Genomic DNA, 144,179 nt, shown 5'->3' on the forward strand with positions numbered 1-144,179 from the left:
TTTGTTTATTCAATAGTTAGACTGGTTGTGAAATATCGAGAAACGATATCGCAGAAAATTCTCTGCTAAAAATTCGAATCATGTTGAAAACTAGTTAGCATCGCTGTCGTTCGACAACAAGAAGAGGACATTCGATTCATTCAATGCATTTATCCCAATTTAAGTCTCATTCTTTGTTTTATCTCGCTGCATATTCTGTGTTGCATAGGAGGAACAACAACACAAACAAAAAATGTAACCAAAGCACTGCGACTGAAGTCAGTTTCGTTTCATGAGCACATATATGCACATTGCACATACATCGTTGCACACTAAACTCACTCTCTCTCTCTCTTTTGTTACTCAATGAAAATTATTGTGTTTCCTTTTATAAGCGAATTTAGCACGAGCTTTTACTATGCACGACCATCGACGGTTTATTTAATGAAAATAAATTAGATTGTGCAGGGTGTGTCTGTCTTTGTTTTTGCAAATACCTCATCGCCTCCTCCTCATCGTTGTCGACGTCCTATTCAGTTTTTGTTATGTGTGCATTTTCAATGTGTATTCGGTTCGGGTTCATCTGTTTTTGTCGTTTTGTTCACCATTAATTTTCTATCGATTCAATGTTCAGCAATAGCAGCAGCAGCAGCAGCTAGCACAACTTTGTATACAGCAAATAAGAATTAATCGAGAAGACTTTGATTAAGTTTGTGCGGTGGTTTTTTCGACTCATTTTCTCGAACAAGCATCCGTGCTTGCATCAGAGAAATGTGATGCGAATATCGCTCCTTCATTTCATTTCATTTCTCAATCTCTCGCTCTATCTATTCATTTCATCTATCAGCCAATGCTGTGGCCATAAGAGTCAGTGTGTGTGCGTGTGTGAGCGCAATTTTTAATGGAGTAAGCTTTGCCATTATTATTCGCCTTTCAAGTCAATCACATTAGTATTCAAAGTCACTTTTCTTTTTAATCTGTTTATTTTTCTTCGATGCTTTAGATGTTTTGACTCCTCTTCCTTGCCTCTTTCAATCTTTCATTCGATTTGAATGTTTTATTCTTTTCTAAGCAGCAATATTTTCAAAATCAGCGCACTCTGATTTTGTAGCTATCTCCCAATGAATAGAAACTAAAAGAAAAAGGGAGAGAGAGAGAGAGAAGAAGAAAGAGAGCTAGGGATAGAAGGAGCGAGATCAAAAGATGGCAAGAAATAAATTGAAAAGAACCAACTTTAAAATATAATGAAATAAGGAAAATTGGATTTTCAATATTAAGGTCATAATAGCTGGAATATTGCAATATTTTCTGATTATTTCTCATCTCCTCCGGATCCGTGTTTGATGCGTGTTGAATGTTACACAAGGAGGCCTTTTCCTTCTAGATTTCATGCAAGATGGTTTTTCATCTTCAAGCCGACAGCGGGGTGCAGCCATTTGAACTTTTTAAAGTTAACAACTTTCTAGCCAGTTTTATTCTTTAAAAGTCGACAATTTTGTCATGCAATGATTTTCTTTGTGATTGATTAAATCTTCATAATTTTATTTCATTTCCAATCTCCCGTTCATTATTTAATTTATATTTTGTTTCCCTACTATAGGCATACAAAAGAACCAAGACCTTTAAACAAAACAGAAACAAACAAACCAAAACGAAAAAACAAATTCGTATTTTATTATGAGAAACGAGTTAAGATGTGTCTACGTGAGCGATGGAATGTTGTACGAGAGCAAGAAATATATGCATAAACCTAGATACTTTTAAGGCTAATCAGCTATCAACGATCGATGGTCGCAACGACAAACCAGAAGTACATATGTTCATTCAACACCGAGCACACACATTTCTATAAACTCCAACGTTTGATATGCTGAAGTGAAATGATCATCGGTGAGTAAATGAGCGAGAGCGAATAAAGAATTATAACTAAATGCACGCGCATTGAATGTTTACAGTGGTCATACTGAATGGTAACAAAATCGAAACGAAACAAGTAGAAACATGATGATGAAGAAGAAAACTAACATTCAAACATTTATACTGCTGCAAGAACAAATGACTATAAATTTAATTTATCTGCACGAAGCGAAGCTAATAAAATAAGTATTCATAAATTATAGAGGATATTTTGTAAAAGTAGCATGGTTGGCACCGAACGCTAAAAATGGCAATTTGGCCGATGATGTGGTGAAAAGAGAGAGAGAGAGAGAGACAAAAGCGGTGCAACGTGCTGATGGGTAAGGCTACCATATCGCATCGCATCGCAATGTGTGTTAGTTGCTAACAAAATTATCGGTCTATCTAGATATGGCATTACAATGTATGCAAACAACAGCCAAAAAACTAGTATGACCAAAAACAAACCCCTTTTTTGCGCCTTCGGTCCGTGTACAATCAAATAATAATGCAAAAATGTACAATAATAAATCGAATATACATATATGCGCGCCCCGTTAGTCAATACATGCCAATGGTGTATTGCCCGTTCATCCAGAGAGTGTAGCATTGAATGTAAGTAACCGCTCGTTTTTTTTGTTCAGTAACCCATTCGTTTTGGTGACGTTTTGTAAATGACTGTGCGGCTGTGTAAATTTTTGGAAAGTACGGCTGAATTGGCGTTGTTGGCTTCAACAAAAATATTTTTGCAGATAAATTCGATGTGATTGTGACATTTCAAATGTGCAAAGACAATGTATTCGGAATATATATAGTTTTGTACAGTACACACACACATGTGTGTGTGTATGAATTTTTGTAAGAGTTTGTGTATGGCATTTAGCCATTTTAAAATCCGCAGTCAATTAGTTGATGCCTTTTTTTCCTGCGTTCAATTCGGCATTTGGATTATCGACCGCATTCATTCGTCGAATTGAATTCATGTCGTCCCATTCTCTCTCGTCTCTTTTTTTTTCGATCATGATTTTGTATCACAACTAAAGCTTGTTTTCAGTGTTCTCGTTTGCCACGTCAATTTTTAATTTTAGATTCGTTGTTTTTGTTTCGATTTCACTCGCGCCTCGCATTAATTGCCGTATTGCGATTGCATGGGAATTTTTGGCATGCGCAACTGTCCAAAATATAAAATATGAAATCTAATTAAAGTTAAATTACTATTCGTAATCAGAATGGATTGGAGAAAATTTGCCATTTCACACACATACACATGCGCTCGCGCAAGCTAATTCATAAAATATCATCATTGCACGAGCAGCATAAAGTGTGGATGTGGTGCCGTAACAACACACATTGCACTTTCACGATTGAATGTTTTATGATTACAGTCGGCGCGAGACTGTCTTTAAATAATTTCACTGAACATAAACACGTGCAATGCACGCAAAGCCCATACACATCATACACCGTAGTTCAACGCGGCATGTGATAAAGTAAAGAACTTTAACGGTTTTCCATTCTTAGCGCGATGGCGAAGTGAATTTGTGCTGAAATGTCTCTCTCTCTCTCTGTGTGTGCACATTTTTGGTGGTTGGTTTTGCATAAATCGACGCAAACTTTTTTTTACTTCTTTTTTTCCGCCCTATTTGCTCATCTGCTCAACTTAACTAGTCGTTTTATTTTCATACCCTCAATTCACTTAATTCTGTTTATTATTTGACTTAAGTTAGAAACGGAGAATATGGGGCTGCAGAGTGAACAACAACAAAAAAATATTCAGCAGTAAACTCACCATCATCAACTTTAGTCATATACATAAAAAAATAAGAACTCTTTGTGCATAATAAATTATCATTAAGGCCACACCCTGCATATAGATTCTATTTGATTTTGTCTAGCAAATATGTCGTACTTGGATTGTACAAATATTTTCAACGTTTTTTTTTCTCCCATTTTCCATGTGTGCATGACTCCCAAAAAAATATTTCAAATGCGTTGCGTTTTTTTCGGTATGTGTTATCGATGAAAGGGTTTCTTCTTTCCCGTTCCCAATCGAAATTACCATTTCCATTTGGCTTATATTATGTGTAATTGCGTTATAGTTTTTTTATGGATTTTGGCAAACCAAAACTCGAAAATGTCGAATTGACCAATGACGGCTACTGGTTTATGGGATTTACTATAAAAACAAAGTCGAATATCATATATATTATATAAAAATATGAGAATGACTGTCATTTCATATAGAATATTAATAATTAAGCGAAACGGAATCGGTTTTCATATGTGCGCTGGATAAAAACAAAAAAATAAGGAGCAACAACGATATGGAAAACTTTGCGCTGATTTCACTTGGTTTAATCATCGCCAAAGTCATCGTGCGAAGATATCTTACATATGACATTCAACATACACACACGGGCCAGCTTGACAGTCAATAATGCACACCGTAATTTTGTGTCTCGTTCTATCATTCGCTTGGGCGAATGTGTGCACACCGCGACACCATACACACTGAATGAATAATATACACATGGCATGAATAACAACAATAAAATGAGTGTCGAATGTCAGTTGAATGTGAATGGAAAAGGAGAATAGAGCGTGTGTCAGCGTCAGAATACTCTCTTTTGCAAAATCATTTTGGTTGTGGAAAAATGTTCGGTGTGGTGTACACACAGAACATGATGTATGCGTCATATACATAATAATATATATAAACTTTTCTCTGGACGGGAAAAACCAAAACGGTCATTTTAAGTTCGAATAAAAAAAAGCGATGCTGAACCGTTATATAAATGTCAATAATTTTTAGCTATTAAGCTATGGCATGCCAATATGTAACCAAAATGATATTCCAAAATACGCATTAACACACAGATGCATCGAATTCAAACTTATTTATCTTTCGGTTTCTCATGCGTGATTTGACTTCAAATATTCAAACATAAGAAGAAACCACTTTCCATAAAAAAAAGTGCGAGTGTGTGTATATGTTTGTATGTGTATGCGTGTGTGGGAAAGAGAAGACATGGAAATCGTAACACGACAGGAGAGTCAGCGGAATTTCATTAATCGAATGCCCCCGCTTGCAAAATACAACGCAGTTTCTTCACCAAACGATATAAAAACACTCTTTCTGCGCTTTTGTTTTTGTTTTACTTCTCAAGCATTATAAAAACCCGAAAGCATTTTCAAGTCGAAACAAAATGATTTGTTGAAGATGAACCAAACACCTATACTTATGTAATCAGCAAACCAATTGGTATAAATGCGAACATTCTGTTCTCAATTCTCTTTTCTTCTCTATTTTGTTTTTCTTGCGTCGTCGTCGTCGTCACCATCATCATCGTCTCCGCTATTTAGTTTACTTTGCACGTAAGCGATTGTATAATTCAAATGAAAATTTCTGCGGAAATGGTACCATCACATTCATGCCCAATCGATGTACATTATTTTATTATGCACTGTATAATGTATGAGTTTAAAGGATTGTTTAAGAACTAATAGATGTATGTATATTTGTGAATGTATAAGCGTGCTTTTGTTGCGTGTGTGTGTGCATTGAAGATTTCGTTCTTTTTCTTTGAACTTCGATTTCAACACGGAAATAATTGACTTGTTCAAACGGAAAGCGACCAACAACCTTCTCAATCATCACCATCAGCACACACACACACACATACACTATATTGAAAGAGAGATAAAAAAAGAGATATCGAAATGAATATTCGTGTGCGTGCAATAAACTCTCCTATAAACTTAATTCAGAACAAATAGACGGTTCTTTTTGCGCTTCGAACTGGTGAAATTGCCGAAAAAAGAACTGTATATGAATTCATATAATATATATGTAACTATATTGATGCAAAATGATCGGCGAAAAGGCGCATGCGTGTAAAATCTTATGCAAACAAATAAGCGATCGAATAAAAAGAACCACATAAATGAACAGCATCGAACAAAAAGACCGACCGTTAAATGATTTATGCACAATGTAAGCACGTATCCTTCGCCGATGCTGCTGCTGCTTCGCCACTGCTGACAATAAATGGAAAAAGCTTCACAGCAATCCACTCACTTGCTTGGTCGTTTGCGTTCACTCCGACTTCGAGTTTGTAAAACTGGCCAAAGAGTTTTATGCTTCTTAATGGAAAATGGTAGCGCATACATATTCACACACACACACCATATCACATTCATAGCTCTCTCTATATAGTTGGCTCGAGTTTATTGAATAAAAAGAGACATTCACGCACACACACATAAATGCAGCATAAATTGGAAAATAAAATTTTGAAAGTTTTTCAACAAGAGAATTTAATTTAAAGAACGTAGAGGATGAGAAAGAGAGAGAAAACACACGAAAATCCACTTATACATTCATGGTAACGCATCATTATTAACCACAGAGCACAAACGAAAGCCGAAAGATACGCAGATATTGCAAGAATTGAATTCTGTTTGGCATCAACAAAGAGGAGAGCGAGTGTGTAAATGTGTCTGTGTGTTGTGTGTATATATGATTTCAGCTAAAGCGCAAGCAAGCGAACAAACACATGAGCGAACGAGTGAACCGAACAAAATGCGATGCTCTTTACAATCGGGGAATAAAAACCAAAATACGAATTTTATCATCAATACTTATCGCTAGTATAGTTGTAATCATTGTTACGCAGGCGCAACATTCAATTATAGGTTTCTTTCAGTTAAATTGGTGCTGCTGCCGTTGTTGCTTCTTCATTACAATGGTCGTTGGCGTGTTGTGTTTTTGTCTTTCGGTGTTGTTTTTACACTTTTGTCGACTAACCGAGTGGTTGTCGTTGTCTTGTTAAGTTTCATGACAAAAAAGCATTTAAATTGAGAATTTTATTTGTAACTGGCGCTAGATATTTACTCATGGCCATTTGCTTGTGCTTGTATTTGTGTATGCGGGATGATGTTTCATTTTGGCATGCTTTTTGTATCGCTCTCTTGGTTTTTTTACGGTGTATTTTTTATTTTACCACAAAGCACAAAGGGATCGAACAGCTATACATCCATTTTAAAGGAAAATCTCCAACGACTCTCATTGCATGTTTGTATGCTGTATACAGGGTGTCTCACGAAGCAGGGCCACTATGAAGGAGTGAAAATTTCGAAAAACCCTTTGGGGGGTAAGAAATAGAAAATTTCTAATGGAGCAGAGTTTTGAATTTTTCCCACGTTTCAGTGCCTCATTGGTTTAAATCATAAAAAGTCGATTTTACACTTTTTTGGTCCAAAATTTGTGAAAAAACGTGGATGATAAAAATATTGATTCTAAGGTAATTTTGCATGCTGATTCTGAATTCCGGGGTTTCAGGTAAAAACATCACACCTTGGGGGGGTTTTGACCCCCCGACCTCGTCAAGGAGTGGGGACTTGGAGGGCAGAGGTCCTAAAAAATTTCTCTCGTCATTCTGAACAACTTTGTAGTACATTATTTTTTGATCGGATAGAGTTTTGCAAAATTAGGGGCATCCCATCCCCCTGGGGAAAAATTAGAGATTCTGCTCCGATAGAAATTTTCTATTTTTTATCCCCAACATACCTCCCAAAGGGTTTTTCAAAATTTTCACTCCTTCATAGTGGCCCTGCTTCGTGAGACACCCTGTATATTTTTTAAAGTTTTTTTTTTCGGTTCTAAACTTTTGATTCAGGTGGAAATGTTTCATTTTCATTTAATGTCCCCTCTCGGTTTTTTGATATCTCAAAATATCCGTTGGAAATACGCATTTGAGACATTCATATTTTATGAATTTTCCGTCAAACTTTTCCGAACTGGTCGAATTAGCCAAGTCAGTTTTAGTTTGTCGCTTGAGAATTTTCTATGAAGCCATAATTTTCAATTGAATCCAAACATCACGGAACTGCCAGTTTTATGAATACATCAGTCCGACTGATTCCAATTTGAATTTGTTGCAGCTTTCTTCGTTGGTGTTCATTCAATGTTAATGACGCAAATGCACTCACTTGAGATATGAAGATTGGCTGGGAACGTCATTAAAATTGAAACACTATCAGTTGCATATGTAAACAGATACCAAACACAAACAACAAATAGAAAATTCCAAGTAATCATCAAATTTTTTTTTCTTTTAAGATTTTATTAATGAATTGCCGTAGGATGTGATGTAATTTAATTCATTGATATCATTCATACCAAACACCAAAATAAATTCAATTCAAATACAAAATATTGATTTCACAATCATTTAGTTCATTTCATTTTGAAAAATGATCCGTCTGTTGGATGACTTACAATTACTCCCCCGTTTGTTCTGTTCTTTGGCATCTCTCATAACAATATGAAATGTTTGAGCACAAGCAAACAGAATAATGAAAAACGAACGCTTTCGAAATTTGTGTAATTTTCCTAATGATTTCTCAGTAGCGAGTTCTGTAACAATTGTTTTTCGCATAAATTAATGGTTTGACGATGATTTCACCGCGCACACACACACGAAACAAAACGAACTCATTCAACATACACACCATTCAATGGCAATTCATTTTGAAATGGACAAATTGATATTGTGTGTATGTATATATTTGATGGAAATTTGAATTAAAAGTACCCAGTTTGGTTTGTTTTCGTGCAACAACAGTTTTGTGTATACAATACAAAAACACTATATTTCAAAACTACAATCGGTTGGTATGAGTATTTATGTGCCATAAATTGTATCGGTAATAAACGAACTTATGAATATGCACATGTTAAGGAGATTTATAATAGATGAGAAATTTATAATCAAGACGATTCCCTCTTCTCTCACTTCATGCAATTCATTCGATTGTGTGTGTGTGTATGTGGTATAGTTTACATTTGGTAGTGCTGCTGTTGCCACCACCGCCGTTTACTCTATATTATTAACTGTCCTACGAAGTCATAACCATATCCTTTCTCTCTTCAATGTGTAAGCGAATATATGATGTGCGTTATGACACAAAATTAATAATGCAAATTTATCCGTTATCTGAATAAACCAACCGGCTAAGCCTATGAAGAGACAAAATGCGAATTCCCCTCATCTGTGCCATCTTGTATTCCATAGTTGAACTCAATTTAGTTACAATGAATTGAATCGAAAAAGAGAAAAAAACAACAACAGTAACATGGCTACATAGATCTGTTGACCAGTGAGATACGTATAGCAATGGAATGAAAGAATGAAGAAAGCGTATATGTGTATGTATGCATCAGCACGCATAGATGTACAGCTCTGTGTGGCCGTGCTATTGTTGTTGTTTTTTCACTTTTTCATTTCAATGCTACAGAATTAAATTCAGTTTTTGCATCTAATTCACACTAAAATCAGATGGCGCTCATTAGCGAGATTCGCAAAAAAAAGTCTCCAATCTCATACAAATATACACCGGCTGGAATAAACCATGTTTTTTTTTCTCTCTATCTTCTAAGCGCGATGTGTGAGCACTACTTGACTACGTGCTTTAACTGGCGCAAATTCATGTGCTAACAATTCATCAAACATATACCATAAACGATCGCATATACACAGAAAAAGAGAGAGTGAGGTCTGACATTGTCAACTCTCTATTTCTCTCTATCAATCATGTGATCCTAGTTTAACATTGGCCAAACATGAATATGGTGTGCAGTGTTCATGCGCCAGGCCAAAAGAAATTTCTGCGGGTATTTATCAACCACTTAAATGCGATTCATCCGACACACCGCTTTTGAAAAGAACTGGAATCCAGAGCGTGAGAGCAAGGGCGATGTTACAGTGAAACCTTAAATTACAATATATTATGACTGTTATGAATGACTCGAATTTAAATAAGGAATTTAACGACTGTCACACACTGGATCGCATTCAAACAAAACGGCTCCAGCACGTTGTCGAAATGGATTTTATACGTTTGCTGTTCTCAAATCACTGTTTTTTTGTTTTCTTTTTCAACGAGAAGGGCCAAAGATTTACATGAAACAATTTGAAAACGATGAAGAAAAAAGGCCCATACAAATGCACATAAATCGTAATTGATTCGACCGGTTATAAGCCAAAAAATACGCATACTATATAAAGAAAGATATTCAACGAATTTTTAGTACGTTTCGCCATTCAAAAAAATTATGTGAAATGCAGCGCATGCGGCTTAAATTGTTTTGAAAATTCGTTATTTTCCAACTGTTTTCATTATTTTTTAAGAAAAATCAAAATAAATCGACAGTGATATCGTCTAAATAAAACATTCGAATTGAGAACGAAAGTTGGCGTCTTTGTATGTGAAATGGTATTATTATTTTTTGTTAGGGCGGCCATTTGGTCATTTCAAACATAAAAAGCCATTTTTCTTCATCCCATAAAATAACGAACCAAAAAATGCAGACGCAATTTTCGTTCATTTATCATGTCACACAGCTTTCATACACGTCCAATGCATACGCATGCATTTTTGTTCAGTCATCAGATGAATCAAGGTGTTTCGATTCATTCAAAACAATTGAATAGAACTAAAATACAGCATCAATCGAATGAAAGAAGTAATAAACATCTAGTCTGGATTAGTGTTCGAGAATAAATGAAAAGAAGAAATATATGACGAAGACAATGCAACAAATCCCACAAAAAAAAAACAAAGAGAATAAACGAATCACATGCACTCGCGCGCCACACAACCACAACCAAAGCAGAAGAAAAAAGAGGAAAAAAACCCATAGAAATAAAAGAAGAGAAGAGAGCCACACTGTACGAACAAAGCAGCAGCAGCAGCTAATATCGAACCAACATGCCAACTTCCACATAATACCCATAATACAATTAGTCGATAAAAGAATATCGAGTAATATAATAAACATAAATTATCATTTGTTTCGGCAAACACAAGCGCAGAACATAGTACGTGTACGATGGATGCTATAGCGCGTTGGCAAATTCGTTTTCAGTTGTTGTTTTTTTTTCTCTTTGTAGTGTGAGCATTCTGAGTCCATGGTATCGAATGTCTATTCAAAATGATTCCAAAACTACCTACCAAAAAAAATACGAGACAATTTAACTCTCACATTGGAGATTGCACAAACACATATTCACTTTCCCTAACTCAATCGCTCTGGCTTCTTTCGTTCCCCCTCTCTCCGTCTCTTTCCTTTTTTTTATCATCTCAATGTAATGTTCGAACAAAGTATTGATTCCCCGCTTTTTTTAGGTTCTCCTCCGCCGATTTCCATTTCGGTGTACGCTCTTTACAGTATTCCCTTTCTTTAGATGATAAAATAAAATGTAAACTAGCGATCGAACATACACTTGCATACGGTCTCTTTTTTTATCGTATTTTACTCTATATTCCACATTTGCCCTAGTCATTTTTGGGCAAGCACACTCCATCTCGAGTCACTTTGAATAGAGACGACTCTTTGTGTGTGCTGTGTGTAAACGGCGCGCGACCGTTGCTGTTGCAATTACCGAATATTTATTACCGTTTCCTTCATAACATTCTGTTGTTATTTCTTCGTTCGAACGTTTTGCTTTTATTTTCTACTCTTTTATGTATGAGTGTGTGCTTTAGATACGTTGGTTTTGTTTGATGTCGCATCGATATCGCACACGTTTCGTTCTCACTTGTTCTATAGACGCAATGCGTTGCGCTATTTTATCGCTGCTTACGAAAGATGGTCGGTATGGCGTGCAAGAAATGCACCCTGATGGCAAAAAAAAACACACAACGACTAAGATCCACACATACTGATATATTTGAATTGCCACCAGAGAGACGCAAGAGCGAACATCAAGCACGCTGTGCCATATCGGTTTTGTATTAGCTCAATTTTATGAGCACCTTTGCTTCACATTAGGGAATTCTGTTTGTTTTTTTCTTTTTTATTATTATTTTCGTTTATTGGGCTTTTATAAGTGTTCTTTACTTGGCGAAAAAAACCCTGGCTATCTTCAAAATCACATTAATGAGCAGCTGTTGCAAGAAAAGCGAAAAAATGCATCTTACAGCCGTACACACGGATATCAACAGAGTCAGAAAGGATTGTGGCATTGATTCTAGTTTATTTTGTATTCACAACTCTTACTTAGTGCATGCGATGTGGATGTTCTATGGTCGGAATACGGACGACCAAAATTTATTCATAGAGTGTTCCATTCGAATGAAAAGAATCTCCTAAATCGTATACCACCACCAACATCACCATTACATTCAAAGCGCGTGAAATGAATGGGAAAATAGGGAAAATACACTTTGTCAAGCGATAAATGTGAACGAATGTTCGCGTTGCATGCTTGTGTGGGTGATGATTGCCGCTGCTGCTGCTGGTGGTGATGACGGTGGTGGTGGTGGAGGAGATCTATCGTCGTTTTGTAAAATTTTCAAAATACCGTACAACTTTGTAAACGTGTTATAGAATTTTAAGGCCAGTCATTTCAGTTGTTTTGTAAATGCATGCATGTCTTTGTGTGTGTATCAGCGCGCCGAGAACACTCACGCAGAGATTCACCGAATCAAATCACATCAGGCAGATGAATATAAAAACGAGCACGCCAACCAAAATAATTCCATACACATAGATAGAGAACGAAAGACGTGTGCACAGGCGGTATAGAGAGAAGCCATATTCCATTCTATATGAAAATCAACTCATTCATTTGTAATTTATGTTCATTCAATTTGCATGGGATAATTCTTCGTTTTTTTGTGCGCACTTTGTGAGAGTAAAAAAAAGAGAAACACACACACATAGTTTTCAATTGAATATTGGCGTGTGAGAGAGCGAATAAGATGTGAATTCAATTCGTTTGTTCTTTCTTCTTTTTCAACGCAGCACTTGATTAGAATTTAATTCGTTGGCACTCAAACAACGACTAAGAACATTTGCATCTTTTCAACAAAGGATATAAAATGAACGAATAAAAGAAACTTTGATCGCACGTACTGCTTTCATCATGTATATGTGTATGCAACCAAAAAAGTTAGATATTTGTAAAAGTTTACATTGAAAAAAATTAAAAAACGAACAAGATTTACGAACAAAAAACGATACCAAAAAATAAAACAAATTATCCACATTTACATGGGGACTCATGGATGAAATAAAACGAATGGGATTTACAATGTAAACGAGCACACGGCATAAAATGTGCGGTTGACACAAGTATGTTGGAATAAAATCTCAACAATGCATAGATCATCATCACATTGCAGGCACCAATTCTCCATACAATCCACCAGCCCAGTATGTATTTGGTCCGATGTACATAAGAACACGACGAGCAAATGATGATTACACATATTGAATTTTTGTTCACAATCAAATTACGAGCCGAACGTTCCGACCAAGAAGACGGCTCATCACAAAAAGCTCAAAACTTATTAAGACTTTGTGCGAAAGACGGAGAGAGAGAGACGGGCAAACGGAGTGTGGCACAGACAAACAAAAGCACCGATGAAAAATCAAAATAAAAACACAGTGCCATCGATGTCAATGCATGTATGTGCCATACTTTGCGGTTTCGTCAATTTCAATCGTGCCACGATGGGAAAGAGCGAGAGCAAGTGAACGAACCATATAACAGATATAAAGTCCGATGGATAATATGTTTTAAGTTCTCGTAAAACGAATCAATGTGCCAACAACAAGGAAAACAATGCGCGACACAAATACCATGCCGTTTTTACGATAGATTTTTCATTAAATGTCATTAACACTCAAATACATACGCAACGCAAACGCAAACAATCGCATCACTCGCACTCGCTTTGTGCACTTACGTTGTGAACATGACTGAGTGAGCGAAAGCATTACACAGATGAACACAACAAAAATTATCTAGACCAAACGCGTACGCTCCTTCAAAATCTACATTTAATATTTTCGCAATATATTCAACCGGGTGTTTAATATGGAATGTTATTTTCAAAAAAATATTTATTTTATGAAGAATTTCTGCGAATTTTTCATTTTCAAAACAGCTTTATTCGAAGAAAACCAAATTAATTAGAAAAAATTCAAAATATTCATTTTTTTCTGTTTCAAATAAATATTGAGAAAAATAAAAAATAAGTTAGAAAAACTCGAATTTTGTTTATCAAAGAAAAGAGATACAAAATTACTTTTAAAGACACCCAGTACAAACTGGCCGCATGGTGCTCAATTGGCACTAGGTCCATGAATATCCAAAAAAAAGTAAAACGAATATTGCTTTGTACAACATTATCCGTAGCATAGAATTCGACAACGAAATGAGAAAAATACATGCAGAGACACACACACACGCGCGCGCCACACTGTTCCAATCAACCTTGTGTGCACAAAAAAGCAGTATTAGCAGCGAGAAGAGTATTTAATGTAAACGCCAAAAAAAAAACATAAACTCTCTCACGCACACATACACGCAATCATCATCAAAAATGTTTATTCCATGTATAAAGCCGATAAGGAAGAAGTGTGTATATAAGCAATCATTGTTGATTTTATTTTTCTCATTCTGTTTAGTTCTCATACGCGCTCATATGGATCATATATTTGAGTGTGGTAGTGTTTGTGTTTGTGCATAGCTCGGCACAATGACGATAATTCACGTTTCCTTTTCCCCAGCTGGTTAATGACAACACAGCAATAACGTAGCATTTACTGCTATACATACACATGCATACCGCATACCGTCTGTTTACAAGCACGGCTTACTGCAGTGTCTAATATGACGACCATTGGAACGAATTAAAATTGAAAGTACTCAATCCGTAAAAGTCCATTCAAATATAAACTTTATTAAATTTGCAATTTTGAATATCTCGGGTGTTCTTTTGGTTTTCTATGTTTGCGTTAATTTCGCTATTCAAAATTACCCATTTTTCAAACAAGAAAATGAAAAGTATTCAATGTCAAGAACTGATTCTCTTCGTCCGCCTCATTTTCATCCTTCTCCGAGGATCAGTCCCTGGTATAAATGAAAAAATCAATTTTATTGTAGGTAGTTTTGTGTATCATAAATGTTAGTCTCTGTATTACACCATACGTGTGCCGTGCCCGTCTTTACATTGTTGTTATTATTATTGTTGCCGTTGTTGCTCCGTGTGTACTACGTATACAACGTACACTTGCATAATGCACAAGTACCTTGTGCTTTGGGTTCTTTCCCGTTCTTTTTTTTCTCTCTCGATATTGTTGTTGTTGCTACCGCCGCCGCTGCTTCTGCTGCTTATGTTGTTGTAGTGTGTTTAGGTTCGTTGGTCTAACATTATCGCATAACACGCACACATGTGCGCCAGACATTATTCACATGTTGACGCATCCATCGAACTCTTCTGCTTCGCATGTTGATGTGGTAAACGGCACGGCACACATATTCACAGACCAGGGCACAGACTGAAGGCAAGATATTTTCGAAGAAGAAGAGGTAGTAATAAGCAAAGCAAAAGAAAAGCAAAAACAACAACAGCAACAGCAGCAGCAGTCAAATCGGAAAAAATTAAACACATCGATGGGATAGTGTAATTGAAATGCTACACAGACATAGACTAGTTATGAGAGACACGCACGCACACAAGCGTTCATATGTAGTCGCATTCACAGAGGATAAGGAGACCACTGACACTGTGAACAATATTCAAAGAAAACACTTTCAGCCGAATTCAACATTCAGTTGACGGTTGACCGTCATACGGAGCACTTCTCAATGCACATCGTTACACGGCTAACCGATAAAAAAAAGTCATAAAAAACCAGAGTGTATTTCACATTTTTGTAATCAGTTTTGTGTGTGTGGTTCGATTTTTATATTTTGTTCTTTTTTTTTGTCTTCGTTTGTTTGTTTCGTTCGAAATTAAATAAAAAACCAAGATACTCATTAAACAAAATACGGAGAGAGAGACAACATTAAATTACAAATACAGAACAGAGAGAAAACAAACCGATATTGTTTCTCGGTGTGTTTTTTTTTCTTCAGAAACAGAATATACATAATAATAATAATAAAAATATCACACCGAAGACCAGAGAGAGAAAAAAGCGAAAGAAACAAACCGAATACTGAAATTTGAAATGATTGATTTGTGTTTCATAAAGTTTTATGAGACGAAGCACGAAATAAAAAAAAACAGTACCAAAAACGTAAATAATAGCGTGAGTTTAAATATAAATAGACTTTTAAAGACTTTAAATACATATAGACACAGTATAGAGAGTGTGCCGTATCTTTTTATTGTAAAACAGTGAGAGAAAGAGCTAGAGACAGAAAGACAATATAAACAATTGGCGATTTTTTGTTTACACCACATTGAACGAGAAGTGAATATTCAATGTGTATTTTAATACGAAATACAATCACAGAAGAGGAATTTAAAAGAACACATTTCTGCTGTTTCGTTGCTTATTTCGCATATTCACACATTCATTCACATAAATGCGAAATAAGAGACATAGGCCACATATGAATGTAACTTACCGTTTTTTTTCTCTTTCAAATTAATAAACAAGAGTAAACGACGAAGTTCGAGTGAATGAAATTCAAATTCTTCGGTGAAAAAGTGAGTAACAATATACATAAGCATATACAATAAAATGAAACAGAACGAAAACAATGTGTACGTTTTTTTTTAATTAAATAGTATAGAAAAAAGAACGCAGAGAACAAAAAAAAATGTATATGCGCTCATTATATTTTTCCTCGTTGATTGATTTAAATTTGGTATAGTGCGTTCGTGTTATTTTGTTAATTTAACCGTCATTGAGCGAGTGAGTTATAAGTGTGTAGAGTGAATTTTTCGTATTTAGAGTGAGTGTGAGAACTTGTCTTTCTCTCTTGATAGGAGAATTTAACAGAATTTATATTAATATAATGCGTTTTGTTTTCTGTCGCTTCATTATCGTTGTTGTCGCGATAGTTCGTGTCTATAATGACCGATTGGGAACAAGCTACAGTTCTCATTTTTTTTTCGGCTCATTGTTTTGATATGTTTGTTTTGTATCCAGTTGTTGTTGGTGGTTTTCGTCAGGCCAGTTATTCATGATATTCATTCGAAATGAAAACATTTTATATATTACACACTATTAATACATCATTTTATTTAATGATTTTCCTCTCGTTTTCTGTTCCTTTCATTTCATTTTTTTCTCTTTTCTTCATCTGTCTCTATCGGTAAGCGCCTGTTCGTTGTGTCGTTCTCATTTCTGGACTGGCTTTTTAAATCGCACAATTTTGACCGTGTATCTTTTGCAATATCAATGGTTGTTTAGCGATCAACAGTCTCATTGAATTTTGTTTTGCAGTCATAAATATCATTAATTTACGGTAGATTTAAAATGCTCGCGTTCCGTTTCTTTTTTTCTCCTTCTCTTCTTTCGGTTTGTTTAAAATTCGGTTCGGTCGTATTATTATCATCACCGAATGCGTTTCTCTTTTTATTCGGTGATTTTTTTTTATTAATAAAATAATGGTTTTTGTTTGGTTGTAACCGTTGATCAGTTGCTACATCTAATCTAAAAATTAGCCAAAATGCAATTTTAGATGATGTAAGGCCTACTTGCGTGTGCGGTTCCTGTTTTTTTTTTTTAAATCTACACCTCCAGCGCGCGAGCGCACACACACCGATAGAGGAAGAAAACGATTTTGAAGACGATATTCAAAAGTCCAAAACTCAAATAAATATTTGAATGCCGAGAAATAAAAAATAGATTTTTATGCGATGTGATTATACACGTACACACGTCTCTTTCGTTTGCTCTTCGTCGTGATTCACGAACAATGTTTCTGATCATTGGACGGACAATAATATTGTGAAAGAGAAGACCCATGTAAAAATGGTTTCGATGATAAACAAGTTATAGTGGTGGCGATAAATTCAGAACATTAATGACAACAAAAAAAAACGTAAAAATTCTTTTGTTTGTTTGGTGGCTTTGCTATTTATTTTGGTTTATGAACGTGTTTTTACAGTCATGTTTCATCGAATATATGATACAACCACAGAGAGAGAATTCGAATAAAAAATAAAATTATATATCGCTTCATTTCGATCTCTCTCTCTCTTTCTCACTTTTTCATCATTATCCATACTTGAATTCGGTATGGTTACTCTCGATGATACGGCAGTTACGTCGAATTCAAATACACTGAATTGAACACAAAATTCATTCAACAACGATGACGAAAAAAAACAACACTTTTTTACTCTTAATGCAAACACTTATGTATGCATAACAAATTTGTAATAAGCCAAATGTTGCCCCGTTCCAATCCTAATAAAATCCAAAATATAAATTGCATAGCACAAAAAAGGCACCCACTATACACCACACATATATATAAATACACTTCATTGAAGTAACGTATGTCGCTCTCAATGTACGACTCAACTAAAAATGAAAATGGAAATTCATAAAATAATTTAAAATAAATGACAAAAATAAACAATTAATCGTGTATAATATATGAGGTGATATATGAAGGCTGAACGAGATGGAGACTCTGAGCGAGAGAGAGAGAGAGAGAGACGAGGATTGTGCTGTTTTGTTGTGCATGGAAACTATGTTCAATCATTTCCACTTTAGCTATGCTATTTTTTTGTGATCACCCATTGCACAAAATACCCGCGCGTCATCATACACAATTTAAAACGATTCACATTTTGTATAGACACACACACACACCAAGTCACAGTATATTTTTGAGTATTTTCCCCCCCGTGTGTAGTGTGTGCGCTATCTCTGTTCAACTCTCTGGATTGTACGCCCTTCATCCATACCTATCAGCTATCACTGTCTTGCGCAAGCAGGAAAACAACATGAAAAAACTTTTAAAGCATATTATACACGTTCTCGCGTTACCATAAATTATATGGTTCAATTTGTAATTATACGTAACTCACCATACGAAATTGTAACATTCTAGTTGTATTTGCTGCTGTTGCTGCTGCCGCATTTAGTATTTCTGTTCTTTCTTTCTCTTTTTTTTCAATTCGTTATTTTTTGTTCATTGTAATTTTGTATTATATATTCGGTTTAATAGTTATTCATTCCACTATAGAAATGTTTATAACTTTTCTCTATTTGTGTTTGAGGATAAATAATTTCACCGATTCACATTTCACATGTGTATGCATTTACTTATTCCATAGAATTCTTTGACAATTGTCCGCTCTCTTTCATTTGCTTCCTTTCCTTGAACCGTTCAGATCGTTGAGAGCACACCGTTCGTTCATCGTTTCCACGGAATTTCTCATTGCTCCAAGTAATTTAAGCCAAACAAAAAAAAATGAATTTTGTGTCATTGTCACGGATGGTGTGCTTATTTGTTGTGTGCAAAATGTTGTGTATCCATTTCGAGTGGTTTTTTTTTAATACGGTTGTTGACCAAATAACTGAAGCGCCATTTCTGTTTGATAAAAGAAACAGAGAAAAAACAAACTGACATAAATTATAAAGATGACCCTACATAAAATCAACTCTTCGGCACTCCGTTCGCCCCCTTCATTCTATCTCCTTTCTTACGGTCGCTTTTACTTTTTATCTTGTCACATCGGGGATCGAGCAGGATATACAAACGAATCAAGCGTGTAATGATTTGTCATTTTTCATGCATACAAAAATTTAACAAAGTTTCCAAACTTCAAAAGAATAATTGTATTAATATTTAACAATTGGGTGCCATACCTTTTCATTTTATTATATCCATTTATCAAGAAGAAATTATTCATACACAAAAAAACACACTACACAGTGTAATATCATTCTTCTTTCCAGTTATCAATTGATGATTAAAAGTCAGATGCATTTTAATATTTAACAAAAATACAAAAAAGAAGTTTTTTCCTCTTCTCATAAATATGTATTTCTTTTTTTTTTAATACTTTATAATTTGTATGCATACATGGGAGCTACGGTTGATTGCATAGAATAATGAAAGACGGATATATACTCAATAATAATTAATTCAATAGTTGGACATAAAATGATTTGTTCGAAGATATGTATACATCAGTTGGATTTCTAAATGAAAATTAGAACAGAATAATAAGCAAGACAGGATAAATGATATGATATTTGAATGGAAAAGAGCTGGTCTGTCAGCAATTAGAAAACAATTAAAATGTGAAAATGAGCATAAACGATTCCAACATAAAATGGGGGGGTGGCGCTTTCAAATAATTGTTGATTTGTATTTGAATAATTGACATTTCGATAATTGGCTCGTTTTCAGTTCGACACATTTGATAAAGCTAAAATGAAAAGTCATCATCGATCATTGGCACCGAAAACGCAATGCATTGCAAATGAGCGAGTGTGCGGCAAATTTTATTCGGTGATTCTATATGCATAGCATACGTTCGCACCGAACATAACCGAGCCGTTAAACTCAATGCGCATACGCAAACACATTATTTTGGTGAGCCATTGCCTCTTTTTTCGTGCATATTTCAATATAAAATCTAAAAACGAAAAACAGTTGGTGAACATATATAGCCGAAAAAAATATATAAGCACATCACATAGCACAAAAAGACTAATATTTAAAAATGAAAAGAAGTTCATTTGTTAGCTTTTTCGCTCTCTTTCGCTTTTCATTTTGGTCGAGAAAATAAAAAAAACACGCGCGCCCAACGATGAAAACATAAAAAAAAGAGATAGAGAGAGAGAGAGAGAGTCAAACAAAAGTAATGGAACGAAAAGAAATAATAATAAATTTAATACATGTGCTCTGACTTTATGGAATATGTATTTTATAAATATTTATATAAATGATAATAAATGATTACATACGAGTTTATTTATGGTGTTGTATTAAGTAGCAAAAGGTTCGAACGGTGTGTTATTCATCGTTTGTCGTTGCCATTTGTGAGGCCAATGAGAGAGTGAGATCCATACAGAGGCATTGAAACAGACACAGAATAAAAATGAACGCAAATATGAGAGAGAGAGAGAGAGAGAGAGAGCACAGAAACATGGCAATTTTCAATGTATGGGTGATGTTGTTGTGGCATTAGTTGTTATCATAGTCACACTTGTTTCATATGCACACACACACACACACAGACAATGAATCAAAAAGCCAAAGATCCACTCTTATACGCGCACCCATTAAGAAAACAGCAGAGAATATTAAGAAGAAGAAATAACACACAACCCGCGACCAAACCAAACCAAACTGAGAAAGAAAGAGAAATATTCAAACCGATATTAATAATATATCCGTTCCAGCGCGAATTTATGTTTTATTTTCATATTCATAAGAAGAGTGTATTAAAATTATATATGCTCGTTTTCCTTCGGTGTATTTTGCTTCTTTTATTTCAATTTTAACGTGAATAAGAATGTGTTGTTTGTGTTTGGTTGGTCTCTGTTTTATTTTTTTTTTGATTATCTCTGTGTGTTTGTGTTTTTATTTTTGGGTTTCTTAGTATGCGATTGCCTCATTGTGCGCGCAATTCATTGTATTCATTTTCTTCGTGTTTATTTTTTATTTTTATTTGGGCTGTTCACAGTCACTTCGAGTAAACTCTGTGATTTTGAAATATATGTTCAAACCTATAAATCCATGATTGCACCAAATCCAACCAAAAAACGCTAATTTTCAATCCGAAATTTTATTTGATCACCTTTTTTTTGAGGGGGAAATTCCAAAATCTCATTGGATTTTTTTTTCTACTCTCGAACTTCGAAGCAGTTCCATCAGTATATGGTTTCAGTCATACGATTTTTGGATTATTTTTTTTTGGTAGTAAAAAAGCGATTCATCATTATCATATATTATGTGTGACGCAAAAAAGATTTGTTTTCTGTATTATTTAGAATCAGTTCACTAATTTTCCGTTTTCTTTCGATGCTCGAATAGAGAGCATTGTATTATTTTTCAAACAAACTGAATCGATTACCTTTTATTGCTCAAATTAAACCGAAGTTTCGGTTGATCGAAGCCATCACAGCAATGAATTCAATATATCCCCTTCAACATTAAAAAAAAAACATTCTTTTCAAAATGTCTCTCACATTCTCAATGCTACGTACAGCACATGTTGAATATTTCATATGATCATTTGAATTTTGTTTTTCAATCTTTAAATCTGATCGATTTGATTGCCATCCATATTTTTTTTTTCGGCCAAACATATCAAAAATGATTTTCCACAACGTACCCTAATGTCGATCCGTGTTACGTTTTTATTGAACACATTCAATTGATATTGAGTGTCGTTCGCATAATCGTCGTTGATCGATTTCGTTGTTCTGCATTCAATTCCATTTTTCTGTGTGTCTGTGTGGAAATTCAACACGATTTCGTTACGTTAGATCGAAGAATGAAAATTACTAGTTGCAATTCGATCTAAAGTATATGTTAACATCGACAAGAAATGGAGATATGTATTCTGTACACAATGATGAGATTGTGAATATTCTCGATGTATGGATGTTCATTGCTTTCGATCTCCAAACAAAGAGAATGAGCCAGCGAGTGTATCGAGTGAAAGAGAAAAAGTGAGAAAGAGAGAGTGTATGATTTACCTTGAACTGAATCGAATGGATTTTCGCTATTTTAAGTAAATTTGACATACGATAATATTTGATATCAAAACTTCATTTTATATCCGTCTCAATTTCAAGTATCATTTTGAAAAAGAGTGCTCATTTCTGTTTCGTTGGTATGATTCGATCTCTTTTACTGTCATTTCTTATTCGCATTTTCGCTTCATTCTATCCTCTCAGGCAATTGGCAGAGAGCGTATCAAGTATAATGACACATAATAATGCATTGAAGGAAACACATCAAGAAAGGAAGCATGGAATTTGAGCTGAAATAGAAGACAAAATACCTAGATGTTTATTCAACAAAACAAAAATGGCCAACTCAGGAAACTCTGACAACGCACACGCACACACATATATATATCTTCAAAATGCAAAACGAAAATTCAACGCTTTTGAAATGAAATTAATAAATGATTCCAATTTTCACTGAGTCACTCAATGAAAATCATTTATCAAAATGATAGTTTGGCGTCAACTCCTCACCTATTTGCTTTAGCTAGATTCATTCTATCGATACGTGTTTCGTTTTATTTTTTATTCGGGCGGTTGATGACAGCGTTCCATTTTTCGTTTGTTCGCTCTCGAAAATAATCGGTCCCATTATTTTCATCGCATTGCTCAAGTTACTATTTCACCATATCAACCGAGCTTAAAGTATGCGTTTTTGTTCTCCCTCTCTTTCTCTGGGTTCACGAGTCTATTTCTCTCTTTCGGCTGAGTCGCATTACTGTCGTTGGTGCGTAAACGCGTATTGCATTTTGATTCATTGGCATTCCTTGTCTACCATACGGCCCAAAAGTCGCAAACAAATGAGACGAAGCACGAAAGATTGAAAATTCAACGTAATTTCTCTCTCTCTCTCTCTCTCTCTTTCTTTTTGTTGCGTGTTTTGTATGTTCTAATAGAGTTTTATTCAGGCTCATTCGAAATTTATGTTTGTTATATATTTTCCTGACTTGCCGCATTCTATCAGCAAATAAATTCGAAATAAAACAACTTCAACAAATTAATCGCTTAGATAATAGTGAATTGAAAACATTGTTGTTAAAAAAAGCACATGAAATAAAAAAACTTCTTGAACATTGTTTCGGGCAAAATTAGTTTTAAATTTGATTTATTCGACATTGTGTATGTGGTAGTTTTTCATTGCTGTCGGGTTTTTTTTCTCCTTCGTTAAATGCCTCGAAAGTTTTTCTGAAAGCAAATGTCAATGCGCAACAAAATTACATTTTCGGCAATTTAAGATGGATAGAGTATATATGTACTTGGTTATGCTTGGCACACACAAATGTTTTTTTTTTTTTCGAAGTACACAACCACAGAGAACATAATTTCGTGGTCGGTACATTTCATTGCTCTTCTCAGTGTTGAATACAATATACATTTTTTTTTCAAATCATTTATATGCAATAATTTAGTGTGTGGCATTCAAGTTTTTGATAGAGAGAAGTAAAAAAAAAGAGAGCAAACACGCCCAACAACCCGACACATGCTATTCATTTGCAGCCCATTTGAAATTCTATCTTTTTGTACTGTGTGCAATGTCAATCCGCAATTTTCAACCGAGTTTTCCGTGTGAATGGAATGAATGCTCTGGCCCTGGATCAAAATAAAAAAAAACCTATTGAAATACGATGTGTTATTGTTGTCATTACCTGCTATCTCTCGTCCAAGATCTCAATTCACTGACATATTTTGTGTTTGCTTTTTATTCACATTACTCCACTACTGCGGTTGCTGCGAATATCGTATGTACCAAAGTGAATTTGCTCTCTGACAAATGTGAATTCGGCTGATCTGTGACGCCATAACACAAATACCGTGGAACAGCACAAGGAAGGCCGTTTCGCAAAGCAATCTAAATTATTTTAATTAAATCGTGCTGAAAATCTCATGACAAAGCACAAATTCAGTCTTTCGTTCGTTGTGCGTTTTTTTTTAATGCATTTTCATTTCGTTTAATTGACAATTTACTCCGCCACACAGTCGCACATTTGCCATCAATACCACAGTTTTAACTACCGTTCGACACGAATGCGTGAAATAACACCGAATAATTAAATCGATTTTCAGCATGAGAAATAAAAAGCACACATAGAAAAATACATGTGTGTTACTACACATATACACACGATGGCGAAAAAAAAAAGAAATAAAAACAACGAACACCTGAAATTGTATGTTAACGATGAAAAAAACTACATGCGAAACGAATCTCAGCCTCAAAGCCGAACGCAACACAGTTTTCCGGCAAAAAATGGGTGTAATTCATCGCGGATTGAAAAACAATACCGGAAAATGAATAAATCGCTGTCTATCTCTGCATTGAATGAGCCTTCATTCATAGATGCATAAATGGTGACAAAAAGATGCAGAAAAAAAACCGTGTGGTCAGTCATTATTATTGGAAATTGACACCGAATGTGAGTGACCAAGGAGCACAGAAAATGAACGGATACCTTTTGTCGTGCAAACAAATAAAATATGCATTTTGAATTGCATTTTCATAGAGAGTGAGAAAAACCAAAAAAAAAAAGAAAGTGGATCCCATTCAAAGTCTGTTTGTAGTACTAATAAGTTTCAGTTTGTTTGGAATTAAAATTGATAGTCGGTTCAAATTTTTCGCATTTATCAAGACAATGTTCCAACAATTTACTCTACTTCACTGTGTCTCTCAGATGGAATGAGTGAGATGAGTGATTCAAAGGCTCCAACTTACACGTACACACGCTCACAAATGAAGCAAGACTCGATTTCTATGTTTAGCGGCTGCTACTGTTGTTGCCGAGAATCTCATTTGATGGAGTACTCATTCTTCTATTCATCATACACCTGTTGCCCATGTTTCTATATAGATGAAAACGACGTAGATGGTTTTCATATAAGCGTTCCTTGCACTTTGTTCGCCCTTTCGGTTTCAATTGTTTCACATATTCACTGGTGTATATTTTGATTTTCGTATTGAATTACATTTATTGCAACGAATTTTCTATCTGATTGTTGGTGCTCTTTTTTTTATATTCGCTTCGGAATTACAATTTGCCAAATGCTTAGTTTTTGTTTCTGTGCAGTTTTCTTCTCTCTCTCTCTCTCTCTCTCTCTCTCTCTCCCTTCTCTTTGTTCAATGAACGAAATAAGTCAGGTTGTATGATAGTGCGCTGTGTGTGGTTTCTGTGCTCAGTATATATTATTTTTGTGTCGTAGAATGTACTTACGAAAACAGTTTTCATATCGAGTTGAATGAACACCAGCACCGCACAGCATAATCATTTTCATTTGGTAACAAAAGCGCATAGGATTACAGTCGCCGATCGGATATTTGCCGTTTATATATTATATGATGTGTTTTTTTGTTGTTTGCTTTTTCATTCGAGTGTGCATGTGTGTTGTTTTGGTTTCAATGCGGATGTTTATGTGTACATAAATCGAGAGTACTTTGGACTTATATTGTGTTATATGTTATCATTTGTTTTTGTTGTCAAGTTATTTGCTAAAGTTGGATTAATTGATTTTGGTGTTTTGTTTCAGGTCAACACAACGAGTTAAAAATGAGGTTGGCTTCTGGCTTTAAGTGTAGCAACGTAACAACATTTGAAATGTTTAACCACAACAACAACAACAACAGCAACATCGATCAATAGCCAAGTACAGTAGGCGGGTATCCAAATCATGGCATCGTAGATGTGTTTATTTGAAGTTTAGCGATATTTTTTCCGCTTAAAATAGAAAAAAAGAGTGTATTTTCTCATGCAACAAAGAAAGTGTATTTAACAAGGAAAATTTATAGACAAATTAGTATAAAGTACCACATCGAAGCTGTAGAAGAAGAAGAAGAAGGAAAAGACGAAGAAGTAGAAATAGAACAAAAACAAAGTTGAAGGCAGAAACCATGTCCTGTTGTCATGGTCTATTCCAACCAAATAGCAATCATCCAACAATATCGGGTCAAATGTGTCCGTTTATAACACATCGCCATTCACATAATCCAAATCGAACGGACGTTATTCGTCAGCCCGATTCATTGTTGGATATAACGGCACGTATCGTTGCCGAATCGGAACCATTTCAGCGTATCGAAGAACGGTATGAAAGAATACCTGAACCTGTTCAACGGCGCATTATATTTTGGTCGTTTCCGCGAAATGAACGTGATATCTGCATGTATAGTTCGTTGTCAAGGTGAGTAAAATCAAATATGTATATTTTCATACCATTGAAATGTGTATATCAAATACGCGTTTATCGGTTTATCCATTTACCATCCCGTTTTCTTCATCATTTTCTCGATTTGACTATTTTCATCTCTCGTGCGCTCGCTTACTTCATCGCCAAATCCGCAATCGAAGCACTTTGCAAGTGTGCTGTGTACGCGCAACCATACCGTTTCGCACCGTATGTTTGTCTCAGCTTATTTTCTGCTGTGCGCTTTCTCTCTGTCTCTCTCTCTTCATTTGATTTTTATTTTATATCTTCATACGTACATTTTGTTTACCTCTTGGTCACATTCACATATGCATATTCGTACATTGTTTTTACAATGCTGACTAATATCAAGTAAATATATTGTTAAATGAAACATAATAACATCGGGTTAAACTCCTTAAGTGACATAATCGCTTTGACTTTTCGATCTTTACTTTCATATTTTGTTGTTGCATGTACAAGGCGAATACAACACATAAAAAAAACACACACACACACAATTCTCCCATCGTCACTTAAAATGAACGTCGCAATATTTATATGTAACTTTAACCGTAAAGGTTCTCACAATTCGTTTTTATTTTCATTTTCTTTTCGATCCATTTCATTCAACAGAAAATATCGCAAAATATTGGTTCAATAGCCGAATTAATGAAGTGAATCATTTTGGGCAAATGTTGTTGGCACAACACATTATATGAAGCGATTCGATTGAACTGCATATATTTCATGGAAATTCGAATCCCTTTTGCAATGTGTTACCTTTTTTTGAATGAAAAAAAAAGACACAACCAAATGAACTTTAGTTGGCAATCTTTTAACTCTAGCCTTTTCATGATCTATTTCTCCCCTTTTTTTCGATGATATTTTTCTGAATGCAGTAAAGAACATATCTCTAAAAAAGCAACAGCAATATTTTACTTTTTTTGTAAACATTCAGTTTTCAACAAGAAAACACCCAACAACAATAAATATAAAAATAAATATGCAAAAAACCGCAACGTGTGCATCACTTTGTATATAATTTGAATTATCATTTCGCCCTTAAAACAAAACAACCGTCGTATATCATTTGGTTTTTTTTTTTTGTGTGTTCGGTCGGGATCCGGTCGATATTAATTATTTTTCTTTCTTTCTTTAGATTTCGGCAAACAATTCCATCACTATACAAAGTCATTTCTTTTGGGGTTCATAATTGTTTGTTCATTTTGTTGAATTATCGCTGTTGGCATTTTTTCAGATGCTTCGAATTAAATATTCATTAGGCTATCCATTTGCCTTGCGGTTGCATTCACATTTGTTTCATAAAATTGTTCGAAAACATTGGCCTTTTGGCGCATGCATTTTTTGTTGTTCTCCTCCGGTGCGACGTCTCATTAATCCATCCCGACTAGAAATTGTTAAGAAACGAAACAAAAATATCATAGAACAACACAAATTCAACAAAATGTTTAGTTCGCGTTGATTTCTTTAGTCCACTGAAACAGAGACAATGTAAGAAAGATAGAGAGAGAGAGACATTTATAGGAGGTATTTTATTCATGTGGTTTAAAATGTATACATACAAAACATGCATTCCATTGGTAAATTATACCAACGCCAATATAAATGAAATGGTTTATCCTTTTGTTGATAAGTTTTCTTTCTCTTATTTTTTTTTTATTGCCATTTTAAGTATTACGTTCTAAATAAATGCACATAAAACCTGTCTCTCTGTTCGTATATTTGTACCATACGTGTCAATTTAAAAATAACACTTGGTTGTTGTCCAGAGAGTAAAAGATTGTCGAAGAGACGGGGAACAGTGGTCACAGCATCGCTTTGGCTCGATGCGTGGCCAAGTTGAGTTAATAAAATGCCACATTGAAATTGGTTGAGAATACTAATTATGACCATATTTCAAAGAAGAAGAGAAAAAAAGAGTGTGCGCGCATCATTCGTTTAACTCATTTTTGTTTCATTCGGTCTGACTTGTCGTCCACATGAACGATTCATTGAATTGTGACGCATTTGTACTGTTTCTCAGAACTGAAATTGATTTTGGTTTCTTTTCTGTTGAAATATAACGTGTCAGTTCAAAGCGTCCGAATGACAACACATTGACACTGCGGTGAATAAAAATGAAGGTGGCTAATATAAGAAAGAATACCGATTCGAATTCAACGACACAGAGAAACAAAGACGAAAAATAAACGCTTCAAATACACAAAGATTTCATTAAACTTGACATCGACCGGCACTCATATACACACATATTTAATTTCCCCACTAAATTGGTTGTTATTCATTTGCACTGGCCTGTAATAAAGACAAATGACAGCGGCAAACAAAGTCAAATTCATGTGAATTCACTCTTTCTTTCTGGCACTTTGTTTAACAATTGTTGGGCTCTCTTTCGCACGCTCAAACGCTTCAGAATAACAATGACAATAAGCAAAGTGACCAACAAGGAGGTGATATGTATGTGATGAAAGACCGAATGAAAAAACACACCACACATAAATATGAAACAAAAGACAACACGCACAAATCGTAAAACTTTTCGAACATTGTCACTTGCATTTCTCGTTATGCGCGCAACACACCAACCAAGAACAACGCGGCAACAGTGGATATAACAGCAGCAGTTAAGTTACAAAGCTATCTCTCTGCCACCAGTAGTAAGAGTATATTTTTAAACATCATCGGTTGGTTGATTGACTATATGCCATGGCATGCAGTGGGAGCGCTGGCGTTTGCTCACACATTAACTCTTCTTATATACAACATGCTGGGACAGAGATGAACATCTGTTTACTCAATTCACCGATCCAAATGCACGATAAAAATAAACAAACAAACAATAACACCAACAACACATCTCATTCATTTACTTGGTATATGACGCATTGTACTGCATATTTTGTAACTAAATTGTCATTTTTTTTGTATTTGTCTCTCTGTGCATGTGTTCAGCACCAACTTTGTATGTATCCTTCATCTCTCTCTCTCTGTGTTCGAACGATGAAAAGAACTTCAATATAAATATCGGAACAATTGTTGGTCTTTAGATTTATTTAATGAATTCAATTGGCACATTTGGTTCTTCTGTTGTTCGTCTTGTGGTCAAGCCAAATGGCTCTTGATGATTAGTTGTCGTCGACGACAATGGCGACCACAATGACAGCAAAATCAACGTCAATGTGTGCTTTTTCATGCCTCAAACGGTGCTGATTTTTGCCGATAATGGCGAAAAATATGTGTATACATTGACGTCGAACGGGCAGTTAATCAAAAGCAAAAAAAAGCACTTGCCTCTTTCAACATATACATAGCACATTGACCACAACAATCATAGGCCGCTCCTTATATACAATTATATATTGTAACAAATTTGTGGTTCGCAAAGCGATCCAAGGCGGTGAATCGCTTTTAACCGTCACAATTGTTGCGCCATTCATTTTGCGCTTGATTATTCATTCGAATCTCTTTTTTTATTCCCTTCTCGCTGTCTCTTTGGTGATGCGCACATATGCCACTTCACCATTTTGAGACGGTTTATACATTTGATTTACTGTGAAATAAATTTGTTTTTGTCGTAGACATTTATGACTAGTTATTGCTTTGTGTTGTTGCTTGTTTTCAATCGACCTTCAATTGACTTCCAATTCGAATAGTTTTTCATTTAATTCGATGAATTCGGGCATTTTTTTTTTGTTCGCACCAAAACGAATGCGCACATTACACAGGAAGTGGTTGGAGTGTTTTTTCTGGTATTCTAATCGAGATTTAAAAAAAAAACACAACGTAAATTTATGTGTTGCGATTTAATCAAAATTCAAAAACGCTTTCGTTCTCGATTAATGAGCACACAGCACATACACACATCCTTCTCATTGTGAGACGCATTTATTTTCGGTTCACTTTGATGCGGTTCTCACGATTTATGGAAAATAAAACAGCCAAAATGAAAGCGCCGAAATATGATGAATTATTTTCTTGGAACGTCCGTTCGTCTTTGATGGTTGTTGGCATTTTTTTCTCCTCCGCTCGTTCTCTTTGTCTTACCTTGATTTAATCACGGTTGGTGGGTTATGTGTGTGTATTTTTTTTTTATTATTTTCATTAGCGTAATGGTTCATGAGAAAAATTAAACATTCCTCTGGATTTTCGCTTTTTTTAAAAAGTGCATGCTATGCACACTGTGCAGTTATGTTGTTCAATGCAAATGTTTGTTGCAATGGCATTGGCCTTCTAACGGACGCAATTTTTGTTCGAAAACATACACATAAAATTTTAATTTAAATTACTAGTTCATTTCACAGTCAGATGCTGGCTAGCATCAGTGTATAGGCCTCTTCTTTCTCTTTCTCTCTTCTCTCGTCTAATTAACCCTTATTAAGATGGAACAAACAACGCACTAACTGTGTGAGAACAAACAAACATCTTTCGCATACAATTTACTTTTTCTTTCGCTGCTTTGCAGTTTGTTCGCTTTAAATCGGTGTGCAATTAGGGTCGAAATGCTTCGATTTTTGTTCACATGATCGAAAACAGAATGTAAATGGATGTGAATTCAATGGTAATGTTTCGGTTTTTTGTTCGGGTCCATTTAAACATTTCGCATTTCATTTCCCTTTTAATTTTTTGTTTAGCAAAGTGTACTAATCATTTGATTCTCTTTTTTTTCTCATATTCAACAAATAATATAGAGTCTCGTCAACGAACGCTGGTGAAACACAAAATCTAAGTTTTTGCAAGGGACTCAAACTGCTGGAATCGAATTGTGTGGAAAATGTTTTGCAAGTTGGTAAGTAGAACAAATAACCAAAAAAATCTTTCGTCATAGCACACCAAAAAAATAAAAAACAACAATATCGCCGTAGTCTTGCTGAGCTTTAATTAAATTGAAACTCAACAAGAACTTGAACAATTTCCTGTACGAATTGAAATCCAATCGACTTCTGCTGCATAAGTAAATAACAATACATACGTCCATTCCACAAAAAAACGCACATTATGATGATGTGAATGAAGCAAAAAAATGATTTCTATAGAAAATTCAAGCACCATGCAACTATAAATAAATATATACATAATAAACACACACAAAAACCATCAGGGGTTTTTTTCTCTCCTCTCATTCTTCGGTTGAATCGCACGTAGAGTGCGCGCGATCATTTTGATTGTAATTATTTGTTTGATCGTACTGTGAATTGCATTTGCAAAAGAGAGGAACATTGATTTTAGATTATTATAGTACTTTGGTTAATGACGGCCTACGACTGTATTGCATGTGATGATTTTGTTTTTGTATTTCGGATACTTTGGCGAAGAAACGACGAATTGCAATCTTTATATACACATAACCGAAATGAATTTTCCCATACTGTATGCACTGTGTGGCGCGTACACAACAACAATGAAACAGAAAAAAATAACATTACCAATGTGTGATCTATAGCTCTACATTATTCAATGTGATTCGAGCAATCAACGAAAACGAAGAAGAAGAAGAAGAAGAATAAACAACAACAGCAACACTCAATTCACTTTCGTCGAGTTCAATAGGAAGCGAATCATATACATACATACACACACACAATAACGTTGTTTCTTTGCAAATTTACTGTGTGTACTCTGCTCTCGCACATCGAACTGAACTCTCGATTGAAGTAATCTATGCATCACAATTACTCATAATACACAATCACGTTTTTCACATTTGAAGTTGTTGGGACCGTTGTTACCTTCTTCCTCTCTTTGCATTTTCATTCTTTAAGTTGAATTTTTTTTTTGTTTCTTCGCTGTAGTCGAACGTCGTCGTTGTTGTTTTCCGTAATTTTGAAATCTACTCGCCAATTCTATTCTGACTCACGAGAGACTTATTATGTCTCGTCTCGTTGCCAACTCCACTTGATTTCATAAGTGCATATGCACGTTAATTTACTTCATTGCACTTTTTTCTCTCTCACTTTTCACACACACACACGACCATTCAGTACATGAAGTGCATATAGTTATTTTTTTTCGCAATCGAAAGTGTAAAGCGAACAAATTTCTCAGCCTGTCGAATTTTGAAAAAGTGGCATAAATATTGGCCAATACTTGATTACAGCAGATCATCGTTATTTTTCTACCAATTTTCATACATTTTTTTTTATCATCACTCGCTCTTTTACTTTTAAGTGTATTTTGTTCAGTCGATTTGATTACCGGATGCTGCTGTGCGCCCGTTCAATTAGTATTTATTCTTAAATTTATGTTTCAACACTGCAAATGTCTGCATGTCTCTCATGTTTGAGCTCAGCGTGCTGTTTGGCTATCGAATTTTCGGTCGTTTTGTGTGTGTGTTTTTTTTTTTTGTTTTTCATTATTTTTCTCGTTTCAATAAGAAAGTGTTCGTGACTTAATTTTTTTTTTTTTCGTTTTCATATAATTTTCCGAAAATAAACCACTCAGTGTTTATTAATCTCGTCAATGGATTATACACTGAAATTGGCTATTTTTTTCTGTGGACGCCGCTTTGATTGTTGCTCTGTTGTGTGCGGTTTTAAAAAAAAATCAAAACGGAGTTGCTTGAAATTCATAATGAGTTCCAAAAATGATGGCAACACGAAACGTTAAAAAAGGCGATTCAAGTCCATAGCCCAAAAATATCAGGCAAAAAACCACTAATAATAAAGAAAAAAAATTAAAACACTTTTTATATCCTAAATTCACTTCTCGTAGTTTTTCATAAAGTTTTTTTGTTTCTGAAATAAAAAAAAAGGTGATCACACACGCACGCATACGTTTTGAATGCTGCCGCTACTAATTTTCATCGTTTTTTCCACTAAATCTCATCATTCTTTCGAGCAATTTTCGGTGCATAGAATGCTTTGAGTACATACGTTGGATAAAAACCCATTAATATCACGTTCGCTATGGCATAAATGGTTTTGAAAATCTCATTCGGATGAGAGACCAAGAGTGAAAAAAAAAATCGTTGTATTCACCTTAACACAAATCCGAAAAAAAAGCACGTCAATTTCATTCGGGAAACAATATTTAGATAGAAACTTCAACACATAACCATCGAAATGATGATGATGAATAATAACAAAGAAACTACACATATATGTATATATTTTTTGTGAACAAAAACGTCCGCTCATTTTATATTATATATTATATAGAAAATGGATGAGAGTGAAGCCCTTATCACCATCGAACAATCTCTTCATAGAACATAATTTTTCTTCTGACAATTATTGCTTAGTCATAATCATAATCAAAATTACGACAAAACCAAACATACAAAGAACGAACGAAAGAGACCGAGTAAAGTATAGAAGTGGAGGAAAAAAAAATCAAGAGTAATATTTTATACACCGTCATTGTGGCTATATTTTTCATTGCTTGATTCAATTTTTAATGTACGTTTTTTTCTGCTTTCAGCCAAATAGATTCGTTATTAATGCCATTAAAAAAAATTCAGTGATTAAAATAATTTTTCATGCTGCACAGGCACACATTGCCTTTTCAATTCGTTCAAGAAAAATATTCGAAACAAAAACAACCGAGAGATTTCGAACGAAGAGAAAGAAGAAAAGATAAAGCCTGAATACGTGTGGTTGGATGTTCAAAATTGATTTGATTTTACATTGTAAATGTTATTTCACTTTGGTTTTATATTGTTTGGCCAACTAATCCTTGCCACTTATTACGAAAAAGAAACTTTGCCAAAAAAACCATATCGAAAAATACAAAATACAGAAAATAAAACGAATTGAGAAAAAGCATCTGGAGTTGAAATTGCATTATTCTCGTTTTTTCGACAATAAAACGAGATGAACTGATTGCGAACCTAAAACTTCATTGAACCACTTTGACTGAATTGACAGCGGTTCGCCTTTTCATATTGCATAACATTCAATCGTATAAGTTCTTTTTGAAAGAAAAAAAAAGTTTTCTATAATGATTTTTTCGGCAATGATTATGATCATTACAATATGTTTCGATTTATATGCGTTTGGTGTAAACGTATAATGAAAAGAAAACAGGATAAGATGATACTTGAGAAATCCTGACGAAAAAAATAAAATAACGTAAACTTTGCGCCGCAACCCGACAAGAGATTTTCAATATCAGTGAAGTGGATGTGATTTAAGGAGATAATATATTAAGTTCGATTTTGTTCGAATTCAAAATATCAAGTACAGTATGAAAACACACCCAAAAAAATACAAACGAAGAATGAGCGGTCGTGTGAGGGAGAGAAAGAAAACGCATTAAGGTAACTGTGTAGAGATATAAAATGTAAAGAAAAAAATCTACTCGATTTCATCATTGAATGTCGATCGTATTGCCACTCTAGGCTTGCAGAGAGAGGCACACCAATTACATATGATATCGACCACCTGTCAATTTTATTTCATATCCGTGCACACACACTCACTAATACACAAACACACACACACACACATCAATTTTCTAATGGCATGTTTGAATAAGTACTTGTATGCTCAGACATACACACACACACATATTACATATAACAATGTATGTCAAATGTGACCTCTTTCAATTAGATTCTCTACTATATCTCTTTGCTTTGGGCCAACAAAGTTGTGAAATTCTTAAAAAAAAATGTTGTTGTTTTTTCTGACTGACATTTGATAGCTTAACATCAACATGCACTCACTCATCCATTCGTGAGTGAAAAAGAATAATACAAGTACTGAACTATTCAGAAGATCACGTTTTGATTGAATTTGATTCGTCTTAAATGAGAAAGAGTGATAGCAAGAGACGAAAAGAAATAATATGTGCGTTTGAAACTAATGCGCAAAAGAATATGATAAGAAAATACGGCAAATCTCAATAAATAACATTGTGAAGGCTGTTCATGTGTATGTTGTTCAATCTCTCTCATTCTTTTCTGCATTACTGTTGTTTCGTTCTTTGTAGTTTTGCGCACAAAGATTATTTTTGGGTTTAATGCATTTGCACTCTCTCTCTCTCTCCGCTCTAAATCTCTATATTTGGCGATTCATTAAATTCGCTCTTAGCGCTAGAGCTCTCGTTAAGGATTAAACGAAAATTCCTCCAATCAAATTCTGTTGACAAACGGCCCGACTGTGTGTTATGTGTTTTTTTTTTGTTGTGCTGCTGTATTTGTCTTCGTATATTTTTCGTGTGTCTTCCTTGATTGAAATTGATTTCATATTCGTTGTATATTCCAAACATTTTATTTAGCCAACAGCTAACAGCTAAAAGATAATTGCCGCATTGCCTCATTTCGAGTCTTCGTTTACTTTTCTCCAGTTGGAGTTATTTCTATCAGAGAGTGTTCTTGTATTATTGCTTTAGATTCGTTTTCATTTTGTATGTGTGTTGGTTTTTTCAACAAATCTTCAAGTTTTCGATTGGACGTATGATGTGTGTGTGTGCCGTGGTTGTTGTGCAAGAACATATATGTTTTTTTTGTGTTCGCTGGATATTCTATATTTTATAATTGTTAGTAGTAGTATTTTGCCTTGCAACGATCGTCGTCTTCGTCATCGAATTGTTTTGTTTTCATCTGCCTGTTGGCTAAACACTACATTTTCAATCTGCCGTTTTTTTCTCTCCTTCTCTTCTCTCCCAGTCATTTTCTTATCGCTTTGCTGGGCTCGTTTTTTTTTGTGTGTAAAATAATTTATGATTGAACTATTCGATGAACTGGCTTAGGCACCATCATTCAACTTTGTTTTATTCAAAATTGATATGTGTATTTGTTGTAGGCAACAACCAACTTGGATTTACTTGAATCTTTTTCTCAATTTGGCTCAGACACTGTCAGTTGATGAGGTTTCGGTTTATTTTTTTCTCTTTCGTTATTATCATTTTCATGTGTAGCGCTATTTAAAACGGGGAGAGCAAGAGAAAAAAAAGTTGAAAAAAAACCAATAAAATTCGTTGCTTGTGGTCGGAGTGAATGCGTTTCGGGGGTTCAAAATACCACATATCTTAATATTTGTTTATTATGTTGCGTCTCACAGTTTCAATTCTTTCCCGAACAATTTATAGCGCACATTTTTCCTTGCGGTCACGATAAATGCCATGCAGCGAACGAGATACCATGACAGCCGTCTGGGCTGCATAATAAATGCAGTTTGATTTCCACCCCCTTTTTTCTCTCTCTCGCATACACACACTTTTTTTCGATTTCTCTCGCGAGCAATGCCGCTAGGCACTTAGTCGAAGAAGAGAAAAAAAAAACGGTATTTTCAAACGATTAAATTGAATCGACGCACGCATTTTTTTCTTTGCTCTAATCTAATCTCAAGAACTTTTGATGAACCAAAATGGCCGTTGAAACTAGAGATAAGCGATTTGAAATTGTTTCTTAAGAAGAAATGAAACAAAAAAAAAAGAAAATTTATTCCAATACATAATCAAATCGAAGTAAGCTGAATCAATGTGAATGGCTGGAAATGGCTTAATTACTTACGTAAATGGTACTTTTGTTTTTTGATCGGCAAACGATACACAATTTTCGGTACGTGTGCTTATGCCATCCGATTGTGGCAGCGCACTTTAACACAGCAGGTCTTTCATGTGACCGAGAGAGTCAAATCGCACCTCGACACAAGCATCTTTTATGTTGGAGATGTATATAAGAAAGACCGAAAAAACAAAACCCGACGATAAACGAAGCGGCGTGTTTAAATGATGTGGCTTTGGTCATTTGTTTGCTATCTGTAACAAATGAATTTCTTCAAAGATATTCAGTTCGAGACAAAAGACTTACAAAGTTTTTCTACGTACAAATTTGAGTCAATAGAATACGGGAATTTAAAGCAATGGTAAAAAGACAAAAACAAACCAAATCAATTCAAACTATTTCGATGAAAAAGTACAATCGTTCTTGACCAAAAAAAAAACATTCGTGATCTAGTGAAAAAGGAGGTAAAATGACGACAATCATTTGAAATTCGATGGTAGCCCAAAGAACACTTAACAACGCACACGCACGAATGAAAACAGGAGAGAAAAAAAACAATTGGTGAGAGGAAGAGAGAGAGAGAGAGATGTACGAAAAAAGTTTTTGTAATGTATGGCCATAATGGACCGAGAGAGGAGAACAAAGAAAAAGATATATTAGTAATATGTGTACGTAGACACGAAAAAACTATATAAATAACATAAAATTAAAGGAATGATGAAACTGGAGGGAGAGATATACACACTCTGACAGAAAGAGAAAAACAGTATATGTAAAGGAACAAAAAACTAATAATAATAATATAAAACTAAATGAAGAGAGCAATTCATTCGAAATCTACTTCTTTCGGCTCTGTATATAAGTTGCACATCGGTATGCTCAGGTTCACGTTGATACTTGAGCTCGAATTTATGGCAAACCATATAAAAGATAATAATATATGGAATATACAATAGCTCTATGGCATAAAACGCATAAATGTCTAGCTTGCTATGCATACAATTCGACCGTCACACACAAACATATATATAGAAAAAATACATATTTTTTACTATATAATATAAAGCTTTTGTGTTGCAGTGAAATATCAATTTTAATTTATGCCCAAAATGCCGAAAAATACAAAGAACCGAGAGAGAAAATGATAAAAAAAACCATTCTTAACCGCACACTCTTCTCATATATATTGATTCAACTGCGTTCCGCGCACACAACAAAGCAAAGCGCAAAGCAATGGCTGAGAATTCTGTGGCGATGTGCATTACATGATCGGCAAACGTCCAAAATACAACGAGCCCATATTCACGTATGATGATAGCAACGATGACGAGATACCGTGTGTGCACTTGTGTGATTTGACTCAGAGATTTTTCTTTGGTTCTTCGACACTCATATGAGCTGCTCACATGCGCACATTTTACTTTTATCAATTCACAAAAAATTCATATATATACGGTCGACATGTAACGCTATTGCTTCGACACCGTCAATGCTTTTTCCCTCTCGCTCTTTCCATTGCTCACGTTCTCATTCTTATTCGTCATCTACCTCCTCTCTTCGTTTTTTTTTTTTCAATTCTCATCCTCATCATCAGCAGCAGCAGCAGCACATGCATAGCGAATGGCCCGTCTATTATACATAGTCGCACGGATACATGTATACAATGTTAACAGTTATCCCATTGCCGTGTGCACGATAATACAAACCATTTACACTGCGGCTTACAACGGTTTCCCGAACATTCGGCTCATATTTTTTTTGTTTAATTTTTCGTTTGTTTCATGCATTTTTATTGCGAAGCATTTTGTCGATGGATGATTATGAAAAGTAGCCAACCGTTTCGTTCAAATTTATAACAAATATTTCCACATTTTTCCTTGTCATTTTACATGGATTCTGCACAAACTAATGAGAGAGACGCGCGCGCGTGTGTGTGTATATAAGTCCTCCTTCTTTTTGCATATCGTCCCTCATGCATATTTTATAATCAATTTTGATCTATTTGTCCAAGTGCTTTGCATGCATTTTTATTCGTTTGATAGAAGACCGAAGCAGAATCAGTAGAAATGTTATTAAGCGATGTATACACCAAAAAAAGCAATATGTTGCCGTATGTTGTCGGGGCACATTTTTCAATGATAGAGATGCATTTATGCTTATCTACCAATCACTCACTCTATATCTCGCTTATGAATCAAATTAAACAAACACACACATAACGAAAACAGAAAAAATGCTTCTCAAAAGACTAAAAATGTCTCTCGCATCTCACTATCTCTTCGATGTGTCTGTTGTCGATAGCTTGTCGTCCTCATGCCTTTTATCCTCTAATTGAATGAGGCCAACTAAGTTTTTTTCTTCCTTCTATACACACATTTTCTTTCTTCCACTCTTTGTAAATTCAAACTACATTTATATGCGAACAGGCAAAAAAAAGAATATCTGTACAAGTTTGCAATCTTATTTTCCTGATCAATATCACTTTTTTTCATGTGCAAGAGAATAAAAGGAGAGAAAGAGAGAGAGAGCAAAATAGAAAGAATATGTTAAAAATAGATGGAGGCTTCCTATCTCGAAAAAAGACGTGAACGAGAGCAAAATTGCAAAATGGCTGCAGAGAATGACTCAGTTTGGTGTGTGGTGTGTTTGACGTTGAGAGCATCCTTTTTGAAAAATACCTAAACAAATAATTGAGTTTACGAGACTTTGTATTGCAAACGAGGAGACAGAATGAAGCATTCCACACACTCTATCTCTCTTGCATGTGAGAATATTGATTGCCATAAAATAAACATCAATCGAATCATGGCAACAAACAGACGATTTTTCGATTACACAACGTTGCACTGCGCGCGACTGTGTAACTAGAGACGTTTGTATGCCGCTAACACACTCTTTTTTTTTGTGTTGTCGTCGTCGTCGTTCATGTCCGGTTCTTTATTTTCATTCTTATAGATTTCGAATTTCAAATTTTAAAATGCAAACTTCGTCCCACATCAATTTACGATGACGATATTCAATACCATTGAAACTGAAATTGCCATGCATCCACCATCTATTCAACATTCATCAAGAGCCAATGCATTACCGAAAATGTATTTCTACCTCCTCTCGTTCGTTAAATGTGTTTTTACTTCCACGACACGCACACACTCAACACAAAACACCAAATGAATTCATTCATTTCACTGTGAAAGAGCGTAAGAGACGTCAACGCAAATGCTCGTAAAAAGTGCATTGAACTAATGTTGCTGTTGCTGTTGTTGTTGTTGTCGTGCATCCCCCAGCACACTGTGAGTGGCATCTCAGTTTCTCTTGATTGCATGACTTGGTTTGACTGTGAGAATTATAAATTTCGGATTGAAATATAATTTTGGTATATGATGGCAACTGTATTTATGTTTCTTGTTCAAGTGTCAACCGCAATGGCGTGAAGTGTATTGTTAATCGACAAAAAGTCACTCAAATCAATTATCGAAAAGATGAGTCGACACCAAAAATGTCATATACTCAATATGCCTCGAATGCGAAACACGCGATAGAGCGAATACACAAAACTGGTGGATCCACCATATAACGCACAATATGAAAACATAACACCCCATGATGTGAACCTCGCAACAAAAACGCATCAAAGACCAAAGAACGAACGAACGAATGAACAAAAAACACACACACAATGTGCCCAATTCAATATCATATGGCACCGTTGATTGAGAACAGAATGGATATTGCCAAAGGGGAAGCCACAGAATTGTGTGTATGCCATTGTTGCTGTTTTTTTCTCTCGTACTCACATTTTCAATCGCCAGTAGATGCATTTTGCCACAAACACTTTAGTTTCAATGTATTTTCACCGCTTCTGCTTCGCGTATTTAAATAATTTAGCATTTCGATAAAAACGATGAAGAAGAAGAAGAGAAGAAGAAAATTTTGTATAAAGAGAAACGCAAATACCGAATTCAAATTTAAACACATTGACGTTCATTTAATTTTTACCACTGTGTGTATCTCTGTATTTGTGGTCGTTGCACCATTGTATATTTGTCTTTTAAGCAATGTCCCAATTGCAAATGTATGGGTGTTCGTTTTTTTTCTACTTTTCGCTTATGTTGGTGGTTTTCTCTCTCTGTGTGTGTATGTGCATTTGATTTCGCGTGGTTCAATGTCTGCACATTTCGGTGGTGTTTTGTTGCTATTTTGCTATATTGGCATACGGCTTGCTGTTTTTAGCCTTATCTTAATCAATGCGATAGTTGAGTTTGCGTTTGTACTTTATACTCTTTTTATGCATTGATGCTTGGGATTATGTGCTGCAACTTATGATCCGAATGAGCGTACGGATGTGAATGTATATGTGACAGCGCTTAAATGCTTACTCATATAAAACACATACACACAAACACGGACATTAACCATCTATCGTCCTGCATGCGTATGTGTATGTGTATAAGCCATGAGAAGTAAATGTTTATTTTACGCTTTACGTTTGTAAATCACGTATGCACAGTACGCGTACACACCGAAAAAAAAAGAAATCAAATATACAATATTCAGAAGGGACCGATGACAACGACGAAGATATCAGCCTTACGGTGGTGGCAAATACTTTGCGTTGGTTCCTTTTTGAAATACACACAAGTGTACTATATATCAATGGAAATATAGAAAAAAAGAACCCAAAGAATCTTTCTCATTTTTTTCTCTCTCGATGGGATGAAGTAAATGTTTGATGGGAATATGTCTAGTTAAATGTTATGAAAAATCCTGTGGCTGTAAGCCAAATGATCACAATATGTTTTTCGTTTCATTTTTCGTTGTGCAATACGTCTTTCTCGACAGAAAAGAATGATTACACGATAAAAATTGATACAGAGAAACAAGGGAAATGAACAATGATTTTAGGTGATTTTTTCATTTTGTATGGCGCAGCCTTTGCACGCATACACACCGGAAGAATAAAGATAAAATAAAGAAACAGCAGCAGCAGAAGAAGAAGAAAAATTACTTGAAATACTTTGTTGCAATCATCATTGGAGTTGGTAATTTAACAAAGTGCATTTAGCCGGTTCACTTGTAGTCCAGCATTAGGTTTTGCCCATTTTCAATGGATTATTGTACTTCTGTACCTCTGCTGCCACTGTCATCGTGAACCGCAATGAATGAACAGTACAAAAACTAATTAGCAAAAAATTATAGAGTTTCCAAACTGGCTTCGTCTGACTAAATCACTGGTAATACTGCATATACAGTGTTTTTTTTTTCTCTCATTCCGTTCATATCGTTCTTTCACTCATTCTGCAGTGTGTCGCGCGTGCTCGTCTCTTTCGCATTATATACAATTATACATATACATATGTAGTAATATCTACACCACAAAGAAATAAATCGCCATAATTTATTGGTTTGTTTCAAATTGCCAACTTACACGAGAACGGATGAGAGATAGAGTTGAAAATGAAAAAGTAAAATTGAATTCGTTTGGAAAGAAGAATGGCAAACTTTTTGATTTTTGCTTCTGTATTTGTGTGCATTGCTTACACCACTAAGAGAGCGAGAGAGAGAGAGAGAGAGAGAGAGCGAACGAAAACGACTACCATGCACTCACATTTTGTTCTCTCTTCGGTGGTAATTTATAATATTTTTATCTTTCGTTATGCTTTTCGTCATTCTTTGCTGCCCGTTACGATGTCATTTGTTTGAGTTGATTCTTGCACATTTTACACGATCACACAGAATGCCGCGAACATTGGGATAAAAAAAAATTTCTCTCATTTTCAGTTAATCCCGACGATAAAAATGAAGTGAAAGAAAAAAAAAGAACACGCATCAGCCATGTAGAATTGAAATCCATACACAAAAACAAAATATATAGTACCGAAGAAATGCTCTGAGTGAATTTCAACTTTGGCTTGGATTTCATTGGTTTGAATGGAAAAACTACCAAGAACCAAAAACTTCAAGGGATGTAATTAAATTTTTTCATCAATGCCATGTTCATTTTTCAGCTTTTCTGTTTCTGTCATTGGTTGCTGCTGATTTGATGCGTTTCGATGCCTTTAAATGCTCGTTTGCTATCGCTCGCTCGTCTTCTTCAAATTTATTTACTCATTTTCAGTGCCACGGAACGTATGTTTATGCAGTCTCGAATTTCGATAATTTGAGCATTAGCATATTCTCATTTGCGTCATGCATGTTTCTATACTCTCTCTTTCTCATTACTTCACTCGCTCGCTGTTCGTCCGAAACCAGAAAGAAATGTCTACTTTTGGTATATGTGTGTGTGTAAAAATGCAACTCACTTTAGCGCATTCGATGTAAAGTGTGTGTCATTAGGCAGAAGAAATTACGGTTGTTTATTTTGCTGGTGTCTAAAAACCAAATTGGAAACGTGCTATGATTACCACAATTGAAAATCGTACCATCACATACACACACATATGAAATGTGAAAACAGATATGCGATGCCTGTACGAAAACCGAGACGGAGATAATGATTGAGTAAGATAGTTGCACGCCGTTCACATATGGTCACACATATGAAAATGATGCAACCAAGTGTTTTACAACTTACGTTTCTTGTCTCATTAAAATTTTCGTTTTTTTTCATTTCGTCTTCCGAAAATCTACGACATAGTCTTTTGCGGCTTTTCCACTGGATTTTATGGCCAGGATTTTCTTTTTCGTTTCATTTTTTTTCATTTCACGTTGCATTTTTCGTGCATATATACCACAACATCTGACACCACTTTCTATGCTCAAAATATTGAGATAATGTTAAAGATTTGTATCCTATACACACACACGTCAAGTACTTGTCTCATCTTCTCTCTGCAGTATGGACAGATTCTCAACGAATGTCGGATCGAATTGTGTATAGATAGAGTCATAGACTGTGAGAACTGAAATTTTTTCAACCGAAAATGAAAATAAATATGAACGAAATAAGATCGCAGTGTCCACATTTCGAGGGTATATTCATTTCTTTTAAAAATTTGATCGCATCTCCATAAAAAAAAGCCAAAAATGAAACGAAACCAGTTTTACAAACACTTCAATTTGGTTTCACCATTGAAATGGCACTATATTTACCTAATAATTTGCAATGTGCCCGGTTTTTTTTCGGGTTGTCTCATTTTCAATGAGTCTCAACTCGTCTGTACGTTTCTTAATTCATATATGTCTGACATGTTTGCAAGAACATACATGTTTTGAAAATATCCGAATCAATTTGGACAGTATGTGTCGTATGGCGCAACACAGAACAAAATAAAAAAAACATACGCTAACGAAAGTCGAACGAAAAATAAAAACAAGGAATGAAACTGACAGAAATGAAGGAAATTGAATGAAAAGAAGAAAAAAAAAACGAATTTACGAAGAGAGAAAACAGCAATCGCCGAATAGCGATCTAATTCGAGGCCGAAGTTTGAGATGCCAAATGGCCACGATACACACAACACTGTTGATTTTCATTCATATATTCGGATGAGCGAAAGACATAAATGTGAAAAATGAGAGCTCGAATTATGATGAAATGAGAAACGGTGCATCATCGTCCGTCAAAAAAAAAACAAATCAACATTGCTCAGAAGACGGAGACCGACTGAGAAACAGAGAAAACAGAGAAATGCCGAATGCATGCTATGGCCAGGTAAACACAAAAGCCAAAATGCAATCACTTTTTATTCTGACATAATAATTATACTGGGCATCCATCTCTGTATATGCCGCATATGTACGGTTTTGTTGTTCTTCATTAAATCGACGACCGTTGAGCGAATTATTTCCAAAACACCGACCGACAATGCTATCATTAGAGAAACGGACGGCCTCGAACAAACGAATCAGGAGCACGACAGAGACAGAAAGAGACAGAGAGAAAACGCAACTCACATTTCATTCATTATTCGTAATTAATGCATTAAATTCAATATATAGATTTGTTGTTGTTGTTCTCTCAATGGCTTAATAAAAATAGACATTGAAAAAAGAGTATGCGCGTATCACATCTTGCAACATGCCATCGTATTAAATTGTATTCAGAATACTCAAGAAATTGTAATTTTTCAATACATTTCAATCAATTTTCAACAGCTGCAAAATCATATCAACGATGAATTGTACCCCGTTGAAAATCATTGTTTGATTTCATTGACTAAATCGCTCTCTTGCTCTCTGCATTGCTCAATCGGTCGCTGTTTATTTATCCTTTCGATAAACTTTAACAAAAAGAACCGATTTTTAAAGCGAGAGTAAGAAAACAAGTACGAGAACGTAACAAAAAAAAAGGTGCATTTCTCTGGTTTGATCGCTCTATATGGATTTCTTGTTTAAAATTTCACAGTTCAAGGATTAAAATGTCGGCATTATTTTAATTCAATATAAAATTGATTGCCTACATTGGCCAAAGGTATATGCAATGGCATGGGGTTGGCGATAATAAATCAACGGTAAATTCACTTAATGGATGCATTTGCCGACTAAAAAAGACGGTTTTATATAGTTGGTTGTGTGTATGTTTGATGAACGCTAGTTGAAATCCATCAAATCGATATTTAATGACCCGATTTCGTTCTTTTCTCTCTACATTTCAAGCGTACGCATTGACTTTTTCTACAAATTTCAGTTTTGTAATAAATATATAAAAACGGAATACATTTTATATACGATCTATATATCATAATGTAATCATAATTAAACTATTTTGAAGATTATTTTGCGTAATGGGAATACTATTGCATATGTACCGTATAGTAAAAATGTATAGTGAAATAATATCGAAAATCATCGGGGAGAAGTGAAAATATTCGTGAACGATGAATTTGTTATCAAGCGAGAAGGGGAAAAAATTATTGTAATTTGTACCAATTAGGCAATATACAATTTTCCATGCAGCAAAATAACAAATGATTGCAAAATTAGCGAATATAACGTAAGAGTTTACAGAAGCACTCACACACAAAAAAACCAAACCGAATCGAATTATGTAAATTAATGCAAAATTGTGTTTTCTACGCTTACTGCCGGCTGAAAATGGAAATTACATTGGGAAAACATGGCCGTTATTTGGACATTTTCTCTCTCTCTCTCTCTCTCTCTCTCTCTCTCTCTCTCTATTAATTGTTGATCATTGAATATCCTGGCTAAAATCGTTGGAAATGCCATCGAAAAACTGAACGAAAACAAACAAGTTTCAGTATTTCATTTTTGTTTTCACAAATAAATCGCATCAAGGGCGTGTAGAACGAAAAAATGCTGCAAGTTTGTGCTATGTTTTGACTTGAGAATATTTGAAAAGTTTTAAAAGTCAAAAGTTATTTGTTCAAACAAAAATTCTGTATTTATGCGTGGTTTTTGGCTAGAAAACCGAATGTAAGAGAAGAGATCCTTAAGAATTGCGAAATAATGGTGTGTGTAATCAGATCATGAATGTGAGAGAGAGAAAAAACATGGCTTTTGATGATCTAATTTCTGCATTTGAACGAGAGTAGAAAACCATAGAGACAAGAGGAATTCAATCGAAATTTGTGCAACGAAAATGTCGAACAACACATGCATGCTACAATCCATTCGTAACGCGGCAAGAATCATCGAATGAGATTTTTGACGAGCAAATGTTTTAGATACACACGTTTTCATCATTTAAACGACCATCGACCTTTTTGGATTTTTATTCTCTCCGGTAATCGCTGCGCTATCGCAGTGAACTCTATCATCGTATGCGTATAATATGTATGTATGTGTTAGTTGATTTTTGTACTAAAACACATTGGGATTTTATAGTGCATTGCACACACAATTCACCCAATCTATACGGGAATCACATATTCTATGTGTCGGGTGAACATGTGTGTGAGCGCGCCCGTCTCTTGTATGTTCACTTAATCTATACCAAAAGCATCATCATATTCGATACGCATACACGAGCAGAGGGTTTGGAAAATGCCAATATGCACAGCGTAAGAGCAAAATATAAGCGAAAATCGGGTGACGTCGAGAACGCATTTCGTTTCTTCGATGTCTTCGCTCGATTTTCTGTATGCTTGTATGTGTGTGTGTGTCTCGTTCAAAGATAGAATATTGCATTTGAATGAAACGCGACACAAAGACTTTATACATATCCTGAGCCATTTTACAAACTCCGAGGGTTCCCCCCTCGGATTCTTGTTTAGCTGTCGCTAACGCCGTTGATGTTGTTGTTGTTGTTTGCATTAAATTATTAATATCATTTTGATTCCCGGCCATTATAATCTCATTGTCGTTCACTCTTTGGAAATCCGGTCTGCACTGATGAAATCAATGAATCCAAATGGTTGCGCTGTATTGAAGAATGCTTTCATCTAATCATCATTAGAAACGTAAAAATAAAAGCAACACTACTGGCACTGCCTGAATTTTCTATAAAAAAAAAGAAAGTGGTTCTCATCATGGCTGCTCGTGTCACATACATAAATTGCTCTCAAAACACATACACACAATCATGCACATTTTCGCTTAAGAAACAAGAACTGTGTAATTTCACAATGTCAGCAGATGTTACCATAATTTGCATACGATTAAATGATTATGCTTGATTCTACAGTTTGAATCCATTTCAACTAAAATAGAAATGATGAAAAAGTCGCAAACCAGATGGGGGCTGCACGGGCTCTCTTTCTCTTTCTATTCGGTTTTTATTTTACATTTTTTTTTCCTTTTGCGATACATACTTTAAATCCAATTGTCAAGGAACTGGTTGTTCGAATAATTAAATGCGCTGAATACAAATTGAATCGGTCTCCTTGACGCATTGAAAATTTCTTCGCCAATTCTAATTGCATATCAATTGAGTTTGTGTTTGTGTGAGTGCAAATGTTTTCTAGCCGGTCGCTCATCATCATATTCAGTTGAATAAATGCCATGCAAATTATGAATATAAAGTGTTCAATGCAACTTTATTTGAAAAAATCGCACACAAAAAGATTACACAATGGCACACAATGGGATATGATGAAGCCATTCGCACGTTTGTTCATTCGTCGAACGAAGCGCGATTGTACAAAATACGAAGAAGAAGAGGGAAACAAATTATGACACCATCATCAACTAGGAATGAAGAAAAATTCTACATATTTGCACAGATAGATGATGGTCTTTTGTCATTGCTACACATGTTCATAATGACAATATGATATGCAAATTTTTTTATTTTTTGAATTTTACTTGTGCACATTTAAAGCTTCTCGAAATGGTATGGCTATGGAAGACTTACCAACTGGAGACGATTGTGCACACTTACACGCACATACACACTCCACTTATACTGAACACGGTTTTGCCACCGTTCAATTTTCGTTTTGACTATGCTCACACATCGAAATAGCACTTTCGCTTGCTTGGTAACTAACATGGGTCGATTCGATTTGGGCACAAGAATTTTGTGCCATTAATGAGAAACTAAAAAGTTACTCTGCACCCGAATTCAATGCGAGATTATTTTTCATATATGTCTGTGCATTTTGCGTGTTCAATTTTTTACATTTTCGGTTGTGTTATTGTTGCTGTTGCTGTTGCTGTTGTTGTGACTGTTTGCATGAATTGGTTGTTGTGTTTTGTGTGTGCCGTCGTGTGCTGTCACTGGGCGCTGCTATTGCAATATTTTGCCTTTCTCTGTTAGGGAAAAACGATTATTAATGACAGAGAGTCGATGCTAAGCTCTGAATCGGAACAATCTGACAGTTTAGTTGATATTGCGTTTGTTGTAAAGCGCTTTTAACTGAAACGAAATATAAATGGATGTAAATTAAATGTGAAATTTAATGTATATGTGGTTGGTGGATGTATGTATATATAAATATACATGGCGTACACAGGTCTCCTACATCACTCATTTGAGCCGCATGAAATATGTGATGCATCTATCTTTTAAAAAGCAAAAACCAACCATCCAGTTTCACCCTGTCACTCCCGTTTTTTCACACTCGGTTTTGCAATCTTTCTCTCTCTTTCTCTTTATGGCATATACGGTCCGCTAAACAATTTACGCTGATTCATTTATAAACAACAAACCGAGCGCCTGCCATTTGCGACCGAAATTCAATTCATTTTTCTTTACACATGACGTAGCCAATGTGTTGAAAAATTGGTGCCAAAAATCGATACCGAAATGTTCAACGTAATAGTCATTCTATTCATTAGTTTATGCCTATGTATCAGTCATTATTTTGACGTTATAGTTGTTGTTGTTGCCAATCACCTTATGCTTTCAGGTCGAACACGCATTCGCAATCAGCCTGCGCCCTTTTTTCACAATATATACATCGCGGCAGGAGTGAAATAAATTTTTCGGGAATAAAACTCAACCTGACAAATGCAAAAAAAGAAATCATCTTTCATCTATTACGGAACGATGTTGTGATGTGTATTGATTTCATGCTATGCTTATGCCACACTCTCAATTGCACCACCGCCAGCATCATCATCATTGATATTGTGTGTTTGTGGCGCTTTTGTTGTGTGATCTCTTTCTCTTGTACCGATTTTGCTTCGACAGATTAAGAGCAAGCACAAGTGCCGCGATTGATGTCCTCGCGCGCGCGATACAGAAAGAAAAAAACAAATTTGGTTCCAAAAGAGTATGAGTTGAGTGGTAAAAAAGTTTTTGCGATATTGATTTTTCACTTGTTTGGCGATAAAAATAACAAAAGCAGTCCTGTACCACCAGATTCTCGGCTCACCATTTTTCTATGTGCACACGTTTGGCTCTCAACTTCAACAAAACTCGGCAGCAAAGAAATTCCCTACCGTCACAATATGCTCTTGCTGTTATGTATTTCGGAATACAAAAAATAAAGTGCGACAAGAAAGAGATGAAGAAGTCTTTGGCCATTTTCGCTTCAAATCAACGTTTGTTATGGTGATGACGGTGATATTTTTGTATTGTTTACTTCATTCGTTTGCTCCGTGCGATTGTGAGTTGCGTGAATGCTTACATATTATCAGAAATGAATGAACAAAAGCAGTTAAAATCAGAGCTTGAATTCAATTCGAATCTACCCCATAGCGGTATTTTGTGCGAGAATATTTTTTCACTCATTTGTTCGTTCTTTCTTTCCATTTGGTCGATTTTGCATAGCAAAATGTCATATGAATGATGATGGTGTGTACGTACGTGTATGTGAGAGTTTTAGAATAGCGCGCATACACAAACAAATCACATCGAAAACTTTTAATACGATGCCATTTTTATAGAATGACAATGGGCGACAAACAGCCAAACAGTCATATTGGGGAGTAACAGACGTGTGCCCATCAGAAAGAGACAATAAAGAGCCAGAGGTAGAAAGAAAGAAAGAAAAAAAAAGAATGAAATAAATCACCAGAAATATTTGTGGATACGCATTTGGAGATGGCCAGCCAACCAGCCACAAAGTCAAACAGAAAAATTAAACATTCTACTCTGATAAAAATACTCACGAAAAACCGCTAACGCCAAAAAATACCGTAATTTTGGTTGAATATTTTATTCCTTTTCGCCATGTTTGTGTATTTCCATCACTTTGTGGTACGTTTCTCTTTCTCACTCTTTCTCTGTCTGTCTCCAACTTTCCAAAACAAAAAAGGCATCGAACGTAAAAGAGACGACATTTCCATCTACCACCATTAATTGTTCGCTCTCAGTTTTCCGTTCACTTCAAATTTCATGCAATCAAAATGGGCTCAAAGCGATAAAGTTTCCGCAAAACACAAACGAAACGTAATTTAAATGCATTGCGTTGCTCGATAGCAAATACTGACATTTTCCACGTACACTTTGGACGCTACGAGTGTTGTTCTCTGTTTTTTTAAGTAATCTTCGAAAGCTATTCCGCTAATCACACCACAAACACTTTTTCGAACCGTAGCTTCCAAAGGCGAAATGTTGTTATTGTTCTTCTTTTTTCTTCTCTCTCTCTATCTCTCATTCGCAATTTCGTTTATTGGTGGACTTTTAGAAATCTATTGGTAATGGAGCTTTTTAGTACACATGTTTTACACTTGTTCCGTTGTGATCGTTGTTTTTATCGTCAATTTTTCTCTCGTTGGCCACTTTTTTTTCGTAGCTCACATTTCGAATGGATGTGTGGCAATGTAAAGTGTGTGCGTACATTTTTTATGATAATAGGGCCTGCAGAAGATACACGATAATGTTTTTGACCACTTTTTGTATTATCATGCAACGTAACAACAGCATATATTTTATTTTTACTTTTCTTCAGCAAAAAAAAAAAAATTCGAACGAAAATTGTGGTTATTCAAAGGAATTTATTTTTTGGGCTTTCGTTCGACGCTTCTTTTGAATTTTTCATTTTAATGATTAAATATACCGCATAAGAAATGCTCAACGCCGCATTAAACCAGCCAAAATCATGAATAATTTTTTATATATTTCGATAAGACGGAAAGAGAGCGGGATGGAATGAAAAGTTTCATTTGTAATAGAATGGCAAGAATATTTTAGCACTTTCTTCCACTTCCTTTATCTTTTGGGGTTGAATAGTCTCGTTGTTGTCATTGAAAATGGCACTGTCGTTACTGAACATTTTCGGAAATTGTTTCTCGCGAAACGGAACTAATTGAGAATTTGTAAATAATTGAATGTGAAGAATGGCACAAACTTTCTATTTTATGTACCTTCTTGTTTGTGCAATGCATTTTATAAGCATGGTATGGTTCGATGTTTGATGTGAAAATTGTGTGCTAAATAAAGAATGGCAATGGGGAAAATGACAGTGAAAATAATCAAAGTGGCGCAATCATTTTCCGTGTATTGCTTTCAAAATAGAATCGAAATAACAGTCATCGAACTTAATCGCTTTTCCTCTTTTTTTCATAAAATGTTCGTTCATGGTGCAATTCATCGACACTGTCGATTTACACATAAGAAAAAGAAGACAAGAGTGAAAAAAAATCACTTTATAACGAGCAAATTCAGTGATTCCATTCGCCGTTTCTATGTTCTTTATGTAAAAATGTGTATATCGTCGCAATTCCATTATATATAATGTGAAAAACAGCAGTTATTGCACAGACGGCGAATTATAACAATGACGACATCAACGTTCGCTCGACATAAGATACAACAACAACAAAAAAGAAACAAACATCCAAAGAAAACAGAAAGCAACAAGAAATATGATGAAAGAATCGGGCGTTTGCATCACATCAAGAACCATTCAAATATAGTGAAACAGCAGAATGTATCAAGAAGCTTGAATCCGATGCTTGGGTCAAAATGTGCAAAAAAAGTGAGACACATCTTCTCGCCATTGTCAGTTAGAATACTAGTAGAGTAATAACAATAATAAATCGTCGTCGTCGTCGTGGTCGTCGGTGTCTATATCTTCATTTGATGCAACAACAAAACGGAATACATAAGAAGTCGCAAATACACCATCGTACCACATACTCAATTCACACACAAAATATAAATCGTCGGCTGTATATTACTGCATTATGTAAAAACCGAAAACGATGTGAGATAGAGAGCGAAAGAGAAAAGAAAGCGAAATCTATTATGTATATTATATGTACAGTTTGACTGCACTGTGATGTACTCAAATACATGCTAGAAACAACGTTCAAATCTGTCCGTCTGGTAAATAACATCACGTTTTGGCCTTGTTGTTATTGTTGCTGCTGCTAACATTCTATACATAGAATTTTATTTATATTCCTATGTACTGAAGCACACGAGCACATATCTCGACGTTGTCGGCATTGTTGTTGTTTTTACGGTCGTTGTATTTTTTGTTTCTGTTTCTCTCTCTCTCTCTCTCTCACTCGCGCGCGCTCTCTTTCACAATCGTTTCTCATATTTAGTAAATAGGTCATCTAATGCTTTTGAATATATAAAGAATTGACAACGAATTAATATATAGGAATTGCTTATTGCTGTTCTGTCTTATGTACAAAATGGCACACAAATAATATGTATAATATGGCCCACATATCTAACAAAGCCGAAAAATATGAGTCATTGATTCGTTCATTGGCTTATTTGGCCATTTACTATGACTAAATGATACACACATCGATTGATTACAAACGTGAAAATAAAAGCAAAAATTCGATATTGAACCATGCGTTTCGATCGTTTTAGATGAAAATGCCTTCGAGCTCTTTATTTTGATATTGTCATTTCATTTTGCAGTTGAACGATTGTGTGTAAATGTTTCATTCAATTTACGTTGGTCAAATATTTCCAAATCGAATGCAAACCATTTCACTAGAACACTCATGCTAGTCCATTTAGTTGAAGTAACAATTTGGTCTTTTGCTTGCATTACAAATGCTTGAAGCATGCCATTTTATCGATTATGATTGTCAGTTGGTGTTATCATACAATATTCACTTTTGTACCGGTATTTATGTGTGCTGTTGTTGCGGTTGTTGATGTTGCTGCTATGGATGCCATTCCACACATTTTAAACGTGTTCTTGAATTTAATCGAGACGAACGTTTATTCATCGCACATCTATGTACAAAATAGCTGATGAGCACTCGACATATTCACAACGTGCACATGCCATGAATTTTACGTTTTTGTCTATGAAGCGAAAATGCGATGAGGAATGTTACATAAACAGTTACGCACATAAGTACACTCATTGTAGAAACAGCTATAGCAACAAAAACACCAGCAATAATAAAGCGTGCGCTTATATGCCGATAATGCCATTGGCATTTCTCGCTGCAAGCATATAATTGCACGAATTGTATACAAAACAGATCGCTCACTCTATTTATAAATATATATGCGATGTCTTTATATACATGCATCATTTATATGTACACAGAAAACAAGCATACACATTTGTTCAAGAAACAAAGTTCGACAGAGAGAGAAAGAGAAAAGTCACGATATTCCCATGCCGTCATAATACATATATTTATCGGAGAGAAGAGAAAAAAAAAGCATTCCATTCAGTAAATGGTGGAATTGGTAATGGTTTCGTAAAACGATTACATTGTTTTCGTTTGAGTGTGCGACATATAAATTCTTTGAGATAAAATGAATAAAATGAGTTCGAGTGTGTTGGCATTCAAATCAATAAATTCAATTATTATGCAAACAAATTAAATGTTATATCAAAGAGCATATAAACATAATTCGTTGGAACAATGACAATAGAGACGAAATGTCATGTCTGATGCAAGTATCAACTCTCGATGACAAATATTCGAAACGATTGAATACAGACTTTATTATTAGCAATGCTCAAATTGATTAGAATATTTGGTCATCCGTACTTGATATCAACAAATTCACTTTGAAGCCGTTATGGTCTAAATGTGTGATTGCGATTATGTACAATTGTGTCGTGTGTTCATTCAACAATACATAATAACTGGCTGGCACACGGGTTAATCAGAAAACAGAAGAGCGATCGAGAGAGTGAGAGAAAGAGAACAAAACACACCGATATGTATAAAATGTGCTCTCGCATTGTGGTTTATTGTGATACATTCCATTTCCTGTGTGTGTACATTGTACATAACACATTACATATATTTTATACTTGGATTTCATTTCGATTTCTGTTTAAGGTCATTTCATTTAATAGAAAGCATGTATACATAAGCCGAACAGAGAAAGAGAAAGAATGAGAGACAGTTACCCAATAAAAAAACGGCTGCAATTCGCATTTAACAGAAGAGAGCGCGAAGAAGAGAATGAATGAATGAATGAATATGAACAACGAAAGAACAAAAAAACATACAAATCGAATTGCAAACACACGCAAGCTAACGCGGCAAACTGAAAGCCTCGACAAAGAAACCATTATGCATCAGATATGAACACGTGCGAATATATTCGAATCGAAACGATGCAATTTGTGTGTGTGTATGTATGTGCGAGCACGAGTTGTTTCTGTTTCTCTTCTCGTTGATGTCGTTCGTCGTCGTCGTCGTAGTTACCTATTTTCTTTTGTGTATTTTTCTTACCATGTTGTCTTTTCCATTTGTGCACAAAATAAATGTTGTTCGTTCTATTGGGTGAAAGGCGTAAGGGAATAAAAACATTAAGTTCGTGAAATGCCAATAAAATCACTTGATTACCCGTTCGACAAAATGAACAGCATCGGAAAAAAATAAAATAAACAACAACAAAAACCGCCTCGAAATAGTCAAATACCAACAACATTTCTGGTCAAATCGAAGTTCAATATTCCGGTTTTTTTCTCTCTCTCTCTTCTTTGCGATACGCGCGCACATTCGCGATTGCATATACACTCAGTTCACATATTATTATTGAAAACATTTAACGATATATCGAACGATCAAGTTCAATTTCCCGACCAACTGACGCAAGAGAGAGAGAGAGAGAGAGAGAGAGAGAGAGAGAGAGAGAGAGAGATAAATAATAATAAGCACATCTACGCAGCGATAATGCTCAGTTTTGAGTGTTTGAAAGAAGAAAAGCATATTAAAGCTTATCTTTTATCGAATCAATTTGGAATTTGTTGACTTTTCTTTCTGTTTATCATTAAAAGGCACTTTATCGATTCATTATATATGTTAACGGTAAAACAAAAAAATACATATATTCGCTTTAGACGCGATGACGTTGACGACTGCATACCGTTTGCTATATTCTCTATCTAACTTATTCGTCTTGAAACGCACCAACTTTTCTTGGATATGGCATCGTTTAAATCTGTTTTGTTTTTTTCTAAATGCCATTGTTGGCTGAACAACATCGAACATATAACATTGCGTCAATAAATTGTCAAACCATTTATGGAATGCCCGTTCATACAGAACATTCTTTTTTTTTTGTTAACCAATAGCATCATTAATTACATATCGATTTCAATAATAGTATCTATCCATTTAATAGACTACAAAACGGCATCCGATACTTACCTGTAAATCGTATATTTAGTTTGAGCGTTTGCGCTTACGCGCGCACGCACACATACGAGATCATATTAGCGAAAAAAATGATTGTTTTTCTTCTCTCTCTCTCTTTTATTTGTGCACTCTCTTAATTTCCCGCCGCGTGTATTACGGTAAAAACAAGTTGGCATTCATGTGTACAAGTACATAGCAATCGTTTTTTTTTTGAGGAAATTCATTATGAAAACAACAACAAAAAGAATTTTTTTCATCGATTCACCGTAAAATAGCATATTGACATAAAAAATAATCATTTGGAATTAATTGTTCGATTGCGCGATGGCTCTATAACTATGAATATAATATATATATGACTTGTTATAAAGTGTTTGATGGCGGGCGATGAAAAGACATTTTTTTCTTCTTCTTCTTTGTGTGTGTGTATTTCAATGGCTCATTTTGCATATATAATTTTTAAATTATCTAAAATCTTGTTGTTATTATACTTGCAAATCGGGTTTTAAATTTTGTTGCTGCCGACGTTTAATTTTTTTCTTTGTTTAAAGCAAATCATTTGAATAAAATACAAAATTGAATACTTGACTAATTCCAAAAAAAATGTTCCTTCTAATCTTTCAGGATTCCATCTTAGTGGCATTGTTTATGAAACAAAAGGTGAGCATTTCTGAATAAATATCATTTTAAATTACCATCTTAGAATTTTTGGTTTCGATGAATAATTATTTATTCGCCTTCTTCTTATTTTTTTCGTTTTCAAATAAATGTATTAGCTATTCACAATCGAATTGCTCCCGATGCGTTAGCAGCCGGCGGAAATGTGGGGCAACCGGCACCAGCACAAATTCAACCACAACAACCAGTTCAACCTCAACCGCCACCGCCTCATCAACAACCGACATTACGATTGCCATCCGTTGATCGAGACACGAATAATGCCGGTACCAATTATCCGGCCGAAGAAAATAAATGCTACAAAGTGTCTGTCAGTTTTGATCGGTTAGTATCAATAGACTCTTTCTATTTTTTTGCTCTGTCTCTTTCTTTCCTCCCATTCTTCTACAATAAATAAATTGAAACTTGTAATCACTAGCCCATATAATTAGCATTTTTAAGAGAGAGAGAGAGAAAGAGAGAAAAAAAAGAAAAAAGAACAAAAACCAATATTTTCTATTTTATGTTCACCTGTTTCCAAATGTGTACCTTGTAGATGTTCTTCACTTTTTTTTGAAAACTCTTAATAGGAGTTTATTGAGTTGAGGCGAACAAAGAAAGAATAAATAAAAACTTCCTATTATTTTCTTTCTTTGGTTGCATCAAAATTGCAAATGTTCATGCGGTTATTATTAACAATATTGATGTTTTCAATTCGTTCACATATATATAATATTGTTGAATAAAGCAATGGCGCCTTTCGATAAGGGTCCTTGAATAACGCCTGACTGGAGTGACCAGCAATCAAATGTATTGCAAATAATTTGGTTTCGTGCTCCCCATTTTGTATCCATAATAATTAATTAACCAGTCAAAATTAAATCGAATTTCGACTTTGATGCAGTGCGCTATTTAAAGTTTCAAGAAGTTTTGGTTTTATTCATTGATGTTGTTATATTATTATTTGTTTTCTTGGAAAACTGTATATATGTATATATCATGTCGTCGATCCATATAAAAAAACAATGAAATGAAATAGCAATACATCAAAAGTTACACTTAATAAACCAAGTTTCGAATACGCTCCACATGTAACAAAATGTTTTTGAAAGGTAATTTTGTTTAAACAAATTCATCTCTGTGAATTCATGTAAAATAGGGAGAATTTTACTGAAAAATTACGCAAAAATTACATATTACCATGTCTGGTGTAGAAGACTATTAACGTTTGTACTCTTGACAAAGGAATTCAATTTCAATTGAACCATTTTTTCTATTAGTTTTCATTTTTTTCTTCTTCGCTTCATTTGAGAAAAGCAAGAAATTTTTTCAATAAATTAAAATTCGAACGAAATGATTTGCTCCAAGAGGAATCAATGAGATAAGTATTTATTTGTGGCAAAGCCGCCATTTTATAATGAATTCAACTCATTGCGAATGTGATTAATTACAATTTGAATTTAATTTCAATGATAAATCTCTGTCTGTCATGACAAATCGTTTCTTTGTAAATATTCAAACGCAGATGAATAATACAATGTTGTGAATAAGTCGATCCAGTGGATATTCTGTCTAAACAAACAAATCGCAATTTATAGGGAATTTCAAGTATTTTCATCGAAAATATATGGGCTGTGTTATTTTCATTTTTTTTTAAATTGAAAAATCTCTCTTTTAAAAAAAATCATCCACCGCGTGGTTTACATTTAAAACTAATAATAAATCGTTGTCCGATCGATATTCATTTCTTCTGCTAAAGGAGGTGAAATCGTGTATTTCGAAGAGAATCGTTATGTAACGCCAATCAAAGGGCATACTCATGTATCTTGAGTGCAATTTTGCGGTAAAAATAAGCGAAGGCCAAAAGACGGCTATAGTTTTTATAATAAAATGTATGTACGTTTCGGCTTTGTTTCTTCGTCTTCAAAGTCGAAATATGCTAAAAAGTACATGTTGTAATTGACGTTTAATTCTAGGTTTAATCACTCATATTTCGAACTAATTACAACTCGTATACTTTGTAATTATACGCGCATTAGGTTACATTTTTTTTTCAATACTGTGTCGAGGGGCGACGCTTTTTTCCCTCAATTCTTATATTGTTGCATTAGTAAATAATAATTAAGATTGTTTCATCTATTTTTTAATGTAATTTACCTCGAATAATATGTGTATGTGAGTGTAGCGTTGCCAATTTCCGAGTCTCTTTTTTTCCAATTTAATTGCATGATAAATATAGATAAATTAAATTACTCACAGAAGCAGAATGAATGAGATAGAAAGAAAACTCCCCCTTCGGTTTTTTTTTTTTCATAAGAAAATGAACGTCAAACGTCTTTCATATTTTGCAAAATCAACATTTTAAGTTTAAAATGATATATCGAGCGATTATTTATTGATTGTTTCATGTGAAGCATTACAAGGCTCATACATATATGTATGATATGAAGGAAATATTCGTCGAAATTGGATTCTGTATCAAATTAAATTCACCCATGTTTCTATTCAATTCTGTTTTCAATGAATAGTTTTAATTAAAGCACTGGAAATTATTTCATTTTCTTTATTTTCAGATGCAAAATTACATCGGTTACATGTAGCTGCGATACTCGTGATATTTTTTGGTGCCATCATGTCGTCGCATTATCACTCTATCGAATACGCAATGCCGAAACGGTTAAACTACGAGTTCCTATTTCTGGTAACGTTTCAACATCATTTTAATTTTTTTTTTTTCATTTTGTTTGGTCGATTTGGCAACCAACAATTTTTTTTTTGTTTCGACGTATATTAACTTTGCTTCACTTTTTCGTGTGTATGCTCCAATTTCAGAAACCCTCCTTCAAATGAATAGACAACAATTGCAAAAATTCGTACAATATCTTATATCAGCACATCACACCGAAGTATTACCGACTGCCCAAAATTTAGCCGATGAAATTCTACAACAAAAATCCGGTAAATATCAACATATAAATATATATTTCCTCTCCGGCAATCCATCCATAAACACAAATAGCTACCCATTTCCACTGCGTAATACATATGAATTTTATATTTTTTTTCATGTCTGTTATTAACGTTATTCGCTTTTTTCCCATCGTTCTTTTTTCGTTCCGCTTTCCGCATTGGTTTCCATAGAAATAAATGCAATTTGTGGAGCACCCGATCCGACAGCCGGTGCCGCTACAGACGATGAACACTCATGGCACTTGGACGAATCACAAGTATGCGAAGCGGTTCGAAGTTACTTAGGTCAAGGCAATAATTATTACAATGGTAACAAACAATTGAATTCATTGTTTGCCAAAGTTCGGGAAATGTTACGAGCCCAAGATTCAAATGGTGCTCGAATGCTTACACTGATTACCGAACAATTTTTAAACGATCCACGTTTGGTGCTGTGGAAAAGTAATGGCACGCCAATGAATGAAAAATGTCGACAACTATGGGATCAATTGGGCATGCTTTGGGTGTGCATTGTATTAAATCCACGCGCCACAAATGCCGAACGTATGCATTGGAAAGCATTGCTAGACAAATGGTCAAAAAATGAAGTATGTCCACAGGAGGATCCCGATTTTCGGCCAAATGGCCGACAGGAAAATGTATGTATAGATTTCATTGATTTTGTTTGTTATTTATTTACCGAATTTGACATGAAATTCATCATGACAATAATTCATATATAAATTTTCTATCATTTCATTTCATTCATTTTGACAGTATCGGGAACGCTCGATGAGAATTCGTGAACGTGATCGAAATCGATTTTTCCGCGAAAATAACATTCGAAATATGATGTACCAACGAAATCAACAACAACAACAGCAACCAAACCGTGACAATTACAATAATAACAACGATGACAACTATGACAGTTCGGAATCGGATTCGGATTCCGATGCCGATATGGATGATAATCAAGTTGATGGCGAAAATGAAGATATGCCAGCAAATAATAATCCATCGAATAACAATGAAGAGGACGTACAACGGCCACGTAATGTTGATATGCTTGAACGTATCGATTATCCAATGGATAATCGTGAAAATGTCGTTAATATTGCCGATGATGCACGTCCCGATGCATTCGATGAAAATAGTCGCGGTAATTATGAGCTACCGATTTTAGGTGAAAGTTCGGGTTGCAATTTAAATTTAGAAATTGTACCACCAACCGTAAACGATGAAAGTTCACGCGAATCAATGGACATGGATTATGAAAATGATAAACCAACGCTAGGTAATATTGTTGTCGAACGTAATCCGCGCATGGAACAGGCCAAGGATCAACAAAATGATTCCGATGAAGAAGCAAATTTCTATGAACAGGATGAATTTTGTAGTTACCTAAGAAATGCCGGCGAAGGCGATGAATTGAAACGATGTAAATGTCGAAAATGCGCCATTAAAAATAGTCCACATGTTGAGTGTAACAATTGCAATGGTAACGATTGTTGTGATGATCTTGGTGTATGCTTTAAGAGTTTAGGCGAACCACAACCAAAAGCAATGTGTCCCGAAAATGATGATGAAGAATTTAACAATCGCAAAGAATTGAGCGCACATAATTTTGGCATAAATAAAAATCTGGATGATAAAAATGCCGACTATAGTGATGACAACGATATGGAGTGTGAAGAACAACCGGTAAAGCTTGAACAAAAATTGGAATGTACATGCTTTGAAGCGAAATTGGATCATGTGAATGGTCATTCATCAAAAATGTGCTTAGAATTACCGAAAGGACCGTGTGAAAAATGTGCCGCAAAAAATGTACCATCATCATCGTCATCGTCGTCGTCGTCATCATCATCATCATCATCATCGTCGGCAATAGCAAAAATGAAGGTGGCGCCAAAACAAGAACCGGAAGAGGAGCAAGAGCAAGAAAAAGCATTGGAAAATGTCGAAGCCGAAAATAAAGCATTAAATGCAAATGTCGATGCAGAAGCATTGAATCCAGAACAAGAAGCATTGAATAATCGTTCAAATGCTGTTGTCAGACACCGTGATAATAACGCTGATCTCGATAATGTTCGGCCAAATAAGCGTGCAAAATTGAATAATGGTTCGGCATCAAGCCGAAATAAAACACCACGCACAATCTTCCACAAGGCATTAGACGCTGTCAATATGACATGGGATAATCAACATTTGAAAAATATTTTAGCTAGCAACACATATACGATAAATAGTTCGAATGCTGTTCAAACGGCCGGTTCCAGTAAACCACTACAAACGGTATTGACAACGGTGAAGGCAAATTTCAATGCAGCCGGTCAACCGTTGTGGCATGAACCGTTGGCAATGTGTGCTGCTCGCGTTGATTCGCTTCGTTCACATGGTCATACCGAAGCTGCACTTCGTTTATCGGTAAGTGTGGTTCGAACAATGAAACAAGTGCAAAAAGATGCCCAAATGATATGGAAACGTTATCAAACGATAGCAAATATTCCATGCAATGATGACATACCGAAAAAATCGAATAATTGTTGTTGTGAATGCAATAAATCATCAACCGGTTCATCATCCGCAGTGTCGTCAGCAAAAAATTCAACAAATACAATGGAACCGTCAACCAGCCGAAATTCACATGGCAATCAGCCAAATCATAGTAATAATAATAGCGGCAACAGCAATAGCCGAAAACGCTCTTATGATAGCACACGCAATAATATGAATGGTGGATATTCGTCGTCGTCATCGTCGTCAATGTCAAATCGTGGATATAAAATGTATCGCTTTGATTATCATTCATCATATCGCTATGGTATGAACAATGATGGTTGCAAACGTTGTTTAGAAGCAAGAGAACGTGTTGGTTACCAAAATTCATTCAACAACGGTTACAATACAAATCGTTTTAATATGAATGGCAACGGAATGCATCCGCCATACTTCCGTAATAATTTTGCACCAATGCACGGAAATATGTTCGATCAACGATTTAATTCAAATCATTTTGGTGGTTCAAATAACTATCATCATCGGTATGGCAACAACTATCCCATGCCAAATGGTAATCATAGCGGTCAGTGTCATTCGGACAATTGTAATTTAATACATCGTCCACAACACCATCAACAAAATCATCATATGCCTGCCAATGATGCACCATATGGAAATGGTGGACATGGTATTTATAATAGTCATTCGCGGCCACATTGCAGTCGTGATTCAATGGAAAATGGCGGCGGTCCAAGTGGTATGCATAATCATCATTTGCACCATGGTAATTTTAATTCAGGACAAAATCGATGCTCACACGATCTCAAATTACGTGAAATGATTAACGCACCCATGCAACCGAGACCAATGCGACATGAATCGGGAAGTGGTAGCAGTAGTAATTGTCGTAGCTGCGATAACAATAAAAAAACTGACGAACAACAACCATCAACCAGTGGCATGGCCAATGCCAGTGGAAGCAGTAGCAACGGCAACGGTAGCGGCGGCAGCAGCAGTAATAATAGCGGATCTGCTTCAACTTCAAATCCAACTCCAAGCGGTTCAAACTCCGTACCAATCAATAATAATGAAAATCAGGTGAAAAATATGCCAATGAATAACGGTGAAATGACACCACATCATGCATGCTCATCACAACATTCAACAACAAAAAATCAATGCTGTGCCAGAAATTATTGCTGCAATATTACCAATGAAAATAAGCCCAAATGCTGTCGCAACGAAATGCATCACATGAGGTGAGTTTTATTCAATTAATTCAAATGTTATGTTATTTATAATGAAAAAATAAATAAATAATGTTTTTTCTTACAGCCATCATCCATGCCATTGTTCAAATTCACAAAATCATTCGAATGCTGGCCCATCTTATTCGCACGCCCATTTGAATCGTTCATCGAATAATATTTATTTTGGTCGTAATATTAGCTTCGAACATATTCATACAATGAATCGATGTCTGCAAAAGCAACGCGAAGAGTATTCATGCAATTGTTGTCGATCGGCTCAACCGTCAACATCGTCACATCAGCATCAATTTCAATCGGTTGCATCAAGTTCATCAAGTAGTCATCAAAATCCCCAGCCCGGTCCATCTGGTGTTAATGTTGGTGCATCAACATCGAAATCATCTAGTTCAAATATACCAATGCAATTGCCCAGTGAATTTACAAGTAATAAAAAATCAAATTGTACATCGAATTGTATCGATTGTACGGTTGGTTGTGACATCGAATTTCCATTGGATGCCGTTGCTTGTATATTCGATTGTCTAACCGAAGCCTGTATCATTCCTGATGCAATAAATGGCCCCGATATGGGACGTTTATCATTTGATAGTGTAACATCGGCAGCTGAAGACGGTAGCTTAATACCGCCACGTTACCAACACATGACCGTTCCACATAGCAGCGATCCAAATGAAACCTATCTAACGCTTGGCTTTGAATCGGCCGTATTGGCACTCGGTAAACAACGAAATATGCCGCACGGACTTTATTCACAGCATGTTATATGCAAACAACAAGATCAATTGATTCAACGTTTGCGACATGTCGAATTAGATAGATTGTTGATTGAAATTTTAAAGAATTTAACAAGTCAATTGTTGGACGGTGGTCCAACCAGTGGATTAGGTGTATCAATTCATTCCGAATCGATTCCAATGCATACATTGGCACGTTTCCTATTTGCATCGTTGTTAACACATTATGACGATTTAGCATTTTTCGTTGGATTGCGTGCAATGCGTTTACCAATACTCGAAGAGTGTCCAAATGAAATGCAAATGGAGAATAACATCGAAATGGCCGGTCCACATAATAATCAACATGATGGTTTTGGTTTGGCCAGATATCCAAGGTAATTGATTGATTTATTTCTGTTCACATTTTGTCCTTCAAAATTACTAAAAAAAATATTGTTTTTTTTTCTTCTTTTTTGATTTGCAGTCGTTGGTGGATTATGGGCCATCTTGAAACCCAACAATGTCAGCTTAGCAGTACAATGCTTAGTGCGGCCAAAGGTGATCCGTCACGTTTGTCACAGGTGTTGGAAAGTGCGCGTCGAAATATTCATAGTTCATCGCATTTATTCAAATTAGCTCAGGATGCATTCCGATTTGCAACACCGGAAAGTGATCATCGTAATCGTACATTGTTGGGCGTTGCATTTGAATTAGGTTTACAAGTGATGCGAATGACATTGACATGCTTGAATTGGCGACGTCGTGAAATGGTCCGTTGGCTTGTGACCTGTGCAACGCATTTAGGTCTTGACGCATTGATAGCCATCATGCAAAATTGGTATCAACTATTTACACCAACTGAAGCAACCGGACCCGTTGCAACAACAATTATGTCAAATGCTGCTCGACTTAATTTGAATGTTATGGTAAGCAAGCATAATAATATCAGCCACATTTCAACATTATATATTAAATAAATGTATTTTTTCTCCATCTTCAGCATCAAGATGAATTAGCCGCATGTGCTCGCAATTTAGCATTGCAATGTGCATCAAAAGATCCACCAAATTGTGCGCTACATGCGTTAACACTGTGTGAAAATGATGCGCTTGCCTTTGAAACTGCCTATCAAATTGTTATCGATGCTGCATCGCACATAATGACATCGAATCAACTGTTCACAATTGCACGGTCTATGGAGCATCGAGGTTATGTGGAACGCGCTTATAAACTCTCAATGTTGGCCATGAAAAATGTTCATTTGGCATACAATCAAGATACGCATCCAGCTATTAACGATATTCATTGGGCGTGCGCTCTATCACATTCAATGGGCAAAACTGAATTGGCCAACATGATTCCATTGGTCATCAAAAATGTGCAGTGTGCCACAGTATTGTCGGATATTTTACGCAGATGCTGTGCACCATCTATTGGAATTTCACATTACAATACACATCATCGAGGTAATATATCACATCAACCATCATCGTTATTGCGAGACTGTGTGTGCCCCAGAAATTAATGAAATTAATTGCATTTTATTTTTCGTTTTTATAATTTGCATTTTCAGGTAATATGCGAACGTGCCAGAAACTTAGTTATGATCGGGCTCCATTGCGACAATTGCTTGAAGCTGCTGTCACAGCCTACGTCAATACAACACATTCCAGGTATTTTGTTATATTTGATTCACACTGGACAATCCGAAATTCAAAATTAAAATGTGAAAATATTGAATGACTTGAATAAAGTTGAGCATATAGTCATGTAGTCATTATATCTATTATCACAATCTATTATCATTTAACCACATAATGCAATTTAATAATATAAAATAAAATTGAGAACAATTGTTAATTTTCGTTTAAATTTCTGTTACAGATTATCGCACATTTCGCCACGTCACTATAGTGATTTTATTGATTTTTTGAGCAAAGCCCGTGACACATTTATCTTGGCCCGTGATGGTCCTGCACATTTCTCACGTTTGATTGAAAACATAACGGTTGCATACAAGGGAAAGAAGAAGTTGGTTAAACAAGTGCGTCAACGATTTCAATTCGTTTAGAAATTAAATGAGACCGTCGGCCACTTGCAAGACAGCAATTTAATTCACCGTGGGAAGGAATGTTGAAGAATTGAAAAAAAGAAATGCATTTGAAATGCAGCAAAAGAGAGGAAAAAACTGAACATAAAATTGATAATATGCTTATGTCGTTGATTTCGCGGCCAAAATATAAAGAGAAAAGAAATGCAATTTGCAAGCAAATTCTTATTTTGTGTGCGTGTGCAATTAAGTAATGATGAAATTTTTCATTTAAAAAAAAAACTCCAATTAATTCATTGCTTTATTGTTTTGTTTTCCGTCGAATTTCAAATTTATACAATTTGAGACTCTGTTGTTATATACAACAATTTAATTTTTGTCGTACAATTTTGTTCTTTTATCATACCGAATTTGTTTTTTTTAAATATTTAATTTAATAATTTTTTTTTTTAATTTTGAAAGAAGAAAAACTATCGTCTATTCAAATAGATTAAATATATTGACTGAATAGTGTGCGAAATATATATAGAAAAGATGAAACAATGTATAACCAAAACACTATAGCCATATACAATGCCTCAAATTTGATGATAAAAAGAAAACAAGCAACACTCACAAAAACTAGGGTATACACACACACACACCAACACATTCAAAACAAATGAATAAATCTAGGAAATTATTTAAATGCTGAACATCCAACAACCAATAAGATGAGAGTTCCTGCAATTAACATGACTAATTTTTTTGTAAGAGAATCAATGCATGCAAGTTACATGGATAATGAATAAAAATGAATAAAGAAACCTATAGAATACATATTACTCAAATAAACACTTGCCTCATCTACTTAGAATTGATTTATATACAATATAATTTTTTTGTTATTTATCGTTTATCAACAGTATGACATAAATCGTTCAGAAGCGATGATGTGTCGTCGAACGCATTGAATTTTATTTAGTTCATTTTCTTTAATATTTGATATGAACGTTTTTTTTAGTTTCAATGATTTTGTTAATTACGAAAGGTTCAATTGTTTCGAAAATTGTGAGTTAAATTTCCTATTTTTAGAAAAACAAAGCATAAGATAATCGAAGCAAATGATTGATTCATTATTATTGCAAAATTATGCAATTTTCTTTCAAAATTAATGCCGAGAAATAAACTGTAAATATGATTAGGAAAATAATTGGTTAGAATTCAAGGAGAGACAAAAATGCAAAGGCATTCAAAACATACTGTTTTTTTAAAACTTGAATTGGAATTGGAATTCTTTGTTTTCGTGAACTTATTCTACTAAATCAATGTAATTTATAGCTAACATTCTAGCATTCTAAGAAATCTTTTAGTTTTCATTTTTAAATGCAATTTTGTTCACTTTGCTATTTGCAATTGACTGATCTCGTTTGAGGGAATTTTTTTCACATTGATTTTTCCAATTTTTCTGAATTGGTTTTTATTTTTTGTTTTCATTTGAATTTTAAGTTCAAAATAAAATAAACAAAAAAAAGAATAGGAATAAAAAGAGAAATGTTTGAATAAAGAGCAGCAAGATAGATTTAGCAAGAAGCGTGAATAAATGACATTGAAGCAAAAAACTCATATACAATAAATTAACTGCCAAATAACCATAATGCTTAAAAAAATAAAATAAAACACTGATCACAACACACACACTCACACACACATAATGCTAAAGTTAAGAAGTTACAAAACGAAAGTTACTACAAAATCAATTTCCATAGACATGGATGCAAAATGTGGGATGTTTTGCTGGCAAATGAGGGCAATTTCAAATGATTTCATTTCTTTAAAAACAACAACAACAAAGAAAACCACATTCACCATAAATTTATTAATGCAAATGCACCAAAATGCCAGTGAATTATCTTACCGTGTCAGCCAGTGCCTGAAAATTCACTAAATATAAAACCAAAAACCCTTAAATAGACCAATACTTTTAATTTGTCATTTTAAATAACAACAACAGAATAAACAATAGAAAATATCCAGCCGCATTGGTTTTCAGGAATTCGCCTTGATTTTGTTGAGACAAAATACAGATGAGAACCTTCCGTTTGTAACGAAATCAATGTGAATTGTAATGAAGATTATTTGGATCAATTTTTCTTTTCAATGGAAATCATTTAAATCATGCCATTTATTTGTTATAATTTATTTTTTTAGCTTCAGGCACTGCCGTCAGCTTAAGAGTATAAATATTTGAAAAACAAAACGAAATAAATGAACAAACAAGTTAATACAAATATATATTACATTGTGCCAGTATTTTCTATAAAAAAAAGAATGATAGAGTAGTACTTTGAATGGTTGGAATGTAGCATATTTAAGATGAGAAAAGCGAAATCATTTATGTTTCTTAACTTATCTAACCGAAGGATGACTTTCTTTTTAAATTTTACAAAATTGCATTTTCATACCTAGATAGACAGACACACACGCAGAGAGAGAGAGGGAGTATAAAATTGATCTTAATTGCTTCATCGCGCATCTCAAGTTTTTTTTTTGTTTTCGGTCTTTTTATTTCTATTTTTCTCAAAACCATTTTACTGTCGCAATAACCATTTAAGAAAATTGAACGAAATGATTTCATATTTCGAAAGATCAAGTGGAAAAATTACAATGCTTAGACTGCACTAAACTAGATTTTAAGTGGACAAATTATTGTTAAGTTAATAACAAACAAAGTAATGAAAAACAAATCAACAACGGCAAGGCAAACAATATTCTAAGTTGGAACATTAAAAAAAACACACAAAAAAAAGAACACAAAAAATCACTTCTTTGAGAATATGAAATTGGTGAGCTGCCATTGTCATCGGCATTGCTGTTGCCATCGCCAAACAAAAATCAATGATTTTATTATATCGAGACATGAAAATAGTATGATTAAATTCTAAGATACTACGTCATCTCAGGATGTAAATATACCTAATGAAAGAATGAAGAAAAATAAATTGAAAATTAAAGCGACAGCAACAAGATTGCAAGGAAAATTAATAATTCTAATAAATAAAATTGCTACCGGTAAATTATTGATTTAAATTTTAATGAATAAACATAAGTGACAAAGATAAATAATTACTGAATAATAAAATGAACACATCATTTAAAGAAAAACAACAAACCTTTTCGTTTCATTTTATTTTTATCATGATTTTTACAGACTTTTTTTTCTTTGGACATTAAAAAAGCGCGTTCAATTTTTAAATAGAATATAACAAAATCCAAAATAAGTGTTGGACATTTTTTACCAAAAAAATTTGATTTCAAGCAAAGATCTCAATTATATAAAAGTAGTTTGTTGCGAAAAAGAGCCCCAAGTGAAAAAAAAGAACTTGACAAAATAAAAATGCGGAAGTTGCTTCTAGTTTTCCTAGCTATTTGTATTGTCAATTCGGAACTATTATCTGTTCCACAAGAGTCGCTCGTCAATGCTTTGGATTCCTCAAAAGAAGTTAAACGTGACAACGCTAAATCGACCCTTTTAAAAGATGTTGCCATCTCTTTGGAAACGTAGCTACTATGGGTGCAGTTGTAAAGATGTTCAGCGACACTTTTCACGTGCCGTTAAAATTCTGACGCCCTTTCTAACGCAGTTTAAAATACCCTCGTTGATGTTACCACAGTTGCCAAAGCTTTAACAGATAAAAACGCAAAGAAACTATTTGGAATGAAAAAATTCGTACTTGCACGCATTGACAGATGGACCAAAAATATAAACATCTTAGATATGGATTTTATCGTCGTGCTAATTGATCAGAGTAAACATTGTTATTTGGCAATTATATGCTTTGCCATTGAAGCAAATGCAAAATCGATATTCAAACAGGGTAAACGTCGAATTGAAAGCGATACGGATGAATCATCAACAAAAATCGTCAAGAAGTATGTATTTACAAAAGTTTTTTGTTCATATTTCGGTTATGATAAAGAAAATTAAATCGTCTTTTGCTTACGCTTTCTAAAAGAACGACTTTTATGCAACAACAATGAAAGTCATGAGTAAATCAGTATTTTGTACTCGTTCTTGAGAGCAAATGGTGAGGTGCAGATCTTGCTGAATTCTTGAATAATTTCTGTTGAATTTTATTTTATGCTTTTGGATCAAAAAGGAAAATAATTATTTTATTGAATTGTATAAAGATCTCTTTGAGATTTTATTGATACTGTCCAAAACAAACTTGCCTCTACATTTTCTTTTCTATTGAAAATTATTAATATTTTATTTGCTAAATAAACGTTATATTCACTACGATCATTAACAACGGCAAAGTTTGAATAAACATTTCAATGATCATGTTTTGTGCTATCTGTTTGCCATAGATATTCTTCGTAATAACACACTTTTTAGCCACTCAATGGAATTTAATCTGTGTAAGGTGATTATCAAATAAAAAAACTTCTATCGATGTGAGTGACAAAATCGAAATTCAAAACGAAAAACATCAATTTTGTAATGAAAATTGTGAGTAGATAATTTTTGTAAGACGCAACGTTACGAAACCTATTAAATACCTTCAATAATGGGTCATTTATTTTCTATTGTAGTAGAAAATAAGTTAGTAGTTGGAAAACAAAGACAAGTTTTTTTATGTCACAGTTTGACAAAAATGGTTTTTATCGCATCACAATTTATCAATCTATCATAAATACGTTTTATTTCGATTAAATCGGAATTTAGTCATCAGTAGTCATTTTATAGTTGTGTGTCGATTGCAAGTTTGATCAAAAAATTGAGAATTATTTTAAAAATTATAGAAAACTGAAAAAAGAATTCTGATAAAATGAGAATTTTGTTAACTTTTGTGGTATTCATTTGTTTTTCACAAAGTGCTTTGGGTATTAGTATTTAATTATCGGTAAATGATGCATTGTTGTTTGATTTAGGTTTTATTTCAGCCTTTCAACAATCACTGGATAAACTAAAACGAAGAAAACCGGATAAAAATGTATCAGGACGAATTGTTGGTGGTACAGCTACAAAAATTGAGCGAGTTCCATGGCAATTGAGCCTTCGAATCTATGGAAAACATCGATGTGGTGTGCGTTTATAAAATTTCAACAAGTTGATGATTTTCAAGAATTGATTTTTGTTCACATTTTGTTAAAACTATTCAATTGTAACATTGTTTTTTGTTCAAAGGCGTCAATTATATCGGAAAATCGTGCACTAAGTGCAGCCCATTGTTATCGACCACAATATGAAAATATAAAAGATCTGTCTGTATTGGCTGGATCAACGTTGCGCTTTGGCGATGTTGGTAGTTTAATTATTGGATTAGATAAGTACATTCAACATCCAAATTTTAATAACTCAACACTACAGAATGGTATGTCCGAACCGAAAATTGTGGCGAAATATTTTACATTATACAAACATTGAAATAGAATGAAATTTATCGTTTACACGTAGATATTGCTGTCATTTGGCTTCAAAGAAAATTAACATTTAGTCCGAAAATTCGTCCAGTAAATGTAAGTAAAAGTCTGGTTTTCAAAAATGTAACTATCTACACGCGTTGATTTAAAAACATGAATTGTACTTTATACGTATAATGTGATTCGCAGTTGCCAAGGCAAAACCAGTCGTTGCTTTTTGGATCTACGGTCTTGATATCAGGATGGGGCTATCTTGAAGCAGGCAACGCATTAAGTGTGGCTGATTTACTACAGTACACATCAATCACCGTATTGGACAATAAAATTTGTCAAATGGCATATCAAGAGTGGTTTAGAGAAGGTATGTTTTGTAGCGGTGTTAAGGACATGTCAAGAGATGCTTGTCAAGGAGACAGTGGTGGGCCGCTCACAACAAATGGCATTCAAATTGGCATCATTTCATGGGGTGTCAGGTTATTATTTAATATTATCAATTTTTATTCATTTTATTAAATTATTTATTATTAAATAATAATAATTTCAGTTGCGCAGATAAAAGATATCCAGGAGTTTATACGAATGTTGCATTATTTCGAAAATGGATTGATAGCGTATTATAAACGTTTTCTTGTGTCTACTAGAGACTGTCTAGAACTTAAGTTATTGAATAAAACCAATTCAGTGATATTTTTTAAGTTTTTGCCTTCATTTTTATTATATTTCATCATGCCATTGGAATTCAATCTAAACAAAAGCAAATTGGATTAGTTTCAATCATGAGAATTCGAAAAACAGGTGTGTCAAAAATTCTCCGGCCTGGCATATAAAGAGAAGTACGAACTTTACAGGGTGATTGGGAGTTGCGAGAAATAGGATAGGCACATTACTGGTCCTACTTCTTTTTGATCAGAGGGTATTATGATTCTTTATTATTAGATTTAGCGTTATTCCAATGGAATAAGCCCAGAACACATAATATTCGTAAACCACTAAATGGCATTATTCTTCTTTTCTCTACAGGGTCCCGAAAGCGGGGTCCTCAACCCAAGCATTTAGTATTTCGAAGAAATTGTGAGTCTATACAAAAAAAAATTACACCAGAAATGCTGTAGTCCAAGATCTGAAAAATTTGAGTACATATCAAAAGAAAACATTTCTGAAAGATTATTCCATTTCAAAAAAATTAAAATTTCTCGTGTATCTGAAAATGTCTGTTGTATAAGTAACGAATTGTGTTCAAATATGAATTCAGGAACGGTAAGTAGGCAAAACACATGTGTACTAAGCAGGCTTACAAACGCCATATACTTTAAGATTGTATTTGTATAGAAATCTTGGGGTTTCTGATTTAACGCAGTTGCAGAAGTTGTTGAAGATTGCTTTTACAGAATTATATGATGGGGTAATTTTTTAGTATTTTTATTCAAAAAAAACTTTGAAATTCGAGTATTTGAGAATAGAATTTAAATATTTTCAAATAATCATATCAATTAATTTATTCTTTTATTTAATTTTCATACAACGTATTTTTTCTTTCTGTTAAAATAAAAAACAATGTTTTTGCTTTAGTTTACTACATTCGCTCCCATGTTTGGTAATATCATCGGTGGATATGGACCCCTTGAACCTTTCAACCAGCAAACAACTGTGTGAATATCGATGCAAATTCTCTCGATCATTTCCTTGGCAGTTTTCGAAAGATTTCTGTAAAAGTGTGCTGTTATTTGATATGAAATACTTAAACGGCCAAAACATGTTTCTCTTACGTATTATTGAAAAGTTCCCTTAATTCGTCTGCATTTTTTTCCATTTCACGTACATCACTAAAATAGATTATTTTCGATAGTTATGATTACTGTAATATGATCGTTAATTGCTTTCTACGACATACAAGTTAAGCCAATTTTCAGCATATTCATCTCCATTGTACAACGTTGTGAAATGTTCAACCGTTCCATTTACACTTTCAATGACATCATTTAGAAATGAGAAGTTATCGCTGTAAAAGAGTTTTATTTTAGCAATTTAAATAGATTTCAATAGCGCACAATGCAGGAAAAACAGAATTACTCTTTTTTCGGTATAGTTGATTTTAATTGCTTGATCATATTTCCATAATTTATGACATGCACACCACAGCATCTTCAAGAGTGAAAATAAGTTTATTTATTTATATAAATGAAGACAAATCAGATATTAATATTAAATCATACGTACTTTTTCATCCATGTAGTGCCTTTATATTTTGTAGCAGCTTCTCGCACATTTTCCGGGTTAATATTCGCATCAACCATACGAATCAATCCACTCAATGGAGACATTGACACTACTGAAGATAACGATGATGGCATTGGGACGACAATCGATTTTTTTCCTAATTCAAAATAATCATGAACATCTATTTGGAGATAACTGAAAACATTTATTCTTACTCGAAGAGCCGCTTTTCATTGCTGAGGCCACCTGTTCAATGGAATATATTTGTGTGGAATTGTTCAAATCAATATATATATATATATAATTGCTTAGCATGAATTTGTTGAAAAATTGCGAATGCATAAAATATGATGATTGTTCATAGAAAATCTGTCATTTTTCACACGTTCAAAATTCAAATGAATCTATTTTTTGGTGTGTTACAATGTAAGAGTCCAGAATATATTGAATAATGCTCTAAAAATGATGATCAATTTGTATGAAATTGAATGATAAATATATGGTTGATCCTAAACTTTCTGGCGGCAGTGTATATTTATTAAATTTATTATTTAATAATCTTTAATCATGCAAGTTAATTTTTTGGCTTTTCCTTCGCGACATTAACATAAAATACATTCTAACTTTGTAAAATTTCAGACAACTTTAATTTTTGCAATGATAAATCGATTTTTTTTCTTACCAAAGCCAAAGCAACAACGCACAAGACAATGATAAATTTCATAGTTTTCAGATCTGTTACTTTGTCTTACAACTATTATTTGTTTACAATAAATGTTTGTTCATTGAGCTACAATTTATACCCTTTTTCGATTTAATTTATTTTGTGAATTTTTTGAAAACGTCGAGTAGTAGTTTTGCCAGATATTTATTCAGTAATTTTTGAAATGTGTTTTCAAACCACATTTTTCAATAATATTTTTTGTATAATACAATACTTTTATAATTCGATACTCGTGTTACGAGTTATGTTTACCTAGAAGTTACAATAAACACATTTACTTACAGCGAAAAAGAATTCAATTATCATATTCAAAGAATACGGCTGTTTGGTTGAAATAATTATTCGAACACGTAAATTAAATGCATCTTGTATGGGAGTATGTGATGACCAAAAAAAAAAAATATTCCGTTAAAAGCATTATTTAATATCTTTTCATAATGATAAAAGCACTGGCTTCACACGCAAAGCAAATAATTTTCCATATTTCGCTTGCGATTAAAAAAATATATAATTTTCTCTTTTGGTGATTTTCGTGCTATTTTTTCAAAGCCTAATAAATATAATTCACATGCAATGCAGTATAAGTCTACAAGAGATAACATTAGCTCGAAATCATAGATGGCGCTCAATCATTATTTTTGGGTTCATAGCTTTTTGACAATTGATGTCAATTCCATAGTTCAACTATTTGGTGGTATTTATTCGAATAGTTGAACTAATTACTAATTGAAATAATTAAATTCATTTAAATTGTTTGGAAAACAAATTCATTATAATACCGAAATTCAACATGAAGTAATTTAAGCCGTTGTTTTTATCGATGAATGAATAAAAATGAATCGAATAAAAAAGGATACAAAGGCCGATCGGTGGGCCGCGGGCAAATCCGGAATGTTTTCATTAAAAGATGGAAGTGAAACATCTCAAGATTTAGCAAAAAGACAATTTTATTGCAACAATCGGTAATTGTAAGGGTGAAATCTTATCATTCCGACGTGGAAACCTCATTTGATTTATTGGTCTAGTCTATTGGTAGTTTGCATAGCGTAGTTGGTACGCGTAGTCTTCGGTGTCACCTCATTAATCGGATCTACAGTATTATCTAGTATGTTATTTGTTCCCAAGAGGCTAGAAAAAGAGTTCATCGGTCGTCATTTCTCAACGGATAAGGCCCTCATCGATGCATTAAACACATATTTTAAAAGCCATGAAGTTTTTTTTTTTCGAATAATAAAAGAACATCGACAATGCATCAAATCCAAGATTATTTATATATTCATTCTGATGATACACTCAGGAACTTTGCCTTTACAATTAACATTTAAAGACTATCAATGCCTTTCGGCATTTGATCCGTTTTGGATTATTTTTATAAATTAGAAAAAGAAAACAAATTCTATTTCTCGTATTTGCCATTTATTTTCCAATTAAACAATTAGTAAAAGTAAGAATATGCTGCGTGATTTAGATTTTACAACACTAAAAACAATGAAAACATAACTAAATGTCTAAAACTGATCTGTATTTTCAATCGAATATTTATACGAAAAATGAGCATCAACATCTTAGCACCGACTTTATCCACTAAAAATAAAGTTTATCAAGAAGAAAACAATGTCAGTATTTTATTGAATGGTTTGAATGAAATAGACTTACATCTGCCATTTCAATTTTAATCAAATTATCTTGGTCGTGATCTTTGCGCTGGAACACTTCTGCAAATGTTAAAATGAATTGAAATTTGGAATCGTTCCAACAAGAATTTAGAATCAGATAAATCAAAGCAAATCAATATCGATTATTCTTACCGAATGCCGTTGTTAAGTGAAGAATGGCAGACGCAAAATCACCCAAACGCAATGTACCATCTTTTCGCATGTATTTCAGCATAATAATTGACATAATATCTGAGCTCAACTGAAATCCAACATCATAAAGTGCATCTCGTAAGCGTTCGGCACGCAAAATGCCAGCCTTTTCCTTTGAGTACATTTTGAACACACCCTGCCATGCCTTCAAATTTGCTATAAACGTTTTGAATTGTAAAAAATTAATGCGACCATGTCCCGATTTCTGTGAATGGAGAAGATAAGATTTTGAGTAACACGGGCATTCTTGATTGAGTTTGAATGCGTTTTTTTAAAGCGATACTTACGTCTAATAATGAAACGACTTGACGACAAATATCGATACTAGCACAGCTTTTAATATAATCATTGGGTAGACATGCGTCCAGCAATTCTTGTAATTCAAAACTATTGATGGTTCTGCAATAGACCATTGAAATTAATTACATGGTGTGTATATTCGGCTATTTTAATGAATTGACAAAAATATTTTACCTATTTTCATCGGCCAATTGCATGAAAATCGGTTCGTATTGGCATTTCTTTTTCGTTGTATCGGTGTCGTTACGCTGTTGTGTCACGCTTAACGGTGGGAATGGGTCTAAGATCATCATCGTTTGTGTTTCTAATTGTGCTAGTTTTATGTGATTGCCCAGCAAACGAACGGTGAAACCTTCAGAAAACGGAAAAAAATCGAATGAATAATACCCAAAAAAGATCTCCTGGAAAGAAAAAAAAAGAAAATATTGTGTGTATCTTACCCGATTCCTCGCCTGGTTCATATGTTGTAGCCATTAATAAATATCGTCCCGATTCTAAATTACACCGATAACTAACATGTCGTGAATTGCCATAGTCCGAATTGATAAAGCTAACTTGATTTTTGAAAAACTCTTTGGAAAGATTTTCAGTTAATTTATTTTTAACTGTGTGAAAAGAACAAAAACAAACACATTTTTTTTAAAGGAAAAGTTCACAATTGCGTGCATGCATGTCGATAAGAATTAAAAGTGCAACTCACTTGAATTTAATTTGTACATTGTGAAACCAATGACTTTTGGTTCGACAGCGGTGTGCTGATTCAATGCAATGATCACATCTTCCTTTTCCGCAACGAATAATTGAAGTTGTGGATTTATGTGAAATGAGTCATGGTTACGACAACCGCCCGCTGTGACACCTTTACGCCAAAATCCTTGAAACATTTTCATGGACCAACGTCTTGGACGATCGGTTAATGATAATTCATCTTTCGCTGTATCGGTATCAAGATGGATACATTCAAGATTTGTAAATGTTTCGGTGAGCGCTAAAAATGACATCCAAAATTCATTTGCATCCAATTGACCAAGTAAACGATCACGTTCAGTTTCTGAAACTCGATCCCACAATGGTGATGTGGCCGACCATTCGCCGGTGTAGCCCGTTTTTAAGCCCAACGCATCCGATGTCATCGGGTCTCTTAAACGTACCAATTGCACTGAATCGCCCATCGTATTTTCCACTTTGTCCAATGAACACAATCGATAACTAACGCCGATTGCAATTCCATTTGGTAATTTTTCCGGTTGTGATTTAAATTGTGAGCTATTTCCTCTGATTGCGATGCATGTTATGATACAGGTGGTATCGAGTATTGAACGTAAAATTGTTGGTCGTATTGAATCTGAACCGGATTTTACTGGTATTGTTTCAACAATTCCACCCGTCAAATCGCTCAAACCATCGGAACGTGTTCCGTATTTAAGTGCTTCGTATGAACCATGCAATCTGATTGAAATAGAAAAAAAAGGAACAAAAAACCATTTGAAGAAACACGACAAAAATGAATGAATGATAGAAAAAAAACTCACTTTGCTATTGCTTTTTCGAGTAATGCGGCCCAAAAGCAGTTTGATTTGAACGGTTGTAAAAATGACAATTTTCCATTGATCGTTGGTAATCTGTCGTCGACTAGAACCTCCACCCACTCACCGCACCACCATAAACGAAACCGAAACACGCCATGACAATTTTCGAAATTTTGGTCGGCCGGCACAACACGATAAAATAGATTTTTCAACGAAAACAACACGCCCAAACAAGACACAAGCCATCGGTCACCTATCAACGAAACAAGATAACGAATTCAAAATAATGAAAAACCTTACGCCAACGGGGCACATTAATTTATTTGCAGTCAAATTTAATTCGATGGAAAATAAATTTAATTTTGATTCGTTCTTACCCATTTTGCCCGGAATGATGTCAAATTGTTCACCATCATTGATAAACAACGGTGATTGCACAATTTCCGTGATCCGTTTCCATTGAAATGTAAACGGAGGCGTTTGATAGTAGAACACCGACGATTGTACGGCTTGAAAATCGGGATCTTCCCATAGTACATTTTTTCGTTTGCATTCGGATTTAATTCGGTCGTATTTGGACGTCATGATTGTATGTTTGTGCTTGTTGGTTTTTTTTTACGTAATTGGGAATTTAATGTGTCATCGAAAATGTTACATAGTCCAAACACATGAACAAGGCCACTTTACAACGATCGTAAATCTTTTGTTCACTCTATCTCACTTTGCCCGCCAACAGAATCCACAACATGAATCGTGAATTATTTTTCTGTCATTTAGAGCAAAATCTGTGGGTAAACAAAACAGAAAATTAAATTAATTTAAAAAAAAGCGTCTCAAAAGAAAAAGAAGAAGAAGAAGGTCATAAAAGTGTTCCATTGCACGTATATTAGTCGCGCTCATTAAACACATTTAATGGACGATGCAATGGGATTTTATACGCAAAAATAAACCTCATTGAATTATTAGTCGACGATTTTTTTTATTTCAAACGATAGTGCGCACAACATGAATGAGCACTATTTTAAAATGAATCTTTGTTACGAACACTATCAAAGGATAGTAAAGTTTATCATCGCCAGATGTACACTTAAATCTCTCGTCATATTTTCATTTTATCAAAGTCATAAAGAACAAATCAAGTAATAAATCGAACACTGTCTCCAGTCATCCAATAAAAAAACACACACACATGTTTATTATTCGATACAGAGTCGTCATCAACGGAAGTGATTATTTTGATGCGAATTGGGTTGTTAGCGACAATAGTCTGTATTTTTTCTAACCCCACAACTGTTTGGTCGAATAATTATTATTGTGTGATCAATAATTAAAAATATCAGAGATGTTTGAATCGCGGTCGATTCGCGCATTATTGTATGCATTGACATATTTCTCTCTGTCTCTATCTTCATCTCTCCATCTAAAACTTGTAAATTCGATTATGAAATTGTTTGTGATGAGCCAGAGACACTTCATGGACAACGGTTCTCTCATTCTGCTAAATTCTCAATATTTTCTCTTTCTCTCAATTTTTCTTGCGTTTTAGATTCCGATTGAAAATAAACCGTGGAAGATCATTTGAGCATTTAACCTTAATGCACGCTTGAGCGCACTTCGACTTAGAAAAATGCTGTAACTATGTGTGCTCTGTGCTGAACAATAAAACATCATAAACGACTGAAAATGATGTAGCTCATCGACACCAACAACAACAGTGCGCCAACACTCACAAACATACCCATATTCATAATCATGAGCGCATGTTTATGTTACGTGCCAGTTCAACGCATGATGATGCGCACAATGAACGAGTCAATTTTATGCTCATGAGAGCAATGCCATCATCATATCAAATTATGCGATGTATTGAATACCGGCTGCCTCATACACCGGTTGACAAGAAATCTTTGCAACAAAAAAAAAATGTCCACATGTGTTTATTCGCCATTGAATTTTAATTGGCACAATGGTCAACTGGCCGCAAATGGCGGATTTATTTTTAGATATTGGCGCCTCAATAACCTATTAAAATCGTACACACTCAAACCGGTGATGCAATTTTTACCAATTTCTTTATTTCAAGCCTTTCTCAATGGTTCAATGTATGCAAGAACTCGAGCGAGATTTGTAATAAATTGAATTTCACACAAAAATCGCAAAGAAACAATTCAATTACGATGAAAATGTGCTGTTGTTGCCTGAATTTTTAACTGCAAATCTTTCGGCCATGTAATTTAAGCAACTATTGTTTAATGGAAAGTATTATTTAATCACATTTTCACAGTGTGTATAACGGTAGAAGATTCAACGGCGCAGAAGAAAACAAAAAAAGAAAACAATTACTAAATCAATTCGAAGCGTCTCTTAATCAAATGATATACAACATCTATATGGTATTATGGAGATCGAGCGTGATAGAGAAACAGTTTTTGTTTGATGAATTCTTTCGTCCAAATTTTCTTCTGGATGATTTTGTTTCATTTGCGTGCAAATTATTTTTTTTTTTCTCTTTTTCGGTAAAAAATATTTCGCATTTCAATAATTACAAAACCACCGAAATGTATGCGTTGATACGAAACAACAACAAATAGCAAGTTGACGAAAATAAAAACGGTAATCCAAATTGCATATAATATAAATTAAATTACTTTATCGACGAAACTATTTGCGATATATATTTTGGTTATGGAATTGCATTACAAAGAAATCGAAGCTTTTGGCACATTTCTCAATGCACAATTTCGTAACTTTTCTTTTATAACATCGAATAAAAATAAACAGCACCAGCAATAATATCACGCACATAATACGCGATGATGATAATTGTTACTTTTTTTCGTTGTTGTTACGACTGAAAATGCAGTGCAATATTGTCGTAACTGTGTGTTGGGCGTTGCAATATGCACATCGGTACAGAGCATACAACAAATGAATATGAATGATGAAGAAAAAGAAGAAGAAACAAAAACATCATCAAGAAGAGAAAATTACATGGGCTGTCGCCAAAAACACCAACACCATACCTTTGAATTATTGATTACGATGATGTTTTTTTTTGTTCGCAGTCTCTTCTTCTGAAATCAGCTTTGTTGTGGCTTCATTTGGTTTGTGCGCTCAAATTCCAATCTTAATCATCTCTTAATTCATATTCATATTCCAAAACACTTAATACACAACACACTCACAATCAAATACAATCGAACAGTGTCGAGTGAAGAAAGAAAACAATGTTTAATGGATTTCTTTCCAAGTAACATTCATTCGTGTGGAAAATTAATCGAAATCGAGTTCACATATTTTTTTTTTCTGGTTTTGCAAACTGGGAATATTGATTTTCGCGTAATAATGTGGCGCGATAACTCTTCAACGACCAGTTTTTAGTTTTTTTTTGTTGTTGGGATCTTCCTTCGCGTCGTCATCATCATTATCAGTTGTGCATTAACACGTTATAACGATGTTGGATACCGACATTAATTCGACGATTTAATTCGATTTTTACTAAATGGATGTGATTGGTTTTCATTCAAACGAATTTGAAGAAAAGTGATCGAGAGTTGATCTTTGTTCCTCCTCTCTTTGGTTCGATTGTCAATTTTTTCACGTAAATGGGCAATTTTGAGTTTGAAATGGTCAAGAAACGTAAAAAAAATTATTGACAATGGCCGCTTTTTTTATATTTTCGATATTATCTCATTAAAAACTATCGACCTGATTGATTCCAATTGATTTCTCTTTTGTTGTATGTGGCAAGCACGAACGATCGACTGGAGAGAAGAAAAAATAACTAGAATAATATGCGTCGAAAAGAGAAAATTTTCGTTTTCAACAGCAATCGGTATTTTTTTTGATTGACTGTGATTTGAATGTTCCACCGTTTGGAATTTAATAGTGAGAAGCAGGTCGATTGCAACTATAAACACCTTATGATGGTATTGCTTCCCTATTGGTAATAATCAATGAAAAACGCAACGTTTGTTTCGCATATTGTGCATACCTTACTCTTTCTATCTTTCGATTTCCAGTCGATGATTATAATGTGATGGAAAGTGTCGAAAATTGGCAATTTATTAAAATTACTCTGACTTTCTTGCCTGATTTGTCGGCCGCTTGAAAAATTAATAACCGTACCGCTCATCATTTAAAAAAAAATTAAGCGCTGCTATTTGATTTGAAATCATCGCTTTTTTTCCACCGACTGTGTGTGTGTGATCAAATTGAAAGCAGTTGAAAAATTGCTGCGGGTAGCAGTTTTCAGTTTATTTGAGTTGTTGATATACGCTTGTGCACAATAAAAATTCATACAAAGTGATTGGCATAAGAGTAAAAGGAGCGAATAATATTTCATAAAATCAATATAGGCCACATTCGAAAAGAAAGTTCTTGGACGCGCGATCAACAATTTGTAGATTGTTGGACGGAATGAAGAATGCAATGCTCATTATATGCAGACACACGACATGATATCATTGCCACAGTTGAAATATCATCAGACAATCGAATGAAACAAAAACAAAAAAAAATACGAACAAAAACCCAAACGAAAAATAAATTATGAGTAATTGTATGAGAATGAATTATTGGTCCGTGTGTTCGATGCGATTCATTCAGTCTTTTTTTTTGTAAGAAAAGGTCCAGTACTTTGTTGCAGTTTCTCCAGAGACGAAAATGCGTTGAGGAAAGATAATGATTCAACAACATGGATTTCACCAGAATGACCAGCGTGGATCCGGATTACAATTGCAGGTGCCTAACATGTGCATCGTTCTCTCTTTGCTGCTTGCTCGCTTTCTCGTTTGTTGTCGTGAGATGATTATCGCACGAGAACGGGAAGAAGAGAATCGGCAAATTAACCTTGCGAACAAATCGAAGAGTTCGACGATTAAACCGGTAAAAATGTGTGTGATTGTCGATGATGGCGGCGGTGGTGGCGGTAGCGGTGACGGCGTTAGTGGCAGCAATACAGAAATCAATAACCAAGAACTTTAATCTCATTGATTTTATGTGTTAAATGTCTAGCAGTTTAACTGTTTATTCGAAATATTGTTACATCCTATGAATACCAAATGCATGGTAAAATAGCACATCTAATACACTCACGACCCATACAAAATGAAAACGTGACACCACAATCTTCGCAAAATTCTACACAAAAAGGTTAAACAATTCCACAATGCGCACTACAGTTGCTAGAGTATATCAATCATACAAAGTTGTAATTGACACATATATATATATTTTTGCGTCGCGTGAACTTTCTTTTCTCTCTTTTCATATCGATTAAATACGCACTTTATTTCGAGAACATTGTTTTTCTTTTGTTCACGCTATAAAAAGCAGTCATTTGATTGTTCAGTGCAATTGAAATCGAAAATAAGCCATTATACACTGGTGAATGAAACTGATTTGATATTTAACTGCTATTGTTTGTTTACATTATGTTTTTTTGTGTGTATGCGGCTATAGCCAGTTCAACTGATTAGCATAAACGATGAAACGGAAATGTAAGTGTGTGTACGTGTGTAAGTGAGATACTCAGTGTTACGGTTCGATCAGTTTACATTCCATAAATACCACACCGAACTGAATCATGCGCGCATAACGAACAAATGATAGAAATAAATGAAAAAAAAAACGAAAACAAAAATGACAAATAAAATCTTTCTCACACAAACGATAATCACAGCCATTAGGCAATCGCATTTTAAACCGATCAACGAATAATGAATCGCGTTATCAAATACGCACACATGCGTAACATATTTTCAAATTCGCATTACATAAAATCATCCGATTTGCATACATATCGTCTATTCAAAACGTAATCGAAACAACAATTGATTTCCATCGTGTATAATATTGTTTTTTTTTTATTTCGGTGTCAGTGGAAGTTAATTGACCGACTAATATATTGGACCGCCCCATTGTTTTTGTGTTTATAAACAGCGTACAGTGCTTTTTGGTTTGATGAACATGCGATTTTCGGTTTGTTTTGTTGCAATTCCGTCGAGAAAATTCGCATTTGCTCAACATGTGGTGAATCGAAATTTTCGGCGATTGAGAAAAGAAATAAGAGCAGAATAGCGCAAAAGATTGATTTTTATCATTTCGATGAAGTGTTTGTGTGTGTTTTTTTTTCAGTATAGGGTCGATCGCAGTCAAGCATGACCGTTGCGTGTGGATTGAATGGCATGAGATTTTTCATTTTGTCACCTTTGATCTCGAGATTCTCAGCACAGTGGGAACAGTCCAATTTTGCGGCCTATTTCTTATACATGGGCTCGATATTTTCATATCTAATTAATCAATTTCGTTGGATAAAGTATTAGAGTCACCATGATTGTTCTACAAAACTTGATATAAAAAAACTAATCGATCTAATTAAAATTGAGAAAGTGGTTGAGTGCTGTGTGTGTATGCCGATTCCCGAGGAACAGGTAATGTGCAAAAATCACAGGATATAACAATAGTCAATAATTAAAATGGCAAAGAAAAGAAAATTACTTTCGTCGGCTTCCATGTCAATGCACTAAGCGTTCAATTATCTATATATAAAGCAGAAAATAACGCACCGCAAAATACAACAATTGCTTGCAATTCAATCGTTTCAATAAATTGGAATTCGTGGTCGTGCACGCACTTTCTGATTTTCACCGTTATTATGCGAAATTTCATATTTAGCGAGCAAAGGTTTTGAGAGGCGGAAGTCGAGACTCAGTTTCATACAAATCGATTTTGAGCTGCGTTTTCCATTCCAGAAATGAATTGAATTTTTGTTTTTTTTTTTGGAACGTGCAATAATAACAACAACAGATGAAAACTCAATCAAAAATGTACAAGCCCATCATGGTCGGATTCCAAACAGGAGCACACCAAACATGCACGTACATTTTTGTGCGATTCATGCAAATGAAGGCGCGTAAACATGCCAAATAACTCACGTAATGATAGTTACGATTTCATGTTTGGCAATCATGATTTCCAAGTCAATTCAATATTATGATTTTCTTTTTTTTTTTGTTATTGCGGTTGTTATTCATGCGACGGCTTTATTGTGACTCTCGTATCATTTATTCCGTCACGTAGTTAACTTTGTTTATCGTGCTATGAACACGAGAGGGCCAGCGAGTGAGAGAGAGAGAAAGAGATAAAAAGAGAAGAAAAAAACACCAAATAATTTCTTGTTAACCTGATTTATTTCTTGCATTTTTATGCCCAATTATTCCGGTTAGCGCCTCTTAACCTTGCCAATAGATATTGTGATTTATGAATTAAAGAGAAAAAAGACACGCATCCATTTGAAAGCATTCGAATTATAATCTGCATGAGATTGGAATGTTATTCACCAAAATGAAATGCTTAAAGTTTATGAAATCCAATTAAGTTCATGTAAGAGATAAGCCCAAAAAAAAAACAACTACGTTTTATTGTCTCGATATTTTTTCAGTTCGTCCGAAATATCGTTGTTATTCAAATAATGCAAATATTCAGAAATGCGATCATTTACGGTGCAAATCTCGTTTTTCGAAGCAACAATTACATTTCATGGGGATCAATTTAATTTTTATTTGATTCAAGTTGATGCATCAGCCTGATCTGATCCGATCGATTCAGCACACAAGCGCTTACCACATAATGAAATGGTCAACAGTATATGAGAGCGCGTGTGTGTCTGTATGTTTTCATTACGAAGCTTTTTGCCGTTATTTGACTTTCTAATTCAAAATATATTTAATGAAATCTATTGATTCAATGGGTCAGTTTAAGAAGTCAATCGCACACCTTTTTCAGGCGTGCATTACAATTTAAGTCACATCATTTCACAGTTGTATGTCAGTTGATTGTTATCGCTCAATCTCGTTTTGTGAAAAGGAAAACAAAACCACGTGCTTCACTCGACAATTGTTACAACAACAAAAAAACCATAAGCTAAGACCGGGTCAGCAAAAAAAAAATCAGTGCTTTTTTTTGTTGTTGTTTCGTAAAATCGTTAGATGGAAGATTGTTTGGCCGTCCAGAAAAACTGGAATGAAGAGCGACAATCAACAATGATGGCGAAAACGGTTGTTATTATTATTATGACAATGTCGACAAAGAGGAGGAAGAAATAAGAAGAAAAACGCGTTCAAGGTTGAACGCGAAATAAGAACATATAATTTTTTTTTCTCGGTTGCTGTTGTTTTGAGCGCGCGCACTTTTGATCGCTACTGATAGAGATCATAATATATATAGTTTTTTATCATCTTCTGTTTCGTTTGCAATGTGATAGCATGTCTGTACATAGAACTAGAGCAATAATTCGTTACACAATGATTATTGCGCGCGTCAAATGGCTTTCTATTTTGTTCATATTATCGCATCACGTACGTGCGCCAACGGCCACAATGATACAACACGAAAACCTGAACCATTCCGTCTGTAAGTATCAACACGAAGATGATGAAGAGGAAGAATTAATTTCGCAGTGTGGTGCGCAATTGGAATGAACATACATCCCAATTTTCTGAATCGGTTATTTTTGACTTATACAGATATCGTTGATAGTGGTTTTTGTTGCACGGCTCAACCATTTGTTTTTTTTTTTGGGTATATGTGTTCTCATTTTAAAGTATATTTATTCCCGGTTTATCGTTTATAATCTCGGTTTTGTGTGCGCATCGCTGTTGTGAATCACTGCGCTTCAGATTTATGTGAATGGATTATTCCGCTTCTCTTATGCCGAATTCTCTATGCGGTTCGAAACAGTTAACAATGTCAAGATATGATTTTCTTTTATTGCTGTTAATGTGCAGAGATTTGAATTTCATCAAATCACAGCAAATTATTCAAAATTTCAACGAAAAAATTCCATCTTATTGGATTTTTGCTAAAATATTGAAATGAATTCGGAGAATGTTTAATGGACACACCTCATAAATATCGAATCGATGCTACTGATGTCAACATTTTATCGAAATCAAAGTTGAACTCTCGAGTACGAAGTCAATTGAATTTTCAATTCAAAAACAAAAGAAAACGTTAATATTCGGTTGATGACAATCGAGTAGCTAATTTCCATTTAAAAATGCACACCTAATGAATTTATGTCGAAAAATTATATTTTCCGTTGAATTTTTTGTTTTAAAACGAAAGTTTTGTTTTGTTCAGTGTTTTTTTTAGTTGCATGCATCTAATATATCAAGCGATTCACTTGTTTTATTAATAACCGTTAATTACTTGATTGTTAGTGTGGCCAAAATGCGATTCAGTGAATAGTAGCAAAAAATGATGATTTGTCATTTATTGCGTGTGTGTGTGTGTGTGCCTATCATGGCGCATTTGGCGGAACATACATTTTTTCTTTATCTTTATGATGCAACCCATTGAAGCAAATAAATCTTCGTTTTATGTGCTGGCGAATAATTATGAATGTTGTCGCTAAAATGCCAAAAACACGTGATTAGTAAAAAAAAAACGGTATGACGGGGAAAAATTCATTCATTCGATGCGTCAATAAGCCCGCCAAAAGCCATTTGAATGGTTGAAGTAGAGAGGGTATGTATGAAGCAAATGGGGCTCCTTTTGTATTGTGGAAATTTGTTCGGCGCGTTTTGTCTTTCGGTTTTGCTTGAATATGAATCAGGTTTTTTGTTATCATTAAATATATGTAATTGCGAGTGTGCAAAAAGTTTGAGTGTGTGTATACATCTGGTTGGTTTGTTGCTATTGTTTTGTTGTGCGAGTTGACTGAAGTGTTGCACATATTTTTAATACCCTCAAGAGAAAGCTCATGAATATCAATTGACTTTATTGCTCTGCGAAACAAAACAAAGCAAAAAAAGACAGCAAAAACCCGTACACACATCAAACATAATGCAGCAGCAGCAGCAACGACGATGGCGACGAAGACGGCAATGCCAACGACAGCAGTAACCGCAGAAATACTATTGCTACAAAGAGTGCTGTTAATCATCACGCAATCACATATGTGTGCCAAACAATGCAATAGGCACACACACCGTTTACGGTGCTTTTTATCTTCTCTCTCTCTCTTTCTTTCTTTCTTTCTCTTTCTGTGTGTATCTCTCTCTCTCTCTATATCTGTCGCTCTATTTGAATGCTCACGTTATTCTGTTCCGAATGCCATCTTCGGCTGAATGATGAGAGATTTGCACAAATTGCAAATTTATGTGTTTAAAATGCGCTAATTTAATGGCTCGTTACAAGCGTTTGCATTCTCATATTGAATTTCGGTCATTTCTTTTGTAGTGCGCGCTATCAATTTCACGAAAAACCGGTGTCATAAAGCCAAAGCGTTGTGACAAAACTGTGCTTTGTTTCCATTTCGATTTGAATTCGGTTTGTTAAATTGTAATTTTTTCTTCTTCTCTCTTCTATTTTCATCTTCATTGTAATGAGGAAATACATTCTTTATCATTTGTTTGGTTGTTTTCTTGTGAAGAGAATCGGCGGTTTTCCTCATCACGCAATTTCAAATCAACCATATGAATGCGGACACATATAAAACACTTGAATTTTATGCGAATTGAATAGAATCCATTGCAATGCGTATATTTGTACCTCTTCATGGTGTTTTTTTTCGGTATTTTACTCTCTCGCTCTTTCTCTTGGCGTGTTTGTATGCGCCTTTCTTTTCATTCTTTCTGTATTTTTTTTCTTTCTTGTCTTATCCACGAGTGCACACAAGTTTTTTTTTCACATACACTTACCAAAACCGAATGAACGTTTGCGCGCGCACATTGCGCTCGGAAATGGGTCAGTTCTCATACACACGCACAACAATCGATCGATCATAATACATGCGCTCTCAAAGAAGAAAAAAGAGATTAATACTGAAAGACGAAATGCGGAGAAGTCATGCGTTGTTGTGCATGTCTTGTAAAATAAATAAATAAATATCTGCACTTGGCACTCATTTTACGAATGGAATAAATCGCACAACACACCAATGATGATGGATGAATTGTTCCACATTGACAAATTTGAACATACATCGATTTCACTTTGGAGCACATTTTTTTTATCTCACTTTTCCATCACACACCAGGTGGAATTATCTACATGCTGCTTCCATCGAATCAAAGAAGGGCCAATCAAAAGAGATTCTACTTTTCCGGCCGATAAACAGCGATAAATAATGAAAATTTAGAAAAAGCGAAAAAATAGCGGAAATTTGTGCCGAAAGAGAAAAAAAGACGAATTAGTTACGGTTTGCGTCGGTGGGAAAAACATTGTACCAAATTGAACGATGGTCAATTATGGTTAATGTTGTTGGTTATATTTTTTTATTAAGATGTCGTATTACAGTGGACATAAAATAAAACACATTGGCAACATCAAAAGTGAAAATGGCCCAAGAATCATCAGTGATTTAATGAAACCAGCGAGAAAAAAATCCGTCCGACAGATCATTTAATCGATCAAATGAAAGGCGGGAATTTAACGCAAACAAAGTAAAAAAATTAGCTAAAACACAAAAATGGTATATTTTATATACGCATCAGAAGCACAGCACGACCAACAGAAATCGCATTTCTCATTTTGTTTCTTCTCATTTCGAATCCATTTTAAGAGAGCGAATCGAATAAACCCACGGCCACATTTTTATTCCGAAAATGAAATCATGTAAATCAGTCTCCAGTCTAAACGCACATTTCCAAAAAAAAAACCGAATAAAATGTGTGAACATTTTCAACAATAAACAAATGTGACAGTGACGATTTGAAAGCATGTGGAAATTCGAGCGAAATTTCTAGCGCTCCGTTTCAGTAATAATTAACCAGAAAAGCACTTACTTATTGCTCATTGTATTGTGCAAATAATAATGTCGTTTACGGTAAAAAAACGGTAAAGTGCGTGCAATCGCACAGTGAACTATGAATTGTATGATATATCTCGTTCGAGAAATTTGTCTTGTCGAAAGATTCACGCATGCACGGCATTTTGTGCGCGCTTAATGCACACACATCGACATACCATATTCATTTCACTTCATTGACATTGGCTTTTCCTTTCTCTCTTTCCGTCTTTTCATACTGGTATACTAGGCCGTTTTCACTTACCGACAGCCAACGAACAAGAATTTAGTGCAAATATTTTGTTTTCGACAAAACAATTCATGCTATCGGAAAATTGTTAAGAAAAAAGCAAAACACAAAACAATAATGAAATACGGTAAAATTTCATTTGTCGATACGCACAATTTCCCAAAGACGCGATTAAAAGACGGAACAAAATGAACAACAACAACAAAAATTGCGAGTGAAATTATTCGCAGAATAAACATAGTGCGGTGCGCATTTCTTTTACGATTACCGTGCATATTCATGCATTTCACTTCTCACAAATTGCATGCAACCCAATCTGTCAAATTGAATTGATTGAATCGCAAACCATTTCAATAATGTGTATAGAGATGTAAAACATTATATTATATTGAGTTCATCAAGTTTGTAGTTTATCGAAATGCACTTTGCACAAAAACGCCTAATGCACAGTATCATTCACAAATCCATTAAAATGATGCACGCACTTGACTGAACAGTCCGTGCACTTTAAAAAAAAAGTGAATCGAATGAGACACTCAGAGAGAGAGAGAGAGAGAGAGAGAGAGAGAGAGAGAGAGAGAGAGAGAGAGAGAGATCTTTTGGAAAAGTATTTGAAAATTGTGGCCAATAGTGGCCATGTGTACTGGTGTGCGTCAAACCTGTTCACCCAAACAGAAACGACTTTTGTATATGGTTGCAAGACAAAATTGTACACTTTTATTCATTTTCTTCATTCGTTTCTGTGTTAAATGTGACTGCAAATCATTCTTTGTCGGCTTAACCTTTTTTGTGACCTTCGAAGATTTTTCTATTTATGACCATAAAATATCTATTACCCGCAACACATCTACCAACATAAAAAAAACGCAATAAATACCCATCGGCCGTTGTATATTATACACATATGATCGTGTGAATGGCAAAGTTCTTCGTGCGCCCAAAAATCTCACACACTCCAATGGCAAAAAACAACAATCTTTAATTGTTTCTATTTTTGCAAGCTGACATCGGCAGCAGCACACACCGAAAAATACAAGAAGAGACAAAAGCTAACGTCATCAAGCTAAAATGTCCAGAAAAGGCCATCGATGAGCGTGAGCGCATTTAGATACACACGCAAACATCAAAAACCATTCACTTCCATTACAGAATGCGGTGAACGACGGAAATGTATTTGCCGTTGAATTGTTGTTGTATGTTTTTTTCTTTCATCATTTCTCAAATTAAAATACAAATATGGGTACGCGGTTATTTGCCCCGCTAAAATTGTCGAAATTGAATTGAATATATGGAATCAAAGTAATAATAATAATAATAATTTTGCCACAATCTTGTTGCGTTTGCCGCGCGCCACGCTCAGGGTTAGCGTTCAATTGCAAACGTGCATGGTCATGAGCAAAAAGTCCAAAAACAGCAAAACAACTGACTCACACACAACATATGTATTCAATCAAAAACATAAAGCGAAAGAGGAAAAAAAACAATCTCAGCTGTGTGATAGATTGCTACGTATCAAAACCACTTCGATGATCTCAAGGAGCCATATGCTTGACGACAAGAGACATAGAGAAAGAGTTTTTTTTGCTCGATGAGTGCAATGGTAAGAGCCACCACAAGTCAATTTGATCTCGTTGTTCCGTTTTGTAGAAGCTGGTTTATTTTCATTGGTTAGATCAGTTTCTCGTTGTGGCCAATTTACTGGGAAAAAAATGCCTATGAATGAGCTGAAATAAACATGTAACATTTTGATATGACTTTCGCCTCTAACAACAAAAATCCAATTATAGCATATCTACATCGAGCAGACACACAATAATCAAATTATATATATGTGAAAAGATTTGCCGGTGCGCATTTATGCAAATTGAAAGTTAATATCGGCTTTGGTTGACTGTGCATGTGTCTTTGTGTGTGGCAATTCAGTTGTCGTGTCGAGGGTAAGAAAATACGCAACGCAGGGAAAGCTAAAGTGCTATCTGTTGTACGCATACTTGGGAAACTGAAATGCGAATAAATGGAAATGTCAGATGAAAAAGACGTGCACACTGAAGGACAGACATGATGATGTGTCCAGACAATGGACATTTGAAGCTCGAGATCTTTTCTTTTTGTCATTCAAATTTAGTTGGTGCCGTCTTGTGAAGTATCATCATGTCGGTTCACATCCATTCAATTTCATTCACATCCAGAAAAAATAAACTTTAACACTCTCTCACTGGAAGGAAAATAGAAAAAAAAATCACTTGATTGCCATACTTGAAAAAGAAAGCAAAATTCAAATAAAAAAAAAACTCCATCGTCAATAAAATGGCGTAACTGAAACATGGAGAAGAAATGAGAGGAACAATTGTAAATATTTGCACAGTACACTAAGATGCTAAAAGTGATGATGACAATTGAAAAAAAAAAAATCTATTTTACATGTGCTGAGAGGTAGCACGTATCGATCGGTAATGGGTCACATGTTTAATTAACGGTAAATGTCCGAAGATGAAATACTCATAAAAACCGAAGACTATTCATCATTTTCAATCGTTGCGATATATCTTCTTCACTTTACATAAGTGTAGTGTATACAATGTAAAATGCTATGCTGTTATGATTCATTGCTATTGATAAGCACCATTCGATTGAATTTGATTTTATTTTTTTCTTGTATGTTACTACATCGTCGTTTTCTGTTAAATCCACCGATATGGATGACAATGAACGAACAAAAATCTCGAAAACAGTATTTAGATTGGCCGTTGGTTGGCCCGAGGCTAAAACAAGACTATTCTATGGATGGAAACAGAACGGGCAATCGCGACAGAAAAAAAATAATTGCAAATTTGGTATGTGTTTTCCTTCTAAGTTTATTCTTCTCTCGCTCACTTTATAAAATCCCATGCAACGAGAATAGAATCGATGTGTGAGTGTATTTATTGAAAAGTCAAATGCAAAATTGGCACAAAAACCGCACGAGACGAGATGGCGAGAATAAAATGGCGGTAAATGTGTGTTAATGGCCATGAAGACACATGAGTCTACACATTGCAAAGAGAAAGACACACAGAAGGCATTGGATATGTGTCTCTTTTTTTTTCGCCATCGTCTTTTACTTCTACTTTGCAGCAGCACTAAACATCCAGAGCAAGAATTTAATTGCAAACTATCGATAAAAATTGTACACACATAACAATTATTATCAGTGTAAATGTCACTGTCGTACGCATAATGCCAAGAAAGAATGAGAAAAACGGAAAGAAAGAGAGAGATCGAGAGCTCACCGGTACGAATAAAAAATTTCCGATCATTTATTTACAATGCAATTGCCTAATAATGTGGCTCTAAAACCACGTTGGCATGCTTCAGGTGAACAACAGAAATATCACTTGAACTGTATTGCATCGAGAAACGCGACTGTTTTGAGCTTTTAAAATTGAAAACAGTAAAAAAAATCGAATGCATTGAAGCAAGCTTCCTTTGGTTTTTTTTCTCTCTTTTACATCGGACAATTCCGATACTTTCATCAACATTTGCTTGAAAAGTCGTAGTCGATGTAGGATTAAAAATCAATCAATAATTCATTGAATAAATGCACGTTGCAAGTGGAAATTGAGTAAATGACACTTGGTGCCGAGAAGAGAAACACACACACAGAGAGAGAGATAGAGAGAGATAAAACCAGTGGACGTTTTTGCAGAAATTAATCATCGTTTTTTTTGTGTGAACGTGCGCACACGATTGAGAGAGATCGTTTGAGAGCAATTTGTATGCAGACGATGGACATTGCACAGCGACGGAAATTATGCGCTTATGCAATTGTGCATTTTTGCAAGCGAACAACCTAATGCCAATCCCAAAATTGAAAAATACACTGTTAATTCACTTTTGGAAGTAATGCTTAATGTATCTATGTAGAAATGTTATTTATTGAATTCAAATCTCTAAAACAATCAGATGAATTTTGAGTTATGCGTGTCACAAAAAAAACCGAAGCCGATTTTAGAGCGTGATAGTAATACATCAAGCAAAAAGAAGAAGACAATGGCATTGCAAAAATATCCATTGAAAAGATAAAAAAAAACTATGGTCAAAATTGACTGCGTGAATAAAACAACAGCAACTAGGAGGTACCCAGCCAATTCAACCGCTTATTGTTCATTCATGTTCTGGGCGAGAATGGCAAGCAGGCGGGTGAGCGAACGATCGAGCGGAGGCATAAAAAATGGCATCACATTCATATTCTAGTCATTGTACACACAAGAATACAATCCAAAATAACAAACATTTTTTTCAGTAGTTCATTCCATCTATCTATCTCTTTTCCTTCCCTCTCTATTTGCTCTTTCTATTTTATTTTTTTTGGTTTTGTTCGAATGATTTTTATTGTTATGACTTGCTTGAAGAATTTTAACAAGGCTGCGTTCGCCCGCTCTCATCTCATTCGATTCTTATGGGTATTTCTTTTTTTTTCGCTTTGAAATCACTTTGGACCGCCATAAAGTGAACGATGATGATTGAATTATGAATTGAAATGCCAACACCACAAAAGAGTGAACCACCGAAAATAACACCAAACGATAAATCGTTCTGTTTTCATTTTTAATTTATTTGAAATCAATAGCCTAAATTATAATGAAAAAAAGAGCAAACAAAAGATTTGTTTTATTGTCTCCACTGTGAAAGCGCAATTCTAGTATGATACGTGAATTGTTCACCAATGGACAATGATCGAATTACAAATGTTGTACATGGTGTGCGTTCATAAATGGTATCAAACACACAAGTCAATGCACGATTAGATAATATATGATTTCGAAAAAGAGAATTTTGTCACACAAAAAAAATCCACCAAATGTTGAAGCAGTCCATTGTTCTATCGATGAGTTAGACAGAGCAGAGAAGTTTTAGATAATGACCGAAGAAGACATACAGAGAGACATAATTTAAATGCCAGTTTTGAGAGAGATAAAAGTCATCGATCGGTTTGCATTGAGTTGCGACCTACGTGCGTGCCTATATTTGCCACTTCATCATCACATCATACACCGGCTCCTATACCGAATGAGCCGAGACTCAGATATAGAATGGTTGCTGTCATCGACACTTACATTTCATTTTAGCGCGTACACATCGATTTTGTGGCTGCTGCTTGCCATGTTAATCGTTTTCTCTCTTATTTGTTACATCGCCTAAACGTTTTTCATTCAATCATTTATTCAAATATTTATTCATGAAAAAAAAACAAATGTTATTTGAATGAATCGCGGTTTGTTTCGTTGTTGTCGATTTTGCATTGTGAATATTATGTGTGTGCGTGTGTGCGCATTCACAATTTGATATTAATGAATATGAAGCATTTCATGAGCTCAATTTATTCGATCGATGCTTACATAATTAATTGCAGCGCAACACATAAAAAATCGCATGTAAACACGAATGGTTTTTCGATTGCTTGGTAAACAGCAATTGCTGTGCTCGTTTTGATTGTCGCACAAACACACACACATATACAAAATCGCGACAATGAACATAAAATGCCAAAATGCGATCATAAATTATTCTCTCTTTCATTTCGATGGTGTATTTTTCGAATGCCGTTGCCGCCTTCGCATGATGACGAAATCTCTAGCATAATACAATCGAAGAAAAAGAACCGTATTCTTGTTAAATGTTGCGCGCCGATCGATTGATTTCTTTGCGTCGACTTTTGGGTTTGTTAAACCGATTGAATTATTTATTTAGTGTCATACGAAAAAGATGAACATGAAATATGCTTGAATATGCTGTTTAAATGTCGCACATTGTTTCGTTCCAAATGAATCAACAGAGCAGTAACAACAACAACAACACCAGCGATAATAACAATAGACTCCATTTAAAGCCATGTACATGATCAAGTTCAATCATATGGTTATGTTTTTTTATATTGTAATTGAGGTACAACAAAATAACAGTGCACAAGACGAAGAAAAAGAAGAAGAAAAAGGCAAAAGTGATTTTATTTTTTCTTTCTACAGCCAATTAAAGTGTTGTTAGTCAAGTCGAACAAATAGAATTTCTTGAAAGTTATAAATACACTGAGAATTACATCGAACGCAAACACATCGAGTATGTTTTTCATCTTCGGTAACTTGGCTGTGAGCGTGTGTACGCGGATTTGCAATCATTTTGATTTATATTTCTAGTCATCAAAAGCTCTCTTTCTCTCAATTTTTTTTCGCGAAATCGAGACGTATTATAAACAAACCAATTTTTTCTCTTCTTCTTCAACATTTTTTTTTTCTCGTCGCTAAGTTGCATTGTCAATATATACAGTGCACATCAAAAGTTGAATCGAAGGAATTTCACACGACAAAGAAGACAACAAACATAAATATTTATGCATGCAATCGACTGTATTCACACATAGTTTTTTTTTCTTCTTCTTTACGCTTCAGTTCAGTGTATAAAATTACAAAATATGAAAACAAAAAAACCGAAATCAACCTGCGATTGATGAGACACACAATGATTGTTTGTGTGACTGTGTTGCATTGTGCAAACGCATTTTTGATTGTTATCATGAAATGATCGTTCAAATGAAGAATTACATTTTACACACTCGAACAAATCAATGGTGACAAATCATTCGAGATAAAAGGTACAATGAAAAAAACAATCAGCAAGAAAAGTTGGCTGCACGAATTACATGATTTGTGATTTTGTGACATTTCATTTTTTTGTGAAATTTCACTCTCACACGACAATAAACTCATTTACTCTCTCTTTCGCTATGTTCACTTTGCGGTGTGTGGTCTACTAGATCATATTTCGTCTAGTTCATTCATTTGCGCATGGCGATTTATGCGAACAATAGCAAACCTGGGTAGAATATCATACGGTCTTTATAGAATTTTTACGTTGTTTTTCCACATTTACATAGTACCGACAACTATGAATGTTGATCACGAAAGCATATCATTTGCAAAATACTTCTTCACCACACCAATTAGTTATGAAATTATCTCTAAACTTTTTTGTTCTAAAGCGTCTAAGCCAATTCACAATTTTTTTTTTTTCAAATTGAGAAAAAATGTTTGAAGTTGTGTGTTTTTAGCATAGAATTTCAATATGAGTTTTGTTTTTGCCAAACTGTTGAAGTATCACATACATACCTGTTGCTAATTAGAACCACAAAAAGTAAGAGTTTTCACGTCGATATATGTGCCGTGATTCAAGATAGTCTTATTGTTTTTTTTTTAAACTTTATTAACACTCAATCTCACTTAATTTTCACACAAGTTCTTTCTCGTTCCAGACCTCACTTGTTTTTCAAACAAATCTATGCAGAATTTTGAATGATTTTATTTCTGCAATCGTGGATTGAAAAATTGAACTTTTTTCGCTATTCAATTTTTTTTAAATGTTCAAACTTTGAGCAGAATGTAGTCACTTTAGTTCACTTTTGTTATCCAGTAAATCGGCAGAGTTTTGAAAATGCGATATCCAATATTATTTCTATTCCTTCCTTGTGTTCTGTGCCGTCGTCACCTTTTGAACCAAACGTTGTTTTTTTTTTCTCGCAATAAATAGTTTTTGCTTTGCTTTCGTTCTCTTTTCACTTTTCACATAAAAAAGGTCGCTGTGCTCTCTCTCTGCCTCTCTTGCAAATATTATGAGTTGATGTATCACGATGGTGAATTTGATCGGCATGTATCGTGCTTGACGCCAGTCGCAAAAGGTCAACCGATGCACTTTTCTAGCTCGATGAAAACAGTCTCCAATACGCTTCAGCCCCGATAGTATTTCGATATGGTTCGATGGGTTGTTGATCAGCTGTGCTTGTTGCGCCTATTGTATATGTGTTTGTGCAAAATGTGCTCTTTACTGTAAATTGAAAACTATGGATAAACAAAATAAACAAATTTAAAAGTGTTGTAATTCATTGGTTCTGAGTTTGTTAAAATGTGTTTGAAATGTTGAAACAAATAAAAAGCAACGATTTCGATATAATCATTAATAACATTGATTTATATTCAGTGTTTCACCACATTTGATTACAAATAGAAGAAAAAAAAAACACAACAAAAAGTATCGGCTTTGCCGAAAATTCCAAGAATGATTCAAAACTCTCCAATATATACCACCAAATATGAATGGATTCGAAAGGAACGAGCAAGAAATAAAAACCAGAACAGTAACGGTGAGATAACAATCGCTGGCACGTTGAAACATTTGGTGAAAACTGAATAGCATATAGAGAGCTCAATTCGAAACTCAAACGAAACCATCGAAATTTATGTTGATTTATCAAAATAGAAAAACACATATATCGAAATTAACGGCAGTGCTATTCCGTTGTATGTCAATTAATCGCTTGCGAACGAATGAAAAAGAGGCAAACGAAGAAGACGAAAAAAACAACAACATCACAAATAAATATGAACTCGCTTCATTTAAATTCGATGCAAACAATTTTGTAAACAAAATTCCACCGTTTTGAACAGATACACGCAATCGAAGTAGAACGTTTTGCGATAAGTATATGATGGAAGTCAACAAATTGCAACATTGTGTTTTCAGCTGAAGCACAGTGATAGCAACGATATATTCAAATCAACACTATAACACATATCTTTACGACAATAATTTTGTCTATTTTTGCGCAAAATGAGAACAAAATACACACACGCATCTATAACATAATTAATGAGCTTAGACGGAAGAAAAAAAGGCACACACACACAGAGAGAGAAACTAAACAAACTGCTCGAATTATATTCTATGTCTTTCAAACACTGTAAACAAAGAATTCAGTTTGCGCTAGGTTGAAATGCATAACAACAGAGCAAATTATTGTTCTTGAATTCGTAGTGTGCTGTTTTTTTTTTAATTTCTGGTCCGTCGTCGTCGTCGTCGTCGTTGCCATTTCTCTATCTTGTTTTCTTCTCTCTGAGTCTACATCTTGTGTATCGTCTTCTAGTTTTCTTATAATATTTATGCTATGTGTATACTGAAGAGTAAATTTTCTTAGTGAAAACACGTACCCGTGTGCTATGCACTGCAAATGAGCCGATTCTTTTTTTTTATTCAGTTTATTCGTTTCTTTTATTTTTCTTGTCTTACGCGGTTTGTGCAACAGCGAACCGAACGTGGCAAAAGACTTCAACAAACTAAAACGCGAAACCTTTCGACTTTCATTAAATTCCACACTTCAAGTCACTCTCAGAATGATATATACACATACACATGTGTTTGCGCGCGCGCTACTAGCCCCGAACGTACGTAGCGGACTCAAAGAGACATCGAACAACATCGACAGCGAAACAGATAAATGCTAGCTGAACGACGACAACGACGGCAGCAGCAGCAGCCACAACCATCAAGCCTACACAAATGCCATAGACTAATTCAACGATATTTGCAAAGCCATTTCTTCAATCTGAATATGTGTGTTTCAGTGGTCTAGTGTGTTTTTTTGAATTAGGTTGGTGCAATTGAATGGCGAATGGTGTCGGCTATTTCAAGACTTATATTTTATTTGACGGTTTGAGGGCGCTATCATTTCATATTTATGAATTTATTTCAGTTCACCTTTATTAAAAAAAAATATCGAAAATATGTTGGTTGATTTTTCTTCGTTTAAAAAATGTTCCAAGTCGATCGGACCTAATGTGTGCACATATTATTTTTTTTTTGCTTTTTCTGGTTCAGTGTGCACACACTGAAGAAATGTGCTCAAATACACGCTCATGATTCGCATATCGTATAGTGTAATCGAGAGCGCGAAAGAATCTTCTGTCGCTTCGTTGTTTTATATTTTTATTGTTTTTATTTCAACATTGCAATTCGTTTGCTCAACATAAAATCATACATTTGGCTATATTCTCAAGTCTCTGTGCATTCACACAGTATATTTATAATTTTCTTTGCAAGCATTGGTATTAATATACAATCGAAACATGTGATTTGAAATGTGAACATCGGTTATGGAATAATTCCAACTTCAATAAACACCAACATCACAGGCTCGTCACATATGTGGTCAGTGACAATTTCCTTTAGATTTTAAATGAGCTCATAAAAAAGCGATCTTCATTTTTCAATAATATAGTCGACGAATTTTATTTCTTTTCATTCCAAAGACTACAACTTAATCACGCAAATCTTGTATATATTTTTTGTATTTGATGTTAACATAAAACATAATATAAGCATTTATTGCTTAATTCTCGGCTATTTTTCTCATGAAAGAAATAAAGAAAATTTCTCTATTTAAAAAGACATTCTTTTGTTATCTGAATACTACCGATCTATATTGAGGAGCGAGCTTAGTATGTAAAGCCCTGGTAAGCTTTGTAAATATTGGTTGGACATCGAAGTAGCTTTCAGTGTCTTCGCTAAGCCAACGTTTAAACCTCAATGCGTTGAAGATAAACAGGAAAGGAAGAGTTATCAATAATAGAAAATTGGGCATATTGCGATGATTGATCGGTTACACAACTGAATTCATGTCACCGCTATATATTGTCTGGAATGAATATGGATCAAAGGGTACCATTATGTGAGCATTTGTACCAAGGACTGTTCCTCTGAGGATGAGAAACGGTAAGGAGGAAAGTGAGGAGGATCCTCCTCGTCAAGTAAGGAGGAAAATGATTTTAAATTATTTTTGGGCAACCTAACGGTCCAACGACCCAACGGCTAAATGAACATATTTAATTCGTTGGGCAGCCCAAGGGTCTAAGGGATTAATTATGTTCATTTTTTGAAAATTATTCGCGACCAATTTTTCTGTATTTGAAATATTTCATTTATTGTAAGACCACATGGTATAGTCTGGTGCAGTAATATTAAAAATATCTTTATTTCATGAACCAAGAGTATTAGTTTTTCACAGAAGTCAGTATGTGCACAGTAAATTTATAATCTTATTTGCAGGCGATTGTATTATTATCGAAACATGTGATTTCAAATGTGAACACCGATTGTGGAATTAATTTTAACTCTAATAAACTCATATGTGTTTACAAACGGTGAAACTTTTCTTTAGATTCAAAATGAGCTCATGAAAAATTGATTTTTATTTTCCAATAATATAAATCGATGAATTAATTTTCTTTTCATTCTAAAGACTTAATCATGCAAGATTTGATCGATTTTTGAATTTAATGCTAATATAAAACGTGACATAAAAATTTATTGCTTAATTCTCGACTTTCAAACAAATTTCTCTAAAAATTCTTTTGTTATATTATGAATACTAAAATGAACAATCAAAATAACTTTCTATCATAAGGTTTGTGTCTTTGCTAAGCTAGCGTTCAAACCTCAATACACCGTACGTATACATGAATTGAACAGTCCCCAATCATAGTCGCTGTACTGTCAAAACAAAATATATTTTCAAATAGTTGATTTCATTGTGGTTTTTGCCGATTAAATCTCTTGTGAATATCAAAAATTTGCGGTGTAAATGTGATAACGATTTGTTCGAATGAATTTATTGAAATTTTCTACTTCATTAATCAAATCGTAAGTTCAACCAAAGATAAACCGATAATGAATGATATTATGTTTGTTGTTTTCTTTTGTATTTATTTCAGATCAATCAGTCATACGAATATTGTTCGACGGTCGTCACGATTTTTGTCTACCACAAATATCAACAAAATGAAATATTTAAATCAAGAAGAAGCAACAAATATCGATTTGGAGTTGTTCAATCAATACAAATATAGTGTTGATCAGCTGATGGAATTGGCTGGATTGAGTTGTTCGCATGCCGTTGCCAAGTGTTATCGACAAAATGACATTAAAAAACGTATTCTCATTTGTTGTGGCCCGGGCAATAATGGAGGCGATGGATTGGTGTGCGCTCGACATTTGGCTATTTTGGGTTATCAATGCACAATTTACTATCCAAAACGAACCGATAAAGAACTTTATCGCAATTTAGTCGAACAGTGTAGCTCATTTGGTGAAGCAATTAATTTTATCGATACATGCCCATCGAACGATAATGATTATTCACTCATTATTGATGCATTGTTTGGATTTAGCTTTCGGCCACCGGTCCGTGAAAATTTTTTGCCCATCATTCGAACGCTTGAAAAAGCCACCGTTCCAATTGTTAGGTGTGTAAGTTTTCTTTTTTGAAATTTGAAGAAATTTTTTTTTTTCTTTCTGCAATTTAATTTTAAAAGGAAAAGAACTGAATTCTTTAAAAAAAAATTGATTAATTTTTGAATTTGTTGCAGTATTGACATTCCGAGTGGCTGGCACGTAGAGAATGGACCACAGCCGTTTGAAGATAACCAATCGGGAAATGTCGTTCAACCGATAAGACCAGAACTGCTAATATCTTTAACCGCACCAAAATTGTGTGCCAAACATTTTCGTGGCAAATTTCATTATTTGGGCGGCCGTTTCGTACCTCCACCACTTCAGCAGAAATACGAGTTGAATTTAATCGAATATCCTGGCACGGAAACTTGCGTCGAAATTCCACCGAATAATTGAAGAGTTGACCTTTTTGTTAAAAAAATAGTTTGATATTTTCTTTACCTTTTTCATTGAGCATCTTTTTGATATGATCAAAAAAAATGTGGAAATTAATCTAAATAAATGGCATTGAACTAAAAACAAAGAAACAAAAATTGTTTATACTTAATTTTTATAAGTCTTTAGTTTTTATTTGATTTATTAAAACGACATGTAAAATATTCACGAATGTGTAACAATGAAATCACACCACACATTTTTGCCAATTGAATTTCCATAAAACTATCATTGTTTGAGACAAAATAGCATTGTGGGACCAGTGAATTTTTTATTTCATTTATTCAATACTTTGTTCACTCTCACTAAAAGAAATGGTGTACGAAATACGATAACACATATACATAATATTGGACTACAAAAAACAACTCAGCAAAGTGTCACTTTCGTCTTGTTTCCGGTGCACAATCACAAAATAATTGATTTCTGTTGATTTTAACTTATTTATTTTTTTATTCGACTTTTCATCTACAAACGAAAAAAAGGGACGCTTCATTTTTAAATCTACGCTTTGTATAGGAATTTCACGCAATCATAAGACCTATTGTTTTTGTTGTTTTGTTTTTCCTGCTATTTTTTTAAATTTTTATTTATGCTTCGATAAAATTCTTTTTTTTTCTCATTTTATTCAAATTGAGCAATATTTTCTTTTTTTCATTCTGAAGAAAAATACAATATTTACATGCACTCACTTTGATTTTCGTTTGAGTCGTCATTTGTTTAAAATTCAAATAGAAACTTTTTTCAATTGAAATATTCAAAGTTCGTTAATTTAAACCTTTGAATGAATTTCCTTCCCGAAAAAAAAAGAAAAATGCCCATTTCTATGCTATGGCTAACCGGTATGAGTGAATTGGTTAAGCTAATGTTTCTTTTCGCTCGCTTTTTTCTCGTTCTATTGTTATGGCACAGTTTTTGGTTTGATTTCTTAAAAATAACTCCGTTTTATTTACAAAATAAAAACACAAACAATCTGGCAGTCTGTATCAGTATTTGATGAAGAAATTTTATATGAAAATCAAGCCATTAAAATGGAATGGGAGCATTTTATTTCCTTTTTCAGATGGCGAATTAATTGCAAATTTGCTCGAACATAAAAAAGTATGCAAGAGAATGGAGTTGTTAAAATGTCGTTGGAAATTTATTTTGTAGAACTCAATTTTTTAAGTGCGATAAAAATAAGTGTATAGCTAATGTGGTTTTTGATTGAATTTACGTTACTGTGGCAGAGAAGAAAGAAGAAATTGCGTGAGAATTGTAGTAAAACATAGTAAAAGTCTAATAATAAAAATCTCATCGACTACGATTTTGGCATTTTGACACTAGCTATAAACGTTGTTAATTTTCTTCTTCATTTTCTCTCAGAGAAAGAGCGCGTTATCCTTTTGTTATTTTGAATGCTTTTAATTAATCATAAATTGTGTCTGTGTGTGATGTTCTTGTTGAACAGAACATCGGACATAAAAATACACAGCACCTTTGCAATATATGATTTTACAATTAAAATTAAGTAAGGCATGCATTTGACCATTCAATAAAGCTTTCTCTCTATCTTTTTATATTCTTCTTGATTTTGCTACTGATGTGCATCATTGCTCTTCTTCAGTGTGTATTTTATTAGAGAGTAGAAAACACCATCGCTGTAGTAATATTATATTGACAGTGCCTGTCAATAGTTACATTTCGATTGTGTGGCGACAACAATTTTTTTAAACAATGTGACTTTTTGTATCTCTTGTAGAATCCAAATGTTGTCGCCGCACAATCGAAATGTGTACAAATAGTAACTCTTAGTATAGTATTATTATATCGATAGTGTTTTCTACACTTTAATATTTTTGGAGTACATAAATATAAACATTTTGCTAACGAGTATTGCAGTAAATATATATTCAATATATATGTATTTTTTTAATTTTTTGCTATTTTTTATCATTTTCCATAATAAGCTGCACTATTGTATTTATCTCGGTTTTAATACTTTTTGTATTTTTTTAAAAATTGTTTGTGGTTTTTATGTTTACGAAAAATATTGAAGCATTTTGCGATAGAAAATTGGGAGAGAAAAAAATATAAATCTACAAACTATTGAATATTTATATGCAAAATAAATGCGCATATATCTATTTTGTTTTGCTAACAGAACAAATGCTAATGTTAAAAGCTAATTGTTACTGTGTTTTTGTTTCATTTCATTTTGTATTTTGGCTTACAAAGCTCTTCACATTTCCATTCTTACATGATAAAATATTTGTGTGTAAAAATAATAATAATAAAAATAACAAAAATCAAACAAATGAAATAGAAATCTATGCTCACGACGCATACATACATTTACAGATTAATTTAAATCACGCATTATGACTATTACTACCGAATGTTTGCTTCGATTTATTTGTTAAAATTAATACATCACCGATTGCACCATTCGAATTGTTTGTCACTTTATCACTTTTACTAAAATCACTAGCATTACTGCTGTTGATGTTGTTACTAGTGTCTAATATCGTATGATCACTTATTTCATGCGATTGCTGTTGCTGCTGATGTTGATGCTGTTTCATTAAGTTTCCATTGGAATTGTTGAATATTGAATGCATTGAATCATCAAACATTAGATTATCACCCTGAATAATGGTTGTTGTGTCTGATAACAAATCAGTCGCACTTATTTGGCCTCGTTTCGTTCGATCCAAAATATTAATTATTTGATTTTGATCATCATCGTCATCGTCATCATCGTCCAAATCGATGTGTTCCATATCATCGTGTGGCATTTCATGAAAACTACTCGATTCACTGCGCAACGAATGTGGCGCCTCATCCATAATAGCTAATTCATCCATACCTGTTATCGAATGAAGATAAGCAAATGTTAAAAGTCATATTAATCGATTTTTATCGCCAAATTTTACTCACCTGAATACTTCGTACTTGCCAACAATAAATATTGGCCCGCACGATTTGGCCACAACAGTCCGGTCATCACGCAATAGCCCAAACAATCAGCCGAATTCGTAATACCTTAAAAATATATAGATTTTTATTTCGTTTGCATTAGAGTATATTCTATTTATAAATGTGTGATGTCATTAATTGAGATTGTTGGATTGTATTTCGTACCTAATAACAATTTATATCGCCACATGGGATTGACTTGTGATGCAACTATTGCGACAATTGGCAAATAAATGATCCAAACCAAACTTGATGCACCGAAATGGAGTAAAAAGTCTAATTTTCTTGTTGAATGCTCGTATTTCATTGTATTTCTCAATTCCCAAAGGAACCACAGCATAATGCACGATCTAATTAATTTAATGAATTTGTTAGGAATTTAGTTCACGGTTGAACGGTAAATATCATGACATCAACATACCTGGATACAAGAAGCAACCAACCGGGCCATGTTTGATACTCATCAATGTCAGATACAATGTCAACTTCCGTCTAAATATGAGAAAAGATGCATTCAAGTATATGTTTTATTGAATTTTATGGAAAATAAATTCAGGATGTGGTTCCGTCAACTTACTCTATTCCAAACGTACAGTACAAGATGAAAAACACAATATGGTATCCAAATTGACATAAGTAATATCCAACCGGATTTTGTGACCTGTTGTCGTGTTACAGCCCATCCTTTGGCTAATAACAACAATATCAACATAAATGTTGTCTAAAATAAAACAATTTGATAAGAGATAAGCTCCAGTGTTATGAAATGTTTGAATCATTTTCTTACCCGACTTAAAATGTCCAAAATATCACCGGTCGTTTTGACGGTATCATTTCCGATGCCACTGATTGTGTACCGAATATAATAGCTTAGCATAAATACCAAGCTAACAAATTCAAGTATTAAACTGACCGTAAATAGTTTGGTGACGGGATGTTTTTGAATTCGTACAGCATAAATTTGTATGGGCACTAATATCAAGTAGACTGTTAAAAAGATCAAATTCATTTCGAGTATGTTTTGTTGATCGAATGAAAATTGAAATGTTAACGGATTGGTCGATGATTGATTTGGATTTCCATTAACCAAATGAATGTCATAGTTGAGTTCATAGTCATCGCTATTTATAAAATGATGATTTTTACTATTTGATTTGGATTCAAGTCGATATTTTGTTGCATTAAAATGCTTCCAGGTACAGTTTGTTGGTTCGCGATAGCATGCAATCAGCGAAATATACCAGAATCTAAAATTGAAGGGAAAAAAAAGAACACAAAAACAATATGTAATGAAAACATCAAGCCGAATGTTAAATGTTCAAAAGTAAAACAATACATTTGAAACATATGCCAATTCATCAGAATTTAATATTGACATTTTGTTTAGCTTGTCATAAAAATTGTTTTGTGCCAGTGTATTCTGAACACATTCCATTTATACACAATTGAAATCGAAATCAAAATGAAAACACATGTGACATTGACATTACAATATTCACTCGGTAAAATAGTGTTTTGAATATTTGTCCAATGCACACGCTCAACGTCTGTTTTTTTTTTAATTTGCGATTGAAACGAAAATATTTTCTCTTTTTGTTTCTACTTTTTTTTTTGAGAAACTAGCACTCTATGCACATTTATCGTTGCACTCCATTTTTTTTGTTGCGTCAAAAAAGATTTTACATATATGTTTTATGAATGTAAATACGAAGAGTGAATATCTTTTACCTTGGTTCTTTCATGTTACTAACTGCAAACGTGAATTGATGACCGGGTATCACAAGCATCGGCCTATCTTCATCATCGCATAATTCATTTGATTTGCACGGCACTCGCCGTAAATAATCATATTTATTATTTGGATGACACTTTTTATCGTATGCTAATTGATCGATTGTTGAAAACATTTGTCGACACGCATCATCAAGATTGATCAATGTTCGTTTGTGATACAATGGTAAAAAAGGATATTTATCGAGTACGGCAAATGTAATTTGTACGGGAAATTGTTCCTTCGATGTTATATTACCATAAATATAACCATATGATTCCCGTTGCGAATGGCGTTCAGTCTTTTGAAATCCGAATTTGGCCAACAATTTGAAAAATTCACTTGTACGAAATGTGCCCGTTAGGTGTGTTGCATTTTGTAAACCAATCGAATTGATTAGAATTACTAAAAACAGCAGCACATTCGCTGAGTTGATGTGCGATTTAAAAAGCATTTTGTCCAATACACGTATTTAAAATACCAGCACACGCGCCACTAATAAATACCAAATGAGAGCAAGAGATTATACGGCAAGCAAAACGCACTGCGTTCGCTCAATCTCTCAGTGTTTCCTTCTCTATCTATGCTGATATTATTTTATCGTTTCACTTTGATCGTTTTATCTTCTTCTTCTTCTTCTTCTTCTTCTTCTAATTGCCTTTTTGTGTTCACCTTCAGCCGTAACAACACTCAAATTTGCGTTAAATGAAAACAAAAAATTCCAACATATTTGCCTACATAAAGTCGTACGAATGATTTTTTCATCGTCTTTCAACGTCGTTTCGATTGTCTTTTTGATCGCATTTAATTTTGCCAATCGTTGATACAACTATTTCTTTTGTTACATTCACTTTTTCGTTCGTTCGCCTTGCAATCAAATACTTTCATGTTTGAGAGTTATTTCTTTTTTTCTTCATCAGAAATTCCATGCGAACAAACAAATGAATGCACTAGAATCAATTGGATTTTCAATTTTTGCATTAAAATGTGCATGGGAATATTCACGTTTTGTCACAAATCATTTATTGCACTTTTTTTATAAATTCGATGTTTTCGGTGGCGTGTTTTTTTTTTTTGCTATTTTGTTATTTGCTTTTTTCCCCAACACTTGAGTTAATTGACTGACAAGCTACGCGGCTGTCACTTTCTTACACAACATCTAAACACACTCACACATACACACACAAAAAAATATCATTATGTTGGCAGACATACGGCGCCATCTGACCACTCAATGTTCAAACATTGATACACATTTAATTGAAAGTTTTTGCCAACGTTGCCAAAAAACAGCACACAACAATATTCGTTGATTTAACGTAATTTTAATTTAAAGGTGTATGATTAAGAGGCGTTATGTTTGTGATATTTACTCGGAAATATATTAAGTTGGAATAATTTCATTTCAAGTTGTAATGGGCTTTCAAAAGCTAAATTCGTTAACTAAAAGCACTATTTATTCATTTCCTATTGTAATTCATTCACTAGAATGCGGTGGTTGTTCATTTTTGGTACGAACTCTCATTTAAATTTGAAGAAACCCAACCGATTCCTGACGATTTTCCAAAACAACAATGTTGGAGAATGCGAATGTGACTTATTTCTGAACAAATGCTGAACAAATTGATTATCCAAACTTTGGACCTCGAACATTCACAGCGTCATTTAAAGGCAGGAGTGTAACAAATTTGTGTATGAAGGAAGCAGCATGTGATTCAGTTGTGAAGAAGATGTCCAAATCACTTAAGCTGATAAGAATGCAAAATAGATGTTGTTTATAAAAAATGGTGTATCGTGCCGCGAATTGCCAAGCCCATGCACATTATAACATGCTTTTGATGATTCATACGATAATGATTTTTCAGTGAAATTCAATTAAAGCTAAATCACTCCCGAGTGGAAAAATAGTGACTAAGTTACTATTGACTGTAAGTGACTATAGTTAGCTATATTCATGAATTTTAAAATTTTGTATGGAAAACAATCGACTATAGTTACTCAGTCAGTCAGGCGATTATTTTGGGACGTTTCGGGTGACTATGATTATTGTCAACTATAGTTAGCAGTTGCAGTTAACCATAGCTTACTTTAATTGATTGAAGTTAAATAAATTGAACTAAGGTTGCTTGTTTTTACAGTCAACAGTCAGTCAGTTTGTCCCAAAATAGTCAGTCACTTTTTTTGTACACGGGCTCCGAATACCTTTTTGCCTATTTCATTCTCGGAATGTATAAGCCATAATTTGAAGAAAAAAAGGAGATATCTTACCATTTTAATATAGTAGACTCATTCGATCATTTCATTTTCTTGTACAAACTAATTACAATATTTCGTTATTTTCTGCGTTTTTTCTTTTCGTCGTGACCTCAAAAACTTTTAAATTGAAATCAAATCCTACGAAAGTATCCTATATACACGAAAGAGAGTAAGAAAATTGTATTCGAAACATGGCGAGAAAATACTAAAAAAAAAACAATGACCACATCCACACCTAACCGATAAATTGCAACGGGTTGCCGTTAATCGGTCGTTATTGCGAGTGTGAAAAAAATTATAGTTAAAAAAAAATTGAGTCAGTGGTGTGTTCTGAAGGAAAACCCGGGGTAATAGTCGATCGTAGTAATTTCGAGTGGTCGAGACTGACTGAATCGACCAGTAATAATAATTGTTGTGTGTGTTGCCATATTAAGGTACTAGGATGTTAATTGGAGCGAAATATTATGTGGAACATTTTACCAATACCATAATACACGCACTCACTATGGTCGTAATTGGGTGACTTTTTTTTCAGACGTACACACTCACCTTTTCTAGTTTTTTTTTATTCATTCTTATTTTTTTCTTCGGATTTATTCATTTTGTACATTCCGATGTTGGTATTTATTCGGTTCGTTGCCTTGACCCCAATTTTCAACCCGCAATACACGCACACACACACAAATTCACATCGGACACTTCGTATTTCCCTTTGTGAATGGAATTAATTGGAAAGATGAAAGAAGTAAACGGAGAAAATCGCACGTTAACATTCCCAAAATGTAATATTACAATTTCGGAATGGACAAAAGTAAAAAGGGTCACAGACTTGATTCAATGAAAACAATGTTTCTCTATGTCATTTGAAGCTTGAGTTCGTGGCGTAAATGGCGAGGGGAAAAAACATTAATTCAAAAGCGAAATGACTTCGGTGGTTTGATTTTCACGTGCGTAAAAGTTTTTTTAAATGACCATTGTATTTGTACATGAAAATTTAGTGGTTAGGAATGAGGACATACGACGAATCTCTGTTGAATCAAGAAATTTAGATGGATAAGCAACAGTCATTCATGACGCGCGCAAAAACACCACGTTTTTTCATTAACAGCAAACAAAAATCTGTGTCAATTGGTTTGTGGCTTTTTTTTACCTATGCTCGTCATAATTTCCAAAAATAACCCACAATGAAAATCATAACGGAAATGATAATAGAAGCGAACAATTCACTTCAAAAGTATCCACGCTTAATTTAGAGCAGATTTAATGTCAACAGCAATAGCAGTTGAATACATTACAAAACTGTTGATTTGTGAAACAGAAAATGATCTCGAAATAAAGTTGATTTTTGACTTGATAAAATAAAATTGCACTTTTCAACAAATGTATGTGAACGCAAGAAAATAAGTATGAAAGCGAAACAAGGTATAGAAGAAAGAAACATTATTTGTTTTACAAGGCGGTTCGGGGTGACTTTTGTCAACTTTATCAAATTATTTAAAAGTTTAAGTAGCACGCATCGTTGAGACTTTTTTCCCGTCATGCTCTTTCACACACTCTCTCTCTCTCTCTCTCTCTCTCTCTCTCTCTCTCTCTCTCTCTCTTTTTCACGCTTGCATAAAGTTATTTGAAACCCAAGTTATACAAATAAAAGCGTTTGCCACTTTACCTTTGGAGTCACAATGTTTCATACACATACATTTCATATTGAGGCAAAAACTGTGTTCGATGATTATTTTTAGTTGTTGAACTTTGTGCGGAATTTTCTTGTTTTTCCATATAATAATCAAAAATTAAACAATATTCAACTGTGCATAGCAAAAATAATATCAGAAACGAAGAAGAGAGTGTGAAATTCAAAAGAGGAAAAAAGGGGAAAAATGTGCTCACACAATTGTACAAGCACACTTCAGATTTCTCATTCGACGAAGTCAAGTTTTAAAAAGTTTGGTGTGCATACATAAATTGGCGGAAGAGTTCTACTTTAAAATACACACTATATGCTATATAGCAACAAAGTGGAGTTGATTGTATCAACGGCCAACATCCAAATGTGTGGAAATTTGCATTGACCGAAGTAGGAGGAGAGGGTGGAGTAGAGAGAAAAAAGTAAGAAAAGAAAAACTGTTTCTGTTTTGCGAAAGTGCGTGAAAGTCCTCAACTGGAATTGTCAAATGCTTATTGCGCTAGTTTTCAATTTGTTGGCTTTTCGTTCGGTTTTTGATTCGTTTTTATTTGTTGCTAGCTGTGATGTGTTTACAACGAATTAATCAAGTGTGTTTTGAATATATTTCAATGTGCAACGTCACACGAAATGAACAGTTTTAAGTTTCTGATTTTTCTCTCTCTCCCTCTCTCCCTCTCTCCCTCTCTCCCTCCCTCCTTCGTTTCAATTTCGTCGTTTGCACCAGATGCATGAAGTCATATGTTGAAGCAATTTGTGTACTTTGTTGCAGTGCATGCACATTACGTTAATATTTTGCATATATATATAGTTGGCTGTATGTGTAGGCTAAATATCGCTAGCCGCTTACACTTTTTGTCCCTAGTCCATTTCGAATGCCATCGCCGTCGCTGACACCGCCACCATCATCGTCACCGCCTCAAAAACAATGAACCTTTTGCACGGTGATTTTTCCCAATCTGGTCGATGTTTCTGACCGATCTCACAGCTTAGAACAATGAAGTGAGGTTAACACACTCACATACAATGGACAACAATTATGATATGAGCATAACAATCATTGAATCAAAGTGCTCCAATAGCCATGGCATCGGGGCAATAAAACAGCAACAGCAGTCAGAATTCCACAAGAGAAACAAAACAACAACAAATTATTAGTTTACATAATAATGGTGCGATGAAATGGTTGTTTTCTCCATTTTTTTGTCTATTGCAAAATACTGTACACTGACCTATTCGATAAATTCGATCGAAATATGCAGTTCATATACACTCATACACAGCAAGAGAATGATTGAGTAAAATTGTGAAGAAGAAAAAAATGGTCGCATTATATTCGAGCACCGCTTTATTCACTACCCCCAAGCGCACTATATATACGTAATACATGTTTCCTTTTTTTTATGCACAGTTCATTGTTATTCGATGTATGTTTGTCTTGTGTATAAACCATATTCTCTTTGGCTGTGTGTGTGCTTTTGTTGTTGCCTATATAGCTAGGCCGAAAGAATGTAAATGGTTGTGCAAAAGCCGAAAAGAAATCACATTGTCTGAAGAACGAAGGTTGAGGATTTTCCATTGAAAATGCCATCCAACTTCAGTTTTTACCATAAAAAAAGAGATATGTACACTACGGCACTATATTGTTGCTGCAAAGCAAAATGCTTCGACTCCAAAAATTGAATCTTGGCGTTTGCATTCCACTGTACAACAGAACGATGTGCCTGGACAAAGAAAAACAGGCGTACACACAACGGTATGGAGTCTTTTATTTTTGCAATTAATTGCAAATTCGCCAAATCAACATGCACACACACCCATGCCAGTGTAATGGGTGATGGAATCTCAGCGCAATAACATTCCATTCAATATATCTTCATTTGTGATTGGCACTGTCTATGTAGTACTACATACAATGGCTATTCTATTGTGATTGTCGTTAGAATAGCGATTTCATAAGTGAAAACCATTCGGAGAAAGTGTGCTGCTGTCGAGGACTTGTTTTACCCGACTAATCTTGAATTAATCAATAAAACAATCGATAAAATTTGCAATTAGCGCAAGAGATTTCATGAGCACTTTTCCATCATCCGATGAGTCTTTCGAACTTAATTTGAAAATTTATCTCACATTCACTGCTATTTATATATGAGAATGAAAGCAGATTTAAGTCATCTGCAAACCACTTCAAAGTCAATATAAAGTTTCATTATCTCATAAATATCATAGCTGTACATTGTATGTAATTAAATCAATGTTAAAAAAAGGCAGTGTTCGCGTAAAAGTTGGCCTTACTGATAAAAATCCAATTTCTTCAAAGTTTAAATTCAAACCAAATGCCTTTGGTGCATATAACGAGGATATCAGATTAAATCGTTTGTGGTCGATCGCCTTGGAATTTAAAATGGCTCTCAGTATCCTTAATTAATCGATAAAATCCAAATCTAATGACTTTGAAATGTTCACTTTGCGTTCATTGGAATCATCTTCTCTAAATTGCAACTCTTATTGTTTATGTTCAATTATTCATGTTGCGATCTTATTCTCATTAATTTGCATATGTACCTCACACTCTCCACATACATCAAGTCAATCTTCTTTGAATTTCATGTGTGCTCGATGTGCACCATGCCATATACGATAAATCTTTTCCAAGCGTCGATAAATGCGATCGCATAGAAAACACGTTTTTTTTGTGTGCGTTTTCAAATTTTGCAGGCAATGGCTTGAAATGTTAAGAGATTCCGTGCATTGTTAAATTCAACTCAATGAAAACAAATTCGCGTTATGCATACTCACTTTATATTGTCTTCTCTTCGCTCATTCTATATTGCCTATCAAATGATTTACTTAATATAATAGCAATGCAACTACTTGAAATATCTTGAACATTCAAAACGAACGTTCTCCTCTCTCCATTAACTGGTTCACATAATACGTGGTCCCATCAACTTTTGACGCGGGACTTGAATCTTTTGCACGGGCGAATATGTGAATTCAAGTTAAATAAATACAAACAAGTTGTATAGGTAACCAGTGGCCACATAAACGCACGCTAAATAGTCATAAAATCGGTCCGATAGGAAATGGAAAAAGAAATGGATAATATAAAATTAATAGATCCCTTTTTTTCGTGTTAGTTTGTTCATATCGCGTTCGTTCGTTTTGCGTTTTTGAATTCAACAATGAAGAATATTCCAATTCTACAATTGAGTTAAAAAAAAAACCATATATATATGGAACATTGTGAATATATACGTGTGCTGTGCATATTGAAACGATACGAAAGCTAATATATGCGGAATTGAAATTAGATGATGGTATTGATTGGGCATAATTTTATAATAATTGTCGCCGTATCCGGTTTGGCCGCTTTATGAAATTATCAAACAAAATTATAGATTTTGGTTATCGGAGTTCAAATTGTGTCTGTGTGTGGAACGATCGTTGAAATCGCTTGATCTGGTCACTTCTTAGGTTTTAAAGGTTTCCATTGATAAATTAAAACAATTTTTTTAAAAAATCAAATCAAAACATGGGTGATTCTTGTGAATTCAATTAATATTGTAATAACATATTTGATGTTGCATTCATTTTGCACAAAATCTTTTAATACCGACCACATTTCGCCTGCAATAAACTTTGCTATCCATTCATCGTGTTCAACTTCTCTGAATTCGGTAAATTAAGGAAACGAAAATATTAGAGGCGAAAACAAAGAACGCCGACAAGAAAAAGACGAAAAAGAAATCATGATTAACAGTGGCATAGTTACAGCCATTGGTGCTGATAATGGTCAACGTTGAAGTCTTCCAAATGGTAATGTATTCCGTTACGACTATGTATACATTCTCTGGGTGAAAGGGAGAGAGAGAGAATTAAAGCTGGACAACGGTGATTTTGGACTATTTCACTTGCTCTCTCTCTCCCCCTCTCTCTCTTTTCCTCTCCCCGTTTGTACAGAGCGTTGCTTAGCCAAAAGTAAAATGTTTATACATGACCATTAAAATACGTTAGAAAATTCGTATCGTGTGCGCTTTTCCTTTTGCCTTGCCATCTGAAGTCAACATCTACATACACACGTAAATATGTCGTGTATATATACCTGCATAAGGATAAGAAAATTGTTATTAAAGGCAAACTCAAAGTGAGCGGCATGTAAATGCAAATTAAGCGTCGAAAAGAAAATTGCTTGAAAGAACAAACACATTTTCGATTTGACGTTGAAATAAACGGGAGTGAGCGAGCGAAGCGATCGAATAAAAATGAATAAAGTGTATACAGTATATACGGTTACAATGTGAATGCGATCCGAAATCATGACCACTACAAGGCAATCTGAATAATATTCAGTTGAAAATCGGTCGGTGCCGTACACTTCGCGGATTTGGTGTTTTGTTGTTGTTGTATTTACTTTCTTGTACTTTTGCATTGAATCACCACCATGGTCAAAAGTTAAACTCCACATAACACACATATAAGCAGCCAACAGCAACCCGTTTAACTTCCCTTTAAACGCACACGAACTCACACACACACCAAGAGAGAGAGAGAGAGAGAGATACGCCAAGACCCACGAGTGTATAAGTAGTTACGTCTGATGTAAAGAGAATGAGTGCAAGCGAGACCGCGAACCACTCTTCAAGCTGGCCAATTCCAACGGAAAATTCAGCACTATGAAACAATTGAAATGGCAAAGAACAAAGAGGGAACGAACGAAATGAAGAAATAAGAATTCATAGAAGAAGGAAAGAAAAAAGTGCCGTCAAATATACAACAAAATGGGTTATACAACAGGTTTACGCCTGAAGAACTTCAGCCGCTGCATTCTCGATTCCAGCGTTTCAGTATAAATCGTTACGTTGCTTTAGTTGTTTCTTGTTCTGTATCGCGCTCTGAATCTTCTCTCACTCTCTTGTGAAACATACACGGCTTTTAGTTTACCTACAATCGTACATTGCGTTCGGGCGGCTCGGACTACCTAGTTTTATTCTTCATTTTGTTTTTTTTTTTTATCATAGAAATTCAAATAGAAAAAAACAACAAATTAAATTTCTTTTCAAAGACTGTTTTGGTTTCGTTGACAAAATCCTTTGCTATACACATTTCAATGAACAAATAAGTTTTTTAAAAAACCCTCAAACATATATAGTTATTAAGTACAAAAGTTTTGTATTGGATGCATCGAATACACACATACACAAATTTACATTCGATGTAATATATACATATCTATTTTGTTTGAACGTGCAGTGAAAAATCAAGAATGTTTCGTGTCATCTGTCGCCATGTGATAACATTCCGCCGCGAAAATTCTGCATTTTCGTGTCATGCACATTCACTCCATGAAAAACCTATCGCTCGTTGCTGACTATTATGCAGCGACAACAATGACGACGACGACCACAACAACAACAACAACGGCAACGACAGAAAGAGAAAAAGGGAGACAAAAAAATGAGGAAGAATGTGCAATGTGCATGTGCTATTGGATTGAGAGTTGAGTGTGCTAAATGATTCACCCATTTCTGACCGACAGACCAAAGTTCACAAGCATAAATAAGAAGAAAAAACTAACAAAACGACAGCTACAACAAAACATACAAAAAACAGAGACAAACAATCAGCGTGCGATATCACAAACTCATGTCTTTTGAAGAAAGTAAAAAAAAATGAAATGAAAAGTATATATCTATGAAATAAAATAAAATAATCAAATGGAATCCAGAAATGAGCTTTAAAGTGAATGTGTAAAACAATGTAATCGCGCGCGTCGCATAAAACAATGTCTTTATATTATGGTATGCATATTTTCAGTGTTCGTTCTAAGACATCTTATCGAACATATTATTTCTATACGGTCGCAAATTACGGAAACCGAAAAAAGAGTAAATAAACAAGCGAACCAACAATTCTTGGCTTACAACAATTTGTGTATGTGAGTGTTAGATTTATTTTTAGTGGAGTGACTAACTGTTATTTAGATCTTTTCATATACTTATAGTCTTTTTTTTGTCTTGAAATGGAAATTTAAAAAAAGCGTAACTTCACTTCAATGAAGAATTAAGTAAATTTATACAAAAAAAAACTTTCAAAAATCGACTTGTATGGAAAATAGCCGAAGATGCATCGCTATTTTTGATCAAACCAGTGAAATGCCGATGGCAAAAAATAGATAAATATGTGCTTTTTTGACCGATAGCACGATTTTGCAAACAAATAGTTTTCGATTTAAATGTGAAACAGACAGAGAGAGCATGAGCAAGATCGTGAGAGTTCTCGGAATGGAAAAATGACGCATTTAATACAGTGGCATTAAGTTTCTGATTTAAAATATGGCAAAATGTAAACGGAAATCAATTTAAAATTAGAATTGTTTATAACGGTGCATGTCCATCGGTGAATTGGCAAATGTTAAGAATACATATTGTTAACTTATGGAAAGAGAGTGCGCATGCATTGAGACGTCATTTCGAGCGTGCCAATTATATTCAATGGCTAACACATCATCATGTGCACAACGTTGGTTATTTTATTTTTATATAATATGCATAAATCCACCTCCGCTGCATAAATTCTTGACGTTGAATGCGTTACCGTCAAACAACCAGCGAATCGAGATTAGCGAATAAAACTAATGCGAAGAAAGTCGAAAATGAGTTGAAAAAAAGAACCAACAAAGATGAAAAAGAGAGAGAGAGAAAAAAATGCAAAGAAGACGAAGCAAATAAATGGAAACGAAAAAAAAAAACTATTGTTGGTGATGAAGTACAGATCATTTAAAACGAACTGCATAAATGCCATTTTGAATGAAATAGTGAAAAAAAAAGTTCTCAATTTAAAGTTAAACTCAATATTAATTGTCAACATTCATACTGTCGAGTGGAATAATTGCATCTACTTCAATTTTGCGGCAATTTCATTGGGTTTTATTTTTTGTCTAATGAGTTCATCTGCATTTTTTTTCTTCATCTAAACAAAGTGCCGCCAAACCATACTCATAGCCATGATTAAAAAAGAAAGCACATCAATTAGCGAAGTAAGAAAACAACAACAAAAAACAAATCAACTATAATTAAACAGTGAATTGAGCTGATTCTGGCTTTACAATCTATTGTGTTGTTTTTCTGTCATCTCGACGCAACCATGCATCGAAAAGCACACATTTAAATATAAAGCATGTAATAAAAATCATGATTCAGTGGTCTCTATGCCATTTGGCATAATTTTTCACTCTATTTATCTATGTCGAGATGGTGTGCATTTTCTTTTTTACATTTTCAACCGTAAAATTGCAAATTATTGTGTAATGTTGTGTTTGATTCTTCTTTCATCGCGCCATTCAATCAAATGATAAATCATAGATTTGTTTATGTGATCAATCATGTACGATTTACGCGATGTATATTTTGTTGCCTGTTTCATAGGCCATTCCATCATTTATTCAAACATTGTCATGGCTTCAATGCCGATCTTAATTAGCTATTTAAAAAAAAAATTCTTTATAGTTGAAAGAAATGAAACAAGTGTACATTCAATACCGAATTATCGTACCATGACCAGAACTTATTTCATCATCTTGATGTGATGAGGCTTTATGCTTGGTAGCCTCTATCGGTTGTTTCATTCTATTTCAAGTCAATATAATCATGCGTTGGTTTAAAAACATATCCAACATGTATGAAAATGAAAAAGAATTTTTACTCAAGCTCGAATTTATGTGCGATCTTAAATTGATTCAAAATTGCAAGCAAAATTGTCACAAAAATGGAGTGAAATATACATATTGTATATACTTAGAATTGTACTCATAATGAATGATAAAACGATGGAAAAAGGCAAATTTCATATAAATATGACGATAGAAAAAATTCACAAGAACGTGAAATGTGTCAGGTTTGGAACATATTAAAATGTCCCAGATTCGAAACTCCTTTCATTGTGCCTATCCATGCATTTTTTTTCTTCTTTTTCTCTTGCTCTCTTTATGTTGCCTACAATTAAATCGCTCAACTGCGAAAAATTGCTTGGCCTTCAATCGGGATAATTTATTCGAAGTGTCCTTAATAAAGCCAATTGATGTGTGTGTGTAAGTGTATGATGGTATTTGTACGCGCGTGAAATAGTTACATGAATCATATAATGAAGAAAAAAATCCCTATTAATTCCTCGTATACGGGGCCGTACGTTTTGCGTATATAAGTGTGTATTACTACACGTTTACGCCGAAATCGCTTTTCCAAATCTTTGATATGGTTGTGTTTCTTAATTTTCTTTGGCCGTATTTTGTTCGTGCACACTTCTCTTTTTTCTTTACTTTTGCGGATTGTAGTGAGAGAGAGAGAGAGAGAGAGAGCGAGAGAAAACCAGCCCCATTTGCATTGTCCGGCACTGTGTGTTTGTTTGTTGTTCGTTATGTACCTCTACATGACATGTGTTTACATCGCCCTACTTAAGTTACTTGTGTTGGTATACGCAAATTCGATGGTTACCAATATATGGGAATTTAATGAGGAATCGGTACTGAATGATTTAAATATCGCATATTTCATTGTTATTATTCGATTATATTTGTAAATATTGTAATTTTTTTTGGCTTTTCTTTCTCCCTTTGAAAACCTTTCCTTGCAAAATCGAGTCATCAAATTCAAATCATTAGGTCTAATCAAAATCAAGGAAGTATTTAAAAAAAATGACGGAAAAATAAAGTCTATGGATTAATGATGGCATTGATTTTTTTTTGAAAGGCAAAGAAACAAAAATCACCTTTTATTTCATGTTTGCTTTTTACTCTCTTTGATTTTCCACTTGATTTCGCCAATTCGGTATATCGATGAATCTTTCCGATTTATAACCATGCAGCGCATTTATTGAAGAGAATGTGCTGATTTTCGAAAGAAAAAAGAAACAATTTTTGTTTCATTTCATTCGAAATTTATTTTGATTGCTCGAGAAATGATCCAATTTTGTAATATGTCATTTTTAACCGTTAATTGTCTTAAAATTGTACTGAAACTTCACATAATGATGAAGAAGCCAAAACCAATGCGCGAGAGAAAGAGTAATTAAGACTTTGACATGATATCACAAACAGTAAGTCACATCTACTGTTCAGCTACAGTGCGGCACCATTTTTTTTGCACATACATACACACATGACACATCATAATGTGCGTGGGTTATTTGTCAATGAAATCATATTCGCTGAGTAGCAAAAAATGCGATGAAAAATTCGGTTCTCTTCGAGCAACAAACGAGCAGTGAACCGCGACCAAATCAGAAGCGCATAAGCAATTTTTTCAAGTGAATAAGCAAAAATCATTCATAAGACCAGTGAAAAATCAGACTCATAGTTACATATACTCAAAGAATATGTATTATTAAGGTGATGGTCGTCGATTAAAACACCAACTCAAAAAAATAAATAAAATAGAAGAGTTTCATTTTCAATAAATATACAAACCAATCGCACGCGCTTCCAAGAGTCCCACAATGAATTAGTTTGCCAAGAGAGAGTGAGTGTGAATCATAGTCGCGCGTGCAAATCTGAGCAAATTCGCTCATTTTGGTAATAACATATCCGATTTTGTGGTGATTCTTCGATGGGTTCGTATGAATCATGCGTTTCACATGGCTTGCTTTCTGCATGCCAAGCTTTGTTTTCAATTTTAATCGAAATGCAAAGTTAACAAACACATAAGAAACACGCGGTGGCGCTTAGAGTATACGGTACATTTACAAACGAAAATTAACGGCGTCTGGTTGATTAAAGATTCGATTTCTCGCTAAAAATTGTCGACAACGCACAGGGGAACAACAAACAAAACGAATAGACTTACAGAAGGAAAGGGAGATAGAGCGAAAATATTTAACCGTAAAATATGTGTAATAATTATACGTTATTATTATGCATTTTTTTTTTTCAATCAAATGATTTTTGAATTTGTTGTGTGCGTGTGTGAGTTTGTTCCCCGTAGTATGTTTTTATAATGATCGAGCAATATATTTTAATATGTGTTGTTGCACATGTTTCCGTTGAAAATGTGGTGTAAATAAGTGGAATGCGTAAGTAAGTGTGGGTTTGGTCCCAGTAAAAGTGAAGCAAAGAAAAAGAGTACAATACGGTGCCAGGGGAGATTGTAATAGACGTAATCTTTAATCGTCTTCAAGTGTGCTTCTGCCAAGTCGAAATTGTTTTCTTTTTTTCAGTTGAAATCGGTGTTTCATACAGTTCACATTTTCATTATCACATCGGAAACTATTTTGTTTAGTGTTCCGACTTTTCAGCGATTTTTTTCTTCATTTTCTTGTTTGTATGGTTGTGGAACGTGATTACGCACATTTTTTTTCCACTCATCATCATTTCAGTCGCAAAATAACAAACAAATAGAGTAGACGAACAAATTCAATCGAATTGTAAAGAAGCCAACAATTTTTTTTGAATCGATAACTATCGTAAATCGTTTGCGTGTATGTGTATTATCTTGTTTGTTGTTGTGACAGAACAGTTGGAATTCAGAATAAATCTAGTCAAATTAGTCATTTTCATTGCCAGTTTGCACACAATCAATTCAAAGTGACCAAGTTCCTCCGACATACGAAAAAAAAACCTTGAAATTTTTTTTTCTTCACTTTTGTCGTACCACGCAACAAATGTGAGCGCGCGCGCTCCGCAAAAAAAATAACCATCAACAACAACACACTCGAACGAAAGGTGATTGAGAACAAACCACGCGCACCGTGTATTATTTCGTCATTTTGATGTTCTATTCCAAATTTGCATGAACAGTGAGTTTGCTGTGAAATCGATTCATAAATAGTGTCTGTTGCGTTGAACGGCACAGCAATATAAGATACAAACATAATAACGAAATGCATTGTATTTTAAAATGCATGGCCATTGAACCATTTGAAAGATTACTTTGTTATAATGCAAGCAGTTCAATGAATCCGATTGAAATTTATGATGCGATTCGATTCGATTCGTACGAGTGCATTAAAGGAAAATCAATTAAAAATGCAACAGACGGTAGTAAGTAAGTGAGAGAGAGAGAGAGAGAGAGAGAGAGAGGGAGAGAGATGTGAATCAAATATTGACATGGGAAGGTGTAAATATTGCAACCGATAATTTGCCATTTTCAAATTTGACTTCAAGAATTTCGAACTTAAAGTGAACATTACGATAAAATCTACGAAAATTAAATTTATGCATAAAGTCTCATATGCCGACTGAATCGAGCAAATTTAAATGGAAATGTCGCACATACCAATGGCAATATTTCAAGCAAAGTGGTGTGCTAAATGGTTTGAATTTCGATTTATCTCAAGTCTATTTTAAGTGTTCGTTTTACATTGCAAATGGATTTTATTTGTCAGATCACGACAACAAAAAGCATTTACCACAAATGTATACGCCGAAAAGTTGCATTTTAAAAATAAGCATATTTTTTTCAAGTTGATTCTCTCACGAATCGTTTTTTTTACAAAACATAAATCCGGGTACATTACAGTTTTGTATAAATTGCATTTGAATCGTTAATTAAGCACTTTTAGCAAAATGAGTTTATTTGTATGTGTACTATGTGATGTAATTATGAACCAAACGACAAAATGCAAACCAAGCGATAAATCTTATACCATTTTTTTTGTGCTGAACAAAATAATATTAATAATAAGCATTGTTTTTGTTTCTCTTTCTCTTTTCTGCAAACAGACTCTATAAAACTGTGAGTTGATCTGGAGAAGATTGAAAATATAATATATATAAATACGCGAAGAACACAGAAAGAGGCGAGAAGTCGAGAAAAAAGCGAGAGAGAGAGAGAGAGAGACGGGTGTAATTTTTTTTCCAAATAAGAGAAACAAAATCAAATATTTTGTTTTTCTTTTCTCGTCATATATTGGAATGTCATAACAGTTTCGACTGAAACCGATCAGATTAAATGACCGCATACGAAGCAATAACGATTTACCGAATCGGGCAACAGCGACTTTGTTCAAATAAAACACGTAAAAAATTCAACTCATTCGCATATCGAATAACAACAATAACACATAGAAAAAATAATGAGATCGTCTCATTCGCCCACAATACGTTCACGATACGATTACTATTACTCGAGCATGTCACCCGCATCATCGGCGGCCAATTTTTATGACAATCAAAATCAGAGCTTATTTGGTGATCCCGTTCCACCGTCGACCGATTTTCTCGAAACGTTAGACAATCATTTGTATGGCAGTTTTCGGCGTGGTTCAAACATAACATTGCCCAGTAATGAACGTCCAAACAATGATGCGTTCATCGATGATTTTATGCATGCACAAAATAGCGGACATAAACTGCGTATGTCGGCCAAACATCGACAAAAAGATCGATCAGCACCGTGTGGCGATAGTTCAACAACGTTTCGCGATGAATTTCGTTTTGATAATAATAACAAACGACGTTCCAGCTCATCATATTCCGATGAATTTCGTGCCAATTTGGAACCATATGGGTATGGGTGTTTCTAATTGCATTTCGGCTGATCATATTTTTTACTCATTTTTCTTTTTCCATTTTCGTTAGATCTGAAAGTGAAATTTTGGTCCCGACCGCGCCAAAACGACTTTTTTCCGAAGAACCAATCAACTATCGAAACATTATTACAATGCAATCGAACGATTCACAAAATGGTTCGGATTGGATACGACCGAATTTTGTTGACGCCAATTGGAAAGGATTTCAACCACGACCGGCTAGCCGAAATGTTATGCATATCGATCATGGCAGCGCAATGACAGCCATTATACCCGAATCATCGTCAACGCCAAGCAGTGATGATAACAAATCATCGATACGTGGCGGTGTCAAACAAATTCAAGTTCTTCCATATGCAGATAATCACAGTCGGCCAGCAACAGTGATTGGCACACGACCGAATACAAACGATTCATCGTCTGAAGACTATTTAAGCAGTGCAAGCCCGCCGAAACGTGACGTTAGTCCGGCTATTATAACAAATACAATAAATACGGGATCAGAATTTCGGTAAGATTAACTGAATTCATCGCAAAATTTATTTAAATTGAAAAAAAAAAAATCTCTTTTCTAGATTTCAGCCGAGTCGACTACATAAAAAGACGTCATTTACAATAATCAATGAATTGGAACCGAATCAATCGCGACCGGCAAGTCCATCAGGTGGTCGTGTGTCGCCGTTTCGTGGAAAAGGTTTTCGTGTTGAGTCGAGTAAGCGATTTTCTCGTCCAACATCATGTCCCGAATCACCGCGAAATGCAATGGAAATGGATACGATATCATCGTCGCATGATGATTCACAAATTCACAGTAAGCCGAGTGTACATTTCAATATTATACCACCGATACCACGTAAACGAACGGCAATTCGTGTGATCGAAGCGCCAAGAATAGCCGATGAAAATGAAATGTGTGATGTGAGCTATAACGATCGCGATATGGAAAGTTTTGAAATGTTATCAAGCGGCCAAATTCGATCGGGTAATTCAAGTAGACGTGGTTCGTTGCGTGGCCCAAAACCATCACCAGCACCACGGCATCATATTCAACGTTCTGCCGATGATTTGATGTTTACTCAACCGATTGTAAATCCACGTAGTTATCATAAAGGCTTATTGGGTATTGTAAGTGGCGGTGGTACAGTTCAACCATCACGAATACCACGGCGAAAGAGTAGCGTGTCAACGCCAAATATATCAAGAAACAGTAGCATATCGATGACGAGGCGAAACAGTCGAGTATCAAGTAGTTCGGATCGTTTGAACAATCGACGAGATAGTTCATCATCGCCGAGACGCCGAAGGCCAAGCAATGAACTTGGTGGATCAATGATTGATTTAGGCATGACACCGTCATCATCATTCTTGACACCGTCACGATCGATACAACGAATTTCAAAACCAACCACACTATCGCCAATTGTTGGCACACCAAACAAAGACTGTGAAGACGATTCATCCCATTGCGGGAACGATGGCATGAATCGAATATATAGTGGTGGCATCGATTCACCGACAAAAATTCCCATTCGACGACGATCGAGTAGCATAAATGTGAATGGTAGCCGTAGTAGTTCAAAGACAAATTCACGTGAACCAAGTCCAATGAAAAAATCGCCAACAAAAATACCACAAAAAATTAATCAAAAAACATCGTCACCGTCAAAAGGTGCCAAAATTGATAAAACGACCAACACAAAATCCGTTTCCAATGCGGTACACAAAGAAACGTCCAGCACAAAAAAAGAGCCGGCCATCAATCGGGAAAAATCAAGTGTTAAAAAAGCTCCACCGGCCACAATAAAACGTGAACCATCCACATTGAAGCGACAACCATCCAATTTAAAACGTGAAAATAGCCAACAGAAATTAAAACGTGAAAATTCAACAATTGGCTTAACCGGATCATCAGCAACAGCAACAGCATCCACATCATCGAAACCACCACTAGCATCGAATATGAGACCGCCACAGTCAACATTAGCAAAAAATCAATCCGATTCCAGTCTGGCAAAGCGGCTCGAGAAAAAGAATAGTTTTAAACAAAAACGTCGCACAAGCTCGGAATCAGATGGACTGAATGAAATAGACACTGCCAATTTAAGTGATAAATTAAAACCGCTAACAACAAAAACAAATGGTATATCGATGACCACGGCGGCCGTTACATCGCAACCCGTTCAAATAACGACAGCCGTTACGGATCATCTCAGTAAGAAAAATAGTTCTGGCCAAATAGTCAATAATGATAATTCAAATGTAAACAGCGATAACAATAATAATAACATAAGTATCAGTCATGTAAGCTCGGATCAAAAAGGTGAAACAATGGCGACCACCACAACGGGAGACATGGCTACAGCAGCAACGGGTGATGCAATGTCAATGACTACGGACGCGGCCAGCGCAAATGGAGACACTAATGGTAAATCGGTTGCAGTCAGTGAAATGAAGCAAGTAAGTGATAAAATTGCATTAGATGCAAATGGAAATGGAAGCGCCAAAATGGAAAATCCTGCTGCTGTTTTGGAGAAAAAGTCCAGCACACGAACACTCGGTGGGAAAAGTGAAGCTGGCTCAAGTATGCTTGGTACACCCATCGTACCGGAAAGCATTGAGCGTGAACTCATCGGAACGCCGATCGAAACGAAAGTAAACATCATTGACAACACATTAATTAGCGGTGGCGGTGGCATAGATAGCCAAGCGTTGCTAATGAAATCCGATGATATTATAGAAATGCAAGAATATAAATCGGCAACCGGTGACATGTCAAGCGAACATCGATTGGGTGACAATTTGGAAAAAGATAACGGTATCACGTCACACATGAGTCCATCCATTGGTGCCAAAAATGAAACGTAAGTAAATGCTACACATTTTTTTTATTCGTGCATGAAAACACGGCATAAAGTGGCGCAAATGGTGTGAACATCATGTTTTTTTTGTTAAAGAAACCCATTGAAACTGAGATTGCAACCACTTTTGTCACCGCACAGAATAATTGTTTGAAAATAGTGGTGAAATTAGCTCTTAATACTCGTAAATGATCCATAAGACGTACGAGAAAAATTAAGAGAACGCGAAAATCAAATGAAAGAGTCTGGTCTCGTGTCACACGTTACGTATTGCCATTATTTACATTCGAATCTCGATTACGAAAGCAAAAAGAGTTTTAATTTTTGTGGCATATTTACACGTTTTTTTTGGTTATTATTTACCTTTCATTTTTTCTGTCCAAGTTAACGGTTATAAATGATTTTTCGTCTTTTTGTATATTAAGATTTTTACATCAAGATTACATGAGAAGTTTGTTCGTTTTTTTCTGTGTCATACCCGTGCGCACCATTTCGATGTGTGGAATTCAGCCATTCGTTCGGCTACTAAATTTTTATTAACTTTCTTCCAATCGAAATGGTCAATCGTAAAAAATTGTCCTCGTAATGTTGCCACTGTATTTTATAACTATTTTCAAGTGTTTTATTTTCGCCATCTAAACTGTGTCGGACCAAGTGATTTCGATGACTTTGTTGATCCATGAACAAAATAGTGGCGTAATTATTAGTTGTAGCTGCCAGTGGCAAGCTTTTGCATGTAATTTACAGATGCATGATAGAATATTCAAAAGTTTTTTTGTCGGAAATGTTTCGAGATGGAAAAACTTTTTGGGTGTGTGTTTTTTTTGTTTGGTGAGAGCCATTGGTGAGGGATCATGGCATGAACATGACCAAGAATGTCGTAAATATCGGACCAGTGAATATATAATGTCTTGAAAAGCAACTCTTTCGGATATATTACCATACGAACGGATATACATATAACAATGTAGTTACGTATGCCCGATAGTCAGTTTTAAAACATGTGGTGACATGTGACTTTCATTTCTTGTCCATATGCAAAAAGTTTTTTTTGTCGGGTTCTGATAGTTTTGGGTTTTAATTTCGGGAATATTTTCACGCATAATCGTTCAAAAGTTTTCGCACTTTGCCCATGATCCGAAGCTAAACATTCCACAGTTCATGAAATCCAAACGACGTAAAATAAATGCTTGTTTATTCGGATTTCATTATAAAGTGATTTCGCATTCGTTCATCCATTCTTTTGCAAACAAAAAAACAGCAACAACCTGTGTTGGGCGCACAACACAGTTAAGCGGATGAAAAAGAATTTGTATTTTCACTTTGCTCTTCTTTTTTGTGCCATTTTCGCTTGCATATTGTTGTAATTCAGCGCCTCGCCCTGGCTTTTGTTGAATTGCTATTGGAGCAGAAAATTCATCAACTATCTTGATTTAATAATATTAAAATGGTAAGAATTTTGCATCAAAGAACTACACCGCACCTATTTTTTTCTTGAAAATTAAAGCGAAAAGCGAAGGAGAAAAAATGAGGTTAAACGAGAACGAAAATGAGGATAATTGTGACTTTAAGCTTATGAACATTTAATTAACCCTGAATGGAAATTTTTCGGATCGACCAGAAAAAGCTGAAACAATTATTAGTTGATGGCATAATGTCTTGGGTAACAAATGAACAACTTTTATCGAGCATACATCATACTAAGTGAAAAATAACAAAATTAAAGAATTTCTGGAATTCGCTGTGGAATTTTAAAAGATGAAATTAAAATGTATGTCGAAACCATAATACATTACAATTTAATGGTTTTATTTGCGGTCGGCAAAAATGCACACAAACACATACACATCATATGACTAATTAATAGGGGTGCGCGCTGAAAAATTATTTTTCATTTATACACAAAGCTCCAAATCAAATTACTTTTATATCCATCGAATACAGTACAAAACGCACACACACAATCAGTCAAAATCAAAACGGAAACATACGGGAAAAAACAATTTCTTCTTCTTCTGTTTTCTCGTATTCATGATTTTGAGCAGGAGTTACATACAGATTCGGAAAAATCTAGGACGGAGCATTTTTGTTTATAGCTTAAATCGTAATTATGTTTAAGTGTATGTGTGTACTGTAAAAAAACGGACGTTGAAAGAAAAACCCACCATTAGAATATTATACATATCAAATCGAATGAATGAATAAATAGTTATAACGTGCAATTATGCAAGGGAAAAAAGTAAAAGATTTACATGCGACCCTCTATCCGTCACAATTTAATTGCTATACTTTCTCGTCTACGCTTTCTCTCTCTCTCTCTCTCTTACTCTCTTTCCTGCTCTATTTCACTCAATTGCTTTCCACGAGAATCAAACGATCAAATCAGTCGTACCGCATTTTGGCTGGCGAGAACCCGCCGGACACCGTCAAATACCAGAGCAATTCCAAGAAAACGGCAAGAGCAGAAAAAAACCGCATGAAGAGAAAAACACAAAATCCGATGAAGATGTCTTTGATAACGTTGTGTACTAATGTTGATAACGAAAATGATGTATTATATTGTAGAGTTTCTCAAAATTCTCATGTCGTCTCTTCGGTATGATGGCTTATGAGAAAATGTATGTGTGCAAAATCTTAATAAATGCATATCCAATATGGAATTACAACTCAAGGCAATTTGCATTGCCATGACATTGCGGTCTTTGAAGACATTGTCAATTTTTCGAGAAAGACAAATGTAAAGTTGTTTTTTCCTGTTGTCCTCGTCTGTTGTATGCGTGGCATTTAAACAATTTTTCGATCATGCGAGCACATTTTTTTGAAAATAGTTGGTAAAATCTGAACGAAATTAATTGTATATTATATCCATAATCCATACAGTATGCGATTGTGCAAAAGAAAATTTCTTATATTTACATACATTTTCTCAATATGATCGTTATTCCATAAAACGCAACCTTCTTAAACGCTTAAGTTTTATTCAATTTCCACGAAATATCCATGGTGTCGACAGTTTAGTGGTGTTGTGAGTTCCGCAGCGGCATGCGATAGAATGATATGTTTTGCAAAGAATAAGAAAAAGAAGAATAAGGAGAAAAAAATAAAATAAAATAGACGACACAAATTGGAAAGGTGTTTGTTGTTGTTGTAGCTGTTTTACTCATGCATGTAGATTGGTAGTGATTTTTATGCTAATAAGTCAAATGGGTTTCATGGTCTCCGCGCTATTTTCTTTTCGATCGTGTTTTTTTCTTTTTCATTTCGCCACAATTGTTCCAACGGTATAATATGTTGCGCGGCGTAAATGTGCACCAGGACACACCACATAATATGCTTTGCGTACAATTGCTGACTGACCGTCAACAGGAAAAATTAATGCCACTTTTCGTTTTTCTGATTTTCGATTTTCTCTCATACTGTGTGTGTATAAATGCTTTCTTTTTTGTTCCCTTCAATACATACCATTCAAATTTCTTCATGATATTCGCCACTGGCACGATATTATTTGTGGTACAATTCATTGAAATAAAACGAAAAAGAAGAACGAAGCAAAAACGACGGAATTTCAGTTTGTTCGATTTGCGCGACTGCTTGGTATTCACGGGCATTACTTTCGAAAAGCTTGTCGCTTGAAAAACACTCTCACTCCAAATTGACCAGTAGTACGACAAAGGATTTTATTTCGACAACAGCATTTCATTTTTTTCTCTCTCTTCCATTTTATTCGGCTTAATAGTTGCTTTTTTTGTTCAAATTTAATTTTTCTCCCGAACAAAGTCATCGACATTATTGTTTTTGTGAAGTATTTTACACCAATTTCTAATTAATAAGTGTCAATGTCAATTCAAAAATTCAAATTGTTTTATGTGTCATACACACTTCATCAAGAGAACGAGAACACACGCCATGTTCAACCAGAGAATTTATCAAGAGAAAATGGTTTTAGCTGGATATTTCAACAGTGATCGACACATTCAATTATAAATGTGTTTTCTAATTGGTTGTAGCTCTCGATTATTTTATTATGAAATTAAAGTGAACACGAACCAAAAATAATACAGGAATATTAAATTATCAAAAGAAATTGAGGGAATATCGGTTCTTTCTATAATGTGTCACTTAAAATTCGAAGAAAAACGATTTATTCGACCATTGACATAGTTCCTTTTTTGACATACAAATAAAATCAATTGCTGCCCCCGATATTCAAAATAGACCATTCGTTTCGGTACCATGAAAAAAATGACCAAAAAACGAAATAGTGTAGTGTTTAGTGTGGCATTACCAACCGAACACGATGACTTGTCTCGAATCATCGAAAGGTGTGTTATCGCATGTGATTGCATAGAAAAACACTTCAGAAAGCACTTTTAGATAGTTTTCATTGCGACAAAAAAATATATTCAGATTGAATTGCCTAGTTTAAGAGTCATACAGCTTAGTTTATAAGAGAAAATCGAGACGAAAGCAAAAATACGAACAAAAAAATTCCTTGGATGTTTAGTTTTTTCATTGTTTGTTTATTCGGCTGATGTTGGCATTGTAGTAATTGTTGAGTAGTGTTAGCGATATTGATATTTCATTTTTTTTTTTGTTGAAGCGAATTAAACGTGTACATGAAACCGTATCACGTATGTAAAGTCATTTATTTTACTTCGTACGCACAATATAATACGGTCTCTTTGAGTGTGAACAAAAATGGCGCGCATTGAATAACAACAACAACAACAACAACAACAACTTGCAATAACTAAAAAAGCTTGAGAGCTTTCAACGCGATCGTTGGCAATGTACACAAACACAAACGCGCGCGACAATGTCAGTCCGTATGAAGGGTGTGAAAAGCGCCGCAAAATGGATTGAATAAATAAAGCTGTTGTTGTCGCTGTTGTCATTACATTGCTGAAAATAACACGCATATTCTGCTTGAAGCCACCGCTTTTCCATAATTATGCAATAATAACATTCGATTTTTTTTCTATCGCATAAATTCCATTTTCCTCACAATGAATCATATTAAGCCGATTATGGTCAGCATAATCTAATATGCGTACTTTGTAACTTCAATCAGCCTCGGGTTCAAAAATAAAATATTCGATTCGAAATCGAAGCACCAAAATTCACGAAAAGAAGAAAAACAGTAATTTTGTTTTGCTAAACTCATTTTGAATGCAAAGGTTTCTTTTTTGGCCATTCGAAAAGTTTCAATGATGGTTCTTCCCAAAAAAAAAACTTTTGAATTTTTCTCTCGCTTCACATCACTTTGCTTCCACGAAGAATCTTATTCACAGAGACACAAACTGTAGACAAACAGAGATTGTTTATTTATTTATTTTATCTATTTCTCTGTTGTGCGTGTGGAAATCACTTTTCGTCCCTTACTGTTGCTGTTTGTTGTTATTGTATGGTTTATTTTCTCTTTTCTTTTTATTTTTCTCTTCTATTTGGTAGGTCGGAAAATGGTGATGCGGAATCGGATGAGCCGACAACATGTTGTAAATTATGTAAATGTTGTACACCATGTTATGCATCAGCATTGTGTTTGCCGTGTCGTCGATTGAGAAAATTGTCGTGTTGTAGTAGGCGCACCAAAAGTATAGCCGATGAACAGAAAGCGGCTGAAATCGCAACATCAATTTTACATGAAAACGAAACGAAAGCCACCGAAACTGCTGCTGATGCTGTTGCCACCGCCGATTCCTGTTGGAAACGATTGAAATGTTGTAATCGCAAAAGTAAACAAACACAAAAAAAAATTATGGACGAAGTAATAACAATGGAAGAAGAGTCAATGCGAAAAGTCAGCAATACCGCTGCCGCGGCTGTTGATGTAGCAACAAAAGAACGTGGTAAATGTGCATTGTGTTTGGCCAAAGTATTTTGTTGTCGAAAAACGAACAAAGTACAGACCAGCATCGACGGAAATATGAGTGGAAATGAATCAGATGATGAGGCACGATGTTGCTCATGTTTACCATGCCGACGTAAAAAGAAAGAGCCGATGGCATGGAGCGAACGAAGACAAGACAGTCTAACGAGCACCGAAAATATGCCAAAAAAGTAAGTACTTTTCATTTTCTCCCTTTTCTTTGTGCAATCTTCCTTTTTTTCTACTCAGTTTTTATATTCAGCAGTGGTGAATCACAACCAATCTTCACTATAACGAAATAATAATAATTCAAATATTTATATTTTCTTTATTTATTTACTTATGTTTGTTGTGTGCGTGTATGGATGGACAAATAAAAAGGAGCTGCTGTGCCGTTCTATGTGAGAAATTAATGTGTTGCAAGAAAAAACCGGCGATTGAAAGTCGTCGCACAAGTATGAACAGCAAGAAACAGAGCATAGCACCGACGCTGCCACCAGAGGATACACGGCCAAAACTTGATGAATCACTTGTGGACCATACATCACTCATGAAAGCTGCCATTCCCGTTTTGCCAGTCGGTTTGGCATGGTTCTGCCTGATTTGCAATTGTTTAATACCTGGTTCCGGTACATAATTGCTATTGACATGTTTATTTGCTTCATTTTCCGACATATTCCCATATCGAATTCATGTACAATTACCTTTGTTTGTCCAATTTCTTTTAGGCACACTTTTTTCGGGAATATTCTGCCTATGCTTGGGCATACCGCGATTCTCACAACATGACGGTGCACGTGCACGAATCGGTTCATTTTTCGTCAATTGTATCGTTGGCATTGCACAAGCATTTACACTAATATTCTGTCTGGTTGGATGGGGTTGGTCAATTTGGTGGGGAATGATTATGCTACGTACAGCAAGTAAATAGCAAATAACATCCATTTCATTCCATATCATTGAATTTTGTTATTTTTTTCTTTCTTTAATTTTTCTTATGCAGGAAAACATCGAAAACTTGTGCAAGCCCAAGAAACTGATTTGGAAGAGGCACACACCATTGCATCACATTCGACAACTAATCAAGCGACACAAAACCAGAGGGACATTGAAGCCGGACGCAAACGAAATTAAAAGAAAAAATCAACACATAACAGTACTTTTTTGTAGCCTTTCAAGGGCTTCAGGGCGTAAAAATGTTCGGTGTTGGGCTTGTGAAAATGTACGCAACAGATATAAACTTATCAGACTCAAAGTTAACAAAAAATTATATCGAATTTCCTTACGAAACAACAAAATTTATTGCAATTTATTGGAATATGAGAAATGTTTTTATAAGTTAAATATAAGCGAGTTTGAATTCATTCAAACCGAATCGGACATTCAGGAAAAGAATGGAAAAACTTTTGGCTAATTTTTAATTTCAAGAAACAAATTGAAAGGTGAAAAAAAAAGAAAAAATTTGACAGCTTTCCACACAAATTGACATAGATTTCTTAATGCAAATTAAGGACATGTTTCACTATAAATAATATCATAGTTTTTTTTGTTCAAATTCGAACATTTAATGAATATTTCAAACTTTGTCTGATTGTGTTAGTGATGCTGAGAGAAAGAGAGATAGGAAAATTGAAATGACACCGTTGTGATTTATATAGCTGATCCGTAAAATAACGATCTTCCAAAATGTATCTTAATTATTTGTCCAATGAAAACTTTCCAGTGTGAAACAAAAAATGGCGAAACATAAAACGCAAAAAAAAGCATTAATTGAATTTGTTATAAGAAGAATCCATGAAAAATCTCTGTTCTCACTACTTCAAGACTGTTGGAAAATGAAACGGAAATTATCTAGAGAGAATAAAATATGAAGCAAAAAATAGGATTGAAGTCGTGGATGAATTTGCATTCTCCACGTCCAGTGCTGCCATCCCTGTTTCCAATGGAGAGTTTCGACGAACATTTCTTGTGAACGTCCGCTCGCAAAACATATTTTATTCGGAGTTTCGTTGCAAAAAAATATATTGTGTGAATTCATATTTCGATTGTATTTTACAATCGTCCGAACAGCATCGACCGAAAATGAATCTTATTCAATTTCTCTTTTATTGAAAAATGAAATACTTTCCAATTTGGCCGAATATAAAAGTTATTCCGAAGATGAAGTAAAATCTCGCCCGAACTATCATTTGAATATGAAGGATAGAAATTGCATCCACAGCCTCATAAAATCCAGTAATAAATTCTTAAATCGTCCAAACATTGAAGATTCACGCACCTCATAGTGCTTCTAAATAGTTTTTATCGATAAAATAAACTGATCAAGCGAAAAATTAAAGGAAAAAAATAACAAATACTTTTGAACATCCCTTAATGCTGATTTCTAACAGAATCACTTCGTGAAAATATTTTCCTAAATAGAGAGACTAAAAAAAATATTTGGCTTCTGTACATAAGAAATAACTGTATGAAAATGATGAGACATTTTGATTCAATTTCAATAAAAACAAACACAAAAATGTAAAAAATAAAACAACGTTTCCAATTAGAAATTAGGGTGTTGTTTTTTTCCCGGGCATTTCAAATGCACAAGAAAAGAAAAACTCTTAACTTTAAAATAAAATAGAACAAAAAAAACCTTCTTATATTTCTTAAAAATTAATCTGTAATAATTGCATTTAGATTAAGAATTTTTATGATTTGTAACATAGATTCATAAATATGGAATCGAATATACGTATGAGTTAAATGCATGCAGCGTTGTCCGTTGATTTTGTATTTTATGATGGAAGTGAAGAAAAGGAGGAAAAATAAAAGCGAGAAAGACCATTTAAAATTAAATAAAAAAATAAATAATAATAATAAAATGTTTTGTTGATTTTTCAAGCCATCCGCATCACACAATCAATGAATCATTCAAAAGGAACTACACATTATCTGCATCGATAAAATGCAATTGTGTGAATTAATTCAAAACGTTTAAATCATATCGTTTGCATTTGACAGAATATGTGTGTGTTGTCTTTTGTAACGGAATGAAATGTGACCAATTTATCGGAAAAAAAGATTAAATTAAAAAAAAAAATGATAAAAATTAAATAAAATAAAAATGCAATCAAAAATGGTTTAATAAATAAATGAATCTCTCATTTCTAAAGCAGTTTAAAGTCTGTAGTGTTGAGAGATAGAGAGAGTGCTGACACATTCGTTTCGCTTGTTTGGCTACCGATGCAACGGGCGGCCATATAATACAAATTTTCATTTTTATTATTGAATGCGTTGCATTATTTATTTGTTTGTACTCGCCAATAACAATGGGAGGAAAAAAGTCATTGTTGCACGCCCGATATATCCGCGCATTTTGTATCACCAAACTCAACCAGTGTGTGAGCATGTATGCGTCGCTGAATCGGTTTAAAAGGTATGCCAAGCGACATTTGTTGTTGTTGTTTTTTTTTTCGGCGATCGAGGTCGCATTTATTGTCCGAGACCAATGTGACTGTGTGTATTTGACTGTAGTACATCAATGCCATTAATGCAGCGAATCAGAAATATAACAATAAAAAACAACAACATCAGCATCAACAACACGATAGCGCGTCCTGTATATGCACACACACATACAGAAATACGAGCCATTTATTTAGTATTTATTGCGTCAACACTTTGTGCCAAATAAAAGTCCATTATTTATTTATTAAAGCATTGTCAATGAAAATGAAATGTACGGACACAAACCGAATGGGAATCGTGAGTAAGAGAAAAAGATCGAATGAATGGGCAAATGAAAGAGAAAGAGAGAGTATGTGAATGAGAGAAATAACGACACCAACGAACGCGTTCACATTTAAATTTTTGACTTTAAAATTTTCGAATCAGGATTTTTTTTACATAATTCAAGATTACTAAGAACAGAAATGAAAAAAAGCAAAGCCGATGTCACCAACGAAAAAAAAGAACACAATCGGAGATAGTTTTTAAACATCACTTGCGTACTACTTCTACTTCTTCTTCATCATCTTTTGTTGTTGCTCTTGTTCACTCAATAAATTTGTCAAATGGTTTTAATTTAAATTCTTTCATTCAAACTTTGTTTATGTTTGTTGTGATTATGTGTTGCTGGCTTCTTCTTTTTTCTCTTCTCTTCTTTGATTCGGCTTCCGTTTTTGAATGCGAAACGGTTTTTGTTTGGTGTTTTCTGATACAATTTTCTATTGAATCTATACGATGTCTCTTCTAAATGTGTGCACTGTGCAACTGTGTGTGTTTTAGGGCCTTTGTCCTGCTTGTCTCTGTTCTCTTTCAAAAATAAAAATAAAATGCCTCCACCTACTAAATTCCCTATTTTTCCCAGTTCAAGTAGCGGTCTTTATTCACTTTTAAAATGCCCGAAACAAATCTCTGAAATGATAATAAATATTCATCGAAAATGCTTTCTTTATTCTCTACTTGTATCCAATCCACTACCGCCGATTCTATCTCGGTATCTATGTTGCTTTCGGTTGTCAGATTCTTTTAGCATATAGAAATGCTTTGGCATTCATTCATTCATTCCATTTCATTCAATGGAAAATTTGTATAGTAATTGTAAGATGTAAGTGGACTTATTTGAAGATTATATGTAGTGGCCCTTTTTCTCTCTCACACACATACATTTTCAATTCACTTTTCACTCTCTGCCTCTTTTTTCTCTCAGCATTCGCTTTGAATTTACGCTATCGGTAAAATCAACGTATACAAACAATAAACAAAACACAAAAGCTCAATTTAAATTGTAAGAATATTTTCGAACGTAAATTGGCACACTGTTTTGATTCTCCGACTTTTCTTTTCTTGTTCATTTGGCCCATTCGTTTTGGTTGTTGTTTTTTTTTTATTCTTCAATATGAATGTGTCATCAAATTTACTTACACTCTCGCTGTGGTGTTGGGTCGTCGATGACAATTGAATGAAATCACATTAAAGTACAAAGTGTGATTGCATGTCTATTTTGGGCAATGCGATAAGAGTTTCAATGAATTTTATTATTTGAATAACAATTGATAATTTTCAAGTTTTCAGTTTGGATTTAATTACAATTTACGCCAGTAGCAACATTGAAGACAGTGAAACCACAACATGGATCGTAAGTGTAATTGAAATTGTGTAATGCACGTTTTCGTTAAGTAAAAAAGATTTTGGTTAAGTTTCGAAACATCATCCGATCGAGAGACTTGAAGAGGCGACACAAACAATTGCATTCTTTTTTTTGGTGGTGTTTGCAACCGGGTATAACCTCATGCCAAAAGTGCCACATTTAAACTGGGCATAGACATTGGATCAATTCTAATCACATCACACTCTCTAGCTCTTTCGCTCTCAAACGTATAAATCAATTGAAAGAGTGGTATTAATGTAAAAGAGTAACGAATGATTTCGATTGCAAAACAAATAGGGTATTAATCGAAAAACGTGACTGACAATTAAAAAAGGGATTGAGCATTTTGTTTGGTTACGACAGACACATAATCGAAAGCAAACACTTCTCACTCGCACACACAAATGATTCACAGGAAGCTGGTTTGGGGCTTGCATTTCAATGGGCAGATTAGTTGAAGTATTCACCATATACGCATATATTACATTGTATCTCTGTCGAATTTGTGATTCGATGCCTTGCCTCTATTACTTCGAAGAAAAAGTGTCAAGGTTCAATTCACGCCAGCATCAGCAACGGTAATCTTAGGTGAATAGAAAAAAACTTCAATGTCATTGAAAAAATAATAATTGGCCATTCGTAACGAGATAATCGTTGATTTAATCGGAAAATCATTTGCAAGAACTGTAACGTACAACAGCAAAACGACAACAAAAAAAAAGTCAACAAGAATAATTTTGTGTCTCATGTAACGCACAAGAGAAAGAGAGATGGAGAGAGATTTTGATGCGTAAACGTCCGTCGAATGCGTGTGTGTTTATGAATTTACTCTTGAATTTGTTGCGTATGTACATAACGAGCGAATGATTTAAATAAATGCCTGAGACGCATATTCTCTCCCTGTCGAACATGGCATTATACATGCTTATAAATAATAATCACATTGGAAACGTGTCTATGATTTCGTATCGTAGATTAGCAAAGATTTTCGTCAAACATTTGCATGCAAACACATACAAAACTATTTTTTTTAGAACAATATCCAAATCTCAAACACCCTGTATTGAATAATAACCAAAAATACTGGAATTTTCAAAATGATTTAAAGTTCAAATCTCTCTTCTCTCTCTCCCTCTCTCTCTCTCATTCTTTGTATCTTATCATCCTTAGGAAGCTATCAAAATGCACGAATCTCAGTTTCGGCTTGTAATTCTTCATATAGTTAGTTTATTTTTTGTATGCATGTAAATTGTTGAATTTAGATTTGACAGATTAATATTGTATACTCGACATTTGCACAAATAAACAGATGACGTTCGTCATCTTATGGAATTTTCATGCCATATTCAGAGTTGCAGATTACATCTGAGGGATTTTTCAGTTCATCGAGAGTGGCAAAGAGAGAGAGAGAGAGAGAGAGAGAGAGAGAGAGAGAGAGAGAGAGAGGAGAGATAAGGGTAAAGAGTGAGAGAAAAAATGAGATGGAAAATTCGTTAGGATGTTTGACATCGAAAGGCAAACAACTTTTTTTTTCTTACTTAAAATCATCATAATTAAATTGCTTGAAATTTTTGATATTGTGTCTAGCTTTGATTATGCGTTTGAGAATTTTAATGGATTGTCACACAAAATGATGAAAGTACAAAAGAAATTCATTAGAAATCATGTTTTGGACATTTGACGTGAAGACTAAAAAGATGAAGAGACAGAGTGTGTGGTAGATTTTCAAACAAAAGGGCAAAAATGACGCGAATGTGGTTACAAAATGAAAGACGAATAAGAGAAAAAAAGCGTGCAAAGCAACAGAGGCAATAGCAAAACACATAAGAGAACATGAGTGCCGATGATGAGCACCGAAATGTGTAATGAAATTAGTGTTTACAATGAAAATTTCATTTGAAAATATCTGATAGTGCTTGGTAATTGAATTTGATTTGAAAAATAGAGTCAAACGATATGACAAAATGAGTGCGAGCGAAGGAGAGAGCATCGAGAGATGCCATTAGACGAAATGTGCGTCGTTTAAAAGTCGTTCATACGAAGTCTTGGAATAGACGAAGGAAAAGATGCTGCAGAAATTACACTTTTCCAAAAGAAGAACACACACATAGAGAGAGAAAAAAAACACCACTTGTAGGATACCAAGTCGGGCAATCATTTCAGATAATTTATTTTAGAGGGAAAACGATTGAGAGCAAGAAAATAGAAAGAGGAAAAGAGAGAAAGTGCGAATTAGCTGAGGCTAAAAGAAGGAGCAACAGTACAAAGACACACAGAGCAAGGGCAAAAAGGCAATAGATACTGTTGTCGCCATTGCTTTTGTCGACATTGCAAAACCAGAAAGGAAACATTTGTTTTTATATTAAAGATTGAGGGCAATGCATACTCTTGCTGATAGATAATTTGATTTTTACTCCGATCGACAAAGATTGTGTATGGGTGTGTGTGTGTGTGTGGTTGTGTGCGTCGATTCATTCCACATCGAAGATGGAACCTACTTCAATGTTATGGCTAATTAAATCACAGACTCCCATATACAGAGAATGTGCATTCACTTACGGGAATATAGTGGAAAACATCAAATCAAAGAACATTTTGTTGTGGTAAAATCATCGAGCATGAGTTTTTCTTCAAACTGTGTAGCTCTTACAATTGCATTACTACTAATTGCTATTGTATAGTCTTCAGACTCTTTTTCATGTACAATAATTATGTTTAATATTATTTTTTCTCATTCGTTCGTTCGTTTTCTCACAGTTCACATGTGTTTTAATTGAATAAGGTGCAATATGATAATTATAAACTAAAAGGGCATATATGCATTGGCATACATTCGGGATGCATCCCATCGATGGATGTGATGGACACGATTGCTTCATTGCACAATGCACACATACATTGGAAAATTAGAAACTTGATTTTGATTGATTACACAGACGATACTTGAGTTGCTTCTATAATTAGATTCCAACAATGCACCAGCATATATGTATGATGTGCACTCGAAATGCTTTTCAAAAAATAATTCAATTTTTCTATCAAAGCACATCGTAATTTTTTTTTCTTCCTTGTTTGCTTCAGCCGATACGACATGCATTCCCGCGCCGAATTCACAACGAAAAGAAACGAAAGAAGTGGCGGGGGGAGAGAGAAAAAACCTCAATACCGAATTTCCACTTTTATTTGCCGCATTTTTCAATTTCAACAAACGATATCGGAATTCCTGTCATCATGTATTGTCGTGCCGATTCAACAACAACTGCCGACGATGACGATGTCGACGTCTTCATTGCAAACAATTCAATCAAAACCATATTCAATGTTCTTCAAACTTTTTGCCCATTCAATAACACACACACACACACATCTATATATCTATAACTTGGCTGACGTGACTCACAACTTATTGGAAAATGCAGACGTAAGTTTGAATATGAGCACTTGCTCGCCTGCACGGACACAACAATCAACAGGAAAAACGTGCCGAAATATTTTATTAGGCAGTCACATAAAAAATATTGTAACCATTTCATTAGATTTGACAGAAAAACTCAAAATTATACTGGCCAATGAAAAGGTTTTTCAGATCAAAAATCGATTGAGTTTTCGATTTCCCCATTCATTTCTTCATATCTAATTTATACTCTCCTTAGTTTCATGAGAGAAGAGTCTTGTTTTTTCTCCGATGAAAATGTAGCTCTCTTCAGATCTGTTCTTTAATTTTTGTTATTGTTGGTGGTCTTGGTGGTAGTGATTTTTCAACTAATTAAAAATGATCCATTGAAGTTGCACTTTCTTGTGTCTTCTTTCACGACAACTATTCTTTTATGCGAAACAATTTCGATTTGGCATTGCCGAATCATCCGTAATCTAGTAGAAATTGGATTAAAATAGAAAATTATTCTATTTAAAGAATAATTTTGCCTGGATGTATACGTTTCAAAAGAAAAGACCATGTTCCTTTCAAACGAAAATAAATAAACTCTGAAATATCGAATGGAACTAAAAAAAGGCGATACCAAAATATCATTGAACATTGCATTGAAAATCAAGTGAGTTGAATGAAATTGAAGAATTTTTATATTTAGAGCGTGGCAAATCTATTGAATGACCACATAATGTGGCCTCTCAAGTGGCTGCGAAACAAATTCTTTCTTCTCTCCTAAGGATAAAAAAAAGTAATACAACTGAAATTTCTACTGATACACAAATGAAGCAAATTTCTGTTTAAAGTATACACACAATTTGAAAATAATTTTGTGTGAAAGTAATGTATTATAATAATAATGAAATCGACACAAACACACAATGAACAAATGAGAAAAAAAAATTGAAGAAATGATACAAGTCATGTTGCAAGTGAATGACTGTTCTCTTATTGGATATCATCCCCTTTTCATGCTGATGAACGAGATCATCATCGTCGTTGTCGTCGTCATCGTCGGCATCTTTACAATTGCCGCCACTTCTTGTGTGTCTGTGTACAGGCAAAATATTCAATTTTAGGTTGAATGGCTTTGGTGCATTGTTGTGCAGTCAAGTGCATATGAAATGCACACAAAGGAGCCAAACCAAGAAGAACATAAATAGAAAAAGAGAAGGATGAATATAAAAAAAGAAATTGATGTATTTCGCATCCCGAAAACACAGCATGATTGAATTCGTTCACCGACAGCCGATACACCATAAACATAAAAAAAACCGAAAAGAAGAGCAAGAGACAAGAACACATGTTCGAAGAGGATCGACCATCAATAATAAATACAATAGACATTGCCATTGCATTCAAAGTGAACGTCGCGTCGATTGCAATGAATTTTGTGGTTTTAAAACACACAACACATCGATCGTTGATTTTCGATCGACATTGTTTCGTATCCATCAGCTACGGCTATGACCGATGTTTCTCGCCCCATTTGTTGATTGCATTTGCAATAAATATGTTTTTCGTTGAAATTCCATATTTTAAACAATAAAAATTAAGTACTACATAGGACTACATTCACCTTGTAATACACCATGCAGAAGGCAATTTTCTCAACGTAAAACTTTCGATAAACTCATTTTGTAACGTATATAATTTCAGAACGATCTAAAAAAAATCAAAAGAAGAGCGGAACCGAGAAAAACATATAACCCACCATCAGATAGAGTATTGAAAGGCAAAAAATAAATAAATTGCTTATAAATCTTCAATGAACGATCAAAATAGCGCCGTCCTTTTTCATCTGCTGATGATTAATCGGTGCACCGTGTATAAATCAAGGGCGATGAAGGAAGATTGGTAGACAAAAAAAAAAATTATATTTAAAACTAAAGTGAAATTGCAGTTGATTTGGTAAAGAAAAAAGCGGAAGACTTGCAGCAATGGCATCTTAAGCGAAATATAATCCAATGTGATGAAAACGAAATGAATGATCAGAAAATCCGCATCACGTATATGAGTTTTAGGTTTTTTTTATTCAAATATTTTAATCCAAATAAAGATAGTTTGCACAATATCGTTTCAATGACAAAATTTACTTTTATCTCATTATCTTTTCTCGTTTGTAACTCTTATCAAACTTTGTTCGTCATCAGCATTTTTTTTCTGCTGGCCATGAAATCATCGTTTTTCAATCAACTACTTAAAAAAGTTTTTCTTCAACGAGCCAGAGTGTGATGGAGTGAGAATGATCAATAGGAAACCAAAAAAATGAGAGAGAGAGAGAGAGAAAGAGAAAAGCGAAAAAATAGACGTAAAATCGCATACTTGGATATTCTATCGAAAAGTTTGAAGCTCGACTGCTCGTTTCCTCTCGATGCATTTATAATTAAATGCGGTCGAAAGGCCAACACGGCACAAAAGCATCAGCATATCACAGTATCATCGTCATATTCCATAAAGCATGCATCCATGCAAAAATTGACTCTCTCTATCTCTGGAGCGATGTATGTGTGTGCGTGTGTTTGTGTTGGTGAGTGCATCTTCTCTCTCCGGTAATCGAGTACAATGTAAACAAGTTCGCTTACAAACGAGAGAAGAAGCAGAAGCAACAATAATTTGCACACGCAACAAACGAAAAAGAAAAGGAAAGAAAATAATATGGGTTTAACGTGTGCAATACAAAATAAGGAGCGTATATAGTAAACGAAATGAATGCGAATGTGTACAACGCCGATAAAATAAAAAAAACTATACACACATCACGGTAATTCCATAACAAAAGTTTGCTTTACAAATTTCTCTCTCTCTCTCTCACTCATACATTTAACAAAGGATATATAACCGAGAGCGCGTCATTCTCTCACAATTCGAAATTCATTTGGAGTTTCTTTTTGTAGTTGCTTGTTGAGATTCTCATTTGTTCGGTTTGTTCGTACATCGTATTCGAGATTGAGGCGATCGCATTTCGAAGAATGCATAAAATACATTGAAAAATCTTATAGTTTCGTCCAATGCATAAA

General features: G+C 34.5%; 7 protein-coding genes across 12 annotated transcripts; 4 read left to right on the plus strand and 3 right to left on the minus strand.

Moving 5' to 3' along the window:
* Positions 1-15,799: 15,799 nt before the first annotated feature.
* Positions 15,800-68,014, plus strand: LOC116341253. 3 transcript variants are annotated; one of them, XM_031768224.1, is made up of 14 exons: positions 15,800-16,446; positions 25,913-26,563; positions 31,279-31,376; positions 56,541-56,576; positions 56,693-56,918; positions 59,147-59,274; positions 59,406-59,531; positions 59,715-60,181; positions 60,300-63,286; positions 63,363-64,409; positions 64,499-64,940; positions 65,015-65,480; positions 65,588-65,687; positions 65,899-68,014. In XM_031768224.1, exons 2-14 carry the CDS (start codon positions 26,274-26,276, stop codon positions 66,083-66,085), a joined length of 6,600 nt encoding a protein of 2,199 aa, XP_031624084.1. In that variant the 5' UTR covers positions 15,800-16,446; positions 25,913-26,273; the 3' UTR covers positions 66,086-68,014. The 3 variants fall into 3 exon arrangements, with proteins under 3 accessions (XP_031624084.1, XP_031624069.1, XP_031624077.1); XM_031768209.1 differs by having other exon boundaries at positions 15,800-16,389; XM_031768217.1 differs by lacking the exon at positions 15,800-16,446 and adding an exon at positions 16,528-16,597.
* A 2,861-nt stretch (positions 68,015-70,875) lies between these two features.
* On the plus strand, positions 70,876-72,090 carry LOC116349099 (trypsin alpha-like). The gene is made up of 6 exons (XM_031780374.1): positions 70,876-70,930; positions 70,991-71,133; positions 71,235-71,421; positions 71,505-71,566; positions 71,660-71,943; positions 72,015-72,090. Exons 1-6 carry the CDS (start codon positions 70,876-70,878, stop codon positions 72,088-72,090), a joined length of 807 nt encoding a protein of 268 aa, XP_031636234.1.
* Positions 72,091-73,035: 945 nt separating this feature from the next.
* On the minus strand, positions 73,036-74,446 carry LOC116349109. The gene is made up of 7 exons (XM_031780386.1): positions 74,370-74,446; positions 73,903-73,933; positions 73,688-73,844; positions 73,541-73,612; positions 73,362-73,469; positions 73,237-73,293; positions 73,036-73,174 (listed from the first exon to the last, which is right to left on the minus strand). Exons 1-7 carry the CDS (start codon positions 74,409-74,411, stop codon positions 73,036-73,038), a joined length of 606 nt encoding a protein of 201 aa, XP_031636246.1. The 5' UTR covers positions 74,412-74,446.
* Positions 74,447-75,810: 1,364 nt separating this feature from the next.
* Positions 75,811-99,346, minus strand: LOC116347749 (calpain-C). Of its 2 annotated transcripts, none has more exons than XM_031778467.1 (11): positions 99,167-99,346; positions 97,295-98,020; positions 78,486-78,893; positions 78,112-78,361; positions 77,280-78,028; positions 77,020-77,184; positions 76,754-76,931; positions 76,567-76,678; positions 76,220-76,484; positions 76,068-76,126; positions 75,811-75,995 (listed from the first exon to the last, which is right to left on the minus strand). In XM_031778467.1, the coding sequence occupies exons 3-11, from the start codon at positions 78,691-78,693 to the stop codon at positions 75,969-75,971; spliced, it is 2,013 nt and encodes a 670-aa protein (XP_031634327.1). In that variant the 5' UTR covers positions 78,694-78,893; positions 97,295-98,020; positions 99,167-99,346; the 3' UTR covers positions 75,811-75,968. The 2 variants fall into 2 exon arrangements, with proteins under 2 accessions (XP_031634327.1, XP_031634333.1); XM_031778473.1 differs by lacking the exon at positions 99,167-99,346 and adding an exon at positions 98,264-98,355.
* Positions 99,347-101,540: 2,194 nt separating this feature from the next.
* LOC116344880 (NAD(P)H-hydrate epimerase) lies at positions 101,541-102,747 on the plus strand. Its single transcript, XM_031773722.1, has 3 exons — positions 101,541-101,654; positions 101,726-102,256; positions 102,380-102,747. The coding sequence occupies exons 1-3, from the start codon at positions 101,617-101,619 to the stop codon at positions 102,639-102,641; spliced, it is 831 nt and encodes a 276-aa protein (XP_031629582.1). The 5' UTR covers positions 101,541-101,616; the 3' UTR covers positions 102,642-102,747.
* Positions 102,748-102,824: 77 nt separating this feature from the next.
* On the minus strand, positions 102,825-108,469 carry LOC116346385. The gene is made up of 7 exons (XM_031776410.1): positions 107,367-108,469; positions 106,426-106,885; positions 106,216-106,359; positions 106,060-106,130; positions 105,804-105,988; positions 105,600-105,704; positions 102,825-105,528 (listed from the first exon to the last, which is right to left on the minus strand). Exons 1-7 carry the CDS (start codon positions 107,861-107,863, stop codon positions 105,032-105,034), a joined length of 1,959 nt encoding a protein of 652 aa, XP_031632270.1. The 5' UTR covers positions 107,864-108,469; the 3' UTR covers positions 102,825-105,031.
* Positions 108,470-117,155: 8,686 nt separating this feature from the next.
* LOC116347197 (protein stum) lies at positions 117,156-135,631 on the plus strand. Of its 3 annotated transcripts, none has more exons than XM_031777715.1 (8): positions 117,156-117,284; positions 123,060-123,846; positions 123,918-124,379; positions 124,444-126,729; positions 132,178-132,786; positions 132,977-133,224; positions 133,324-133,518; positions 133,599-135,631. In XM_031777715.1, the coding sequence occupies exons 2-8, from the start codon at positions 123,413-123,415 to the stop codon at positions 133,727-133,729; spliced, it is 4,365 nt and encodes a 1,454-aa protein (XP_031633575.1). In that variant the 5' UTR covers positions 117,156-117,284; positions 123,060-123,412; the 3' UTR covers positions 133,730-135,631. The 3 variants fall into 3 exon arrangements, with proteins under 3 accessions (XP_031633575.1, XP_031633583.1, XP_031633590.1); XM_031777723.1 differs by having other exon boundaries at positions 117,156-117,280; XM_031777730.1 differs by lacking the exon at positions 117,156-117,284 and adding an exon at positions 121,159-121,231.
* Positions 135,632-144,179: the final 8,548 nt, after the last annotated feature.

The sequence above is a fragment of the Contarinia nasturtii genome, unplaced genomic scaffold (genome assembly GCF_009176525.2).
Source record: "Contarinia nasturtii isolate CC-2019 unplaced genomic scaffold, AAFC_CNas_1.1 Cnas_scaffold_129, whole genome shotgun sequence".
Classification (NCBI taxonomy): Eukaryota; Metazoa; Arthropoda; class Insecta; order Diptera; family Cecidomyiidae; genus Contarinia; species Contarinia nasturtii.

Bases quoted from the DNA above. Each gene is read 5' to 3' on its own strand.
- LOC116347749 (XM_031778467.1), bottom strand. From the start codon at position 78,693: ATGACGTCCAAATACGACCGAATTAAATCCGAATGCAAACGAAAAAAT. The intron at 78,362-78,485 runs GTAAGAACGAAT...TTTCGTTGATAG, and splicing joins CATCATTCCGGGCAAAATGG to GTGACCGATGGCTTGTGTCT. The intron at 78,029-78,111 runs GTGAGTTTTTTT...TATTTCAATCAG, and splicing joins CTCGAAAAAGCAATAGCAAA to ATTGCATGGTTCATACGAAG.
- LOC116347197 (XM_031777715.1), top strand. From the start codon at position 123,413: ATGAGATCGTCTCATTCGCCCACAATACGTTCACGATACGATTACTAT. The intron at 123,847-123,917 runs GTATGGGTGTTT...CATTTTCGTTAG, and splicing joins GCCAATTTGGAACCATATGG to ATCTGAAAGTGAAATTTTGG. The intron at 132,787-132,976 runs GTAAGTACTTTT...ACAAATAAAAAG, and splicing joins ACCGAAAATATGCCAAAAAA to GAGCTGCTGTGCCGTTCTAT.
- LOC116341253 (XM_031768224.1), top strand. From the start codon at position 26,274: ATGTCCTGTTGTCATGGTCTATTCCAACCAAATAGCAATCATCCAACA. The intron at 26,564-31,278 runs GTGAGTAAAATC...CAAATAATATAG, and splicing joins ATGTATAGTTCGTTGTCAAG to AGTCTCGTCAACGAACGCTG. The intron at 56,577-56,692 runs GTGAGCATTTCT...TAAATGTATTAG, and splicing joins CATTGTTTATGAAACAAAAG to CTATTCACAATCGAATTGCT.
- LOC116349109 (XM_031780386.1), bottom strand. From the start codon at position 74,411: ATGAAATTTATCATTGTCTTGTGCGTTGTTGCTTTGGCTTTG. The intron at 73,934-74,369 runs GTAAGAAAAAAA...TCCATTGAACAG, and splicing joins GCGTTGTTGCTTTGGCTTTG to GTGGCCTCAGCAATGAAAAG. The intron at 73,175-73,236 runs GTAAGAGAAACA...ACACTTTTACAG, and splicing joins AGGGAACTTTTCAATAATAC to AAATCTTTCGAAAACTGCCA.
- LOC116346385 (XM_031776410.1), bottom strand. From the start codon at position 107,863: ATGCTTTTTAAATCGCACATCAACTCAGCGAATGTGCTGCTGTTTTTA. The intron at 105,989-106,059 runs GTATGTTGATGT...TAAATTAATTAG, and splicing joins TGGTTGCTTCTTGTATCCAG to ATCGTGCATTATGCTGTGGT. The intron at 105,529-105,599 runs GTGAGTAAAATT...ATTCGATAACAG, and splicing joins GGCAAGTACGAAGTATTCAG to GTATGGATGAATTAGCTATT.
- LOC116349099 (XM_031780374.1), top strand. From the start codon at position 70,876: ATGAGAATTTTGTTAACTTTTGTGGTATTCATTTGTTTTTCACAAAGT. The intron at 71,134-71,234 runs GTGCGTTTATAA...TTTTGTTCAAAG, and splicing joins ATGGAAAACATCGATGTGGT to GCGTCAATTATATCGGAAAA. The intron at 71,567-71,659 runs GTAAGTAAAAGT...TGTGATTCGCAG, and splicing joins CGAAAATTCGTCCAGTAAAT to TTGCCAAGGCAAAACCAGTC.
- LOC116344880 (XM_031773722.1), top strand. From the start codon at position 101,617: ATGAATTTATTGAAATTTTCTACTTCATTAATCAAATC. The intron at 101,655-101,725 runs GTAAGTTCAACC...TATTTATTTCAG, and splicing joins TCTACTTCATTAATCAAATC to ATCAATCAGTCATACGAATA. The intron at 102,257-102,379 runs GTGTGTAAGTTT...AATTTGTTGCAG, and splicing joins GCCACCGTTCCAATTGTTAG to TATTGACATTCCGAGTGGCT.